At 41.3% G+C, this 144,179-nt stretch overlaps 1 protein-coding gene across 8 annotated transcripts; it reads right to left on the bottom strand.

Annotated features, from left to right (window-relative positions):
• Positions 1-29,399: 29,399 nt before the first annotated feature.
• MBNL3 (muscleblind like splicing regulator 3) lies at positions 29,400-143,337 on the bottom strand. Of its 8 annotated transcripts, none has more exons than XM_045068098.1 (10): positions 143,078-143,337; positions 94,416-95,283; positions 59,646-59,810; positions 48,415-48,606; positions 47,109-47,345; positions 43,928-44,078; positions 42,389-42,424; positions 39,464-39,558; positions 38,452-38,525; positions 36,572-36,661 (listed from the first exon to the last, which is right to left on the bottom strand). In XM_045068098.1, the coding sequence occupies exons 2-9, from the start codon at positions 94,590-94,592 to the stop codon at positions 38,469-38,471; spliced, it is 1,110 nt and encodes a 369-aa protein (XP_044924033.1). In that variant the 5' UTR covers positions 94,593-95,283; positions 143,078-143,337; the 3' UTR covers positions 36,572-36,661; positions 38,452-38,468. The 8 variants fall into 8 exon arrangements, with proteins under 8 accessions (XP_044924036.1, XP_044924037.1, XP_044924035.1 ...); XM_045068097.1 differs by lacking the exon at positions 143,078-143,337 and adding an exon at positions 142,077-142,414; XM_045068100.1 differs by lacking the exons at positions 38,452-38,525; positions 143,078-143,337 and adding an exon at positions 142,077-142,414 and having other exon boundaries at positions 36,557-36,661.
• Between the last annotated feature and the right edge of the window lie 842 nt (positions 143,338-144,179).

Raw genomic sequence — 144,179 nt, 5'->3', positions numbered from 1 at the left:
CAATTCTTTTTTTAAAGCATTTTTATTTTATTTGTACTATTTGTATTTTTTTTTTTTTTATTTTTGAGAGAGAGAGAGAGTGGGGAGGGAGGGACAGAGGGGGAGAATCTTAAGCAGGCTCTGTGCTGAGTGTGGAGTCTGAAGCAGGGCTCGATCTCACGAGCCTGAGATCATGACCTGAGCCAAAATCGAGAGTCAGATACTTAACTGGCTGAGCCACCTGGGTGCCCCATGTATCACATTTCTTACGCACCCATTTCAGATGCTCAGTAGTGAAATGTAGTTACTGCCTACCCTAGAGATATATACAGGAATGTTTATAGGAGCCCTGACTGTAGTAACAAAAGAAAGAAATAATCTGTACGGCCATCAATGACAGTATGAATAATAGTCATATAATGGAATACTAGATGGTGGTAAAAAATGAATGACCTATAGTCCTACAACCACGTGGATGGATATTAGCAGTGATGAGTGAAGGCACAATTCCTAAAAGAATATATAGTATGACTATATCTTTATAAAACTCAATATAAGCAAAAGATTGGAAAGTAATTTATGGGAAGCAAACATCTACAATTCAACTATTTTTCTGATTAAACCATTTTTTAAAAGCAAAGAAAACAGATTTAGACAACAATGATGACTCCCTTGTTTGATTCCCCTCCATACCGTCCTCTCAAAAAGGCATAAAAGCCACAAGGAAAACATATGAAAGTATACATAACTCATTGCCTGCAGCATGTCTAGGAGACAGAGAACACTGTCCCTGTAAAATTACCCTTAAGCAGAGACAAAATCATCAATTCCAGCATAGCTATCTCTGCCCACTGGCTGCAAAAGCCTGTGGGTGCAGAAAACAGGAGAGGGAAAGTTTAAGAAGTTCCTCCAAAAAGAGTTGACGTGACCAGAGGAGTTAGACAAGGCACAGATAAAATCATCCTTGAATGCAAACATTTGACATTAAAATGACAAAATGTTGAACACAGGTTAGGACTGGGCAGTTCACAGCCCTGACTGCAAGAAGCAACTTGCTTGCGAGAGTGAGAAGCCAGCAAGGGCAACCTCGTACCCTTCTGTGGGAGAATGAGAGAGAGAGAGAGAGAGAGAGAGAGAGAGAGGGGTGTTGGTACTCTCTAGAGATAAAGCTGTGCAGGGAGAGAGGAAAAGCAGAGGGAAAATTAAGGCTGCTGCAGTCAAGAAAGGAGCACAAGACACATCAACCACCCCCCTCCACCCCTATCTCTCCCTTGCACCAATAACGCCATCCAGAGAAGAATCTTCACAGAAGAGGGGAGGGCAGAGAGAAAAGCATTTTCTAACTAGGAATCCTGTCCATGAAATTAATAGAACATCCAAAAAGCAGACCACACACATACAAAATGACTATAAAACCATTCAGAAAACAAGTGGTGAAAATTACCTCCAAAACCAAAAAAAGGCCACAAAGTTAAATAAAATTAAAAGCAATACTCCAAAATATATCCTTGAGAAAGGTTTGAGATACATGAAAATATACCTTGAATCTGATATACAAAACCAAAGGATGTAGATGGACACCCCCCCAAAGACCCCCCCAAAACCAGTAAGTTATAAGAGTTGATCCAATGAGATACTCAATAGAATAATCAACTCAACTAAAAATTTCATGAAGGTTCCTTAAGATCATATACCAAAAAACCCTTTATGTAGCCTAGAGGAAAGTTGAGTGGACCAGGTAGTGGGCGCTTGCTCTGTGGTCTGAATGCTGAGAAAGGGTTAAATAGATAAAAGAGTAGCAGGGAAGAACACTGGGAATCATCCCAAGCCCTACTGTAGGAGGAACTCCTGGGTAGGAATAGGCTCTGATAAGATGGGAAATGACAAGCAACGAGCCTGGGGAGGGTGGCCTAGGAGAAGCTATGCAACCACATCACAGACTCTGATTTCTATCTTAGAAGCAATGTAAAGCCACTCAAGTGTTATTTTAGAAATGAGTGATTTGATCAGATTTGCTTTTTGAAAGAGGGCTCTGGCTACAGTTCAGATGTATGACAAGCGAGCCAGAGAATTTTCAGGAAGACAAGATAGGAGGTTTTCTACAGTACTTCAGCTGAAGTAGGCTTGTGGCAGACAGCATGGGGAGAATTCTATGGGTTTTAGTAATATTTAGGGGGTAAGATTACCTGGAATTCATCATGTAGTCCATGTCAGAGGATGAAGGACAAGGAAGAGTCAAGGATGATGCTTAGCGTTTTGGTTCTAGGGACTGGACAGAGGAGAGTTAACCCTGAAGGAGGATTAGATCTGGGGGTGTTTAGTTAAAGGGTCTTCAGGATATCAAATTGGGGATTTATCAAGTGGGTCTTAAAAGCAAGATCTAGGCAAGAGATTGAATTTAGGAGTCATTGGTACTTAGGTATAATTCAAGCTATGGATGTGGATTAGGTCACTTAGGGAGGGAGTACGGAGAGTATAAGGGCAGAGATACTGGGACAGAACCTTAAGGAACTCCAACATTGAATGCCTAGAAATAGGAGCATGGACCCGAAGAGCAGTCTGGGAAGAATGGAGCAAAGTGAGTGATAGAAGGGAAAACACTAGAATGTGGTATTATGGAAGCCAAAGGAGCGTTTTTTTAAGAAGGAGAAATGATGAATTATTTCATGTCTGCTGCCCAGACATGAAATAGGAGGAGAATGGTAGAGTGTCCCTTGGAGCTGGTGACATAGAGGTCCCTGATGACTTTCGGAAGGGCTGTTTTGTTAGCCTGGTGCGAATATAAAGACAAGAATAGAGATTGCCTCACATGGGAGCTGGGACATATTCTCCACTGTTATACAAAAGAATGGGGAGTTGCAGATTTAAAAAAAAATCAGTGTTCAAGACAGCATATATGATACTATCCTATGATTACTTCTGAAGTGAAAGAAGTGTGTGTCAACTTAAATATTAAATAAAAATGCAGAAAATATGCTCCAGATTGCAAAGAATTTGGCGGGCTGAAGTTGGGAGCAGAGGATGGAGCTATCGATGACCTGGATATTCTATGTTATGAAAAACTTTAACCAACATTGATTAAGGGCTTATTATGTGCTTTTATTTTTACATGTCTATATTTACGATATGTCTTTTTAAAAGAAATGACTTATTTATTTTAGGGGGGAAGGAGAGAGAGATGTGGAGGAGGGGCGGAGGGAGATGGAGAGAGAAAAACTCAAACAGACTCCCTGCTGAGCAGAGCTGGTCTCAGGGCTCAGTCCCACAACCCTGAGATTATAAGCCAAAACCAAGAGTCAGATGCCGAACCCACTGCACCACCCAGGCACCCTCAGACTATATATGTCTTTTTTCCTAAATAAAAACACAATGTTCTTAACACTTTCAAGCATGATCATGGTAAATTCTCAAAAATAACCTATGAAGTCAGTATTATTGTTTGCCCCAATTTACAAATAAAGAAATTAAGGTTTGGAAAAGGGAAGTATTTTACATAAGGTCACAAAATAATATGTGTTTGAGTCATATTTCAAGCCCAGATCTATCTGATCAGAGATGAGCTTTTCACCAAAATCTTATGCTGTTTCTGTAAACTGTGATTTTTTTTTTTTACAGCGAACTTGTATTGTTTTTGTAAATAGAAAAAGGATCAAGCTCTGTAGTGAACGGGACACTTCTCTGATGGCCCAGCAACAGTTTGCATTAGGAACTGTTCCTCCCTCGATGCCTTATATGCCTTAGATGGGTTGTTTTCACAAATGACACATTTCTCCCAGGGACACAGAAATGGGTTATGGTTTCCAGACCAGGCCAATCTTTATACCAGATCTCCCCTAGACACAGCGATTTGCACAGAGAATATTTCATGAAGCAAGACAAGCCAATGAGAGTCCTTTCGTGAGATTTTCTGGGAGTATTCTGAGGCAGAGGAAAAAAGGTCTATTTACCTTTGTAATTTGGGGTCGTAAAAATCCATCCTGAGAACCGCCAGCCACCATCTCTCCTGCCAAATTGAAAAGAATTTCCCAGGAAAGAATTGAGCAACACGAAGAGAGGCACAGAGGACAAAAGAACCCAGATGGCATTGTTGAGCCCCTGGATCTAGCTCTGTCAGATCTGCCCTTGGACTTCCCAGTTATAGGAGTCAATACATCTCTTTGTTGCTTAAACTATTTTGAAATTGGTTTCTGTTGTCTTTATCTGAAAGAGCTCTGTCTAAACCAAAATTGGAAACAGAACTGGCCTATGGAAAGTGATAGACCTACAATATGAAATTTGCTGCTTTGAAATGGGAAGGTGGGCAGGAAGATCCTTCATCTCCAACTGGGAAGATGGTCAATTTTATTATAAATTTGCAAACCATCTGGTAAAGCTGGTTTTATTGCATGTTGTAGATCAGTCCATGTAACTATTGGTCTGAATCTTGGACGAGATCAAGATGCTGAAGTGGTTGCTACTTTTTGTAGCTTTCAGTAACTATCTACAAGGATAGAAGCTTTGATAGAAAACAAAATTTTCTTCAATAAGGCCATGTCTTCCCCCTGCCAAAAATTTTAGATGGTTGAGAATCCTTGTAATTGTGTAAGTCCATGTTCTATGTTAAAGTTGGAGAGAGGAGAAAAAATAGGGAGTCTGGAAATACTGGTAAATCAGACTAGGAAGAGGTGGGCCTGCGAATTGAGACATACCTGATTCCTTAGCTCCATCGCAGACACTGGCCTATATTCCCTTTCTGAAACAATTTAATAATTGTGTCTATTGTGAAGACACATTCATTGGAATACAGCCTAGGAACAAGGAATAGATTATCCCTGTCTCTAACTCAGCCCATTTGTCAGAGATAGAGAGTCTTGTTTCAAAAAGATGGAAATCCTTAAATGGGAGTTGGTCCAGAGTTGAGGACCATGATTCCCCGTTATCTCTTGTTTTGGTGCCTAGCCAGTTGATTCAAACTACATGTTTTCTAGCAGCAGTCTAAAGGCATACATGCGTACATTTATAAATGCTATGTGTGTTGCTTGTTTCTTGTAAATATCCATAGTCGGGGAGGTCTACTTTGAAAAGTCCAGTCTGATAATTTAGCTTATTTGGGTTAGAGTGTTTTGTGTATTTATATGTAATATAATTACTGATACAGTTGACCCTAAGCTTGCCATTTGCTACCTACACTCTTTAGGTGTCACTCAGTCTTTGTTTCTTTATTCTTCCCTTTTCTTCCGTTCCCCCCCCCCTCTTGTTTTAAAGAAGTGTTTTCTTCTGTTGTTCTATTTTGTCTCTTCCATTAGCCTTTTTGTTATCCTTTTCTGTATTATTCTTTCAGAAGTCACCCTAAAAATTTCAAAATGCATCTGTAGCTTTCGACAGTCTACCTTAAATGTGTACTTTTACCTCATCCAGAGCAATTGCCAACACCTCCAAACAGCTGGGCTCTATTTCTCCCTCCCACCCTTCTGGTCATTACATAGCGTATTTTACATTTAACGCCACGAAACACCACTATTGTTGTTGTTTCAGATAGTCAGTCATCTTTTATAATTCCCAAGATATGGACCCTTTCCAGTCCTCTTCATTCTTTCTTTCACTTCTATGTTTATATCTGGCATAATTTCCTTTTGGCTTTCAAGAACTTTTTTCAATATTTTTTTTTACTATGTTTACAATAATTTTTCAGCTTTCTTTTGTGTCTAGAATTCTAGGTTGTTTTGTTGTTTTTGGCTCTTTATTTATCTTTTTCCTTGTTTATTTTTTTAGTTGCTTAAAATTTTTTTAAATTCCAGTATAATTACTATGCAGTTTTATATGAGTTTCTGGTGTTTATTATAGTGATTCTGTACTTCCGCACCTCACCCAGCGCTCATCACGACAAGTGCACTCTTTACTCTCCATCATGCCTTCCCCCCGCCCCTCTACTCATCTCCCCTCTGGTAACCATCAGCTTGTTCTCTATAGTTAAGAGCCTGTTGTTTTGCTTTGTCTCTTTTTCTCTTTGTTTTGTTTCTTAGATTCTACATGTGAGTGTAATCGTATTGCATCTGTCTTTCTCTGACTTATTTCACTTAGCATTATACCCTCTAGTTCTAGCTACATTGTTGCAAATGGCAAGATTTCATTCTTTTCCATGGTTGAGTAACATTCCATTGTATATAGCTACCATATCTTCTTTATCCATTCATCTATCGATGGGCATTTGGGTTGCTTCCATAATTCGGCTATTGTAAATAATGCTGCTATAAACGTAGGCATGCATATATTTTTTTAAATTAGTGTTTGTGTATTCTTTGCATAAAGACCCAGTAGTGGAATTACTGGATTATATGTAGTTCTATTTTTAATTTTTTGAAGAACCTCCATACTGTTTTCTAGAGTGGCTGCATTAGTTTGCATTCCTACCAACAGTGCACAAGGGTTCCTTTTTCTCCACATCCTTGCCAACACTTCTTTCTTGTGTTCTTCATTTTAGCTATGTTGACAGGTGTGAAGTGATATCTCATTGTGGTTTAGTGTTTTTTTTTTTTATTAACATATAATGTATTATATGCCCCAGGGGTACGGGTCTGTGAATCATCAGGCTTACACATTTTGGGTTAGTTTTTTTTAGAAAATATTTTACTCATTTATTTGACATAAATAAAGAGAGAGAGGGAGAAAAAACACAAGAAGGGGAGAGATGGGGGAGGGGCCAAGGAGGGAGAAGCAGCCTCCTTGCAGAGCAGGGAGCCCGATGCGGGGCTCCATCCCAGGACCCTGGGATCATGACCTGAGCCAATGGCAGACACTTAACTGACTGAGCCACCCAGGTGCCCCTTTTCATTGTGGTTTAGATGATGAGTGATGTGGACCATCTTTTCATGTGTCTGTTGGCCACGTGGATGTCTTCTTTGGAGAAATGTATGCTCATATCTTCTGCCCATTTTTAAATTGGATTATTTGGAGGTTTTTTTGATGTTGAGTTATGTAAATTCTTCATATATTTCGGATACTAAACCTTTATCAGAGATGTCATTTGCAAAGAACTTCTCCCATTCAGTAAGTTGTCTTTCAGTTTTGTTGATTGATTCCTTCACTATGCAGACACTTTTTATTTTGATGTAGTCCCAATACTTTATTTGCACGGTCAGGCCTTTACAAGGCTCTTACTAGGTTGACTCAATGGATCTATTGAGTTACCATCGATGTAAAGATTAAAGAAAAGTAATCACGTTTTTGTTTTTGGCTATTGAGTTGTATGGGTTTGTTATATATTTGGATATTAATCCCTCATCAGATATATGATTTGAAAATATTTTCTCCCATTCTACATGTTGCTTTTTTAATTTTGTCTAGACAGATACTGTATAATCTAACCTACACGTGGAATGTAAAAGAAATTGAACTCATAGACACAGAGAAATTTGTGTTAACTAACCTTATTTTGGTGATCATTTTACAACATATATGTATATCAAGTTTTACACCTTAAACTTATATAATGTTATATGTCAAATATGTCAAATATAAATTTGGGGAATTAAAAAAAGAAAAGGAAAGAAAAAGAGAAATAAAACATTTTCCTGGCATGTGAATACTTACAAAGTAATAGGGAAGGGGGAAATGCATGCATTAAGAATAATCACAAAGGGGGGCTCCTGGCCTAGATGTCCATCGACAGATGAATGGATAAAGAAGAAGTGGTATATACGTACCATGGAATATTATGCAGCCATCAAAAAGTGAACTCTTGCCATTTGCAACAATGTGGATGGAACTAGAGGGTATTATGGTAAGTAAAATAAGTCAATCAGAGAAAGACAATTATCATATGATCTCACTGATATGAGGAATTTGAGAAACAAGACAGAGGATCATAGGGGAAGGGAGGGAAAAATGAAACAAGACACAACAAGAGAAGTAGACAAACCATAAGAGATTCTTAATTTCAGGAAACAAACTGAGGGTTGCTGGGGAGTGGGAGGAGGGATAAGCTGGCTGGGTTATGGATATTGGGGAGGGTATGTGCTATGGGTATGTGTCATGGTGAGCACTGTGAGTTGTGTAAGACTGATGACTCACAGACCTGTACCTCTGAAACAAATAATATATTATATGTTAATTATATGTTAATAAAAAATAATAATAATAAAGAGGGGCTTCTGGGTGGTTCAGTTAGTTAAGCATCTGCCTTCAGCTCAGGTCATGATCCTGGGGTTCTGGAATTGAGCCCTACGTTGGGTTCCCTGCTTGGCAGGGAATCTGCTTCTCCTTCTGCTCCTACCCTTGCTCATGCTCTCTCTCTCTCTCTCAAATAAATAAATAAAATCTTTAAAAAATAATCATAAAGAAAGAGTAAAAAGAAACAACTCATTTGTGTCATCCCTATGTTAATGGATTTTGAGATAGGCAAAGACTGTGGATCTGAAAGTGAGAGGAGTCATTCTAGCTTTATCAAAAGAGAAGGTATTTTCATCAGTAGCCTTTTAGTTATGATAGAAACCCTACTCCAGATTACTAAAATATTTTGTAGAAAAAGTCTTTCATTTGCTCACCTAGTTAAAAAGTCTGGAGGTCAATCTGGCTTAAGGAACAACCGGGTCCTGGGGCTCAGTGATATCATCAGGATCTCCCCACTTTTCTCCCTCTCATTGCCCATGTGTCAGCTCACCTTCCCCTATGTTTGCACCATTATTAGGCAGACTCTTCCCGCATGATGACAAAGATGATAATCGGCAACCCTAGGCTTATGTTCTCTAGGCTTAACAAGCCCAGCAGGGAGAGAGTGCCATTTCTTTCCTAATAATTCAAGCAAAGTCTCGGTTTGATTTGATTCATACTGATACAGTTTGTCTTACCAGCCCATTTCTCAATCCACTGCTGTGCCTGTTTGGTCTGGCCCAGGTCACATATCCAGCCCTAGATCTGGGTGAACATGGGGTAGGGGTATCAGCTCTACTACAACTCCATTAACAACTTAAGAGGAGTTGTGGTTTCCCCAAATGAAATCAGGAAGTAGAAGATGTTGGGCATTTTTATTCTTTTTAATTTTTATTTTATGATCTTTTTAAAAAAATAACATATAATGTATTATTTGCCCCAGAGGTACAGGTCTGTGAATCATCAGGCTTATACATTTCACAGTGCTTACCACAGCACATACCCTCCCCAGTGTCCATAATGTTGGGCATTTTGAAATGGTAGTTGTTCATTCACAGTATCTATTGACAAAACATAGTCCCAGATTTGAGTCTCTTACAATGTCGCTGGAAATAGAAGATTGTTAGAGGGAGCCATTTTCCTTCTCATGTCTTCCTTCCAAACTTGATCTATAAAAGAAGGATTTGGATCCCTTCATAAATATTGAATAGAGCCTATGCTTTTTTTTTTCTACTTCTCACTCACTTTTTTTATCCAAGAGGAGGGGTGACTTTTACGTTTGGTGAAATTGGGAAGAAAGTTTGAGTATGTGGGGGATCAAACCTGCTTCCCCTCACCGTGATGTTGCTATGTGGTGAATGCCCCAAGTCCTGGCATCTTGGCTCTTTGTCTTGGTGCCAGGTTGGGCCAGTTTGATGTAAAGGACTGTTGAAGTAACAGGTATTGGAGGTCCATTTGCGGCCATGGATCCAGGCCATGTTCTCCAAGCCATATCAGTGATAAAGCTGATTTTTTTTCTCTGATTCCATATCTATTTTTCCCAAATGTTTCTAAGTGTAGCTGTGCAAAGGAGCATGACTAATGCCTCCTGAGTTGGTGGACAAGGGTACAAAGGGTACCAAGTTGGGAATGAAATTCCCTAGGTTTCAGGACTAGTAGATAGGTCACTTCCTTACTCTGGGATTCAGTTTCCTCATTTACAAAACAAGTGAGTGGGCTTTCAAGGCCCTAAGGATCTAACGTGTCATGATTATCATTGAGCAGTAGACTTATCCTTGAAGGAAATACATGATTTTTAACAAGAAGTAAGAGAAGAGTTAGGGAGAGACTCACAGGGATAAAGCATCAAAAAAAGAGTTAACATGGTAAATATGAAGAATAGAAAGAGTCGGGGCAATTTTCCAACGCAGGCATTTGTGGGCTGATTTACCTTGACAACCATTTAAGTTTATGTACATAAAAGTATATAGAGGATTTGATATGATCACAGGTAGGAGGAGTTTCACTGATCCATGACTTGAAAAATCCTCTACTGATCTTATAGCTGGTCCAATCTTCATAAAGCTTCTAAGCAGGAAGAAAAAAATCACTAAAGATATATATTTAAATCTCTATAATTCATATCTTAAAGAATAACAAAGGAATGGGACCATGAACTAACCACCTGTGATGTCTTTTCTTGACTGGACTCCTTGTCCAATGAACTCAGCAGCTTTTTTCTCCTTCAGGTCCAATTCATGAGTTGATCACAGATTCTATCTGGCTTCTCTGACCTTGTCCTATCTTTGATTCTGATTCCAGATCTAACATGTCAAGATTATCATGGGGCAATGAAAAGAAAACAGAATAAAAGATATTTTAGATGCAAAATATATGTATATATAATATAGGTATATATAATATGACCTTGGCTCATATGTCTTGCTTATTTCCTCAAATCCTGCACCTAAGAGCTCTGATAGACCTATCTGGGCAGATCACACGCATTGGAAAGGCTGTGAATGGGTTGATCATGTCTCATCGTGTCTTCATATTCTCAGGAAAAAGCTTCAACTTCCTAATGAGAATGCTTCTGGCTTGTACGAGTATATACTCAGAGACATATTTCACATTCATCTTTAGTGTTTTTATTATCAATTTCCTGATTACAAGGAACTCTTAGATGTGGCCATAGTCACCACTTGAAGGAGTGAGAATGGCAAGAAGGCGCTTACTCACCATTGGAGCCTACTATTTGGTTCAGGGTTCCTTCTGGAAAAGATAGCAGTTCACTAGCATAAGGTACATGGAAAGTAGGGCCTGACCTACTATGTGGCCTGCCTTGTGACACTAGAATACTTGATAAGCTCCAGCCAATTTATTACATCTTCATTATTTAGCATGATCCTGGCCTGTAGTCCTTGACGGTCTTAGTGACCACCACTCCCACAGCCCTTTTATGAAGAAATCAGCCCCAAGGTTCTTTCCGTGTGAAGTTGCTAGAGCCTACACCATATGCATAGAGAGCAACTAACGCTAGGCGTATAGTTAACTCCAGCTATGATAGGATGAACCAGAGATCTGCACGTGATCATAGCCAACCATTATCTAAGATGTTTTGCCTGAGACACTGACTTATAATAGAGTTCTAGATGAAAAGGGCTAACATCCATAGAATGGGCACGAAGAAGGTTATGTGTCTTTGTGGCTTATTGAGAAACCCAGCTCTTAGAGGCCCTACAATGTAGGGAGGCCCTACAATGTAGGGGATGTAGAGGAGGTAAGGAAGAAGGAGGTAACTTTGAGGTTCTGAATAAAACCTGATAATCATCCAAATCTAGGAATTATTGGGGTCTAAAATATTTATGTGGATAAGAAGATGATATGTTCCACTGAGAGGCAGTAGAGCATAAAATTGGGTGTAGTCTCTGAAACCAGATTGCCTGTGTTTTGAAACTAGCCCTGTCACTTAGAAGCTCTGTGACCTTATACCAGCGACTTCAACTCTCTGTGTCTTAGGTGTCTATCTAGAAACCAGGAATACTAGTTGCACCTACCAAATCAATTGTGAGCCTGAAATGACTTAATACATGCCAAGCACTTAGAACAATGTCTGGCACATAGGAAGTGCTCAAAAAATATAAATTCTTAGCATTATTTTGTTCTGGTACTTAAGTGAGGTGGAGTAATTTGATGAGATACTGTGTTCATTCTCCTTCTACTTGTCCTTTCTTGTATTCCAAAGAGGAATTGAAACCCTCTGTGCTTTCTTTCCTGGGTGAAAGAGTGAGTTGTATTGCAGGGCCCAAAGTCTGTCTTCCTAGCTTTGGTTTACCTGGAATCTTGAGCATATTGTAAGAATTACACTCCAAGGAAGGGAAGGAAGTAGTTGACTCTAGAGTAAACAGAAGAGGGAGTGAGAGCTCTCCAAGGCTCGGGAAGGACTGCCAGCTGCCAGCTGGGGAATAGTAAGATCTGGGACCACTTCCTGGCAGAACCCCTGGAGGGTAATGTATCTGTGGTCAACTTTAGGAGCTAGATTCTAGGAGCTGCAACTTTCCCCTAGGCATGGGAGAAGTGCTTGCTTTTTACAGGAGCATGCAGGTTTGGACTAGAAAGCATGATGGCCTGATGGTTAGAGCTGTTCTCTCTATTCGACACTTGCCACACAGAGATCCTGGGTATTTGTATGATCCTAAGGATCGTAGAAAACTCCAGAAAGTGATTGGAACTTCTTTTTCTTTTTGCCAGTCTGGCAGCACAGAGATGTGGAGTTGAAATAAATTCAACTTAAAGGAAATGAAGAAATGTGATAGTTCTCGCATACCCAAGTTTGTGGAGTACTGTTCATACCAATTACACAAGAAACCAGCATTCCCAAAAGTAATTCAGAGGATTTTTGGTAGGGTCTTTCCTTTATAATATTAGAAAGATGAAATTATGTATAATTTTGTGCTAAGAAAGAAGTTACGAGGAAAAGATCCTTAAAGGGAATGAGAGGCCAGAGGGGTTGAGTGGGTAGCGGAGAGGATTTCCCCACGTGAAGTCATTCATTGTTTGTAATGGTGAAGTTATTAATTACAATGTCCTTGAGAGGTAAGGTAAGGCTTTGGGGCACATGGTATCTGTCACTTCAGGGTTTATATTAGTTTCCTAGGGCTGCAGTAACAAAGTATCATGAACTGAATTGTTGAAGACAAAAGCAATTTATTCTTTCACAGTTCTGGAAGCTGGAAGTCTAAAATCAAAGTTTCAGTGAGATCATGCCCCCTCTGAAAACTGTAGTGGAGAATTCTTTTTTCCCTCTTCTAACTTCTGGTATTTGCTGGTAATCCTATGCATTCCTTGCCGTGTCAATCCATCATTCCAATCTCTGCCTCCATCTTTACTTCCGTGAGGCTTCTTCCCTGTAAGAAATCTCTTCTTCTTTTATGCTGGTATGGCATCTAATTCTTATCTTTCTTTGGTATTTATCTTGCATCACAGTTTTTCATGATTGCATCTGTAGTAGACGGCTTTTCAGTTGTCTGCCCAGGCAACCAAATCTCTACCTTGGGAATAACAGTCCAAAGCAGCAGGGGAGAGTTCTTTCTGCCACATTCTTAGTACCCAATCATTGCTCCCTTTCATACCTGATTTAATGATGGCTGGGCAACTGACCACATGGAATCAGTAAGATTATCTCCCTAGGAAATCTGCATTTGGAACTCCAGGATTCTGCCAAGTCATGGTACTTTTGACTAAACTGAGGATATGTTAATCCAGGAGGTGATAGGGCCAGCAGAAAGCACAGAAGAACAAAAAAAGTTGTTCCGACCAAAGAAGAATGAAGCAGATGTGTAAAGGAGAGATCGCAGGGTAAAATCGGGAGGTTGACATTTACTACTTACTTCCTGTTCCTTTATCACAAGAGAGGAATTGACTCAAGTCTGCAAGGAAACATAAAAAGCAATACAGCATGTCTATGGTAAGTGCTTTCTGCCCATGGACTATAGTCTAAATTGACTTACTATTCCATAATTTGGAGACTTACAGGATTGAAAAAAGCCAATGGCTTCTGTATCTCAAAAGTGAAGCTGGTACAGTCAGTGGCAAAGAATTAGCATCCATAACTGAAGACACAATTGGTCGTCTATGTCTTTCTCAAGCAGGTTCTGTTCACAACTCTCTGTCAGTACCAACAGAAAAACCACTGACAGTGATCTAATTATGAGTGATGTTTCATTAACTAAGGTTATTTTAGGGCTAGGGAAATGGGTAGGATGCAGAGAGGAGTACATAAAAAAAGGATAAGAAAACTTTAAAAAAATGTAAAAACAGAAACACAGTGGAACGTAAGAATAGAGCCTGGGAAAATCCAGATTCCCCCCAGGTACTCCCCAGGGTCCTACTCCTATTAAAAGAAGGGCTGATCATGGTACTGGCATAAAAACAGACACATAGACCAGTGGAACAGAGTAGAGAGCTCAGATATGGACCCTCAACTCTATGGTCAAATAATCTTTGACAAAACAGGAAAAAATATACAGTGGAAAAAAGACAGTCTCTTCAATAAATGGTGCTGGGAAAACTGGACAGCTATATGTAGAAGAATGAAACTCGACCATTCTCTTACACCGTACACAAATGGATAAAAGACCTCAATGTGAGACAGGAATCCATCAGAATCCTAGAGGAGAACATAGGCAGTAACCTCTTTGACATCAGCGACAGCAACTTCTTTCAAGATATGTCTCCAAAGGCAAAGGAAACAAAAGCCAAAATAAACTTCTGGGACTTCATCAAAATCAAAAGCTTCTGCACAGCAAAGGAAACAGTGAGCAAAACAAAGAGGCAACCCACGGAATGGGAGAAGATATTTTCAAATGACAGTACAGACAAAAGGTTGATATCCAGGATCTATAAAGAACTCCTCAAACTCAACACACACAAAACAGATAATCATATCAAAAAATGGGTGGAAGATATGAACAGACACTTCTCCAATGAAGGTATACAAATGGCTATCAGACACATGAAAAAAATGTTCATCATCACCAGCCATCAGGGTGATTCAAATTAAAACCACATTGAGATACCACCTTACACCACTTATAATGGCCAAAATTAGCAAGACAGGAAAAAAACATGTGTTGGAGGGGATGTGGAGAAAGGGAAACCCTCTTCCACTGTTGGTGGGAATGCAAGTTGGTGCAGCCACTTTGGAGAACAGTGTGGAGATTCCTCAAGAAATTAAAAATAGAGCTTCCCTATGACCCTGCCATTGCACTACTGGGTATTTACCCCAAAGATACAGATGTCGTGAAAAGAAGGGCCATCTGTACCCCAATGTTTATAGCAGCAATGGCCATGGTTGCCAAACTGTGGAAAGAACTAAGATGCCCTTCAACGGATGAATGGGTAAGGAAGATGTGGTCCATATACACTATGGAGTATTAGACCTCTATCAGAAAGGATGAATACCCAACTTTTGTAGCAACATGGTTGGGACTGGAAGAGATTATGCTGAGTGAAATAAGTCAAGCAGAGAGAGTCAATTATCATATGGTTTCACTTATTTGTGGAGCATAACAAATAGCATGGAGGACAAGGGGAGATGGAGAGGAGAAGGGAGTTGAGGGAAACTGGAAGGGGAGGTAAACCATGAGAGACTATGGACTCTGAAAAACAACCTGAGTGTTTTGAAGGGGTGGGGGATGGGAGGTTGGGGGAACCAGGTGGTGGGTATTGGAGAGGACACGGATTGCATAGAGCACTGGGTGTGGTGCAAAAACAATGAATACTGTTTTGTTGAAAATAAATTTTAAAAAAAAGAAGGGCTGATAACTCAGATGCATCTTAAAAGAAAGAAGAAGATTAGCTGTGCTCCCTCTAACCTAAGGTGACTTTTTGTGACCCCCAAAGCAAAAGCCAAGATAGAAGTCATTGAACTGAGGGACTAGGGGGCCCAGGCAGAGTTAAAGCCTATTATCAAAGGAAAGAATGATCTAGGCTAGTGTGAAGAATCAAGGACACGAGTTCACATCTTTTTCTTTGATTACCACCCATGAAGTAGAATCTAAATCAAACTTATTGTGGTAGAACGTAGAATGCCAGTTGCCTACTCCACTATCTCTTTTCTCTTCCTTTAGTAACAGATACCCAATTTTTATTTGGGCATATTACCACTTGGAATAAAAGACTAGATTACATTTCCCAACTTCCCTTACTATTTGACATGGCCATTTCTTTAAGTTCTGGTCAATGAGACATAGACAACAGTGTTTCATGGGCCATCTGAGGATTTTCTTTAGAAAAAAAGGAGGCATGCCCTTCTGCACGTTTCCCCATCCTACTTCCTGGAATGAAGATATGATAGCTGGAGTTTTGTCAGCCATCCTGGGCCTTGAGGATGATAACCATACCCAAGGAAGTGCATTGCTAGAGAAAATCCAAGAGTGGCAAAGAAAATGAAGGCTTATGATTTTCAACCTCTAAGGTAATCCCCAAGACACTGAACTCACACCCATAGGAAGAGGGTTGCTGAAGGTGCAGTCTCCAGAAGGGTAAACCTCCCTAATTTCCCTTTCAGGAGTAGCCAAGTAGGCCAAGGGAGATAATCTGAGAGAAGAGAGTCTGAGACATCCAGCTGGGCTGACCAAGAACTCACTCTACTGCCAAAGAGTTCTTGCTATTTGCCTATATGATACATAAATCAATATACTGTTGATTGGCTATCTTCACATATTGTACCCATTTTTTCCATTTCCAAATGGGAGGTTTTATTTAATTCATCCTTCTTTTCCCTCTAATATTAGACACTGGATGTTCAGGATGTGCTCAAATGTAACATTTACCCATAGATGTGAAATCATGGGGAACTACATCAAGACCTGCCCAAGATGACTCAGTCACTGAAGGATCTTGGGCTTAATGTTGGGTGCACTTGGGATATGTGAATTTGGATTGTCTTTCTATATAGAAGGCATGAGTACGTTTTCATTTATGTATGGTATAGTAGCATTATTTTAGTTGAAGACCTTTTGTAAATCAAATGAGCTATCAAGTTCATATGTTGTTTTTGTCCATCCAGCATACATTCCCAATTGTTCTGGCAATCGTACTTTGGCTTGCCTTCGAGGGACCAACTCTCTCTTGATCTCATACACCCTCTCTCTTTCTCTTTCAATCTACAACTTCCAAGCAGAGATGTAGCATTCCCTGGTTCAAAGAGTAGGTACATAAACTCTAACCTGACCCATTAGAATGTCTTATCTCCTGGCTTCAGGCATGGGTATGTGATCTAAGCAAGTATAATCATGAGCCCCAAACTAGGCCAACAAATCAGCCATTGGAATGATGCTGGCACTGCTGAGAACAATGCATTCTCTTCTTTAAAAAAAAAAAAAAGTTTTATTTATTTGACAGAGTGAGAGTGAGAGAGAGAGAGAGATAGCAAGCACAAGCAGGGAGGGGCAGCAGGCAGAGGGAGAGGGAGAAAGAGACTCTCTGCTGAGCAAGGAGCCCGACTCAGGGTTTGATCCCAGGACCCTGGGATCATGACCTGAGCTGAAGATAATCGCATAACCGACTGAAGCACCCAGGCACCCCCATTCTCTTCTTTTATTTTCCCCCAAATTTACTGAGATGTAATTGACACATAACATTGTGTAATTTTAAGGGTTACAATCTGATGCGTGTATACACTATAAATTATTTACCACGATGAGTGAGTTAGCACATCCTCCACCTCACAAAATTACCATTTTGTTTTTATTGTTATGGTGAGAAGATTAAAGGTCTACTCTCTCAGAAACTTTGAAGTATACAAGTATTATTAACTATAGTCATTATGTTCTACCTTAGATGCTCAGAATGTATCTTAGAACTGACAGTTTGTACCTTTTGACCAACATCTCCCCATTTCCCTCACCCCTCAGCCATTGGCAATCACCATTCTGCTTTCTGTTTCTGTAAGTTTGGTGTTTTTTGATTTTACATATAACTGAGATCTAACAGCCTTTGTCTTTCTCTGTGACTTATTTCACTTAGCATAGTGTCATCAAGGCCCCTCAATTTTGTTGCAAATGGCACATTTTCCTTCTTTCTCATGGCTGATTAATATTCCATTATACACACACACATACCATCTTCTTTATCCATTCATCTACACTTAGGTTTTTTTTATGTCCTTTACAGTGTGAATAATATATTAATACCATATAAGCCCACAATTCTACTAGTGGGTGTTTACTCAAAGAAAATGAAAGCACTAGTTTTAAAGATATATACATTCCTATGTTTATTGAAGCATTATTTATGATAGCCAAGATAGTAAAGCAACCTAAGTATCCATCAATAGATAAATGGATAAAGAAGATGTGACCATAATATATTATGGTCATATTGCTTACATGTACACATATATAAACACAATGGAATATTACTCAGGCATAAACATGGATGAGATCTTGCCATCCATTTGTGACAGCATAGATGGATCCAGAGGGTATTATGCTAAGTGAAATATGTCAGACTGAGGAAGACAAATACCATCCGATTTCACTCATATGTGGAATCTAAAAACAAAACAAGTGAACAAACAAAAAATGAATCAGATACAGAGAACAAACTGATGGTTGCCAGAGAAAAGAGAGTGGAGGATGAGCGAAATGGGTGAAGGGGATTAGGAGATACAGGCTTCCAGTTAGGGAATGAATATGTCACAGGGATAAAAGGCACAGCCTAGGGTATATAGTCAATGACATTGCAATAGTGCTGTATGGTGACCGGTGGTAGCCACACTTGTGGTGAGCACAGCATAACAGATAGAGAAATTGAATCGCTATGTTGTACACCTGAAATGAAGGTAACATTGTGTGTCAACTATACTTAAATTTTTAAAAATCCACAGTGGGGTTTCACCTCGCACTGGTTAGAATTGTGATTACAAAAACGAAAAACAAAAAAATACCACCTACCTAGAGATAACAAATGCTGGCAAGGATGTGGAGAAAAGGGAAGCTTGTGCCCTGTTGGTGGGAATGTCAGTTGGTACAGCCACTGTGGAAGAGACAATATGGAGTTTCCTTAAAAAATTAAAAACCATGCGGCCCTTTCTTTTAGAATGCTAATCTAGTTAGATGCCTAGTGAGATGTCTAGTGGACCTTCTAGTTAGATGTCATGTGGACCTTCCAATGACAAACTGAGGGAATTGGGGCTGAGAAGAGGAGAGGGTTACCTCTAACCTTGCAGACTGAATGCCAGTGTAAAGTTGTGTTTGAAACCAACCCATCCACTATCTTTCAGCTATGTGACCTGATACTATTATGTCCTCTAAAACCATTTTTGTTTTGAATTCTGTTATAACCAGAAGAAGTCTGACAAAGAGACACCTGTATCCTTATAATGTACCACTGTTCCTATTTGACTTCTGCTAAGGATCACTTACTGATAGTGGCTTGTGAGTTTTTATCCTCAGTGCTCTAGGTATTTTTTTCCCTCCCGTATGGATTCTGCCTTGTCTGATCTGCTTTTGAGCCACACATGAGAAGCCAATTCCCATTCTGTTTTTTGATACTTTTTATTTTTTAAAGCATTGTCCTATGAAGGTATTATTAAGGAATTATTCCAGAAAGTCCCATAAGGGGAAGGAGTAGAGGTGAAGGTTTGGGGATGGAAAAGACAGAAAAGGCAAAATGAAAAAGAGGTTTGGGAAACTCCCTGGCAGACCTAGAAGACTGAACAGAAGGCAGAGCATTCCATCAGGAGGCTGTTGCTATTTTACTGTGTGCCTTTCAGTGCTCTGAGGGAGATGACAGAACCTCAGGGGGAAATGACTGGGGAGTACAATTAGGGAGGCTGATCCCTCGGACCTGTAGCTCCTGGTCTTGCAAGTGGGAGTCTCGTGTTCATACTTTGTATTGTAGGGGCAGTGTCACCTGCTTCTTCTCTCTCTCTTTTTTTTTAAATTGTGGAAAAAGACACATGATATACAAGTCGCCATCATAAAAGAAAAGCATATCATTCAGTCACAAAAAAGAAGGAAATGTTGCTATTTGCTACAACATGAATGGACCCTGAGGGCACTGTGGTGAGCAAAACAAAGGCACAGTATAATACCACTCCTGCATAGAATCAAAATATATCAAGGTCACAGAAACAGAGTAAAATGTTGGTTGCCAGGGGCTGAGGAGTAGGGGAAATGGGGAGATGTTGGTCAAAGAGTACAAACTTTCAGTTACAGGATGAATGAGTTCTGGGGATGTAATGTATAGCATGGTGACTATAGTTCTCAATACTATATTTTATATATATTGAGTCATCTGCTTGAAAGTTGCTATGACAGTTGTGCTTTAATGTTCTCACGATAACAACAGTGACAACAAAATGGCAATTATGGAAGGGGAAGGACACATTAACTAAACTTACTGTGGTAAATATTTAGCAATATGTACGTGTCAAATCATCAAATTGTACACCTTAAACTTACACATGTTATATGTCAATCATGCCTCAATAAAGCTGGAAAAATTTGGCCATTTTAATCAATTTTAATTGTATAATTCGGTGGTATGAAGTACATTCACATCATGCAGCTGTCACCACCATCCATCCCCAGAGCTCTTTTCATCTTTCAAAACTGAAACTCTCTTCTAATTAAACACTAACTCCCCATTCCTCCTGTCCCCAGGTCCCAACCCCTGGAAGCCACCATCTATTTATTTTTTTAAGATTTATTTATGTATGTGAAAGAGAGAGAGAGAGAATGAGTGGGAGGGGAAGAGGGAGAGGGAATCTCAAGCAGAATCTGCGCCAAGCATGGAGCCCAACAGGGGGCTCAATCTCATGACCATGAGATCACAATGTGAGCCAAAACCAAGAGTTGGGCGCTTGACTGACTGTGGAAGCCAATTGTCCCTACCATCTACTATCTGTGTCTATGAATTTGACAACTCTAGATACCTCATATTTGTAGACTCATACAGTATTTGTCCTTTTGTGAATGACTTATTTCACTTGGCACAATGTCCCCAAAATTCATCCATGTCATTCCAGGTGTCAGAATTTCCTTCCTTTTTAAGATTGAATAATATTCCATTGTATGGGTAGACCACATTTTGTCTATCCATTTATCCATCAATGGAAACTTGGGTTGCTTGTACCTTTTGGCTGTTGTCACCCCATAAATATGGGTGTACAAATATCTGTTTGAGCCCCTGCTTTCAAGTGAGTCATCTGCTTTTAAAGAAACATTCGAGGCACCTAGGTGGTTCAGTCGGTTAGGCATCTGCCTTTAGGTCAGGTCATGACCCCAGAGTCCTGGGATCCAGTCCCATCTCGGGCTCACTGCTCAGCAGGGAGTCTGCTTCTCTGCCCCTACCCTGGCTCGTGTGCACTCGGGCACACTTTCTCTCCTTCCCATTCTCTCTCTCTCCCTCACACAATTCTCTTTCTCAAATAAATAAATAAAACCTTTAAAAAGGTAAAGGAACATGCAAGTTTGGACAATGAGCATATTGAGTAGTATGAACATAAAACCAGAATACCTCTCTTAGACTGTTCACGAATGTGTAAAACCCTCAACCTCCTTGAATGAGCATCTGGTGAGAGATAGAGGAAAGGGCTTCAAATTCTCTACAAGTCAGTCCATCAGGTGGACACTCAGAGAAAATTAAATTTAAATTAGAGAAATAATAGACCAATTTTGTGGAGTATCTTCATAGCATCTGCACTGATTTAACCAAATTTCTATCATTGCCACAAAATGAGACTTAATCGTAACATATTTCCTCCTCTCTTGGTTTTTAACTTCATTTATAACAGAATCTAAGTCTGAATAATTTCTTTTTATTCTCTATAGAATTATTCAACAAAGGTTAATTGTAGGGGCGCCTGGGTGGCTCAGTGGGTTAAAGCCTCTGCCTTCGGCTCAGGTCATGATCCCAGAGTCCTGGGATCAAGCCCCGCATCGGGCTGTCTGCTCCGCGGAGAGCCTGCTTCCTCCTCTCTCTCTCTCTGCCTGCCTCTCTGCCTACTTGTGATCTCTGTCTGTCAAATAAATAAATAAAATCTTAAAAAAAAAAAAAACAAAAAACAAAGGTTAATTGTATTAAACACCATTAAGAGATCCATGAAAAAGAGAGAGAGAGAGAGAGAGATCTGTGACAAATCTCAAGTCTAAAGCAGCCAGAGAGGACAAAAGGGCATTTCTACGATCTGTTCATTCAACACATACTACATTAAAAAAAATTGGCTAGGGACGCCTGGGTGGCTCCGTTGGTTGGACGACTGCCTTCGGCTCAGGTCAGATTCTGGAGTCCTGGGATCGAGTCCCGCATCGGGCTCCCAGCTCCATGGGGAGTCTGCTTCTCCCTTTGATTTCTCCTCGCTCATACTCTCTCTCACTACCTCTCTCTCAATAAATAAATAAAAATCTTAAAAAAAAATTGGCTGTATACATGTATATATAATTTACCATTTTAGCCATTTTAACAATTCAGTGAAATATATTCATAATGTTGTGCAATTGTCACCACAATCCAGCTCCAGACCTCTTTTACCATCCCAAATGGAAACTCTCTACCCATTAAACAGTAACTCCCAAATCCCCCAAGCCCCTGGCAACCTCTATGGCATTTTCTGTCTCTATGCCTTTGCCAGTTCTAACGCTGACCATAAGTGGAATCATGCAGTATATGCCCTTTTGTGCCTGGCTTCTTTCCCTCAGCATCATGTTCTCAGGGTTCATCCATGTTGTATTATATGTCAAAATTTCAGTCCTATTAAACACTGAATATATCACATTATATATATATATATATATAATATATATACACACATATACACATACATATATACACATATATATGAGTATATATACACATTTTATATGTTTTGTATATTATATAATTTTATAAATTATATATACATGACATGTTATTTTTCCATTCATCTGTTGATGGACACTTGGATTGTTTCCACAGTTTGGCTATTGTAAATAATGCTGCTATGAACATGGGTGTCCAAGTATCTGTTCAAGTCCCTGCTTTCAATTCTTCAGGGTCTATTCCCATTGCTGATTCATAGGATTTTTGTTTAACTTTCTGAGGAACTGGTAAACTGTTTTCCATAATGGAGGTGCCATTTTACTCACCTACAGCAATGCACAAGGGTTCTAATTTCTCCATAACATCACCAACACTAAGTACTTTCCAATTTTAAATGATACCAATCTTAATGAGTGTGAAGTGGTCACCCATTGTAGTTTTGATTTGCATTTCCCTAATGACTAACTATATTGAGCATCTTTTTTGTGTGCTTACTGGCCATTTATGTATCTTCTTTGGAGAAATATCTGTTCAAGGCCATCCATCCTTTGTCCATTTTTGAATCCAGCCATTTGTTTGTTGTTGTCATCGTTGTTGAGTTGTATGATAATACTTTTTCATCACTGTGTTAGGTGCTGGAAATAGACACTTGCAGGCTAGTGGGAGAGGCGGACCATATTCTAATGCAGTGTGGTAAATCCAATGACAGTTATATAGTGAAGGTGTTATGAGAATTTCAAAGAGGGGCACACTAGTGCTAGTGGGCAGCAAAAAGGGAAGTCTTCCTGAGGGATATGGTGCTTTAAGACCATCCTGGTCTCAAAGGATGCTGGGCAGGTAAAAAGAGGGAGGGTGAACATTTCAGCCAGAAAGGAAACCATGAGCAATGGCTTGCAAGCATGAAATAGCAGGGCGTGTTCTGGAAACTACAAGCATCTACCTGCAGTTGAAGAAGCAAGTCCAAGGCAGGCAGTGGCAAGAGATGAGGCTGGAGAGGTAGATGGGGACTGGATTATGCCAGATGCTAGAGGCTATTGTAAGGTGTGTTTAGGCTTTATCCTGAGACCCGTGGGGAGTGATTGAAAGGTTTTAAGGAGAGGAGTTAATATCGTCAAAATTGGATTTTAGATCAGAGCTTCCCAATCCTTTTTCTTATTCCATCAAAGTACATACAGCATGAGAATTCTTGTAGGGCATGGAGGTAAGCAGACCTGCAGCTGCATGTTGCTGGAAATGAGAGGCCCAGGATTTGCTGCCTCCGACCCAACACAGCTGGCCCGAGGGCTGATTGTGAAGCGGTTTTAGAGAGATCACTGTGACAGTCCGAAGAAGGACGCATTGCAGGAAAACACCACCGGAGGCAGGGTATCGATTTCAACTAACCAGGTATATTGGGGAGAGAGAAGATACCTCCGTGGTGGAATTGGTAGGACTTGATAGAGAGGATGTGGGGGCAGGGAGTCAAACGGGAGATTCCCAGGTTCTTGCTTGGACAACTGGGTGGAAGAGCAGCATGTTTAAGGAGATTATGCATTTAGGGATGAGGTAAAGATTTACTTTGAGACGAGTGGCTGGAGATGCAACAGATGGCCATCATGTCCTCGTTGGCTCTATTGGCTACAGCAACGAGAACCATATAGACCCAGGAGTTAGTTCAGTGTGGAAATTCTTATAGCTTTGAAAGGAACCATGGGAGTGATTGTGCTAGAGAGCCACCTCCTTCGAAACGCTTCCCAGCCCCCAGCTTCAAGCAGGCAGCCTTTCATATGTACCATGTGACTGCAGCCTTTTGGACACAACTTCAGAACATTACTGGCATGAATACCCGACCCATCAATCATATTCTCTCATGAGAATGAGAATCAGGCATTGGGACCCGGTGACTGAGTCAACTGTGCAGAACCAAGTCTGAAGTTCCCGTAGATCAATCATTCTCACGCTGTGTCCCCAGATTATCAGAACCATTTGGGAGCTTGTTAGAAATGCAAATTTGCGTACCCCATCTCATAGCTACCAAATCAGAGACTCCGGAGTGGGTCCCAGCAACCTATGTTTTACAAGCCTTACAGGTGCTTCTGGTGCAGGCTATCACTGATACGGACCCTTAGGATAAGACTATGATTCTGGAAGAAGCAGATGTATCGAGAGAGACAGAGAGAGAAGAAACAAGCTACGTGATGACTTTCCAGTTCTGTGAGGTCCTGTTGTTCTTCCTGTGATAGGAATTTGTAAAATTTCCCTGTATCATTACACAAATCCCTTTTATTTGAATGAGGGTTTTGGGGTTTTTTTTTTTTGTTGTTTTGTTTTGTTTTACAGTAAAAGTGCTCTGATTCCCTAGTTGATAATTTCTCCAAAAATCTATTAGGCATCTACTGCATGGCTACTTTCCAAGGCATCATAGAGGATACCATGATCGACGAGGCTTGGTTCTTGCCCTTGAGAAGCCCAGTTTAATGGAGGATGAATATAGACAATGTGAGAGGTGGTTACTGAGCTTTGAGTTTTCTTGATAAGCACTAAGTAAATATTATCTGCATCTCAGTGATATCTGATAAGGCCAGAGAAGACTTCAAGGAAGACTTGAGAGTTGATCTATACCTTGAATAATGAGTTTCAAAAGAGAGGAAGGAGAGGGAAGGTGTTTCGAGCAGAGAGAAATTTGCACAAAGGTATGGGAAACTGTAGTATGTATCTGGGAAACGTGAGTGGTGAGAGGGAAAATACAAATTAAAAAGAAGAGGCTTAGTTTTCCTTGCTGGAAATAAGAGAAGGGACTTCTCCTCACCCCTCCCTTTTCTGACTAAATTTCTTCCTCTGTCCTTGTCAAGTGTACATAAATCTTAGTAATGGCTAAACAAGTCTTTCCCTAGCCTCGCAATCCCCCACTTTTTCTCAGGGACCTGGGAGCCCCCTCTTTGAAATGCAAACACCAAGGGCTGTGGAACCCCAGACCTTTGTTCCTGTAGGAGGGTCACAGCTTAACTTTCCTGGACACCTTGCTTCAATTCGTAAAACTATCTCTCAGGGGTAAAGATATGACAAGTTTGTTTCTCCTATGGATCAAGTCAACACCAGTGGTCTCCCCAGTTACAGGATACAGTTAGAACCAACTACGAATGGCAAAAGGTGCTGTCAAGTCTTCTTACCCGAGGACCAGTAATTATTGACCTTGTAAACATGGATGTATTGGGTTCCATCCACTTGGCTATATAAGGGGGTGATTCCTTTCTGCCTTTGCAATTTCCTTAGTGGATTGCCCATGGTGTGCATCCCCTTTTGGCTCAACGTTCATCCAATAACAAAAGTGTTTTCTTTCACTACTACCTTTGGCTTAAGCTTTCCAGTGTCCCCATGTCCTCATGTCCCCTTGGTGGAGAGGATTTTTGGGTTGGAAGGTTTTGTTCTTCGTTTTATTTCCCCAACAGTGGTTTGGTTTGTCTGGAGTTGTACAGAGGGCAAGCCCAAGGCCTGAGCACAGAATATTGCTGTATTAAGAGTGTAGGCTTTATCCCACGAGGCAGTGAAGAGATCTGGGAGATTTATAGTCAGGGAAGAGAAATAATGAATTTCCATCTTAGAAAAATGACCCCAGTGATAATGCGGAGGGTAGATTGGGAGGGAGAAGGGTCAAGTGGCATAGCACTAACTGTGGGCAAGATAATAATTTAAAATACTATTTAAGGTTTTTCTTAGTCTGTTATTACTAAAAGATTATTCTTGGATTGAACTTTCCCTAAGCCCCATAACATTATCTGGACCTGTGTATGTCTATGTCTACCAGAAGGGCTTCTCTCCTGGATGTGGAGAGTAGAGGGCTAAAGTTGTGGTTGTAGCCGCATGTCTGCCCCTCCGCCATTTTTCCCGAATGGTTCATGTGCCCCTCTGGCCCCACAATCTCATCCCAGTGACTCTGGAATCCCAAGCGTCTTCAAGATCTATAAGATCTCTGATGGTGTCCTTCAGGAGAAGGGAGTTGCTTACTACAGTTGTCTCTACTCTTGGCTAGTGCTCAGTTTATGGTGAGGTTCAGTGAGGAACCAAAGTCTCATTTATTAGCAGCCCCTACTTGGGGCCCCAAATTTTGACCATTCAATGCCTGGATTCATGTGAATTTAGCTTTTCCTACTCTAACAACACATCAAAAGATTTCTTTAACATGGGGCTTTGTAAATAGACATTGACAAGAGCCAAAACACGTTGAATGAGTTACACATATGTTTATTAAATCGTTGACAAAGGCACATCAATAACCACTCACTACATATACATAAATATATGTGTGTATATATATATTTGTATATATATATATAATTAACACAGATGTGTTTCTCTCTTAACTGCCAATTTCCCCCAAGAAAAGAAATGTTCAACTCTTCAGTTCATGAAGGCTAAAGGCAACGTTTCCGTCCCAATCCCATTCTTCTCTACCCTCTCCTTAAGACCAACATTGACCCTCAATGAGTTGACCATCACCTTCTGTAGCCATAGCATCTCTAGAAGCAGGCTGACTGCAGAGACTCTCCAGATTCCTTCGGCACTCTCTCGGGTCCTGTTGGTAATGGCCGAGGTGTCTGCTTTAGCCAGTGTTGGTCACCACTGCTTTCTGCTGTGGGCACACTGTTACCCTGTGATCATTCATCCATCTCCCTCTTTGTACCTATACATACATGCAATGTGCTGAATCATTCATGGGGTAGGGGAGGCAACCTCCTTCATTCTTATCAGGAAAACCTACAGTTTTTCTTGCATGTGTTCCGCTTTGCCCCAGGTGCTCTGCCTTCCCTACGTACTACACCCCATTTCCATGCACGGCACCAAAATGCTGGCTACACTGACCAGAACTCCCTTCTCACACGGATTTCTTCTTCTGAGTTCCATTTTGGAATGCTGTCCCTTTGCGTTGGGCATCTGTGAGGACAGGAATCAGACCCACTGTTCCTCTCACAAACGTCACCCTTCCATCCGGGTGCTCTCATTGGAGCTCTCAGCTCCTAGTTCCCACATACCACGGTCCTCCTGCCTAAGGGAAAAGCTAAGTCTGAGCACTGAAAGGAAAATCTAGACAGACTCAGTTAAATGAGCATGGCCCGTACAAGAAAGGGTAAAGAAAAACATCAGAATCTGTGTGTCCCTCTGTTGAATATCAGCCAAGTGTCAGCATTAGGCTCCTCGAGAAACGGGGTCATGGATTCGGCCTATCCTGTGTCATTCTTTACCATAGACACTGACCACGGGAGCGGATTCTGGCCTGTGGAATTTTGGAATGTTTACTATCTGGTCAGTATTTTAGGTTCATTATTCTATCAGAACTTTCCTGACAATAGCCAAATTGCAAGAATCTTCCTTTTGGGCCTTCTTGAGGTGGTGAATGACTGTGCCACTAATCCAAAGAACATGTGATAGTGGCTAAATGCTGTTTGTTCTGGTAAAAAACATCTATCCCTCATCTAGACATGCGACCTTCTGGTATTTGGCCACCGGAGAGTCATGCCTTTTTGTTTTGTTTTTTTTTTGATTTATTAAGTAAATGTTACACCCCATGTGGGACTCGAACTCAGGGCCCCGAGATCAAGCATCATGTAGCTCTGCTGGCTGAGCCAGCCAGATGCCCTGAGTCATGACTTTTTAAATACAAATACTCCCAGGGGGCAGCCCATAAATACTGCCAGTCTAACACTGTGGTGTGACTGGTGTCCTAGATCTCAGCTCTGAGCTGCTCTCCATAGCCTGAGATGCCCAACGGGGAAGTTCTGAAGGAATGAAGTCCGGATCTGTCTGGGTGAGCAGGTCTGATAAGTTGCTATCATGGAGCTTCTAGAGAGCCAGAGACCACCATGGGGGATGAGAAAAGGAGGCTCCTAGAAGGCTGCTGAATAGAGGTTGAAAAGTGCCAAGGTCAACAGCGTACAGCCAGTTTTGCCTGAGGGTCAGCCTCCCCCCGGCCTGATAGAAACTCCATTTTGATGGGGTTTGGGAATGCCTCCCTGAATTCTTACCTATCACGCGCCAGTTTCCAAGAAGACATAAACTGAATTCCGAAGGGGCCAAAGACCTTTTGTTAATGTCTATATGCTGAACTGGTCTTCACTTTGGGATTATCACAGACTCACAGAAACCTGGACAACACACCCGAGGGCTCCAACTTGGCTTATTGGGAAATGCCACCGTGGGAACCACGCTCAGAAAGAGTAAAGTGGGGCACGGGGGACAAGGGAGCGCTTAGCTCTGTAGGACTCAGCTGACACTGGACCTCCTCCTCGGCGCCCAGCACAGTTCTAGACACGTGAAGAAAGATTTGAGTATTCCAAAGCCTCTTCACCTCTGTTTTCTATCAGCCTGACTACTAAATAGTGGCCAGTGTTTTTAAGTATTCAGAAACCTGACAGAATAAAGTATTACCGAGTTATATGTTGCTTTCTTAAAGAACAAAAATGATTATCTTTTCTTCCAGTGCCATTTGTTAGTGAAAAGCAATTTTAAATGAGAGAAAACATTGTGATGGAAAAATTCACGTATTTCATTGTTACCAAACCATTGATGCCCATCTTGGGGGGCGGGGAATGGAACAAACAACTCGGGTTTCATATGTTCCACTGAAGATGCAAGATAGAAACGAGTAACTGGAAAATAAGAACTTAGAATAACGTATCTTAGGAAATGCCTCAGAATTTCTGAAGCACAATAGAAGCCAGCAAGCATTATCTCAAAATGTTTAGTTTTCTTTTACTAAAATACAAATGTACCTTTTTTGTGTTAGTAACTTCAATATCAGAGAAATAATACACCTAATACAATGAGTGTATTATCTATGTAATTCATAATACTTCAGGTATATTTGGAAATAAATTTCTTCTCTGTATGAAACAGAACTTGGGACCAAGTCATAAATTTAAATTTTATGCTAGAATTACTAAATATTAGGATTAATGTACTAGAACAGGAATAGCTTTTAAGTAAACTCCTAATGTATGAGTACGGATTCATAAAAAAAGACAGAACCATGAAATTTATGCATTTTATTAAAAGAACCAAAAAATAAACAACACAAGTAGCATACTAAAGTGATTTGCATAATGCACACTTCTAAACACAAATGAGCAGTACAGCACTATAACTTGGGGGTGGTGGATGGAAAAAAAAAAATCAAAGCATCTACCCTATTGACAGCAGTTGAGGGAATGAACTATGGCATTTTGGAGGCAAAATATGTTGGGAAGAGTTTTCATCTGTAAAATATAGTGGTCATTATTTAAATCCATAATTGTTGCACATGGCTAATAATTGTCCTACCTACAGGTATTTTTAAATTGACATTCTTTTGTCCCAAATTTGTGCTCCATTTTCTACATTGTACTGGATTGTTGTTACATAAATGCACAATGTTAGCCCTTAAAAAAAAAAAGAATACATTGGGAAACATCTTTTATGAAAATTTAAATGATTGTAATTTGGGGGTATGATAACAAATGGTTCATTTGCTAATAACTGAAGCAGCAACAACAATAATAAAAGGAAATTTATTTTGAAAAGGGCAACCCCAGAACCCAACAATAGGATGGTCGTCTCATTCTCTCAACTGCTAGACACAAAAGACAGCAACACAGAGTAATTTGGTTTCCATCACGAACAGACAGCATCCGTATACAGAAATAAAGCTTTGCAACCATGCAGTTCTATGACAGATAAATCTGTAGGTTGTGTGTTTTGGGAGAAAAAGCATGGCCTAAAGTGGGGTTACTTTTAGGTCTTGTTACAGAGGTACTTTAAGAAAGAAATTAAAGGATTATGATGTAGAAGGTGACTAGTGAGAATTTTTGCAATAACTTCAAATAGTTGGGACTTAAAGTGGTACATTTTTTTTCTTTTTGGTCTACTGTTATTGAGGATGGGTTCTACTTAAAGATAAAATTTCTGTGGAATCAGGCTGCTTTGGAGTATTACTGGGTAGTTCTTTCCTAGGCAGAGGCAAGTGGAGGGGCTGGAAACTGTATGGACTAGTCCAGTGAAGCCCTTTCCTGGGTTTACTAGCAGAGATCCTTTTTGGGTCTCAAGTCATCTCATCTTTTGTTATGTTTCCTTCTCTAATCTGACTCACCGAAACACAGCCCCTGTGTTTCAGCTCCAAAGAGTGTGACCCAATGGTGGTCAGCATGGATAATGTGTCATCAATTAATTGGTTCTCCTTTGTGATGCTTTTCGGTTCATACTTACTATATTATAGATGATTCTTCACTTAAAATTGTATATTTCTCTTGGCTTTATGAAAATATATTGTTGTGGCTTATAGGTTCACAGAGGACTATCAAAACAAGAACACAGGGTAAGTAGGGAAAATATGCTGGTGGTGAGGTGGAAGTTGGGAGTCCCTAACTATAGAATGTGTGAATGCTTACAAGTGGACCAGCGCAGATGCTGGTCAGATGGTCAGGCTGTTAGTTGCAGAGCTGACTCTTGAGTGATTAAGGGCTGAAGGGGGGGAAAAAAAAGACAGAAATTTCTAACCAACTGACCCTGAGCTATTGGACAACTGTAAGGCTTGGACTGCTTTCTGGCTTTGGCTCGTTTTCCTCTCTCTGTAAGGGAGAACCAGCAAGATGGGTAGCGATACTGATACCAGCTCCCCTGTTCCCAGGGTGGGTTCCTTCTCCAAGGAAGGAACCTATGTTCCTTCTCACTTCCTCCTGTGACCTATCCTCATACCTTTCTGACCTCATTGCCTGGAGGCAACAAAAAGTTAGATGGGGGAATGGTAGGTGATCGGGGAGCTGAAATTGACAGAAATGGTCTGATTGAAACATCCTTTTCCAACTCCTAAATATGTGAGATTTGGGCTGGTTCTCTTATGTTTAGTTAAAACAGTAGGAGGCTGTATGGCACCGTGAAGCACTTTCTAATCCGGTAAAGGCAAGTCAGAGGACAGCTTCCACTGAACAGGTATAAGGTAAGTAAAAACATTTATAAAGTTGAGCCAGGATCATTTCTTTCTTCTTCTGTTGGAGGGAATGAAATGCCCTGAGCTGGCCATACGCAACTGTGAAATTAAGTCTTTCAATGGTTGCCAGTTGGGTTTTGGGATCTGCGTTTTAAAGAAGTAGTGATGAACATTAACACTTTTAATGGTCACTTAAGTGGATATTAACTGATGTAAGGAATACCTCTCAATTGGTACTTTTCCGTGAAACATGAAATCTAAGTTGATCAAAATGAGAAGGTAATTGCAACCATTGAAAAAAGAAAACCTTTCAGAAACCTGCCTGGGGTGTGTGTGTGTGTGTGTGTGTGTGTGTGTGTGTATGTTTACAGTGGAGATTAATCTAAAAAGTCAACAATCTTTCCTACTGGTTTTGCAAAAAACATGAGGGATCTTCGTTCTTGGTCAGTGCTGTTAGCTAGCTGAAGGTGACCCTAACCTGTTACAAGTCTTTTCTATTGGTGAACCGTAGCAAACCAGAAAGCCTCCTCAACAGCAAAGCAACATCGTGCTTTAGCTAAGTCTTCTAGCAAACCCCCCCTCCTTCTCAAGGCCTTAGAAATAACTATCTTACTAACTTTTTCGCTATTATCACAGATCTCTTATATTTAAAAAACAAAAGCTCCAAGCATAGCGTTCATGGACTATGTACATAAGTGCAAAAAAGGTGTGTCTCACACAGTCGCACCCTAACTGAGACCATCAGTTAACTGCAGCATATGTCTCTCAAACACTGTTAAGGGGTCATTCCACAGTATTTTTACACAAGGTTTTACAAATACGAATGAATTCATTTCAAAATACACATCCATCTTTCTCTAACCCTCATCTGGATGTGTTGGGGTGGGTATGTAATTCCAGAAAAGAGAATTTTTGTAGGGACAGCTATGCCTCCTGCCTAGAATAATTCAGATTCAGAGTAAGTAACGTTATGAAAAAAGGTCAGGTAATAGATTAGAAGTGCAATGATCACGTTTTGAAGTTGAAATACTGTGGAATAACCCTATCCACACAACAAATTCTATTCGCTATAAAGCCTGACTCTAGAATCCATGTGTTGTAAACTTTTTGATGAGAAAGTCAAACAAGGACACAAATGCAGCTTTTGCGTGGCAAGGTGGGATTAAAGACAAAGTTAGCCAGATCTGTTCTCTGAGTTTTGAGCTGTACCTTCTACATGCTCATACTGTCAAAAACCATGTATAGTTAACAAGTAAAATTATCACAAAAACCACGTGTCTAAAGGTAGCCATGTTGTAGTTTTGTTGCTAACGCAACAACTAAATATAATTAGTTAAAAATTATGATTTGTATATAAAGTTAAGTTTGTTCTGAACTGTAAAGAATAGTTACGGACTATAATCTACATTTTGTCATGTTTCGGTGTCAGTTTGGAAGCTATCTAGATGGGTTGAGTACATGTAGTAAATCTTACACTCCTCTCTAACTCTCCTGCAACGTTAAATTTGTTAGTGACTTAGAGATACAAAAATGTAGTCTAATAAAAACCTTAAAAACTCAAAAGAAAAATGAAAACCTGGCACCAGTTAGTGACTTGGTGCTCAGAACCTATCTTTGCAATCATTATCTACAGTTTGAGGATGCTATCAACTAAGTTTGCAAACAAATTTGTGATACTCTTTTAGATACTATTCTTCTGGTGCCTTCGACAGGCACTGGTAAAATTAACAATGAGGTCACTATCTTCCTACATCTAGTCAACACAACTGGGAGAGAGCCTATTTTTCTACTTCTATTTCAATGTGTGTAGAAATGGAGAAAGGACAAAAAGAAAGAGGATTCCAGTTTCTAATCACACTGTGCATCACAGCCTACCCTACAGACTAATGTAAGTTGGAACCTTAGTGAACACAGCCCCGTGGTACAGGACAACACTTAATGGCAAGATCAAAGTGCTTTCGCATGTTCAAAAACGGATGGCAAAGGTTGATGGAGGAGGGAGAAGATGGCTTTTCACTTGACAATGAACTACAAATTAGACTCTAGTCTAGACAAGTGAGATGAAATGCAACAGTTGGTTAGAGATTCATGCTCCAATTGCAAAAGTAAATACTGTATTTAAATAGCAATTTTATGAATCCATTTGGTTTTAATTTCATCTTAATCCCTCTTTAAAATATACTTCTGTTCACATAGTGCCTTCAAAAATTTTTTTGAACTACTAAAAACTTCTTAACAGATAACTTTTAGATTAGATTGTTTTCTCTGTATACCTGACCTGTTTTATCCAAGTTTCAGTACTCTTGCCTATTTTTGCAAAAGGCTGAGAGAAACAGACAAAAACAATAATTGTGGATAAATAAGAGGCCCTTGTACAATACAAAGCTTATAAAATGTCAACTAAGAATCACAAGTGGTTAGAATTTTATATATACAATTCATCCAGTAAATTATTGTTTAGAGTCACTGATTAGTTTTGTGACTTGACTTTTTAACTGGAAATTTATAGTCTAATGACTCTCGTTTCTTTGTTTCTTTTCTTGAATAAAGAGAATCTGCATTAAGTCATTGCACAACTAGTTTAAAGAGTGCTATCATTGCACAACTAGTTTAAAGAGTGCTATCTTACAATTACATTTTTGTCAACGTTCTTTTGCATCTGATCAAAACTTTAGAGCCTTGAATCTTCTTTCTTTAAATTCACTTACAAAGTTAACTTTTACAATGCCAACTCTTTCAAATATTGTGGCACCCCAAACTCCAACTACCTGAATATCCTTCACTGAACTCTTACTGAAAAATAAGTCATCACTGATGTCTTCCAGCGCTCACAGCATCATAAAAACCACAGTACACTACACTTCTGGTCTACGTACATCTTCGACAGAAGTTTAAAGGGTTAAGTGAGACAGTACATTGTATCAAAACATCAAAACTACACAAAAGAGTTCGTTTCACACTGAAGACATCTCTATCTCCCTTAAGGAAGAAGCCCAGACTAGCTTGGGTGCTTCCTTCCTGGGTTTGTGGGATTAGCTCTGCCTTTCTGGAGAGGCACTGGCACAGGATCTATACACAAGTTATTTCACAAGGTTAAGATTTTGGGAAACAGAAATGAAGTGGTTCAAAGAATCAACAGGTCAAAGTCTGGACCCCTCTGGTTCTCTAAAGCCAGGCAATACTGTTAACAGACAACAGTGTCTTGACACAAGCAAGACCATTTAGAAATGACTGATGACCGTGATTCGGGATGGAGCATCAGGAACAACAGGTTATCAGCTACGTGCAGCTAATTTTGCTCATTTGTATTCTGAGCAGAATGGATCTGCTTTAGGATTAGAGTTTCAAATGTTCTGAAGCACCAACAGCACGAAACAGAGGAACAACCAAAAGTTGGGAGATTTTTCTGGGTCTCACTGCCACCGATTAGGTAGGTAGCCATGGGCAGGTCATGTGCCCCGGGCCCTAGTTTCATCCCTCTTGAGAAGGTTGTGCCAACTCCGTTGTTCTGTGATTCAAATGCTGTTAGCCAGCTTAAGGAATCCTAAATCCAATTTTCTCTTGGCTTGTCATTTTCACGAAGGAAAACAAACCCGCTATATGTATTAAATTTGCTGACTGTATGCTTTCTAGTGAAAGAATATGTATTTAGTAGAAAATATTAAACCTAGGTTGATGTGAAGTATCTTAGGGAACCATTTTACTTGGTCACACAATTATTTCAGGAGGATTAGTAATGTGAATTCAGCTCAACTCCATGGAGCACAGCTGGTCTGTCTCAACCAAAGGGTGCTGAGAACCTCTCTATTACAGTTTTCAAATACATATAAAAACAAACAAATCTAAATGAAGAAACAAAAAAAGGCTTGGTTACGGTATGGCTCTGTTGTCAATAAAGTCTGGGAAAGGCAACTTGACACAGAGGCTGGTTCCCTCGTTGAAGTGTTCAACAGAACTGGAAATTCGTGTGAACAGAAGCTAAAGTCAACTGTGGACGGCCTTTCTAGCAGTTGTGAGTAAACCAAAGACTCACTTGAAATGCCTTCCTACCCTCCTCCTCACCCCCACTGTTTCTCCAGACCTATATTCACGCTCCAGCTGTGATCAGCGGGGAAGACTATCCATTTGGGAAGGAAAGGCCTCACTTGGAACCAATTCCCTTTCACCCTGACTTTTGCAAGATTGCCTATTATTCAGAGTAGTCTAAAGAGAATGCACCATTTTCAGCCAGAGAATGGCACTTGTATAAAAGGTCACGTTGCAATGGTTTTCCAGCACTTTCCTCTAAAATGTGAAAACTATCTCCACGCCCTCACCTTCCTGTTTAATTTATAACCTACAATCAAGCATACTTTTAAAGCTCCAAATACCAATATTCAGCTGAAATTGACAAATAGTTCAGCTTTAGATGCTTAACCTAGGAGATAGGATCCTTGAACCACAAGAAACGTAATGGGCACTTCACATAAATGCTGAGAAATTCCTTTAAGGGTGAACTGTAATTCTGTAAGCTTTTTGAGGAATGACATTAGGGGTTCATATTTTCAGAAGTTCCCTGTTTTTTTTTTTTCTGCAGATAATTATTTCTCTCTCCCTCCAAAAACCCTAGTCATGTGATTGTATTATGCAAGGTCAGATCGGCAGGTACAAATTATACACATGCATGTTTGTAATGAATGTCTGCCTCAAGAAACTTACAGAAATGTTCTGAAGAGAGAGAAAGCATATTAACATTAATCTGTTATGTTTTTCAAACGCACATATTTCTGTTTCCCGTTAGTAATATTTTAGTTGAAATCAAACACCAAACACCTAGAGGAAAACACTATAGTATGTAAAAATCTAACACAACACACCACAATACAATACAATACAACAGTGAGGAAAATGGTACTGGATACCTTTGTTACATTCTAAATCAACCCAATAGACTACTGTGTAAACAAAACAGTAAGGTAACACTTCAAAACAGACGAACATTTACCCACTGTGGAGATTCACTCAGCATAATGGTTATTGGAAAATCACAAAGAATAATGCAACAGACTACAAAACTTTACGGTCACGTTCTACCTACTAATTCAAATAAGATAAATGGTAGTTACTCATTTTCTATGCTGTTTTAACATCTCCACTGACTGTTTAACGCTTTACTGGTTTTGTCAATTGAATCTGTTGGTTGGTCTATGCGTTTTGTTTAATATATTGACCGCACCACACTTATTGTTGCATTGGTAGAAGAGGACCTACGAGAATATACATGGAAAGGCCATATGGAGGTTCTCATGGAGAGATCTTGATACTCCGTAACTCTGTTGTTCAGAATTTCAACTGAAATGGAAAACAAAACAAAACAAAAAGAGAGAAAGAGTGAGAAATAGTAAGGGGTTATTGAAGTAGGAGTCGGGATACTTGGTTCTTGCGCCAGTTCTGTATGTGAACTGCCAATATATCCCCCACTTCGAGTTTCATATCCTACATCTGTGAAAATGGGGCTGTTGGAAAGGGTCACAGAGAGTCATACGGCATGACGGTTCATGGCCTCACTGAGCGCTAGTGTTCAGAATCGCCCGAAGGTGACAGGCACGTGCTCAGGCATTTAAGGCGTCATCCACACAATGCCTGAATGTGTGGATGAACAGCCACACATCTCTCCACTTCCTTCAACTTCCTTCAAATGTACATTGGGAAAACACGTTTGATACTCACCATTTTGAAACATGCAAATATTAAATATACTTGAAACTTTTTTTTTATCTGAATGGTTTGGAGCCATGCAGAAATAGCCAAGGTGTGAGATTTAGGTATATAGCATTTTACAAAACTACGTTTTTGAACTCTGGAGAAATTTTCAAGATCTGTTACACACGGAAGTGATTATGGTATGCCAAATACATCTAAAGTTTCCAATGGAATCTAGTGAAAAGGAATCACGATTCTCAAACAGGAGCTGTTGGAAAGCTCGTCATTATGTTTGACAACTTTTGTTTACTTTATTGTAGAGCAGTCCATGAGAATCAGGCAGATGTTTGCAAAACCTGTATGCTCATGTTGGATGCTGATCCCAAGTTGCCACCGTCCCAGATGACTCCTCTGAAAACAACTATGATCTATAGCTAATTCCATTATTCCATGTATTCAAAGGGATCTTTTAAAAACATTCCTTATGCTTGAAAGGACTTGTTTGTCTAATGGTCTAATGGGCGGTCAGCCATAGGCTCTGTCCAGGAGTTCATGTTCTGAGCCAGGTTCTGGGGAACTAGTTCACCAAGAGAACAGAACCATCACCTCTGTCAATTAAATGAAACATTCCAGCCCCGAGAACCCCAAACTTTCAATGACTAATATACGCAATTTAGAATCCATACACTTGCTTAATAAGTCCCTATCAGTCATTAGTTAAGATACCGAGGAGTCCTAATTGGCTTGAAAAGTCACATTTCCAAGTGAAGGACTGCTTAAATTAAGTGTGTGCTTTGCCTGGCTCTGGACCAGGTAAATGGGAGATCAAAGGGGTGGGGGGTTGGGGGGAGGGAATCCAACAACAACAACAATTTAAAAAAAAGCCACAATTTGATGAAAATAATGATTACATTACTAAATTATGTCACTCAAAATTCAAAACAGCTGGAGCAATTCTGATAGACTCACATGGAAAGCAACACAAAATGGCAGAGCATAAAATGCACGATCTTTTACGACATCATGGGAGAAGCATATTGCTGTCTCTTAAGATACTCATTGTAGTCAGACTGTAACAAAATTACTTTGCTTCAACAACAGCAACACAACGAAGGTAGAAAAGTGTTAAGGAATTAATATTCAAAAGTGATCTGTGCCTTGGGCTGACAACTCACACTCCTTTAATAACAGGAAAACATCTCAGAATTTGTAAGCTCATTGGGAAAACAGTACTGGCTGTCATTTTTTTTCACAGAAAAAAATTGCGTATTTGTTCTCCACATTTCAATTTGGAAATTTTGGAGTGCTAAACTCAAGCTCTAAGTTATAAGCAATGCCTATTAATGAAAATATTTACCAAAGCCTTTAGCAAATGCAATTGTGTAAATAAAAGATATCATCTATAAATAATATTCATATTAATACTTAAAGAAACTTACTGTTCTACTGGTAACTTCTACATCTGTGAAACAAACATGCTGCTATTCAGTTCATCTATTGATAATGGGGGTATCTATAGTAGTAAAAAAGATTGTAGATTAAAATAGTTTCTTGAAAGAATCCCATTTATTTTGTTCACTGGACATGGCAATTAAAAAGCATAATCAATTCTGCAGAAAAATTGAAACATATTAACCATATCCACTAATAGTTAATTTTGCAAAGCGTGGATTAGAATGTGGCTTATTACCCCAGTGGATTAATGCTCTGTGTGCTGTGTGGTTATCACACTTGTAATTGAAGCAGCGGTGGAACGTGTAGTCTTAAAGCGCGGTTACCACCTTAATAAGGCAAAACGGCCCTCATGTTACATGATGATTGCTATATGTATCTCATGACAATTTGGAGACTCTCCCCCAGTTTAAAATTTGTTTTGGGACTCTGCCTGTAAATACCTAAAGCAAATGAAAATCACAACAACACAAGCACATCTAATGCCCGTGTGAGATCTCTGGTGTCATCACTGAGTGTCACCGAGCATCAGAGTGTCAGTGGGACATCTCTGATGTCATCACGGGGTAATGGTAAGGGTATCTGAGCCCTGGAAAGAAGTGCATTATTTGGCTTTCTTTCCAGCAGGTGTGAAGGTAAAAGGCGATGATAGTACTAAGTGCAGGTTCAAACACAATAACCGAAACAATGGTAATAAAATAAAACCAATTCTTCTCTTGACCAATGAGGAAGCATTCAAGGAGTACTTCGTATATGTGTTTGAGGATTGGTGTGACAGCAGCGATCGTGAGCACAGTATAGGAAGAGCGACCTCTGGTAACTAATTCAAAATGAGAAAACTGCTGGTTCGTTGCAGGAAGATACACAAAATGTAACGACTCCTTAAGAAACACACAGGAGGACAGATCAATGTCTCTCGCCAATCCCAAAGGCATATACGGGGCCTTACCAACACACGGTCGTTGTCTAGGTCTGAACAGGTAAAAGAAATAGCCAAACCTGATTGCCTGTAGCCGCCGCAGCGAACGGAAGGTTGGTGGCAGGTGTTGTTGCCGCAGACACAGTGGTAGGAGGCGCGCCGTGCATCATGGGCACTTTCAGTAGGAAACCATGGAAGCAACACACGGGAGGGTGGAGGGTTTATGCAACCAGGACAGAAACGATGGGATGGGGCGTGGTAGGTACCCCAGCAACAAGCCATGTGACATCATCGTAATGGACACACCGGGGTGCAACATGCAATCACAGTCAGTGCAAAGCAACACAGCGTGGAAGGGGGAAAAATTTAAAAAGAGAAAAGGGGAAAGCCAATTATAGTCACCATTGAGGAAAATGGAATCATTCTCAACAGCTCGTTGTTTAGCAGAATCCCATTAGATAGTTGACTTAAAAGGCCACATTGTCGGAAGGGGTTATGATGAGTGCGTATGACAAAAGCTGATTTTACCAAGGCTAGCTATCAGAATACCTAGTCAGGCAGACAAGTGACTGGAAGGCACATCTGAAATGTGAGTGGGAAAGTGTGAATTGGTGCTTGGGTTCACTAACTTAGAGACTTGAGTATCATCACTAGATTGGCAGTGCAAAGAGACAGTTACAGGTAGACTTACCTGATCTATACACACACACACACACACATATTCACTAACTTAGAGACTTGAGTATCATCACTAGATTGGCAGTTCAAAGAGACAGTTACAGGTAGACTTACCTGATCTACACACACATACACACACACACACACACACACACACACACACAAATGGCAGTTTGACCGGTGGTATGTGGTGGGCAAGTATATGAAGAATACAGTGGGCTATGCACGCAGGTTTTTAAAGTACACCTCTGGCAAATCCCTTGGAAACCTAGGCTGTTTGTCAAACACACACAAGGGGTCCTTCCTCGTAAATATCCGACAAAACCTTGTCTTCATCACAATTATTAAAGCAAGGACTGTAGGGCTAGCAGCTGTCACGTCTCTTTCAGGATTTTTCCCCCCACTTTTTCTAGTTTGTATCTCATTTTAAAAGGTTTTGGGATGCTTTTCTCGTTTCTAGCTCATTCTGGAAGGCAAACTAAGGAATTAACGTGTGAATGGCACGGCGCGAATGGCGAGTGTGCATATATAATAATTTATGTCTACATCTATTGAATTCAGATTTTCTGAACGTCTACAGAGAAAGCAAATGGCCTGGAGAGAGGAAAATCAATATATAACAATGTCACAGAAGCCACAAATGTACCCCAAGCGGTGATTAACAGAAATCCTGTAGTCACCCCTTAAGCGTATCTCCAGTTACCCATTACCTACAGACTTCCCTTAGTGTATCACCTGCTGATTCTAAAACCACCCTCATTTTCCCTTTCGGAGCACACCAACTATACCAGAAGCAGTGCCACTAAAGCATGCAGTTTACATTCCTACACAGAGCTCTTAGGTGAAAAGATAGGGGGCAGAGTCACAAAATGTGAAGACAAAGAAGCAGTTTACCAACTTGTAGAAGTCTGTTCTAATCATACATGCGTGTTGCTCCTGTTAGTATCAGTGGACATGGTTTACTTTCTACAGGGAACAGCCGACAGCTCCGTAATGGAGGCCCCACCTCTAAGGCCAGGGGTCAACCCTTGCCTTGGAGGTTCGTGAGTCCTACTACTGCGTGTCATTTTGATCTTTTTGTTTCAGTAAGCCTGTTTGGCCCTTTGGGGTTCTGCATCTGCTCTGGTCAAGCAACAGGACAGACGTCAGGCTGTGGCAAACTCTCAAAAAGTATGAAAAGTCTTGGATGGCTAGGACATGGTGGGGTGGGGGGTGCGGTGGGACAGTTCCTCCCTGTGTCTATGCCCATGGGCTGGAGGGACTGCGAGCTCCTACAATGCAAACAAGTCTCTTTCCTCTCTTCTTCAGTGTTAGTGATGGTAAAAATGGTCTTGAGACGGCTACCAGATGTATTGGTGACTGATTAAAGGATCCGTGGGTAGATTGTTAAGAATCAAATATCCCCAAAGAGTCATTTTGAAAAGATTCTGTTGTGCCTGGGTCCCATGCACCTGGCACTTCCTCCCAGAACACCATGGAATTCATCCCAGAACACCAGAGAAGGCTCTGGCTTAGCCTAACTCATCCCTTGTCAACGTAGAGTACTGAATGATTAAAGATCTTCTGGAGAACTCTGGCGGGAGTAGGAGCGGAAGAACTGTTTTGTTAGACTTTGCAAATCACATGTTGAAAGCAACAAATGTAAAGCTAAGAATGAAACTTCCCATTCTGGCTGGCTAAGGAAATGCTTCCAAATACTTCAGCTGCAGTTTTTAGGAAGAAAGGAGAGAAATAGCAGGGTCCACATTGGGCTCCAGTGGAGATCACCTAGGACTCAAGAGTGTAGCACTGTTGTCCTTCTACAGAGATGTGAGACAGACAGCACCCTATGAAATCATCACTCTCCAGAAAATGTTCAAATGGTGCTAAACTACCAGCTTTAAAATACAAAAGTGCAGAATTCTCTTACTTTCTTCCTATTTGGGACGAAGTACCCTAACCTGCTTATAGCTTAGCGTGCAACTGGTTTTCTAGGATGTATATACATATAAATGATTCCAATGATGGTCTATCTGCATTATAATAGCGGGAGAGGGAAAGGTCCCTAGCCACAGTGTTGAAACTAGAGTGAGAAGCAAGTACCTTCTCGCAACTTTTGTGGTTAATACGCTCGGCCTTCCATAGAGCAAAGGCAGAACACAATACCATTCCAAGCTTCTTGACATTGCTTTCTCTCTTCTTTGTGCCCTGACGCTTTCCAAATGCCCCTTCCTCCCAAGCCAGTGGCCCGTGAACCACATCACCCAGTCACTCATCTCTTTCACAGTCATGACAGAAAAACACTTTTTTGGATTAAAAAAAGGTGAGAATGTTTGTACAAAACCTACCAACACTTGAAGCGGGTGCCATGCACAGTATTGGCCCTGTACACCATGCAGAAAAGCGTGAAAAGTAAAGGAGAGAGATTTCATTATTAAATCTTTACAGAGAGAAATCATTTTTAACTAGAAAGATGTTCTTTGCAATATTAATTAATGAGCACATGCAAATCCAGTAAACCCCATGCTTACAATTACAGCTTAGTTTTAAGCTCCCCAACCCAGGTAATCAAAGTAATTCTTGGATTCTTAGGTATAAAAATGAACATTAATTTTTTTCCTTAAAGGAATTACTTCGCTTAAATTGCATTTAAATTACCACAGCCTCATCCACCTCACAACCGTGAACATGACTATGAACATAGGCCAAATAGGCTTTTAATCAAGAGGGGGCACTGAGCCTGACAGATTTTAATTTTGTTATTAATTGAGGGGAAAAGGATTCTTCTGGATATTTCGTTTCTAAGTCTAGATTATACCTTAGCCATATCCAGCAAAAAAAATCTAAAAATTATAAAACTTCTGTTTTTAAAATAAAGAACTACTGTGGTTAGTAACTAAAGACTGGGTTTCTATGGTTTCCTTCTAAATTAATTAGCTGATTAATTTATCAATTAACCAATGGGTGTTTTCAAGTGTAGGTATACAATGCCATGTGTTTAGCATGTTTATGCAATTAATAAGGCTTTCTAACCTAATTTGAAAGTATGTCAGCTTCATTTAATAATAGTTTCCCAACTGGGGCATTTATGATTCTTGTAAAAAAAAAAAATCTACTGTACTCCCAGTGGTTAGTATTTTCAATTTATTCCTAAGAGACTATATGATCATTCTTAAGTACTGAACCACAGGAAGAACAGTATTTCCCCTTATATATGATATTTATTTGAACAAAATTTTCTGTTCAATTTGGTACAAAACTGTTATGCTATTACATACATTTGAATGTAGAAGGTAACAAAATTTCCTGCATAGTATCAGGAAAATATGGTAAACTGCTCTATTTTTTATATTAATTGATATAAGAGTTAAAGGATAAAAGTATGTGAGATATATATACACATACCCACACACACACGCTATACTGTCTTATAACTACATTATAAGTTCAAGGGTAGTTTTATTATCACTATCTTTGGCATATCGAAGATACACAGATTATGTATCGTTGCAATGCTGAAGCTGGGAAACACTTTTTTTTTTTTTTTTTTTTTTGAGGGATGACCAGTGTCTTTTCAAGTGATACCTAAGAGTCAAGGAATTAGTTTGAGACCGAACCAAGTGAAACAATCATCAGAAGCAAAAACTAAGAAATGCTAAAAGGAAAAATGTTGACAGTCAGTTTTTTTCTCATTTGATTTCGAACCATTACTCTTAAGGAATCACAGAAACATTTGGTGCTATAGACTGGCAGATCAAGTCTAAAAGCCTTATTTTATTTCCAACCCAAACTCCCGCAGACAGTGCTCGCTTTAAAGCTCTTTGGCAGCTGGTGTGCGCTGTACACATTCACAACATCTCTAGCGCGGCCCAGAGCCCTGTTCTCACCTGCAGGGATAAATGCCGGCTGCGGGAGCTGCAGGTTAGCCAGAGCCTGCTGGCAGTGGAAAACACTGGGGTTAAAGACCGGAGTGGCACCATTGGTCTTTTCAAGTGCCGATCTCTTTGGAATCAGTTGAAGCATACCAGGCTGGAGGGCCTGTGAGGGAGGGAGGGATTAATACATAGCACCAGAGAAGGTAAAAAAATGTACTCAAAGCGAGCAAGCAGCAGTTAGATAAGGCATGGCCCGGGAACCCTTTGCCACGGTAGCCTATCCACTGAGCAACGGACTGGATGAGTACTTAGTTCCAAATGGGAAATAAACATACTGGGGAAAAACCCCGATTTTCAACTTCACTCATTTAGGCAAATAAAAAGGGGCCTCCTCATTTGAGCAAGATGTGACCTGAAGCTTAACAGCAAATAATCATTTGAAATTAACACCTTGGGGATGTTCATTCCTGAATCCATTACAATGAGATGAGCAGAAGCAACAGATAGAGCAGGAAAGGGATTTTTGCCAGCTCAAATTCCAACATGGATCTAGGAGATCAAGGGCATATAGGTGATAAAACAGATGTCGGGTGGTCAGAGTCTGATACTGTAGTTCCATAAAACAAAATCCAAATTATGGAAGAGCTTCGGGTCCAAATCCAGAACTGTGCTTGTCTCAACTAACATATAAGGGAAAAGCAAATAAATTCTTTTCTTCCCCACTACCCGCCTCACCCAGGTGACACAGTTAGCAAAATGCATGCAATTCTCATTTATAGATGCTTGCTGTTCATTTCAAGATGTATCACTGGCTTCATTAAGTCCTTGTCAGGTTTAATTCTAAAATGCATTAGAATTTAAAATCCTTCTTTCGTGTCTGCACTTCTTTCAAAATCCCACTGTGCTTATAATACTCAGTCAAATCTGCCCCTGATCAGATTCACTGGAGAAGTTTGACATGACTTTTTACATTTTTTTTTTTTTGTCAGCAAATTACACGTGACTTAAAAATATGTCCGGGCGATAAAACTCGGGTATGCTCCAAATTCTTAAGGAGACAGGAACCCTTATGTTGAGTGACTAGCATTCTATACGCCAAAAAGGGGGCAAGCCATGACCTCCTTTTTCCTGTGGATCTCAAAGTCTAAAGCTATCTCTATTTTCCTACGGGAACTAAATATTTACCCTTTCTCTCTTTTGCTTTTAAATGTGTGCAACCTGCTTTTGGTGAAGTCAAGCTGAGCTACGTACGTGAACATGAAGCAGGTAAAAAAAAACACAACTTTACGAAGCATTTCAGCTCTGAATCTTTAAAAATATAGAAAGCTTACATTTTTTTAATGCCTGGCTTCTTTTATTTATCTTTTAAATTTTTTAAAATTAAATTCAATTAATTAATATATAGTGTATTACTAGTTTCAGAGGTAGAGGTCGGTGATTCCTCAGTCTTCTCTAAACCCCAGTGCTCATTATATGGTGCTCGCTCCCTCCTGCCCATCCCCCAGCCACCCCAGCCCTCCACACGCTCCCCTCCAGCAGCCCTCAGTCTGTTTCCTATGATTAAGAGTCTCTTACGGTTTGTCTCCCTCTCTGGTTTCATCCTGTTTTATTCTTTCCTCTCCTCCCTATGATCCTCTGTCCTGTTTCCCAAATTCCACATATCAGTGCGATCACATGATAATTGTCTTTCTCTGACTTATTTTGCTTAGTATAATACCCTCTAGTTCCATCCACATCATTGCAAATGGCAAGACTGCTTTCTTTTCTTTTTTGCTGACTGAGTAGCATTCCAGAAAGCTTATATTACTTCAAGGAGCCTCCTTTACTTGATCTTACCTCAAACCAATTCTGGTGGCCAATCTGACCTTACTGCTAAGATTCTGCTCTGATCAGTTACTCAGAAAGGAATTTTATATTGGTATTCACGACTACTAAATGAAGGCCTATCAGGTAATAAATAGTTAACTCTCTACATGGAAATTTGGGGCTGACTTCTATGTCTTCTACCAAATTCACCCAAGTCAGGAGAAATAGACACATACATAGGGAGACCCTATGACTGAGCATGAAACACGTGCTCAATGGTGTAAGCAAGAAGTTCCTTGACCATCCCAGGCATATGAGAACCTTTCCTCTTGGGGGCATACTGCATTCCTCCTCTCTATTACAGACCCACACCTGCACTGAATATTCTGGAGACCTTGCTATTTTCGTAGCTTAAAATCCCTTCCTTTGAAAGAATTTAAGACAAAAACCACTTGGTAAAGTTTTTTTCAAAATTCATCAACAGATTGATTTCCAGATCAAGGGAGAGAACTGGTGCTGTGTGCTTCCATCTACCCTCCCTGGGAAAAACTGAGAGATATTTGGAGTATTTGCCTTAGAAAAAAGACACGAGAGTCCCACTCCTACAGAGTAGGGACTGACTTATTTTGTGTAATGAAATCAGTGTTAAGTTCTGGTGATGGCAAGGTAGATTTTGACTCAATGTGAGGAAAACCTTCTTCACAAATAGAGATGTTTGAAAATAAATATATCTCTTTTAGGAAGAGGCAAGTTCCTGTCGTGGCCTTCAGGATCATGTGGGTGAGTATTTTCCTCTTCCCCTCTACAGCCCAGAAACATGAGATTTCATCAGGGTTTGGCCCCTTATTGGGATTATTATACCCTATAACACGAGGAAAGGCTCACATCAAAAAAGAAACTGCAAGTTGCTTATCAAAGTCACGGACAGCTATGACCAACTTAAATAACTCCAATTCCTGTTTCTCAACCCATCACACTGGAGTGTTGCGTGTTACTAGCAGAGCATCCTTACTAGCAGAGCATCTCTCATGGGGCCAAGAGGTAACTTAGTGCCTTTGTAGGTTATTAGAATGAGTCAGGCTATCAAAAACCACTCAAAAATAATTTCCCGTTTAAATTATATAATTTAGCCTTCCTCTAAAGATGGGAAAAAAGCACAGTCGATGAAAAATCATTAGCAAAGCTTTGAAATGATTATTTTGAGAAAATTTCAGTGAATGAAGCAGAATAAACAGGTTCTCTCTTCTCCAGCTCATAACCCTGGCTATTCAGAGTGATATCTATTCATGACCATCCAAGATCATGGCTACAAGGGTATTTGACACGCTGGGGAACATACTATCATTACCCCGCAACGGCCCCCAACACCTGCCTCCTTCCTACTCACCATAGCAGAGGCAGCTGAGTGGTTCATCTGGTGATGAGCTGCCCTGAGTTTGGCTTGCAGGTGTGCAGGAGGATGAAAGTACCTGCACTTCTCCCGGGTGCATCGTCCCTTGATGTAATCCATGCAGATTGTCACGGTATTATCACTTGCCTCAATCATGGAAACATCCGTAGGGTGAGCATAGCGACAATCGTTCTCACCACGGGTACAATTTCCACGCTGGAATTCTCGGCAAACCTGAAATTAAAACAAAACAAAACACACATCACACTGATGCCTGGAAGGTGATTAGCTTTTACTTGCCAGCGAGTGTGAGGGCAGTAGTCTACGTGATTTTGTCTTCCATTTAGGAACGATCTACAAAGCTGAAGGATAAGGTAAAGCCATAATCACTGTGAGGTGTAAACCTAGACATTTCTAGTCCTAGGGAAGAAAACACTCTGCTCCCTCCTAAGGAAAGTTGTCTGTTTTCCTTACGTTGAAACAGAAGTGCTTAAAAGGACTGTGGAAGACCACTTTATAATCTTCCAGTTAATTCACAGCCTGAAGTGTAATTAGCCAAATTTGCAAGAGGGGGCTGTTTTGCTCAAGTCCGAGATGAGTCTTTATCACACAAGCACGCAATCTTTCCCAGCAAAATCGTGGATCACAACTGAGCTACGTGTCCAATCAGATTGTACTACGATACAGTGCAGGCATTCAAGTTCAGCTGATGGCGTTGACTCTGTAGGAAACGGACTAGCTATTTCTTTCAATCTATGAAGAATGACAAGAGAAGACTGAAGGACTTGCGTAAATCAAAATGCTCTTTGAAGTTTCTTTTACATTGCCTTTTCGTAGGCAGGGGGTGGGCTGGGGTGGTGTCTTTCTTAAGACGGAGAAAAAGGTTTAGACACTATGATACTCGTTTCACATTCTGCATTCATAGAGAGTTAGTCTATGTTTTTTTATCCCTCCCGTTTGATTATTCTAGCAAGTAGAGACTCATTAAAAATACAGTTCATTGCAGTCTCTAAAGCAGGAGCCTGGGGAAAAGGATTGTTCCCACCAGGCTTCCTGTTCCACAGCAAATCCGTGGCTGGGCATGCTAAAACATTGTTTGACCTGTTGTACAAGCGGATCAAGGTCCTTCACAGCAGGGGACAACTGCATAGGAGCACCTTTACCCTTTTACCGAGGCTGTATTCCCTAAGCTAGAAACGCAGGTGCACTTATTTTAGGCATTCACAACCCCGGGCTCTGAGTATGTTGTTTTGTGCATGAGGTTAGTATCTACCCTATAGGTATTTGTATATTTCTCCAATACCTCCAGTTTATCCGAACGCATCAGTTTGGGACCAGCAGCTGCGGGCAATGCGAGAGGCGGGTTTCCAGAAATCAGAATGGGGGCATTCGGTATGAGCTCAGCAGGAACCAGGCCCATCCCAGGATGAGGTAAGTAAGGATTGAAAGCCATTCCAGGATTAGCCGCAAGTGATGGATTCATAGGAAAAGAAGTCTGTATGTTTAAAAGAGAAAAAAGGTATTAGAGGTAAGTAGTTTCTTTCTGTTATTTACACAAGGACACATTCTTTCGAAAAGCCTAAGTCAGACCCAAATTTACCGTTGATTCTTCTGGTTTCTTTTTCGTCTCATATAAATTCCCACATAGGAGTTGCTTTAGACCAACCAATCTCATTGAGTAACAAATTTATTGGTAAACTGGTCAAACCAGGCACATAATTTTAAGTCACAAATTAGCCACATTACGTCTTCTTGATGGAATGTCTTTGAAAGGTGTCTTCTCTTGTGCTTCTGCTTTTAACCTAAAAACCATGCCACCAATGATACCATACATGCAGGCAATGAGCCTTGCAGGCTGGCTTCAGGTTCTCCTCTTTCCCAGAGTAAAAACTCTGTATTTGAACCACACAAGAGTACTCTGTTTTAAGTCTCTTTTCTCTCTGATGTTCACAGTAAATTTCCCACTGAAGTCACCGCACTCTTTCTCCTGGATACTTTTTTGCTTTTTTGCATTTTATGAATGTGAGAACCATTATTACAATTCTCTTTAAAAACTACTGAATTTTTAAAAAAATATTTATTTATATATTTGAGAGGGAGAGAGCAACTTGAGTAGGGAAAGGGGCAGAGGGAGACGGAGAGAGAATCCTCAAGCAGACTCCCCATTGAGCACGGGCCGCCCCGGGGCTGGAACCCAGGACCCCAGGATCATGACCTGAGCTGAAGGCAGACGCTTAACTGAGCCACCTGCGCTCTTTTTACTTTCAAATAGTCCTTATTTACTTTCAAATAGACATTTTTGGTTTTCCTACCACCACCTCTGCCCCAGAGTAACTACTCCATTTCATGAATTTGAATAGCTTAGCTTTGGCTAACAGCTACCTGTTAAGCAGCCTGCAAGCTCACACATTCAGTTTTTGTTTTCTTTTTAAGATTTTATTTATTTATTTGACAGACAGAGATCACAAGTAGGCAGAGAGGCAGGCAGAGAGAGAGGAGGAAGCAGGCTCCCCACCAAGCAGAGAGCCCGATGCGGGGCTTGATTCCAGGACCCTGAGATCATGACCTGAACCAAAGGCAGAGGCTTTAACCTACTGAGCCACCCAGCTGGCCCACACATTCAGTTTTAATAAGCAACTTTCATCCTGCCTATACCTCTACTATAGTTCTTCCCATCAGGAGAGCTAACAAGAGCCCATCCATGGGGTTTTAAAGGAAAAAATTCCCAGTGGGTTGAATCTCATTTCTATTTATAGCCTGAAATGGTCTGGACACTTACATATGTTTCAGATATTCACTCAAACCTAAATTATTTCCTAAATATTTGAAAATATCAGGTTTTCCCTCTGAGAACCAGAGGTGTGGAATTTCAGCTTCCTCTGAGTCTTAAAAAGCGAACAAGAATGGTGGACACAACTGATTCATGAATAACAAGATCATCTAGACACTTACTTACCCTCAGTGTCTCGAACAGTATTAGCTACTAGGGTAGGAATTCCCAAGAGCGAAGGCACAGTACCTAGGAATGACCAGAGCCTAAGGAAATGCCTCTTAAAAGTCAGTGATTGTCTCTAGAATGGTGGGCCCTAGTCTGCCTTAATCCTGGACTTCCTGGAAAGCTGTGGACTAGTCTATGAAACTCCTCAGGAAATTTAAAGCCCTCGCAGAATTCACCATTGGTGCTGGGCTCTGGACTACCCACTATCTAAGAGCTTATGTTCTAGGGTAAGGATTGGCAAATTGCAGCTCCTGAGCCAAATCTGGCCTGCTTGCTTTTGTATGGCCAGATGGTGAGAATGCTTTCTACATTTTTAAGTGGTTGAAAAAAAGTAAAGAGGAATAATATTTTGTAACACATAAAAAGTATATGTATATGTATATGAAATTCATATTTCAGCATCCCTAAATAAATTCCACTGTCATTAGGAGACCTGTATTAACAAAAAGTTGTAGATAAGATCCTCAACTTTGCCTCTTGTCCCATGAAGCCTAAAATATTTACAATTTTGTCGGGGTGCCTGGGTGGCTCAGAAGGTTAAGCCTCTGCCTTCGGCTTGGGTCATGATTTCAGGGTCCTGGGATCGAGCCCCACATCAGGCTCTCTGCTCAGCGGGGAGCCTGTTTCCCCCTCTCTCTCTCTGCCTGCCTCTCTGCCTACTTGTGATTTCTCTCTCTGTGTCAAATAAATAAATAAAAGCTTTAAAAAAATATTTATAATTTTGTCATTTACAGAAACCATTGCTGACCCTCATTCTAGAGGATTCCAAAGAGTAAAGCATTCTGTCAGTCTCTGGAGTAAAGCACTAATTTTGTATGTGCATGTATAGAAATTTCATACTTTTGGCAAGATTCTGCAAGTTGAAACTAATACTACAGGATTCACTAAAATATTTTTTAATTGTTACTAAATTAGGATTCTTAACTATTTCTTTATACAATGATAACTACTTGGTGACTAAGAATGGGAACATAGATGGAACCTTGTAAAGGTAAAATTTTAGGAGCGTTGCTCCACGTGTTGGGTCTTAAAGGATTCTCAAAAATCTCTGCATTGTAATAGAATTTAATAAAAGACTATGCTTGAAATACATTCAAGGAATGTTAACTTATTATTTAAATTGGGTTATCCCTCAATCTAGTACAAGGAAATAGAAGTGAAATGCTATGCTAAAGCAATCTTTGTGTCTGCCCAATAGCTTAGATCTGTTTGTAGCTACTTCAATAATACCCAAGGTCTATTATAATTATCGCTGGATGAATGCAAAATACTTTAACTCACTGAGGCTAATCCTGGCCTGAAGTCAATGTAACGGAGGCATTCTCTCTGTGAGCTCCTGTCAAGAGGTAGACAACCAAACATTTTCTCTTATAGGATGGCAAAAATTTGGTAATGATTTGTTGACTTGATTTTAATACCAGAAAAATAACACTCTTAACTTTGACTAGCATTCATAATGCCTAAATTTTATTGCTCATTGGCAAGCATTTATATAGTATAAAAGGAAGCCCTGTTTACTGTCACCATATGAATTTCGGTCCTTACATAATCCTCAAGCACACTGAAATGTACAATTTTCATTTCCCTCAGACTTGACTAACTTCACGTGGAGCACAACTGAATAATCTTGGTTTCAGATTTTTGCTGGGTCGCCTCTACACTCTCCGAATATTGTTCTGTGGGGACTGAGATGGCCAAAAGGCACACTGCAGGAGGCCCGTGGAACCTCCAGACTAGTTAATTGGTCCCTTAATAATAGAGACTTGACTTTGCAAACAGACGCAAGCGGATAGTGGTGTTTATGTTCTAATCACACTTGTTAATGAATAAGTCACTGTGGCCCAAGAGAGAGCTAGGAAAAAAAAATTCAAGGATCAAAAGTGAAGAGTTGCTCTCATCTAGGTCTGGCTTTTCTGATCTTAATCGCAAAAGTGTCCAAGTAAGAGGAAGCACTGCAGGTAGGCAGGCAGGCAAAGGAGTGTGAGTGTGAAAGGTGTAAAATGTAGAGTGCAAGGGACGACACGTCGTGGTCTGGATCTGCCTGTGTTTGGTGGAAGAAGCTGCCAAGTGAGCCAGCACTTAGAATGGAGCGCCTAGATACAGATCTGCATAACACCACGTGCTTACTGCAGGTACGAATCTGGCGAGAGGACAAATGACCTCTTCTTTAGACGGGCAAGGCAGTTTTGACTGTTCCTGAAAAGTGAACAAGGGCTGACCTAAAAATTATTTGTTGACGAACCACCGTGTAATAATAGCGACAATTGATCAGTACTCCACTAGGAAAGGAAAAGTATAAAGAGATCAAGTGTTGCCCAATTTTAACAAAGGGTATTGAAGGAAATATGGATGGGGGCGGGGCGATGACAAGAGCTGAGAAAAGCAAAGAAGGTGCAAGAAGCCTGAAGACGATAAACATTTCCATGTGAGTCCAGGATAAATGGATGCTAAGGGTTGGGATTATCAACAGTTCATCAAACCGCCACCACCAACAACACAAATTAAAGCAAAACCTTGCATGGCTAATAGAAAGAGAACTCTACAGAGGGGGGAAAAAAAAAAGAAGAAGAAAAGGCCAAAGCTGTAAAAAAAAAAAAATACAGAACATCAGGTAGAAATCAGAAATTAAGAGAATCACAAGAACATGAATTCACCATCTTACTATTGTTAGATCCTATATTCCTAGAGGGTAGAGACTGTTTCTAGGTTATCTTTTTATCTACCTCGGACCCTCTGAAATACCTGGCACGGAGTAGATGCTCAATAAATATTTACTGAGTGGAATGAAAACCGATTCCTAAGCTGTTGATTACTTTTAGGTTTACCAGTTAGAAAAATCCAGTTCAAACGTCACCGTACAAAAGAAACACTCAGGGATCAGAAATGGCAGCACAGAAATGGAATAAATCCATCAGTTTTGCTGAGGGAGATTTTAAGCAGAAGGCTGCCCCCAAACTGTCTTTTCACATAGATGGGAAATGCTGGGTCAAACAGGGTGAGAAGCACGGGATACTTTATACACACGTGGCTGCCCGTGCAAACAAACACAAATAGATGTGTGCGTGCATTTTGATTGATTGATTGATTTTTGATTTATTTATTTGAGAGAGAGAGTGAGTACAAGCCGGCGGCGGGGGGGGGGGGGCGTGGAGGGGTAGAGGGAGAGGGAGAAACAGGCTCCCTGCTGATCAGGGAGCCCAATGTGGGACTTGATCCCAGGACCCCGGGATCCTAACCTGAGCAGAAGGCAGATGCTTAACCCACTTAGCTACCCAGGTGCCCGTATGTGTGCATTTTAATTTTTTCTTTTAAAGATTTTATTTATTTATTTGACAGAGAGAGATCACAAGTAGGCAGAGAGGCAGGCAGAGAGAGAGAGGAGGAAGCAGGCTCCCTGCTGAGCAGAGAGCCCGATGTGGGACTCGATCCCAGGACTCTGAGATCATGACCTAAGCCGAAGGCAGCGGCTTAACCCACTGAGCCACCCAGGCGCCCCATTTTAATTTTTTTAAAGGATTTTATTCATTTATTTGACAGAGAGAGATCGCATGTAGGCAGAGAAACAGTCAGAGAGAGGGGAGGAAGCAGGCTCCCCTCCGAGCAGAGAGCCTGATGTGGGGCTCAATCCCAGGACCCTGGGATCATGACCTGAGCCGAAGGCAGAGGCTCAACCCACTGAGCCACCCAGGTGCCCCCATGTGTGCATTTTTAAACTGGAGTGGCTAAATCATGAGTAGCAGAAGGTATCCAATGCAGAGTTCTGGGAAAAATGTCTTAGTGATACTACAGACCAAAAGATGCAACTTCTTACTACAAAATGTGTGGTACCAGAGGACAGCAAATTGTTAATGTGACTGGCATCCACAGAATGGTTTAAGAGTAGAGACCAGCTAAAGAAGAGTTTAAAAGGTTTAGTAGATGTAGGGTGCCTGAGTGGCTCAGTCGGTTACATGTCCAACTCTTGATTTCGGCTCAGATCATGATCTCAGGGTTGTGGGATTGAGCCCTGCACCGGGCTGCACACTTAGTGGGGAGTCAGCTTGAGGTTCTCTCTCACCCTTTCCCTCTGCCCCTCTCGCCCCCCCTCGCTCTCGTGTGCTCTCTCTCTCTCTCTAATAAAGAAGTCTTTAGAAAAATATTTAGTAGATGCATAAAGTATACTAAAGCAAAATAGGACCGTTTGGGGGGAACCAGTTTAAGATCATGATCAGGAGGTCTCCTCATGGCCTTCTCTCGTGAGATGAGATGGTTTTGATAAGGAAAAAACTATCCCCAATAGGGTGAGATTGTCAGGCATTGATTTTGTTGGCCACTGCTGTTGCTTTATCTTCCGTCAGAAAAAAAGCTTTTCACAGAGCCCTCCAAACTTCCTGCCTTCAACTCACTGTGATCAACAAGCAGTTCTGGGATAGTTTGCTGTGCCTTAGACTGTGATCAAGAACAGAGACGCTAACAGGCCCACATGGTCTCATTAGCTCCAGGCTGTAGCCACTGGAGCTCAGCAGCCCCAGGAGGAGGACACGAAATGGGCGGAGAGGAGATTATGTTGCATTTATCCCATGAGAATATATGGGGGAGGCTAACGGGAGAATGCTGAGATTTGTTACTATTGGAGCAATGGGGCGTCATAAAAGATATCATGTACAAATGATCCCTGTTTAGCTGCAAAACTGTAGCATTTCCATTTCACCTTTGAACAAACAAGGTTTCACATTGTGTGTTAACAGAGCTGGGACAAGGCCGAGAACTTACTGCTGGTGGGACTTACTCTGCTTGACTATAAAAGGAGCTTCAAGCTGTGTGACATACACAGCCTAGGGAGAGGACCGGAATAATGACTCCACTTTGCACCAGTAATTGCAATCAGGAGTGAATCTAGGATCTGTAGGGCCTCAAGTTTAGGCGGCTGGGTGCGTGAGGGGAGCCTTAAGAACAAAGAGTACACAAATGTATTTTGCAAACTTTACAAACACATTGTAAATACACCGGTGGGGCTCCTCCCAGGGCCTCGGATGGAGACCATGCAAATGAGGGGCCCTGAGCCTTCACTAACCTCCAGGTAAGCCTACCCGTGGGAACAATTTGCTGAACAAATAAATGATGTTAGGCTTCAGTTGCAGTATCTGAAAGTGAAATCTTGGCTAACCTTTTAGCAAACATGGTAAAATCCACAGGAGTTTGGGGCTAGCTGCACTCCGCACACTCCTGTGGTGTGTGATGTAGTCAACCTCGGTCTGTGTGGAACGTCACGTGATAACGACGGTCATAATTATATTAGGAGCACATTCGCCTAATAATTACATAATGCCTGTCATCACCAACTTGAATGTTCTGCAAAAATCTCTTTACAAAACATGGAGATGTAAGCATATCGAGATGAAAGAACAAAATGTCGCCATTTATCCTTTAGAGAGTAGATAAGCTGAAAATTCCTCTTGAGCACCTTCATTAAAGGGCACTGGAATTTCTGTAGTGATCATGAGACTGGTCATCTGGAATGTGGACATGGTTTCCTTTTCCACTAAGTCTACAAAATGGCTTGCCCACCTTTTGTCATGATAACTTTTATTTATTTTTTTAGAAGATTTTATTTATTTTGAGAGAGTGTGCGTGCATATGTGAAGGGGAGGGGCAGGCAGAGGGAGAGGGAGAAGCAGGCTCGATCCCAGGACCCTGAGATCATGACCTGAGCCAAAGGCAGATGCTTAACCAGCTGAGCCACCCAGGCGCCCCTTATCATAACCTTTAATAAAAGAGCCATGACAATAGGGAGATGGCAGATGCTTCAGCCAATGAAGTTAGTTTTGTGTATGAACCATATGTGAGCTCTATGTACTAGAAAACCTGTAACTCTGATGGGAATCAGCAAAATGTAGAAGGTACCACGGTTAAGGAGGGATGCTATTCTTTGTCTTTAATGACTGAAACACTGAAGTACTTAACATTTTCTAAAATGAAAAAGTAAATAAATAATTTTGCAACTCAGCTTCTATTTGCTTAACGCTGTTGCAGTCCAAAGTCCTGTGGAATGATACAAAACTTTATATTCTGAGGTGCTACCTCAACCTTCATTCCTTGCTCTATTAATGTCAGATAAACATATGAGCTTGTTTATGGGAAATGTATCTGGTACAGAGAATTATAGAAATGATGTAAAACGGTGGGGAGGGTTCAGACATACACCAGATGATACTATTTGCAAGGAAGGACAGGTCTGGAGTGGAACCAGTTTTTTTATAGGCTCTGTGGTTTGAAACACTCTAACTTGGCCGCAGGACTGCAAGTCACGAAAAACAGCAGACCAGGGGACTTGGCACACCCCAAAGGCTGAACCCATGACCTCTATTATAAATCATCAGGTGAAAACACTTGACTGGGTCGGTCAAGTTCACCTGCGTGTAAAGAACTGTTTCCACGTGCATCACCGCATTCAAAGAGAGAAACCAAAGGGGTTTACTAGACATGGATAGATCTAGACTATGCAAAACGTCTAAATCAGAAGTGTTTCTAATCGGCTGACAACACCATATGCACTTCACATATGCAAACATTACATCCATCCGTGAGAACCCTTCCTCCCGTAATGAAAATTTCCGGTTGTGAAACTGAAATTTAAAAGCATCAGTTTGCCTGAGAGCAATCCAGTGTGTCTGATTTCCTTAAAATTCTTCAACAGGGCTCCTGTTTGCCTCCTAATTATGCCAGGGGGAGTTCTTATACATGACTTTTTTTTTTCTGTGAACATGAGAAACTATCTCTTAATGGCATCGAAAAACACTGGGGAGTCACGCTCCTTGTCTCACTCGCTAAAGTTCCTTAATAAAGCTAACAAAAGCTTTCAGGGGTAGAATATTATACCAGCAAATGTCAATTCAGACCTGTTAAATACAGTGAACAAACTTGCCTGCTACAGCAAGCATTCCCCGAAATTGACTAGGTGTGGCTTTTATTCATTGTTCAGTCACATTGAACATCCCATTTAGGTTGACATTCCCTTTATCTGGGGCTCATAATAAGCAAACCATACTCAATTTTCCGAAAGCAGATGTGCTCTCTTGGTATCCTAGAAACAGATCAAAGTATGCTTTGTGGAAAGATGTGAAGTTCAAGCCAGTGATACCAAACGGGTCTTAATGTGCAACCATCTAAATATCAGGACTGGAAATTTAAACAAAGCCTTGACTATTCTAGGGAGAAGAATCAGATTATCAGGGTGGTGGGGGCTTAAAAGGGATAGAGAGTTGTTTGGGGAGCGAAGGTACCAGAAAAGTCAAGTAAAATCATATGTTACTTCTACAGTAATATCAAGATCCATAATAAAGAACATTTCTTTCAAATCAGACTGGTAAATGTCACTTAAAATTGCTCACACTAGTGCAATTACAACACGCCTACAAAGCTTTCTAGACCACAAAATAGGATCATATCAATCATCTTGGGGTTAGTTTTTTGTATACATAATAACGGCAGAAATTAATCTTTTATCAGTTTATCACATCACAACAGCTATTGTTAAATAATCTACAAGGTAGAAAAGCAATTTCCAATTGTTCCCTGGGGTCTTCTAAGTAATGTCTTGTATCTTACGACATGCTATAAAATAAATTGTACTCCTGTGAGTCATATCAGTCATATTCTGCAGTCTGAAATCGGAAATTACCCTCATGGAAGAAAAAAAGGGAAATGTATTCTATTATAGAAAGCATGGAGAATTCAATTAGAAAGCACAAGAGGCTAGAGAACTCAACGGATCTCTTATTGGACTCTAAAAAAAGCCACTCCCTCGTCTCCAGGGTGAGCCAGCATGATCAATAATGCATGAATGGTTGAGATGGGGAATGGAAACACTCTCCTGGAGGCTGAATAGAAGATGACTAGTCTGCCTTCTGCTTTTACCCCTACTTTATCCCAGGCCTCGCTCTCTGATTCCCTGAAACCGGGTATTTGATTGATGCCCCGGTGCTATCTCTTGACTAAGGAAAAAAAAAAAAACCATGCTGGGCTCAGGTGTGTAATATAGTCTGGCCTCTATTCTTCGCTCCTTCTGAAATTGGGACATCCACGAGAGGCCACGAGTGGTAATGGCGGTGGGTGAAAAGCTCCCTTGCTTTATTCCCTTACTGCTCACGTCTTTCTGGACTCACCACAAACATTCATTTCTCTGTGGTTTTGTTCAGACTATTCCCAGAATCTAGAACACCTTCTTTTCCCTACCCCTTTAGAAACACGGAGGAGCGAAAACAGCTCACTGTGTGAAAGCTAACAAAAGGGTTGGAAGAAGGAGTTTAACTGTATGAAGCATTATGAAAGGTCAAAGAACTGCTCAGAGCTCACTGATGACCTTCTGGGAACTAATTTATCAATGTAATTAATCAGCACTGAGTTCTAAGGCAAATGTTTTTTGCAAACTTCTAGTATGGGGAATGAAATCTATTCATTTTACTTAATGCTGTCTGGCCCTTCTGGAAAAAGAGGATCATGGTGCAAAATTTCAGTGACTCATCAATGCCCCGACTACCTATAAAGATGTACCAGTGAAGGGGTTGCCCTGTCCACACGGATTTCCTCGAATTCTGAGAATCGATTTTATAATGAAATAGGCTTTGCTGAGACCACATTTTCATTGTAAATGGGTAACAGATGAAGACAACATACTCCTTTCCAATTAGTATCTCAATAATGGAAGTTCTAAGACTAAACTGCAACTTTATATTATAAGGTATCAGGACAAAATGAATTTTCAATAGGACAAAATTACTTTGTCAAGGATCCATTTCAACTCATTGATCTATAAAAATACCAGATGCTGGGCTAGAATGGCGACATCATCTTTTTAATTCCTGCAGAGGGAAACTCTGTGGCTGCGCTAAGCTAAACCACCATCAAATACCTGGCCAGGATTCCTCAAGAATGTCAGGATCATGGGAAACAGGGAAAGACCGAGAATCGGTCGCAGACCAGAAGAGAGAGGGGACACAGGAGTCAAATAAATGTCCGTGGTACCCTGGATTCGACATGGGAACAGCCAAGACGACCCTAAAAAAACAGCTAATGAAGTCTGAATAAAATCTGGAGTTTAATTAATAGCAATGCGTAAAATGTCGGTTTCTTCACCTTGACAAATATGCCACAAGAAATTAACAGAGGGAGAAGCTGGGCGAGGGGTAATATGGGAACTCTCTGTACTGTCTTTGCCAACTTTTCCTTCAACCTATAATTATTTCAAAATAAGAAGCCATTAAGAAGTAACAAAACCGCCATGAAAGAGCAAGGAAATTTCTTTGGCTTAATACGTGAGAATTCAACGGTTTACCTGTAATAACAGTCAGACCTCCTCCTCATCTTAAAATGCCCCTGCTCCTTTATTGTTATTCTTCTAGAAACTGAATTCACGGTAAATGCAACCCAGGTGTTAAACCCAACACACCCAAAAGCCCAGCAAGGGGATTTCGGCATAGATCTATATTCTTAAAAAAAAAAAAAAAAAAAACACACACACACATACGCAGTTTCTCAAAGACATAGCCGTGACTTACAAGTGATGACATGTGAGCATTCTGGAGCATAAACTGCATTTGCTGGGCGAACATGGCCGCGGCGGTCTTTTGTTGGATCAGATTGTTGCGTCCATTAATTTCCAGCTGAGTTTTTAAGTGTGGAGGAGGGTGAAGGTACTTGCAGTTCTCTCTGGCACAGCGACCCTGAAAATGAAGAATTAGATGAATGCGCATTGGTATTTCTCAAAATCCGGCAACAAAGTAACAAAAGTTTATGCAATCCCAAGCATGTGTGGATTCCTGTAATAAGCACTTTGCACGCACGAATTAACAGTCTTCGTAAAAACCCCCTGGGATCGATAACCTTTTAAGCTCCACCTTCCAGGTGAGGAAACTGACACTTAGAGAAACTGGCGCAGCTAGAAAGTGACAAAACTCGAACTAAAACCTGGTTGGTCTGATTCCAGAACCCATTCTCTTAGCCACTCTGCTCTGCCCTACTTTAATATGCATCAAATTATATTTAAAACATAAAATATTAGGAGGCACTTGGGTAGCACAGTCAGTTTAGGGCCAAACTTTTGGTTTCCGCTCAGGTCGTGATCTCAGGGTTGTGGGGTCGAGCCCCAGGGCGGGCTCCTTGCTCTGCAGGGAGTCTGCGTGAAACTCTTTCTCTCTCTCTCTCTCTGCACCCCCCACAGCCACTCTCTCTCTCAATAAATAAATCTTTTAAACATAAAATATTAGGAATACTATGATACTCTCATAATGTTACAGATTAAATAAAAATTTCCTGACATGTAAAATCATGTGTGTTAAATAAGATTTAGGATTTGGATCTGCATACAGAAACCATCAAGAAAATTAAGGGAAAATGTTAGATAACTATATACACATAAATATACCTGATAAATTTTAGATCCATTTTTCTGGGCAGTTTTAAAGTTCTTTTTCCTGAATCCATACAACATGAGAAACATCTTGAAATCCCCTGGCATTCTGTTCATCAGAGCATACCTCTTTATACCTGACAGTCATGTTGTTCCTTAGGTTCCAGAGGCAATGGCCCTAGATCACTTGGATAATTGAGACCAAAGTGTATTTTGGAGTCTCAGCTCTTTCAATGTTTTTTTTTTTTTTTTAATTGATTCTTTACGAACTTCCAGACAGGATAGTATGTCAGTCCTGGGCAACCAAATATGTCTTTGGTGTTGCTTAAATGCTGACATGGCTGCTAATTATGGTGTCTACTATGTGGTACCAAAGGACATCAATGGATAGAGATCTATCACAATGTCAAATGTGACCTGTTGCGTTCGTTTAACTGGCCAGCACTCTCCAAAGAGGCTACTGAACCTCTCATTCATATGACCAGGTCCCCCATAATCTTTTCCAGATAAGCGCAACTGCAAGCAATTCTTCTCTCCACCAATGCTAAAATTCTTTACACTGGAGAGAGGGGTGGAGAAAAAGAGCAGCTTTTTGGGGGAGGTACCCAGGAGTGTAATATAAGCTTCCAGGCCACCTGAATCCACAGGAGTTCATCAAGCGTTTCTGACACATGATAGGAACCTCCCTTACTTCAGATGGCTAAACCTTTCCACAATCACGCCTCCACACTGAGTTATCTTGTCATTAAAGCATTCCTATAATTTCACTGCGAATCAAGGTGTGGCCTTCAAAACTTTCTAGAGCTACATTGAACACAAACCCAGATGCGTGCATGATAAGAAGCTGAATATAACTTAGAACAGAGCTTGAGAAATGAAAGGAGCCATGATTTTTTTGTCAGTTTCGTCCTTTCATTTCTCCCGATGACAAATTTCATTTTCACCAAGTCAAATAATTTAGAAAATCAAATCATATCTTACTTTCCACGTACCTTTACATTCCTCTGCATATCCTGGTAAAGGAAGCATTTATTGGTAGGAAGAGTTGAGAATGTTATTAACCCAATCGTTCTGATTTTGTAAAAGTAGCTTAAGAACCGCTACATCATTTCAGCACAAAGCAGGACTGGCAGGAAATCCTTCTATGGGCTCAAAAACACAACAGTGGAGGGTTCCCCCCCGCCCCACTAATGTGCCTCCTATGAGAAAACATAAGCTTCATTTTACGCCTACCACAACCTGCACCGAAGTGAAATCGCAAAGATTTTAGTCCCTAGATTTTCCACCCTCCACCCAGTGTGACCGAGGTTCTCTGGCTCAGAGTTAACAACCCTGCGGGGAGCGCTGATGCTTGCTGGCCAAGCATGCCAGTTTATACTTGGGGGTTCCTCTTCCTCCTCCCACGCCCTACCATTAAGATTTCCCCAAGCTTCAGTCCTAATCCTCTGCTCTCCTCTCTAATCTCCCTTCCCTGGAGAAACAAAGTTCTTGTAAAGTTTCACCTATCACCGCACTGGCTCAGATCGTAAATCTCTGTCTCTACTTCTGCTCCCTCTTTGGAATTTTGGGGCTGTCCGTCACTAACTGCAGCTGCATTTGGAGGTCCTGCCCCCCAACCCCACCAGGTCTCAATAACTTACTCCTGACCTTCCTTCTCTGTGAATGATCTTTCCTCTTCCTGTGGCAAACACAACCATAGATGCTTGCACAGAACCCAGTCTGTAACCCCTTCCGAAGAAGCTTTGTAATGAGGGCTGTCTCTTAAAGTCAGGAGTTCCAAACAATGGATCAGTTTAAACAATGAAAAGAAAAGGAATACACTAGGATTTTTTTTTACCATTGTTACGATTTCAAGTTTTAACATCATTTACATTGAGTGCTATCAGTGAGGAAGAGAGGGAGAGAATGCTGCGTATTTGGTGCATCTTCTGCCAATCTACAGATAAAGGATTACTTCCTGCCTTTGTACTTTTATATTACTGTCCTTTACATATAATAACTTTTCTTAAGCTTTGTCTCAGAAAACTAATGACATTCGTACAAAGCAAAAACAGTACACAAAAAAAGAAAAGAGAATTACACTTTAATAATTACATCAAGTTGAGCTGTAAAACGGAAAGTGTGGAATAGGAGGCCCCAGAAGATTTAAACACAACTTATTTGTCTTAGTTATGAGATTTTTACTTGATTTATAAAGCATTCCCTTTTGAATGACAGAATCCATAATTTAATTTTATAACAATGCAAATGCAAAGCAATACTACCTTACCAGAGACTGCTGCTTATGCTAAAGAAAGCTTATAAAAGACAAAAAAAAAATCTGCATTTTCTATCCAAACAATAGATGACCAGACCAAATAATGTAATATCAGTGTTATCTGGGGAACACAATATTTCCCAAGAAAACCAAGCCTCTTAAGTTTTTTCAAGATGACTTTGGAACTCAGGCTAACATACTGATAGGCACAACACTCCGTGCTAACAAATCTCTTCTGCACAGTCCTCATTCTTCAAGAGGCCCAAACTTAATTATAGGCCAAAATACTTAAACTAGAGTTTGGAGTCGTAGGGGAATAAACTTGGTTTCTGACATTTACTAACATCTGCTTTTGGTCCTTCTTTGGTAAACAGGTAGGGATGGGTTGGGGTGGAGGCAGGGGAGGGACTGCCCAGCACAGTATCTAATCACCCATTGTTCTTGGACTTTGGAAAACTAAAGACTAGAAAGTTTCCAGCGTTTTCTTTTGACCAGCTAAGCACTTTGAATGGGTCACAAGATATCTTACCACACTGGGTCTATAACAGCCCAGAAACTATCTTGGTCTGAAAAAAAAAAAAAAATACCCCTCAGGTTTCCCAAGCCACTTCAAAGGTGTCCCAAGTCCTCCTTCTAGAACCAAAGGTTCAGAGTTGCCATGTGCCCAGTGGACCATGTCAAAAAGGACTCTACAAGTCTTTACCTTTGACAGTTGCCAACCACCAGCAGAGCTGGCTCTACCCAGAAAACAAGTCAAGACAAAGAACTCTCTATGGGGTGCCTGGGTGGGAGGGGGTGTGGGGGATGGGAGGGTGAGGGCACCTTCGGTTAGGCTTCCCCTGCTGACTCTTAGTTTTAGCTTTGGTCGTGGTCTCTGGCTCCTGGGCTCATGGGGTTGAGCCTCATATGGGGCTCCAAGCTCAGCAGGGAGTCTGCTTGGATTCTCTCTCTCTCTGTCTCTCTTCCCTCCCCTGCCCCATGCACTCTCTCTAAAATAAATAAATAAATAAATCTTAAGGGAAAAAAAAAAAGATAAAGATAAAGATAAAGAACTCTCTCTCTGCTTCCCCCTACATATACACGGAGAATTAAAGAAGAATGACAGAGAGAATTTCACTTCCTTTCCATTTCCTTTGGCCTTAAAAACAAACCATTCTCATCTGGCCTTTCACTATGTTCCTGAGTTAAGAAAATAGCAAAGTGATTCAATAGGAAAGTGGTTCTTAGCCAGAATAAGAGCCACACTACACCCATGAACCTTCCACTTCCCCCTTCCCCATCTACTTGCTTTGAAATTGCACCCAAAAAGCAGCAGGGGGAGAAAATGGTCAATGAAACTTCTGAAATACATCTGCATCAAAAAGTTGATGACAGACAAAGGAAAAAGTTGCCGAGCATTTGTAAAACCTCCACAATTCAATCTCTTTCCTTTTTCCTACCTTCAGGCTTTTGACAAATGAGTACAAAGCCTTTGACAGAGAGAGAAAAGTAGCATTGTAGAGATTCAAATCCCACCTAAGTCTTGGGAGTTATGAGGGTGAGTCTGTCAGATCCAAGATTTCCCATGCACTTGGTGGTAGAAAAAGCCTGTGAAATGTACTTTTTAACGTTCCTAAGAGAAAGCTCTACCATCCATCAGAATAAGAAAAGGACCCTAGGAAGCTGAAAATTACCTTTTGTCAGTCACAGTATCTTAACAGGAACAGCTGTTTGCAGAATGACTGGCTTCTTCAAATACATGTGGAATTACAGGGAGGGGGGTGGTGGGGGGAACCCCTCCCCTCAGATACAATGATTACTGGGTTACCTTTTCAAAGACACCTCACAGCTCTGCTAGGCGACCAAGAATGAAAGTGAAATGCTAAATATAGGCAAAGAACAGATGATTTGTTCTATGAAACAAATTATGTTATTTCCTTTTAATGATCGTGTGTTAAATGAAAAATCCTGTAGATCACAGCAGCCCACTGACACACACTTACATGCACAGACACAGCTGCTCAGAGGAAGTAACAGTGATTCAAGAATTACAAATCACACATCTGAGGTTGCCTGGTTCCTACCACCATCAAGACCTATTTAAAGGCTAGAACAATCCAAAGGAGCTAAAAGTGAGGGGACATCAACATCAACGTATTAGCCAGACCTCAGCATACTAATGGCTAATTTCCCACTTTCTTCCTCTTAGGGTTCTGTCTTTCTAAAAATGGATAAAATCTGCATCAATTTCTCCTCCAACATTATAGCATCTATGAACATTGACAAATATGCATAAAGAGCATCCTTAAATCTTACATATAACTTGTAATTTAAATTTGCGATGCAGACAAGAAAGCTTTTTTTTAAAGTCTTTAATAAACCATTTCCTGAAAATATTGAAGGCAAGATTAATGAGGCTGAACACAGACCCCCATGGAGAAGGCCAGCCAAGCACCCCCCCTCCCCTGCAGTCAGCTCAGCATCTCATTTCCTTACACTACTGAACTCTGCTTTCTTGAGGTCCCATTTACGCACACACTGGGCAATGACTTTGGCACAAACCAGACACCAAGTCTGGATTCAGATAAGAAGCTGGGAAGAGGGCAGGAGAACTTTCTTGCCTATCTGCCTCAAGAAAGCTTTCAAATGGTGACCTCCAAAAAGATGAAGGGAGTAGGGCTCCGCGATGACAACTTGTTCTGAAACAGTCCACCGAGATGGCCTGATTACCAGCTTGTAACATTTAGGGCTGAACCGGACTTTAAGGAACATCCCGTGTGCCTTTATCTTCCTGAGAAAGCAAAGAGCAAAGAAATGAGAGGACTCGTCCTACTTCAGATGCAGCTCAGTTAGGGGCAGAAGCCAAGTTCCCAGGCTCGAACTCCCCAACATGGATTTTCAGTTCAAATGACTCTTCCCCTGTAAAGATCTGCCTAGACTCCCCTCCCCGCGCTGCCTCTCATTTATCTCCCCCTCTTCTGAGCCTCCACTTGCATCTTGCAGTTTTATCCCAGCACTTATCACTGTGCACATCGATAAATTGTTTGCATGCCTATCTCCCCACTAGACTTTGAGCTTATCCAAAGGCAGGACTCTATCTTCCTCATCTTTGAACCTCCAGGGATGTTTCTGTGTCTGGAGAAGAGCGGTCACTCCATAAGTTTGCTGAGTGAATGAATAAAGTTTGTGAGAATGATTTTATAGGGAGCAACACTAAGTCTGCCTTAGAAGCCTACTTGCTGGGGCGCCTGGGTGGCTCAGTGGGTGAAGCATCTGCCTTCGGCTCAGGTCATGACCCCAGCGTCCCAGGATCGGGAGAGTTTGCTTCTCCCTCTCCTTCTGTCCCTCCCCCAGCTTGTGCTCTGTCTCTCAAATAATCTTTTTTTTTTTTTTTCAAGAAGCCTACTTGCTTCTCTAGCTGTTTCCTTCCATTAAGTTCTTTCTTTATCCTCCAACAAGAGAACATAGCCAACTTATAAATAAGGCTGTTCTGATAGTCTGTCCCAAATGACTGGTTATTCTATTCAGGTCTAGAACACGGTGAATTCATACTTTTCTTTTTTTCTTTCTTTTTTTTTTTTTGCTGTGAATATATATTCTGGGTTGTATGTGATCACGATGGCTGAAAACTCCTGGTAGTTCAGTATAACGAAGCCAGAAGCGTGAGGAATCCACGAGGCACAAAGACACAAACCCTGGTCTAATTCCAGGGGTCTACAGCCACAAGAAGCCCCCACGCCACAGGGCCCCACAGAGCCGAATAAAGGAACCTGCAGCAGATCCACGGGTAATCGGCACCTGAGTCACCCAAGGCGAACACTGCATTCCCAAACCAGCTTCCAGCACGCTTTCACCCCCACCTCCCCGCCACCCCCACTCTTACCCTAACCCCACATTCTGTGCACAGGCTGCAAGTCAAAATCCCTGAAACTACCTACTTAGAGGTAGAATATGTGGCTTTAAGGCAGTCACATCGGGTGGGACCTTCTTGCGGATCTCTATGGCACGCACTGGCTTCTTATAAGAAACCTGTCCCCGCTATACTTCAAGACCCGCCCCCCCCCCCCCCGCCACAGCTCACCCCCCCCCATTCAACTGTATTCACATTAAACACTTGTTTTCAAATAATCACGAGCTTAAATTTTTCCGTGAAATTTTCTGAAGAGCAAATAACACTAAAAATCAGAGGCTGGTCACAGAAAAACCATGCCTGCCTCACCCGTGGCTCAGATCTGCTTCCTGCCTCCACCTCTAAGTCCCCACTGCCCGCACCCCGCACCCTGTCTGCCTGCCCCAGTCTCATCGAATACCTTCAATCGTGCTGGAAAAATATTAACTGAGTTATCTGTTCAATAGTAAGCTGCTCAAGAACGCACCCCCTGTGTTTACAAAGCAGCTGATCAGAATCAAATGAAAACCAAAGACCAGGCAAGCATGTCCGTACCAAGTCACCAAAAGCATTCATGGAGGCTGTTTTTAAAGCAGCCTGATGGCTGCCAGCATAAAATGTCATTAAAATACAGAAAGCAGGAAAGAGAACATAATGGCATTCAATGTGTGACTCCAACAAATAAAATCCCCACAAAATCACGCGACATAGGCTCGTCAGGAAACAACATAAGAGAGATGGCTCGCTCTCAGCCCACAGTCAAATGTTGGGTTCTTAGGGTTCCTTCCCCTTCCTTTGTTAAGACACCCCACCTAGGGACCTACTGTAGTGATACAGACCCAGGACAAAGAGGGCACCAGCTGCTTGCTGCCTTTCTTCCTGGCTAGGGCTTCTGCCCTAGCGGAACCCCATCCAGGGTTGCCAGATCTATCAAGTGGGAATACAGAACCCCCAACTGAACAGGAATTGCACACAGGCGATGAACAATGTTTTAGGATAAGTACGCGCCCCACTTTCTGTATCATCTGGCAACCCTCTCCCTATCCATTCTTCTACCCTGCTGAGTTGAGCTAAATTGAGTCAAATCCTCCAAAACCCATTTTACTCCCTTTACCTTAAGGACAAAAGGATTTCTCTCCATGGAATCCACCCAGGTTCTACTAGGCCTTCGACTGCCCCAAGCAAAGCAGAAGACGCTCCCAGACCTAGCTTACCTGACCAGCTGCAAGGAATTTAAGGAAGTTGGCTGTTGGAGAAAGCAATTTTTTAATCCATGGCTCCTCCCACCAAAAGCTTCCCACAGCTCCCTACCCGTCAGCCACTCTACTTTTCCCACCCACAGTGGCGCAATCGTCTATTCAAATGACTTTGTGCTTGCCCGAGGCTCCTCCTTGAGGTGGAGACGAAGAGGGCCATGGTCAGTGACCACCACTCCTAACTCCTGACTCTGAATTTATACACATTTTTGGAACATAGTAATTACTACAGGAAGATGAGGCTTTTGTGTTTTGAAGGTTTTATTTGGGGGTGGGAGGGGTGAGGAGGGGGAGGGGGTAAGCTTTTTTTTTTTTTTTTTTCTTTAGCCTCGTCTGTGGAATCCTCACATTCAAGCAAAAGTCATCCATTAAAGCCGAGGAAAATGATAGCCCCACATGGCAGAAAATGCATATCACAAAAGTGGTAATTGTGAACATTTAGGAATCCATTATTAGACATGGTCCTGAATTTTTTTTTTTTTTAAAGTTAGTAGGCACGCAGCCTCCCCTCTTGCTTGCTTTTGCATTCAGTTGTTGCAACATCCCTATCATGTGGTCTCTGGAAAACTCCACTCTCGAGAGAATGACCATGAAAACAGCAAATGAGATCTTAATACGATCATGAAAACGGGTTCGATCTCTCAGACCCCAGAAACAGTTTTAGTGATGCTCTAGAGTCCTTGGACCACACTTTGAGTACTGCCGTCCCTTGAAGTACCCAACGATCCCTGGTGTAAGGAGCGTTCTCTTGTCTGTAAACTGTCTTGAGGGCAGAAGACGTGTTCTAGGCATGTTCTAGTCCCAGCGCAGAACTTAGTGCTTGGCCCAGAGCAAAGCTTGGCAAGTGATTGCTCGTCCAACTGATTTTCGACCCCCAAATTTCAGTACCTCATAAACTTCATTTCAGTTTTTCCATATTTTTCCTGTAACTTTGTTTACATGCTGTTGTGAAACAAAAATGCTTTTAATTGCACGGTGCACTCCAAAACATTCATATCTTATGAGTGCAACAGAAGTAAGAATGTAATAGATGACTTCTGCATTTTTAAATGGAGAGATTAAAAGGATAAAAGCAAATCCGTCTTAAATGTTCAAAGAAAAGATGCAGATGCCTTTGTTGGAATTATCAAAGATTCAGAACAGGCCAGTTCAGAAGGAATGAAATCACACTACACTGGGGAAGTTTACATGTCTGTAGAGAACAAAGGATGGGAACGCAAAAGTAAAGCTGGAAAAGCATTTGCCAGAGTGTGTACCATAGACCAGTGCTCCCAAGAGAGGAGCCTCAAAAGCTCAGTTTCCTGGAGGAATTCTTGTAAGAATGGCATACTACATTCCTCTTTAGAGCCTGACAGAGTGTATCAAAGGATCTCTGTCCTATATACCCCACAGTCAGGAAATCTGCTATTCCAACACAGCCGAATTGCAGAACCTCCCTCTTTTCGTCATGAAACACCTTTTACAAACAGTTTTTCTTTAGAATGTTCTTAAGGAAGAGGCCGAACGAATGCTCCCTCCTACTAAAGCTAAACCATGGTGACCGATGGGTCAAGTTAGTTTTTCCTTCATACTTTTCAGTTCTATTTCTCTTCTCCTAACTAGAAAAATACAGTGAAGTCCCAAGAACCGGGTGGTCCATTGAAATGACATTGAACATTTTTGTCTATACCAGATGTGCCAACAGCTAACAAGATGGAGATTTTTCCCTATGATCGCTACGAAGAAAGATCTGGAGCTCATCTCCCGTGCTTTTTTCCTTTCTTTGAATGCTTCAGCCAGAGAATGTCCGGAGTAACAACTTTGGGACTTCTCTAATGGGCTTTCCCTACACTGTGACTCTTGCCCCATGAAACCATGCGCTTTAGGTGTTCATGACTTAAAACGTAAGGGTCTCAAGTGAGTTTAAACCGCACTAAAACTTGGGAAGTAAGGAGATGGTTGGCAATCCCTCGATTCCTAAGGGTCTTAGTTTTGCACTTGACTTAAACCGTGGGGTCTCCACTTGGCAAAGTTAAGTTTCCTGTCTCTGAGTAAAAAGAAGGTTTCAAAGAAATTAACTTTCAAACAGCTCGCAAACATCGACCAAGAGTATAAGGAGATAAGAGTATAAGAGTATAAGTATTTTCAAACAGCACTGATTATTGTTCAGGTTGAAAAAATTTATCTTTGCAGAGCTCAGTATGCCGCTGAGAATACATTAAATCATTACATTTAATTAATTTTTAATTTTTAATTAATTAATTAATTTAATTTAGTCATTACATCATTCCAGCCAGGGATCCTTCCTTCCACCCAGAGGTTACGCAAAGGGCAGGTATCGTTATTGATTTACCTTTTGCATTTTGAAATTAGAAGCACAAAGATGACAATCAGTCCCTCTTTTGCTAAAACCTAAGGCCTTTTTCAGATAAAGAAATTTAAAAGCATGATGTCAGAATGGCTATTTGCAGGGTCTTACTAACTTCACAAAAGTGAAATCCCCTTTCAAATCCCAAATGGAGGCCAAATGTGTCTACCTGAAATAAGCATTTTCCTCACACACCTACCCAACCACCAGACTAATACCAAATATGCTATTTCCAAACAGGAATATATATAATATATATAAATATATATAAATAAATATAAAATATTTTGAGGCAGGGACGAAGTTTACATTTTGTTAACGGTAATATATTTTTATCAACAAGAGTCTTAATGCAAACTCTGTGCTAACTTGGTATTAAAACTGTAGGCATTTTACAGTATCAGACAAATCCCCAAAGAAACCTCCAAACTCCAAATGCATGGTGTATTTAAAGAAAGTGGCCTTTTTAAAGCAAGTAATTTTTTAAGAGTATCTGAAAACTAGGCCAACTTCCTGTTTTTGCTCTGCAGACATAAAAACAAGCAATTTTATTGATACAAATGTTTCTCTTTTCAAAATAAAGATCTATTCTGGGTGGCCTGAATATCTACCAAGCATTGAGCTTCATCTGAAATGTGTTTCAGAGATGTGAACAGAATTGAGAAAGTTCCAGATGAAACTCTCAGTAAATACAGCAACCAGTTAATATTTGATGATGATGAAACTCTTCCTAGTATTTAAAGAACCAAACAAGGCCATCCACAAACAATGTAACTAGAAATGGGGTTAGTTTAAAGAAGATAAAATGATAAGTGGAGGTTTTATGTTTTCAAATAAATCAATCCCTCAACCATAAATGTCCCATAATCCTTACAGAGGAGAAGCTGAAATAAGACGTCAGCCAAAGAATGCCTATCTCCAGATCTAAAACAGGAAAAAAAAAATAAAACAAAGCAAAGTACAGCACAAATTAATTAGTTTTAAAATCTATTAATTGTACTCCCCAAGTCAGTTTAAACAGCTGGAACAAGAGTTATTGGGGAATAGTACACTTGTAAGGGTGTCATGTTCTTTAACTATGTGTACCGTCTGTATTAAGCACAACATGGTTTTTAGAATCATGCTGAGAGTCCAGCTGGTGCCTTTTAATTCCTGGAATTCTTATAAAAGAAAAGAAATCTACTCTACCTTCATTGTGCCTTCTCTGAAAATCTGAAGATCAGAATAAAATTAGAAAACTTCAGAAAATGTGGCCTTCTAAACAAACAAACAAAAAAGTTCAGTTTGTGTCTCTCTTATCGGGTAAATCAAATTCCATTCTAGAAAAAATATTTCAGAAAAAAGTGATACAGTGAAATAAAGTAGATAGCACAAAACATCAGCCTGCCAATCTTTTACACTTGTTTTTCCACTAAAGATAAGTGGCGCGTGTAATTAGCTTTATTTTGTTTTATGTTTTACATCGACTTTATATACTAGACTCGAGACCACAGGGTCAAATGATCCTTCAGATGTGAAAGGATTCTGACCATTTACGAGGGTGCTGGGGGAATAATTGTATCTCTGGTTTTAGCACATATCACTCAGCGTGTGATAATTGTTGACACACATTTGGAGACCAGGTTGAGGACCTGTAAAGTTATATTTTCCATTAATATCTTGAAAGCAGTCATAACGACAAAACCCGTTTGGGAGATTTATGGAACACAGTGCGGTCTGGTTTGCATTTTTTCCCCCCAGTGCTTGCCCCTGAGTCACAGCTGCTTGGACTGTGTATTTACCAGGTGCTGGACACCATTCAAAGCGCTTTACGTGCGTCGCCTCGTGTAATTTTCACAATAACCCTGGGTCAGTGTTTTACTGAGGACTTGAGGCACAGCAAGGTGAAGAAACACCCACCAACTGACAGACCAAATGGAGCAGAACAAGGATATGAACTGAGGGGCGCTGGGTCGGGAGCTCACATTCTTGATCAGGACGATATCGCTTTGCAATCCTTTGGCATGTGTTAAACGGAGGAATGAGCTAGTTCAAATACTTCTGCTGCCCGGGCCACTATTTTCCCTCTAAGATTGTACCAGAGATTGCACATCGACTGGCTGTTAGGCATGCCCTGAAATGATTTGACAGATAAACGTATGGCGGTGCGATGTTCTGTTAAGCACCTAGGGAGGGATCTCGAGGGACGTGGAAATGAGCAAGAGAAGGTCACCGCACGTCCACGTGAATAATCACAGTTAACTTTATTGTGTATTTGCCCGGCACTAGGCACTGTACTGAGTGCTTTATATGCATTATTAAGCCTTTCATCCTTACCGAAGCAGAACAATTAATACAAACACATCCTCTCTTAGCACAGCTTTTTAGTAAATGCTTGCACGGTAGAATTTTTGCCAGTTGGTTTAAGGGAGAGAAGTGTCCTTTTTTTTTTTAATTTTTAATTTTTTATTTTTTATAAACATCTATTTTTATCCCCAGGGGTACAGGTCTGTGAATCACCAGGTTTACACACTTCACAGCACTCACCAAAGCACATACCCTCCCCAATGTCCATAATCCCACTCCCTTCTCCCAACCTTCCTCCCCCCAGCAACCCTCAGTTTGTTTTGTGAGATTAAGAGTCACTTATGGTTTGTCTCCCTCCCAATTCCATCTTGTTTCATTGATTCTTCTTCTACCCACTTAAGCCCCCATGTTGCATCACCACTTCCTCCTATCAGGGAGATCATATGATAGTTGTCTTTCTCCGCTTGACTTATTTCGCTAAGCATGATACGCTCTAGTGCCATCCATGTTGTCGCAAATGGCAAGATTTCATTTCTTTTGATGGCTGCAGCCATCAAAAGAGAGAAGTGTCCTTTTATCAGGGGTTGGCGTAAGGGAGTTTAAGCCACAATCAAGTGTGTTTAAGCAATAGTCCAGCAGAAACCCCAGGGACCCCCAACGGATGGAAGTGTGCTCAGCCGGAGAGGGTCTGGTGGGCATTTTGTGACTACCGTTACCACCTTAAGAGAAGAATCTTGGAAGAGCACACTACTGCTGTTCTGAAGTGGATTTCCTCAGACCACAAAGGTCTGAGTGTCAGAGGTTTCCCACTATCACAAAGCGGAGAAAATCTCCAAACAATGACAAAAGATCAGCCTTATGGCAAGGCGGTCCCCAAGTGTTCTTCAGGAGCATTTCATTCCACAGATGCAACACACACCACCTCAAAAAAGTCTGTCGAAAGTCTGTGCCACCGTAAAGCTCAGTTGACTTAAATGATTAGGGTGTGTCTATACGCTGACCCTGCAGAGCGGTGTGATAAAGTGTAGACCTGGGAACTAGGCTTTGACTTTTTCCACACTCCAGCTGCAGCCTTTGAACGTGAATAGGTTTATTTCTTCTCTATATTGCCAATTTATTTTGGGTTAACCACATTATTCACAATACTAAATTGTGAATTTAGTGAACTAGAATACTAAAGACTTCAAACTGCACATCAATATTTAGATGCATCAGGTAAACACGTCATTAATATGAACATACCCATTCTATTCAATATAACTTAGTATTTAGACTTTTCCACAGCTTTTAGAAGACAGTGTATTACAGGTATTTGCTGATGACACTAGGGAATACTTTTAAAGACAGTATGATAGGGGGATGCCTGGGTGCCTCAGTCAGTTAAGCATCCTACTCCTGGTTTTGGCTCAGGTCATGATCTCATGTGTTGTGATCTCAGGGTCGTGTGATCGAGCCCCGAGTCGGGCTCTGCACTCAGTGGGGACTCTGCTTGGGGATTCTCTCTTGCCCCCCTCTGCCCCTTCCCCTGCTCTTGCACTCCCTTTCTCTCAAATGAATAAATCTTTTTAAAAAGACTGCATGGGGGCACCTGGGTGGCTCAGTGGGTTAAGCGTCTGCCTTCAGCTCAGGTCATGATCTCAGGGTCCTGGGATCGAGCCCTGTATCGGGCTTTCTGCTCAGCAGGGAGCCTGCTTCCTCCTCTCTCTGCCTGCCTCTCTGCCTACTTGTGATTTCTCTCTCTGTCAAATAAATAAATAAAATCTTTAAAAAACATAAAAAATAAATTAAAAGACTATAATAGGGAAAATAGTAAGGATAACAAATCCACTGTTGACACGAATCAGCTGTTTGGAATCAGGTCATAGGCTATTCCTACTTTTGACTTCGAATGCATCTGTTACTAGACAAGGTAGTAATACATCTAAATGTTAAGACTAAACCAGTATTTTAGCAGAAAGAATTCTAGACCGGGATCTAAGTGCTCTGAATTCTGATTATCTTTAGATCATGGCTAAATTATTTTCCAGTTACAGTAATCAGGTTGGCTAGGAATAATTCCTGTCCCTGTATACCTCATAGGTACTTGGAGAGAATAAAGGAAGAAAATGCAATTTAGTATACCTTGGAAATAAAATCATGACAAAGTATAAGAAAAAATTATGGTTATTTTTCTTTATTAGTTGTTTACAGTAGAACTAAAATTGTTACTGTGAATTCAATATTAAATAAACTACAGATTACAAGCTATGCTTTAGCATTTCGCTCCCCCACAAAAGATGTTGCATTATCTTATGTGGAATCCTTGCTTTTGTGAGTAATAGAAATTATCATGTGCTCCGGGTCCAAATTTATATACAATGTTAAAAAGCCAAGGATACTTCTTTTTTTCAGAACTGGACATCTTTAAACAGTTGCTGTTCCCACCGCTCAGTGACAAGGCAAGTGAAAGACCGGAGGTAAAAGACAAGATCCGGGCTTTAATCTTATCCTTGTAAATAACTGAAACAAGAAAAGTTATTGCTCCCTTTTCAACTGACAATAAGTCAGGGCCTACTTGGGAGACCAGTTTATCCATTCAAAAGACCCCTTCCTACCATCACAGGCTTCTTACCTGAAGATCTCACGGAATACAAATTCACTTTAGAATCCTAATGAATAAAACATTCAGAGTCATTTCGATCAGATGGAAAATTTGGAGCATTGCACTTTTGGTTAGTACTTCTTCAGTTTTTACATTGCCACAACTGCTGCCGTATTTTATTTATAACATATATTAAGATGATCAAAAGAAATCTGGCAAGTCATTTTCTCCTGGTAAGTTAGGAGGATAAAGGGTTAAATATATAACAGACTATAAGGGAAGATGGTAACCGTGCCTAAAATACTAGCAAGTAATTGAGCAAAGGGTTTTGTTTTTAAAGAGCTCACCCATTTATTTGACAGAAAGAGAAAGAGCCGGAGGGAGAACACAAGCAGCAAGAGTAAAAGAAGGAGAAGCAGATTCCCTGCTGAGCAGGGAGCCCGAGGTGGGGGGCTCCATCCCAGGACCCCAGGATCATGACCATTAGCTGAAGGAAGATGCTTAATTGACTGAGCCACCCAAGTGCCCCAATCAAAGGGGTTTTGAATGTTATTTACATAAATTGATAAATAACAAAATTGAATCTTGTTCTAAAACCCTTTATCCAGGTTTGAGCTCATTTCTCATTTTTATTATTTTTCATCTCAGTAAGTCGACCTCTTAGAAGCCAAGATTGACTCATAGAAATGGGAAATACGTGAATATGTGATAGACTGAATATGTGATAGATCTATTGCTATTGTAAAGAACTAGTGAATATATAATGTATATTACTTATAGGCATATGTAGAGGCACATATGGGAGGGAGCAGATTTTGCCACCCCGAATTATGCCTCTTCGGAATACTGATTATTTTAAACTGGCTGTTTTGAAGAAAGAGCAGACACAGGTTTTCAGAGCTTCACCCTATTTGTGGGGATGTCTTGCTGGATGGACCAAGAAGAGGGAGGTAACTCTAAATCTGTAGAATCTTAAGTCTGCATAAGGATCAGGCTCTAGTTTATTGTGCTTTTCCTGGTCGCCTTTTGTCTTTAGCTAAATATGGTAGGTCAGGTGATGGCTGGGGCCACGTGTGGCAATGACAGTTTTCCCGGGTCTCTCCCACGTATACAGGAGGAACACACATTATTCATGTGTGTTTTATTGGTCTCCTGCTTGCTTTATGTGCCCACCTGAGCCAGAGAACCCAGAAGGGCAGAAGGGCAAACTTGCCCACCCTTACTATACATGTCCTCTTTCTTCAGATAAGCAAGTCCCCACTCGTGCTAGCAACACCTACCGTAGAGGTTTGGGGGCATGAAAAAAGTCACTAATCTTTCCAAAGGGTTCCAATAGATACATTATTAAAATCATTTATTTTTCTTTTTTTGGTTTCATACACTCGGACACCAATGAGAAGGTTCTAGACACTCCACAAAAAGAGGGCTCTGTGGTCAAAGAATTTTGAGACACGTTGGGTTCGACAGAACTAAACCACCGTCTTCGGGGCGGTATGACTCGGAGCCTGATCTTTGCTAATAAGCATCGTGGTGCTCCTTGAGGGGAGAAATAGAGTAAGTTTCCCAGAGATACGGGGGGGTTTCCAGAACAGACGCCGCTTTCTTTCCGCAGGATTGGAATATAAACAAATAACCCAAGTCTGAGGTCGTTGGGAAAAAAAGCGGTCAGAAAGGAAGGCAGAAGCATGAGGGGCACAACACAGAGCACTGAGAATTCTCTCAGCCAGCGGTTCTCAAACCCAGCATTCATCAGAATCACCGGGAGGGCTTCTTCCAATACCGTCAGACCCAGTCCTAGAGTTGCTGACCCAGCCTGAGAATTCACATTTCTAACAAGTTCCCAGGTGAAGCCGGGGCTGCCAGTGTGCCAGCAAGAGCCTTGAGAAGTTCTGCTCTGTGGGAACATTGTCCTATCTGACAATGGATTTAGCTATTTATTAAGCATTGTCTTATGTTACTGATAATTCAGTTTCTAAAAGGTCAGACTGAAGGGATTTGGATATGCGGAATTCCACCTGTCTGACCCCAGTAATGATGTTAACCATCATATAAACAAAAGGCCAGCCCTGGGGTGCCCGGCTGGCTCAGTTGGTGGGACATGTGACTCTTAAGTTCCAGGTTGTGACTGCAAGCCCCACGTTGGCTGTAGAGATGGCTTAAACCGCCCCTTCCTCCCCCCAAAAAAGATTTAAAAGAAGGCCAGCCCAGGTCATGGAGAAGAAGGATTGGGCTTCTTGAAATTCTATTCTATTACTCTTAGAAAACACATTCATCTTGTATTTGCAAAGCAGTGGTATTAGTTCTAAAGGTGAGTATCCTGAGAGCTGTGTATTTATTCCATGTTGCTTGAGTTTGCTCTAAAGCCTCCCCAGAGTGTTTCCCTAAATGTTTGCTATGTACCCAAGTTTAAGCCACAGAGTTGTTTTTTAGTAAATTCTTCTCAGCTCTCCAATAAATAAGCATCTTTACTTACTGCAGAAAGCACACTCATCTGGAAGCATTACCCCTTCTCCTCACCCCCCGAAAAGACATCTGGAAAAAGAAAGCTTACTACTTTTCGCGTTAAATAAGCAAAGAGCCCAATGCTGACCGCAGTGTTTCAGCATGAATAACCAAAAGCTGAGGTATTGATAGATTCCCAAAGCTCAAAGCAAGCACCAAACACAAAGTTCATCCATGGTACGTGCAGCACACAGTAAGGAAACCGTCCGTCTCAGACAACACTTCTCATCCTCTTCACGGGAAGAAAATAAACACCAGTCTAACGGCTGTCGAGTATTTGTAATTTTTCCCTTTCTGTAGGATGCGTAGTCTCAACCGCACTCGGTTTATTTCTGAGTATCATGGCAAGTCAATTTCCAACCGGGGCCCTCAGTTTGCAATACTGGACTGACTGCGATCCAAGGACACATGTAAATGAAAACCAGATAGCTTAATAAGCAGCAAATACTAGATTCAGAGCTGGAATTAGCCCCTTCCCTTGCCCCCTCGCTTTCTCACTAGTTATACAACTAGGTCCTTCCCCCCAAAGACTTGGAAAGCACTTACAAGAAAGATACGTTGCCAGCAAGATCATTATCATAAGCCTAAAGAGTAAGAGAGATACAATGTAATGGGGGAGGTGGGGCGATAGGAATAATCACATCAAAAACTTCAAAACTCTAGACTTGGGCTAATTACTTCCGTGGGGCCCTAAATGTAGCTTGGGGCTTTCTGGCAACCGCAATAAATAGGGGAATGGATTGAACTGCATTGTTCTCCCTGCCTGATAGAAGAAAATATACTGGTTAGTGAGCATCTCTTTGTAAAAAAAAAAAAAAAAAAAAAAAAAAGAATGCTGGATACCGTGGAAGGCACAGAAGAATAGGGCATAGAACCTGCCCATGAGGAGTTTGCAAATCTTATCTCTCCTGGGACTGCAGAGGCATGAGGGGCTCTAGCCTGGGACACGATGGCGGTAGAAACCACAGAAAAACCACAGGGTAAAAATCAAAGGTCACTGAGGTGCTCCGTGTAGTGGCGCCCCCTGGAGAAGGAGGAGCGGGTCTGAGAGGGAGAAGGACACTTCTCCCAGCTGGACTTCATCACAGCTCTCATTTGGGCTTCATGGAAAGCCAAGGAGTTTATAATGGAAAATGTGTGATCAAAAATGGCACAAATAATTCTCTCTCTGGGGGAGTCTTACTTTCCCTATAACCCCCTGGTCATTAGTGTGTTATTTTATTCATTACACCTTCATTCTGGTTTTGTTTCAAAAACATTATTATTGAGCTGAAGTACTGCAGAATGAAAAACCTTTCCCAAGAAGTGTCTCAGAATTTTCTTCCTTCTTCCCTCCCGCTCCCCCTTCCTTCCTCGCTTTCATTCTTCTCTACAATCTCTGACTGGGAAGCAATGTCATTTTTTCTCATGCATTTATCTGGAAGGAGAAGAGGAAGTTAGGGGGAGCAACAGGTGGAACACAATTAAATATGTTTCATCGCTAATACTTCAAAGACGGACTAGATGTCCTGTGCCCCCAGAGTGAGACCTTAAGAACTGGGGAGAAATGAGAGAGTCTCAGTTTTGGTTTAGCCATCAGTTGCCTAATACCCTCTGCAAGTCCCAGTGACGGATATTATAGCAACAGATCAAGGATGTCAGCGGCTAAATCCTGAAAATTATTAAAGTGTCCCTCTTCGTTGAGACATTTTTCTAAAATATTCCAGGCATCTTTCCTGTGCTTGAAAGTAGAGTGAGGTGCCCAAACGTGAATTATATCTTGATTACTGAGGATTACACCCACAGCATTTTCTGTCCTGAAAAAGAGGTATCACCATGCAGAAAGAAGCCCAAGATGGAGAAGGTGTAAGAGATTGAGCTTGACTACACAAACTCCAAGGTACAGCTTGTAAGTCTAGAGAACCGTTTTAAAAACACATCTTGAAATCATTTTCCCCATTTCTTTTAAAAACCGATTACTTGGACTCAGTTCTAGCTATTGAGGGCTCTACTTAAGTTTATTTAAAAATGTCAGTGCATGGGCTCCCTCTCCGAGAATTTTTCTTTGCCCTTCTATGCTCAAACTCTTTGGACCTTTAAAAGATCACTGTACATTCAGAGTAAGTTATTAATTAATCTTCAAATGTATTTTTTATTGGACAAGGCAGCCACTTTTTACACAGAACCCCTTTCTGCACATTATGACCTTGTACTTGACTCAGAATGACCTTATGAGCACTAATCATGTTTCCAAGAATACTTTGATTTGCAAGCTAGCCATCTGCTGTAAAATTCTATTTCAAACATTCTAAGGCCAAAAAAAAATAATGCTTGAATATTACTAGATTATTACAGTAATTATTTTAAAATAATATTTAACAGGGGCCACTCAGCAAAATTTTTAAAAATCCATATACAGTGTAAAAGCATTCAAAATGCAACATTTGGAGACCATCCAACAGCATGCGGCCAAGAACATTTCTAAAATGCTAAGGGATGAAATTAAATTTCCAAAAATCACCAATGTGTAAGCCATCAAATGTAGGTTAAAACATAGTTGAGAGAGGAGAGTCAGCACATGGGTGTATACAATTTTCATCCATATTTAAGTAAAAACCGAATGGCGGGGTCAAGTACAGATGCAGAAAGAGAGCTGACAGGGCACCAGGCAGGTGAGCCCGTATTTATTCTGCCTTTGTCAAGTGATTCGACATGCTCGCGTTTCATTCAACAAATACTTTCCAAGCTTGTGATACAGGCTATACATGTGTTAGGCACAGAAGCTACGTGGTAAACAAGATGGCATCTGATGTGAAACAGAAAAATCTGGCAGACGTTCACTTAAAATTCAATGAGATCAGATATTCAAGGGTACACAGTGGCCATGGGCTGGAGAAGAACATCAACCCCCTCTTCCTTAATTAACCATGTTGACTTCGGCAACGCCTCACGCGCATCCCTGGCTTTCTCTTCCCCCTGCCACACCTGGCTCAGATGGTTACCATTTCGTACCTTCAATACTTCACCACTTTCTAAGAGGATCCACCCCCCCCCATCAAATTGCCAGTCTCTCGTGCTCTCCCAACTCCTCTCGAATAGGCTGATGATGTCCTTTCCTTACCCAAAACCGGTCAGCCTCCTCAGACCTATGAAATCAAGTTCAGACTCCTCCGTGGCTTTTAAGGCTACTCCTCGGCCAACACAGCTCTAGCTTCAGCCAGGCTGACTTCCCGCGTTACTCCCTCCCCACACATCCCACCTTTCTGTCTCTGTCTTTGCTCAGATTATGCCATCCGCCCGAAACATCTTCCTATCCTTCCTTGGAAGAATACATCAGACAGCACCTCTCCCATGACGGCGTTTCTCAGCGCCCCAGCTGGATGTAATCCCAGCCCCTGCCTCTCCCCCTGGACTCCTAGTGGTTAGTGTGTACCTGGCTTATGGTACAGAAGAACACAGGCGGCTTCATCGGAAGGGGTCAGGCAGGGATCAAGTCTTCCATGACTGTAGCCGGCACAGTACAGAGCCCTGAGCCTAGCAAGTAATAGGTTTCCATAAATGTTTGTTGAATGACTCATTTCTTTGGGGAATTGAACGTATATAGAATTCTTAATGGATTTAACAGAACTTTCAGCATTAAACGACTCCTGACATTTATAAAATGCTTGTAGTAAACCACAACCAATAGCCCTACAAATTGAGTGGGGCTGCTTGTTCTTGTATGAAGAGAAACAGAGGTAGGAGGATTCCTGTGTCCTGCTCAAGGCCACACAAGGAGCCCTTGTTTGAGATGTTATTAAAAGGTGGCGTTGTCTTTATTTATGCTACTTGCTGCTACCATGCTTTGTTTCGGATATTTCCATGGTTACATCTGTAGTTCACCCAAGAAACAGGCATTTATCAAGACAACTTCTAAGGCTTCTTTGAAAGAAAAAAAAGGATACACACACACACACACACACACACACACACACACACACAATGGAATACTATTCAGCCACAAGAAAGAAGGAAATCCTGCCCTTGGCAACAACATGGATGGCGCTGGAGGTCCTTATGATAAGTGAAATAACAGACAGCGAAAGACAAATATTATATGAGTTCACTTATACAATGAATCTAAAAGATGGATTCACAAAAACAGAGAACCGAGTAACGGTTACCAGGGGCCGGGGGTTAGGGGGTAACGGGGAGATACTAGTCAAAGGGTACAAACTTTCAGTTATAAAACAAATAAGTTCTGGGCGTGTAATGTGCCACTTGGTGACTTTAGTGAACTGATTCAGTTAGCTAAGAGAGTCAATTTTAAATATTTTCCCCACTAAGCAGTATTTATGGAAGTGACAGTGGTTAACTAACCCTCTGTTGCTAATGATATCACACTATATACCTGCAGCCAATCATCACGTGGTATGTCAATGATACCTTAATAAAGCTGGAAAAAATATAAATCCTTCCTCCATGGGAGGACTGGCAAAATAGACACAAAGTTTTAAAATGTTGCAGTTACTTGTATTTTAAGATTTCATTTGTTTCCACATAGAATGCTTTGCTAGGTAATAAAAAAGTGAAATAACCAAGAAATTGCAAAAATTCTAGAGGTCATGTTCCTACAAAAGCTGCAAAACTTTCGTTTGTTTGTTTCATGGAGTGCGTGATAAGCATGAACGTTAACAAATGTTTAAAGCAAGAACGCAGAGTTCTTGAGATATTAAACATTCTCAAAGTGTTACTTTAGTGTTACCCTTTCTCAAATACAATGAACAAAAATGTTAAGCAATGCGGCAAGGTGGCTGGTCTAAAAAGACCATCATCTTTAAAAATGGAGTCTCCAAAAAGCATTTGGAACTGAGTAAGAGCTGATTGGTCCTAACTACACTGCTGTTTACACAGCGTACCTAGATGCGTATAAAAGATGGGTAAGTGTCTCAAGTCCCAGAGAGAAAGGTTTCTTGTTTGCCTTGCCGTGTGCTAAAGACAGAAATTAGAACCTTACTACTCTGTAGTTAGCTAGCAAATCATGGCTGACACGTAGGATCTGTCTTAGCTGAAGGAATTTAACAGTTATAGCACTGTGGAGCCGACATTTTCAAACGTATGGATGGTTTTCACAGTGTGGAAACTGCCGTCACTGTCCACCGCATACCCAAGAGAACATGGGTAGGGGCAAATTTCTTTTCTACCAATCTCCGGTGGGTAAATAAAAATTTGAATTCCAGCAAAAAACATACGCCTACGTAGGACAGAAAACAAAATCCAATTTCCAGCCAACCTTTAAATGCCCGTGGCCAAGTTATACCTGCCCAAATCGATGGATCCTATAGCCACAAAACTGATGGACCCACTGTACTTAACTAAACAGTGGATTAGATTAAGCAATATTAGACAAACTCATTATGAATAAGATATTAAAAGAAATGATTTACTCTGACTCTGGAGACAAGATGGCCAAGTCCAAATAGTGGAGATTGTTTAGAGAATAAAAGGTAGAAGAATAAGTGGAATCGTTTACTGACTTTTAAGAAAGCAATATTATGAAAAGACAGGAAAATGAGCCGATCAAATTCAAATTACATCTAGCAGTACAACTTGACCCTGTAGTTGGGAACCAAAGGCACAGAAATAAAAGCATTGTTTCAAAAACCCAAGCAGGTTGGAGAATATGGATTCTACAGCATCAACTACAGAAAAAGCAAAACAAAACAAACAAAAATGCCCCAAAACATTAATTTAAGAAACTGAAGACTGATTACAGAGAGGAGAAAATATGGAAGAAAATGAAAAGATTACTCAGAGATAATGAGGAAAGAGCGGATGCTAAGATTCCTCTGGAATATCTAACCCAAGCAGCAGATTGAGACAGAAGAAAAGAACGGACCATTAAGATTCCTCTGGAATGTCTTACCCTGTAAGTTAATAATCAAGCAGCAGATTGAGACAGGGGAAAAGAGGGTAAGCTCTTTTGCTACGGGCAAAAGAGAGCAGTAGGTAAACGATGTTCTGTGAATCCAGTCAGGTTTCTCAAAAAAAACTAATTGCTATTTCCAGATGCACAGAAGTACAGACACACAGAAGCATCAACATTTCACAAATACTTGAAATAAGAGAAAAAGACAATATTTGTAATGACTCCAGACAGCCCCAGGACATGAAGAGAATTATTTAATGATAGGGTAGGATCAGGTATATACTCTAACACGTGAGTCTCTTCTGAACAAAAGAGTTGGCATATAGTAGTTCTCCAACTTCTGATTTTCAGATCTCACACGCTCATCTGGGGGGGTCCTGTGTCAAGGGGTCAGTCGTCACGGCACGAAATGTGGTTGAAAAATACAACCCAATGGCAAGCGTGGCTTTGAGGTGGAGAGAAATGATCTTGAGCTATGCTCCCATAAAACATTTTAAATGGGTTTGGGTTAGACTCCAAGTGATTTGACGGAAGAATATTTGACTCACAATAAAGCTGAACTGTCACTGCAATTGATAGAATCAAGAGAATCAGATGCCAGAGTTTCATGCAGCTGAGATGTCCATGACCCGCAGCCGGTTATAGTCGCCCACAAGAGAGTCCAGAAAGCTCGTTGTTCCAACTCTTGTCAAAGAACTAAATGTGAGCCTTAACATAAAAAGTCTTAATCTAAATGTGGGGAGCCTGGATGCTTCAATCAGTTGAGCGTCGGACTCTTGATTTTGGCTCAGGTTGTCATCTCAGGGTTGTGAGATCGAGCCTCACCTCGGTGCAGAGCCTGCTTACGATTCTCTCTCTCCTTCTGCCTCTCTCCCCAGCTCAGGCTCCCTCTCTCCCTCTCTCCCCAAAAAGTCTTACTCTAAATACAATGTCATGAAACAATAAATGAGGGAGGCATTAGGAAAGGCAACCTTGGCTTTTCCCCCACCCCGCCCGCCTTTTGAAGTTCAAAAAGTGAAAGGGAACCACACCCTCACCTCCAGTGTCATGTGACACAATCTGACCAAGGTAAGGGCTGGTCTAGGAAAATAATAGCCCAATTGATGCTATCGCTATTTCCTTCTTCTCCACAGGGGGATAAACGGAAATGATTAGAAGAACCCTGGAGTCTCTGGGCCCTCTGACAACTGCTTATGGGATCTTGAGCTGGCAGCTCTCCCTTACTGGGTCTCCAGGTTCCTTATCTGGAAATGCTAACAGTCTAAACTCAGTGGTCTTCCTTCTCCAGCCCAAATTCTTGACTTTCCTCTCCATTTGAGAAGTGCTAGTCTGGGTAGGAATGCTTTCTTAAGGAGTTCACTCTCTGACTCATCCAGCTGGTTGGGTCTAGGATGAGCCACTGGACGGACATCAGCATTTTCTCATTACCATACCCAAGGTCAAAGAAGGCAAAATGAAAAGAAACAATATCCCACTGTATTTCTGAGCATCAGAGGACAGGAAGTGCTCATGTAAGAAAATAAAAGTTAACTTTTAGAAACATTTTATTTGGAAATAGCTCTATACTTGCAGAGAAATTGCAAAACTGGTACACTCAGATTCCCATGATGTCAGCAACTTCCATACCACACATAGCAGGGTTAGCAAAACCAGGAAATTAACTCTAGTATGATATTAACGAAACTAGTGACTTTTTTATTTTCACCAATTTCCCCCCAAGTGTCCTTTCTCTGTTCCGGGACACAATCCACGACCTCACATGGCATTAACTTGTCAATGTCTCCTTAGGCTCCTCCAATCTGTGACAGTTCCTTGGTCTTTCCTTGCCTTTCATGACCTTGACACTTCGGCCAGTGGGGGCTCCTTCAGACCGGCTCCCGTGACCTCTTAGGCCCCCTCTTTTGTAAGTACTTACTTTCTGGCACCACAAGACATTCCTTTCCCTGCCTCAGTCCAGCATCAGCCATTACTCCGAGGAGCCTTCGATATTTTCTGGAAGAATGATAGAGCCCCAAATCCGGGTGCTAGGTGTGTTTATTACCATTGGGGTGCCCTTGCTTGTAAGCCCTCCTAGGACAGAGCTGAGAGACATAAGCATTCACAGCTCCATGTCTATTTCTGCATCTATCCATGGACATATGAAAATGAACATACTGATGCTTCCATTCTAATCCACATCACAGGATTTGTTCTAGCCCTCCCCTTTTCCTTATTTTTAACCCTTTACTCTGATGGTGAGGAAGCCGGCTATCTCAATCTATTCTCTATTCACCTACTTGTGCAACCCCAGCATCCATATAAAGTACTTCCATGTGCCTGTGAGTAGCTGATTTACTCACTAGAGCCCAGTACTTGTGTGCAATTCTGTTTATCCTTAATATAAGTCTATATATTGGTAATACAAATACAGCACCTGCACGTTTCTTTTGATTAATGTCGGCATGGTATATCTTCTCCTCTCCTTTTAACACTTGTAAATAAAAAAAGCAAAGAGAAGAACTGTATGCTACTATTTGTGTAAAAAAGTGAGAATATGTACATATATATTTGCATGTCTGTTCATAAAATATTCACGGGAGAGAGAAAACTCAATACATTGGTGGTGAGGTCAACAGGTTAGCTGCAGGAAAAAAAATGAGAGGGAAACCTCATTGTGTACCCTTTATTGGTTTTTTAATGCAAACCTCTTATACTTAATTTTTAACTTTTTTTTAGATATTCATATATCATAAAGCTCCCCCTTGTAATGTGTACACGTCAGTGGTTTTTAGGTTATTCACAAAGTAGTGCAACAGTTACCATTGTCTACTTCCAGAACATTCTATCCATTAGCAGCCGCTTCCTACTGCTCCTTCAACCTCTTCTCTCCTTGCCACCAATGCCCCTGGCAATACTGATATGCTTTCCGTCTCTGGATTTGACCACTCTGGATACTTCATATAAATGCAATCATACAATATGGAATCTTTCTGAACTGCCTTTTTGCCCTTCAGGAGCACCTGTTGGGTTGCAGGCGTTGCCCTTTTATAGCTTAATACTTCATTCCCTTAGTACTGAAGTACTGAGTACTTCATTCCCTTTTATAGCTTAATACTATTCCATGGCATGTAGAAAACATTTTATCTCTTCATCAGTTGATGGCCAATTGTTCAAATTTTTGAAAGATCAAAATACATTATCCATTCAAAAATTAAATTTAAAAAAATCAAAAGGGAAAGAAAACAATTCACATTTTTCTAAAACGTCAAAAGTAAAAGAAAAAAATCATCAAGTAAATAATGTATGAAAAAGAACAATGTATAGAAGAGCTTTGCTTGGCGATTCACCAGAGAGGACTTCTAAGACTCACTGGCTAAGATTTATTACACCAGAAAATACAGAGGAGAAGCAGCAGGAAAAAGATCTACATCAGGAGAGTCCAGTGACGCCTGGGACAGGCTTCCAGGGTCCTTCCTCATCCGGGACACGCTCTGAGTCTTTCCCATGATAGACACAGCCTCACCTGATCTGCTCACTCCCGCTTACCTCTCCCCCTCCACCCCTCTGCTCCAGCCCTCCTGATAGCTGATGATCTCAAGATTCATCACACACACACCAGGCTCACTCCTGCTTTGGGGTCTTTGCTATGGCTGTTCTCTTTGCCTGGAATGTTCTCAGAAATCCTCATAACTCGCCCACTCACCTCCTTCGTGCCTCTCCTCAAATACCACCACCTGACCACTCTACATACAACAGCAGCCCCTGGCATTCTCTGTCCTTGCCTTCTTCATACCGGAAGATGTCATTCACCCGCATACCGACTTCCTTTTTGTTTGCCCCTCCCCCAACTAGACGGTCGGCTTCATGGGGCAGGGACTGTTTGAAGTTCACTGCTGGATTCCTCTGCTTAGCACAACGCCTGCAACCCAACAGGTGCTCCTGAAGTACCTGTCCAGTGAACGGATGAATAAATCGCATCCATCTGTCTACCTATCTATCTATGTATGGACACTGAGTGGAGGGGAAGAAGGAAGGTATTTGGAACATGTAAGATTCCTTATTCTCAGCTCCAGAATGCCAGAATGTAGAGGAAATGCTCAATGAAATTCTCAACTTTTTTCTCGGGATTTGAGTATGCAAACACTATATTTAATATCATGAAACTTCTCTTATAAAGATGATTTTAATTTCCCCTGGGAGGTTAGCTCTCTCTAAAAAAATTTTTTTTATTAGAAGTAACAGTTTTGTTGAAGAACACATAAATAATGCAGAAAGAATTAGATTACAGGGTGAGAGTTCTCTGGACCGGAGTTGGGGAGAGAGGGAGCAGTGGAAACCGGTGGCTGTGTCAGCTGTCAGGGCAGCCGTGCCAGGAGGGCTCCTCAAAATGTCCTCAGGCATAAACTTGGCCACATGAGACTGTCTTGACTATTTCTATCCTTTACCCACTTTTCCGGGAAAATATCATTTTATTTTATTTTATTTTTTTTACTGTAAAGCTCGTTGGATATTAAAGACCTTTTTAATCTGTCAAATTAGTTAAAAATTTCTCCCTAATTATTGCTTATCTTCTAGCTTTTTGGTGTTTTCTGTCTCTCAGCCATGATTTGCATTATGTATTCAGTTCTAATAATCCTTTGCTTTGATCACCTCTGCCTCTGATAATACGCTTAGAAGGTCTTGCCCACCACCCAGATTATAAAAGTGCTCACCTACAAATGAGGCAAGGTAGGGACAGGGAGGTTGGGTACTTATTCAAGACCACACAGCTGGCAAAACCTGGCCCATCCAGTGGTAAAGCTTATACTGGGTTGTGGTGAGGATTACAGTCAGCATGTGTGAAGTTTCTGGAATATCATAGGCATTCATTAGAAGATAAAATTTATTATTATGATTGCATAGTCCTCACAAACAATTTCTGATGGCTGCATATTATTTGAAAAATAGAATCTTTTACATTAAGTCTGTTTCTAAAATACTATTCTTGCACGAGTAGGAAAAGCTTTTGGAATTCCATGGAATGACTGAAACCTTTTTTTTTTTTTTTTTTTTTTGAGGAAACAGTTGTCATTAAATGAAATTTTGAAAGGACATATGTATTGAAAATGTTGGTCAGGTAACAGACTTACAGATTGGGTCTTTTTAAAATCTTTGTCTCTCTATTATAGTTTTCTAGAAATGATATTTTTATTTTCTAACCAGAAAAATTGCCACAAACGCATATTTTTTAAAAGTCTCTGAATGAGAGATTGGGCAGTATCTAGATTTTGTTTTCTTTCTTTCGTTTTTTCTTTCCTTCCCTTTTCTTCTCTGTTCTTTTTTTTTTTTTTCTTTTCTTTCTTTTCCTTTTTTTGTACCCTGGGAGGAACATGAGACTAACAGGAAGTGTAAATGGAGGGAGAGGCTGGCTGTCCAGGGTGGGGGGGGGGAGGGAGGGAGATAGGTCTGTGAGGACACAGGAGGTAAGGCAAGGTTTATGATACAAATGGACAGTCATATAAAGGATGGAAACACACAGAAACGTTAGTGGTGATATTGGCACAGCAGGGATGATGCTTACACTTTACCTACCTTTCATTACATTTTATTCTTATCATCTTGCATATGATTTTTAAGATTGCTTTTTGTCTTTTCCTTTCTCTTCATAGAGATGGATAACTTTTACAATCGGGGGAAATATTATCTTGGAAACAAAGGCAGAACACCTGCTTCCCAATGTAAGAGGATCCCAAGGTAAGGGGGCCAGGAGCACTGATTTTATTCCACACAAGTTCCACCCCGCAGTAGCACATGATGGGGACCCACACATCCCCAAACTTCTGGGGCTTCTCATCCTCCAGGGTTCTGCCATTCTGGGGGCCCATCACTCCTTCCTTCCTGTCATGCTCTTGGTCTATTTTCTCTTCCCTCCCCTTCTTGACTGACCGTAATCACTTTTAAGACAGACACTCGTTTACATTTTAACAGCTTAGGTATTAGGATGCCCCTTAAAATCAATGGCATATTGTAGGAGATGATGAATAAATGAGGAAGATATTTATCAATTTGCACAAAAGGAAAACCGATCACTTTACAGCAGAGAAACCCAGAAGACACCATCTCAATCAAAGTGATTAAGGTTAATATAACAAGTGATAAGATACACCAACATCAGGTACTCTTAGATATCATGCACATCTTTCCTGTGCCTTTTTTTTTTTTTTTGCCAAAAATGCACAACCCTAATCCAATTATAAGAAAGCATTTGACAAACCCAAATTGAGAGGCGTTCTACAAAATAACTGACCGGTACACATCCAAAGTGTTAAGGTCAGGAAAGAAAAGGAAAGACTGAGGAACTGTCACATATTGGAGGGGTCTAAGGGGATAGGACAAGTAAGTACAACGTGGGATCCTGGATTGGATCCTGGAATGGAGAAAGGACATTGGGGGAAAATTGGTTAAATTCAAATAAGGTCTCTAGTTTAGTTAATAATATTGTACTAGAGTTAATTTCCTGGTTTTGATAACTGGGCTACGTAAGATAAGTCGTTGACATTACCGGAAGCTGGATGAAGGGTATGCAGGAACTCCTTGTACTATTTTTAAAGATTTTATTTTATTTTATCTTATCTTATTTTATTTTAGATTTATTTATTTTAGGGAGAGAGTGAGTGAGCGGGGGAGGGACAGAGGAAGAACGAGAGAATCTCAAGCAGACTCCCTACTGAGCCTGGAGCCCAGTGGGGAACTCAATCCCAGGACCCGGATATCATGACCTGAGATGAAATCAAAAGTCAGCTGCCTAACCACTGAGCCACCCAGGTGCCCCAATCCTTGTACTACTTTTGCAACTTTTCTGTAAGCCTCAAATTTTTCCAAAATAAAATATTTAAAAAGTTAGGTTGAGCTATCAATGTGTATTTGTTTTGGTTCTAATTGTAATTCCATTTTTCTTAAAAAAAAAAAAAGGTTTTGAAATGTCCAAAATGGCACTGACTTTTACCAAAGATATTTCCTTTTCAAAGTCAGTATTCCTGAAGATAGAGATCGTCAGGTAAAATATGATTTTCCTGGAATCTGAGGATGACAGGTGCTATTTATGTATCTTTATAGTGCAAGCGGACCTCTCTGATAAAGCTTAGAAATGGTTCTGAGTCTTGCATAATCCAGTGACCCTTGGGATTAGGTTGCTAGGTCTTCCGCTCCCAGCAAGTTTTCCCTTAGCAAACAGGGATGACATAAATATTCAGTCAAATTTTAAACTGGCAATGACTGTGACTAGTGAGACATAGTACAGAATATACAGGTGACTCAGGACAATCTGACCTACAAGAGTGGATTCACATCCGTGCGCTGACACGACAGGTTCCACTTGTCAAAATGTGATTACGCTTGTGATCATGTGTGATGTTTGAAGACATCACGTGGAGCTAGTTTATGTGCATTCTGGACCCAGTTTCCATCTTTTAGGAATGTAGTTGGGTTGACATGGCTGTCCTCCGACAATGTCCGCTGCCAAGACCTTTGCCAGGAAATCTTTGTTACAAAACTACTCAGCGTGGGGAGTAGAGGAGGCAGATGTAATGGACGTCGATACGCCATAATGAAATGATCACAGCATTTACATCCTTCCTGGATAACACGTGGCTGATGTCACCCTGCTTCAAGTACGGAGGGGACAGAGCAAGACATCATGACATCGTCGAAGCAGAATATATGACAATAACAATCTTGGCTACGGAAAGGATCACAAAGATTCTAGTGTGGTATTTTTAGGGACGATCTTTTGTTAAAGGTAAGGGACGTGCCCTGAAAGTATCAGGATATGTCAGTGGCAAACTGTCATATTGAGAAATTGGCAAAGAACAGGTTAAGCAATATTTTGGAGAGGATTTTTAAATAAACATGCCAAGCAGGCTAAGCAATTGAGTAAAAAACAGCTGCTTATCAGCATGACATGAGACACTTTTATGTAGCTGGAAATCAGTCTGCGGGCCGCACTGTCTAGAGCTCTATCTGAAGATGGTGCAGCCTTCGTCAGTGAACACACAACATTCACTTCAGCACAATGCACGATTAGCCATCAAGCTCGCCCTCCTTATTTTTACAACAATTCCTCATTACAAGGTGAGTATAGAACACTGTGTGTATTGTGCCTATTATGAAGGCAAAGAACCATCATCATCTGGTGACGTACCCTGTGCTAATGGAATCTTCAGAAAAACAAAACGTGGAACACCAAAAGCAGCAGCCCAAAACTCATCAAATGATTGCTTCAATTATTTAACCACTCACGGAAATAGAAAGAGTGCACAGATGGATTTCAAAGGTGTTTCAATGATACAACCTCAAGGAGAGTAGCAAATACTGCAATAAACATTGAGGTATGTTATTTGTGTATTTTAGACAGGGTCCTCCTACAATCCACACAGGTCAATTACCCTCAACTTAGTATGGCATTCATGCATATTGTGGATAAGGAATAATATTAAAGCAGAGAACCACAAAGCTTTTGGGCAGACATGGAACTGGGATGAATGTGCTGTCTAACTGGCAAATTAATTAATTGTTTGAAAGGCTTTGTGTATTTGAAATATTCAAGTTTTCATTAAAATTTGAAAATGTGAGAATTATATAAATTGTCTTTATCCTGTATGACTGGTCATCAAGATATCAACATAATGCAAAAATTATCTTAAAAACACTGGATGCAGTGAGTAGACAGTATATTTAAATAATTAAGTGGCTTATTAATATTCATTGCCATTATCTATGTAGTCTCTGAATTAAACATTTTACAGCCTTCAAAGTGGTAGTGCCGCATGTGTTTTGTTAACAATTCCTTTGTTTTTCTTCAAAATGTTTCCTTTATGGCACTTTAAGTACAAGAAGTGACCTAAAATATACCACTGATTGGGAGGATCGCCTATCTGCTTTCACCGGATGTCTGCAAAGAAAGAATTTACAAAGCCTGCAAGGAACTCTCCATCAAAGAGTAAACTATAGGGGCGCCTGTGTGGCTCAGTCATTAGGCAACTGCTATTGGCTCAGGTCATGATCCCAGGGTCCAGGGATGGAGCCCCGAAGCAGCATCGGGCTCCTTGCTCAATGGGAAGCCTGTTTCTCCCTCTCCCACTCCCCCTGCTTGTGTTCCTTCTCTAGCTGTTTCTTTCTCGGTCAAATAAATAAATAAAATCTTAAAAAAAAAAAACAACTAAGAGTAAACTATAAAACAGTGACACTTAGCTTGAAGAACTAATATGAGAACACTCATGGCAACTGGATTTGGGTATGTCCATTTGGAACATGAGTTTGTAGAGTTCAGCAAAAAAACCCTAACTAAATAGAGCTGTTTTGAAGATACTCCTCCCCATGGTATCTCCATAATAATCCTGGAAAGTAGGTAGAGATAAAGGAACGTAAGCCTTATCAGAAAAAGTAGCTAAGGCCAGACACAGTAGCAAGGCTGGGACTGTCCCCCAGATCTCCTGAAACAACATATGTACACTGCCTCGTGCTATCCCAGACCCTTGGGATCGTTGGACTGAATGAAAGACATCTCTTATCTCTTGTTTCCCCCACCCCAACTAGCCCAGTGCCTTTTTCTGCTTCAAGGCATTGCCAGGTAATGCAGCAGGAGATTTCCATAATACACAAAATAATTACAGATGAAACCCGAATGATAGTGAGATGTAGAGAATAAGCCCTACAATCATATCTTCTGCAAATAAGGGCAATTCAGACATTCTCAATGGCAAAAACTACTGTTTTTTTACAATAACAAGTTTCCATTCTTAACTTGGGAGGATCCCAAATGAAAAGTCGTAACCACAAAATAAGTTAAATTAACTAGCTATGGAGAATGTCATTTGATGAAATGTTTTCTGAAGAAATGATCACATAAAGGAATACATCTCTGTCAGCCAATGCAGCCATAAATAAAAATGTTAATGAGGTAAAATTGGTCATGATGAGGCTAAAACAATATCAAGAAATTAAACAGGTTCTTATTAGGCTTAATTCACTTTCACGTATTTTGAAAAAAAATTCTCAAATGCATCGTAGCAAATCTTATTAAACTAGGAATCAATTACCATTTTTCTTACTTCTATGCTTTAATTTATACATCTTTATCCTTAATTTAAAGAAAACTATGAATAAAACATGAAAGTTAGTGCATTTTCTTGTTCTGCAATCACATATGTTCTATTCTACATAATATCTCATTTGCCCTCGTATTTTGGTTATAGTCTAGTACATAATATTTGGGTTTGATGACCTTGGCAGTGAGACTTGCCTTATAAAAGTACTCAGAAATCTGAAATTAGTTAATCTATTCAGGAAGAAAATTAAGTGAACCTAGTTTGGTACCCATGTTCACGTTAAGTATTCTGGGGGCCCTTGGCTGGCTCATTCAGTAGACTGTGTGACTCTTGATCTCAGGGTTGTAAGTTCGAGCCCTGCATTGGGTGTAGAGATTACTAAAATAAACTTTAAAGGCCATTCTCCTCCTGGATGGTGAGATTTTCACCTTATACTCTTTGAGTTTGACTTCACTTGTCCTCTGAAAGCTGCTTGGTCCCTGCCAAGTTTTATTTTGATAACATACTTAATAGGGCTATAATTCAGTAAATGGCTTCTTTAGGCTCTACAAGAACTATGATCACTATATTCAACATTTAGATCCTATACAAAAAAGTAAAGTATGGCGAGGCTGCAATTTCTCATTCCTACAAAAATTCTTTCATTTTTTTTTTCCTTCAAGTCTATCTTAATCAGCGGACTTTGAGGAGATGAGATGAGCTATAGTCTGGCATAGTTCTACAAGCACAGAGTCTATATCCTGTCTTAAAACAAACAAACAAACAAAACTTACCACTTCTGTGCTATTACTAACGTCAAGGCACATCATATTTCAAAACACCCAGACATCAACAAATTTAAACGAAGCATATGTGTGTAGATGGGACTCACCTTTAAGGAATCAAAACACGCCACCACTCGACCATTTTCCACATGGCAGACTCTCGGCGGATGGGCAAACTTGCAGTCTGCATCGGCTCGAGAGCAGGTTCCTCTCTGAAATTCTCTGCAGACTTCTAAAGTCAGCCACTGGGTGTCTCGAACCAGGGTGACATTGACCGCCGTCATATTGAAAGCGAAGTTAGAATCAAGTGCACCCTCTTTAGGACAGTTTCAGTGCTGTTAAAAGGTTAAAAGTGAATTCAAGCTAGATGCGAAGCGATGAGGTTGCTTTGCTGAAATGCTTCTTTGTTAGCACTTAGGTTTTCGTCCCAGCCAAAATTTGGTCTGATCAAACAAAAAGCCAATCGCAAAATAAAAATTGTATCAGAACAGCTAAAAATTAAACGGGAGACCAACTCCTAAGAAGGCAACCAGAAAGGTTAAGATATTGAGTGTTTAATTTGTTCCTCTGCCAAAGTTACTTCCAATAATAACTGGCAGGCTTTCAAAAGAATTCTGTGCTCTTTAGCTGATGTTTTCAATTATTCTTGCAAAAAGCGTACACTGCTGGTTGCCCTTCAATTTGTGGAATGGTTTCAGATCAAGGGGAGAAATGTTTTTCTCCCTATTCCTTGGATCTAATGATTAAGATTGGTAAGGATGGGACAACTGAAAAAATAAAACGTGCCGCGAAGTCAGGAGGAGGGAAAATGACTAGGGAAACTGGGAATCAAAGGGAAAAGAGAATGGACAAGTTGTTGAGACTGAACTACGAGCAAACCAAGTTTGGGGGCTGGGGAGGGAGAGGGGTTTATAAGCAAACAGCTCTAGAGGGGAATCGAAGCAGCAGCGTTCAGAAAAGGCACTTTTCAGAAACCTGCAAGAAAAAAAAATAAAATTAGCTAATAGAATGCAATATTTCAGTTTTAAACTCCAGATTTGGAAACGAAGTACCCTATCCTGTTTAAAACAGGAAGTGTCTAGATATTGACAGTGCAAAACAGTACAGCCAACCCTTGTGAATAAAAAGAGCACTTCCCAGTGTAGAGTAAAAGGAGGCAGCCACATAAATTTACTGTTGAAATACAAGCCCAGTTGGGGCACCTGGGAGGCTCAGTTGGCTAAGCGGCGGACTCTTGGTATCAGCTCAGGTGATGGTCTGAGGGTCCTGGGAGGGAGCCCCGCCTCCAGCCCTGTGTGGGTCTCTGCGCTCAGCAGTGGGGTCTGCTCAAGGGTTCTCTCTCTCCCTCTGCCCCTCCCCTTGCTTGTTGGCTCACATGTTCTCTCTCTCTCTCTAAAATAAGTAAACAAATCTTTAAAAAGAGAAAGAAATACAAGCCCAATTAAAAAGGAGAAAAGATGTTTTCATTTTGTTTGGGGACAGAAATTCATTTGGGGGTTCACCGCACAGGAAATGCCAGAGCAGGACAGAACAGCCCCTCAGTTTCTAGAGGCTAGAGAAGACCTGTCATTAACCTGGCTTCGCTATGGTCTGATCGAAGGCTTGCTGATCTGCTCTCAAAATCCAGCACAGGAATTGCTGGGAAAATGTAAGTTGCTCTTACATTTTGAAATGTAGTCGTTGAGGATCACAGCAAATGGTCAGGAGGTAACTCGCCAGACTCCGACCTCGGATGAGGTGGGGGAGAGGATGTAAAATGGGCTTCAGATAAAGAAAAAAAAAAATTCTCTGAGAAGATGCTAGGGTTTTTTTTTTTTTCCTAGTATTTTATTTAGGGGTGCCTGGCTGGCTCAGTGGGTTAAATATTTTATTTATTTGAGAGAGGGATAGTGAGAGAAGAGTATGAGCAGGAAGGAGAGGGAGAAACAGAATCCCTGCTTCACAGGGAGCCCGACTCGGGACTCGATCCCAGGACCCCAAGATCATGACCTGAACTGAAGGCAGACACTTAACAGAGTGTGCCACCCAGATGCCCCTGGTTTTTTTTTTTTTTTTTCTGTGTATGCCCCATTAGTTCCTAGTCTCTGTAGAGGGATACCGCAACTTAACACAGGAGGAAGTTTTAGCATATACAAGTAAGCGAGACAGAAAGCAGTCTTCAGTTATACATTAAATACTAGGCAGCTTTAAGGTTTGCAGTTTAACCCAGCATCAACCGGCAATAATCTTTAGCGACTCAGCTGAGAGAATGGATAGAAGGTTAATTTATTGGCACCATGCCACAACCTGTACCGAAATAACAGGAATTTTCTAAAATAAAAGTAAGCTCTGAGTATCAATCAAATCAACCGGTGGTCAATGTCATCAAAAAAGTAGAAGTCAAGTTCTTAGAACCATTTCTTTAAAATTTTTTTTGAAGATTTAGCTGTTCATTTGAGACAGAGAGAGAACACAGGGGGAGAGGCAGAGAGAAGGAGAAGCAGACTCCCCAGTGAGCTGGGAGCCTGACGTGGGGCTTGATCGCAGAACCGGGAGATCATGACCTGAGCAGAAGGCAGACAGACACCGAACCATCTGAGCCACCCAGGTGCCCCATTTCATTTAAATTTCTGAATAGGATCTTTTACAACTCTACAGAATCTGAATCTTCCCATTTGTCTTTCTGCAGTCAGGATGAAACTCAATACTACCTAATATCATCGGGAAATTAAATATCTAGAAAATTCAGTCAAGCTTATCCATCCAAGGGAAAATACATATTTCTCTGAGTCATCCTTCATGGAACCCTTTCTAAAATGTATTATAGTTCGCTTTGCCTTCTTACAAAATACTGAATATCATTTGACCTCTAGTGGAAGACTTGGGGTCATAAACGTCATAGAAAAGTATTAGTTTCCCTCCTTTGGTGGTAGATTGTTAACGGCCACTTCTACTGTCACTTGTCTTCCTGGCACAGCACCTGCCCTAGGTGTCCATCTCCCTTCTGGAAAACATAAGAGCCAATCGTGAATGTTGAATAAGAGTTACTCACTGAATGATGGGCCTCGGGGTGGGGGCGGGCAAAGTGCAAGGTTTTCTGGTTTGGGGACCTTTTGCAATATGCTCCATACAGGCTCATGTCCTAGAGGGTTAAGGTTGTTAGGCAAATGACCTCTAGGAAAATATTTACCATATAATTTTTAAATAGCCATATGGGGAAATATAAATGAAAACCACAGTCAGATACCGCCTTGCCGGCTTTGGGGTGGCTACGGTGAGAACCAGAAAACTTGGAGAAATCGGAACCCAAGTGTCCATGGATAGATGAATGAATATGCAAGAGGTATATCTGCAAAGTGAATCCATCATTAAAAGGAACAAAGTACTACTATGTGCTGCAACACTGATGAACCTTGAAAACACTACGCTTCAGTGGAAGAAGCCAGTCACCAAGGCCACATAGTATGTGTCCATTTAGATGAAATATCCACAGAGTCAGAAAGCAAATGAGTGGTTGTGAGGACTCTGGGGAGAGGAGGACGTGAAGTAACTGCTTCATGGGTCCAGGGTCTCCTTGGGGAGTGATGAAAATATTCTGGAATTAGATAGTGGTGATAGGTGCACAATTTTTTAATACACTAAAACCCGTTCCCTAAATGGTACACTTTAAATGGGTGAATTGGATAGTATGTGAATTACATACATTAAAAAAAGTCTAAGGAAACACTGCATCCCCCTCCCCCCAAAAAAAGCCTCACGAGTGATAGGACTGGCTACCCCAAGCTTTCTTTTTGGATTCTCCCTAGACACAAATTCTACGTAGTGTTCCTAAGTGGACTTTCAAGCGCAAATTAGTTTCCATATGGTAGTTGACTTAGTGTAGTATGGAAAACACTCTAAAAGAGAACATTCTGCAAGTTTGTAAGTTTATATTTAAAGATATATTCAAATTTAGTCCTGCAACTAAATTATATAGGCTGTCTGAATACATGTGAATGAAAAACAACCAAAAAGGAATATATATGTATATAATATATATAACATATATATCATATAATATATTTTATATATATGTGTATATATATGTAAAATTCGCTAAGAACATAAACAGTGAGGGTCTGGAAAAAGATTTTTCTACAGAAACCCATCAAATATAGAAACAGGCAATACATAATAAATTTGAATTTTGAATTTTTGGAAAAGAATAATGCAAATCAGACCTGGACTCTGGCCATGTACTTTATGTAAGATGGAGCAATGGGAGAAAGAATTTTCTTTCTTTTTTTTGAAATTGGCCTGCAACCTCTGATGGGACCCTGGCCAATTCTTCCGAAACAGTCCTAGCCAGCGCATGTCTTCCTGCAGACTTGGAACAGGTTTTGGAGCTGGTGCAGAAGCAGCGAGGCATAGCAGCTACAGGGGGAGTAGTTTTCTCGAGGCGCTCAGCTCGTCTGGCTACGTATGCAAGACAAGGAGCGGGCCATTTTCCCTTGTATTTTGAAGAAGGTCAACTTTGTCAGGGGGACAATACAGCTCTATCTTCACTACCTTACACTTGAGTAACAGGGATATAATTTTTCTTTTTATGATTGATCATCCTCTAAGGTAAAGCATGAAGAACTACCATTTCTTAGTATATTTGTACTTATGTGGTATTTGCTAGTTTTATTTCCTTGATCTTGGGAGCTCTAAAGAACACTCTGAAACATGGGTGATCACCCCAAAATACCAATGAAGACATGAAACCCAAAGAGGTTAAAAAGTTTCTACAGTTAGAAAGCCTTCGGTTGGTAGAGCCAAGACTTGAGGCAAGATCTCCGAGTGCTTTCAAATCTCATGCTTAGATCCTGGCAGAGAAATGTCTTATCTCTTCTCTGTCTGGGAACCTTAAACATGGAAAGCCAGTCATTTTTGCACAGTACTCATGACTCCTTCTCCAAATTACGTTCACGTCTGTTGTATCAACATCTTCATTTCCCCGAGTTGAGCTGCACCAATGTCAAGCCAGCAGCTACTATGAGCCAGATGCTGTTCTAGATATTGAACAAGATAGGGTCCCTGCTGACATAGGACTTCCTATGCTCATTTAACTAGAGAAGAAACCTAAGGCACCAGGAAGTGAAATGATTGTGAGAGTTTATGAAGGGTTGGAGGCAGACGCTAGGTCTTCCGACTGTGGCGGAGGCTAATTCACCATGAATGGGCCATCAAGCCCCACGACTTAAGAACACTCTTAAGCACATTCAAACACTACAGCATCAACGTGCAACCCCAGAAGGAAGACCTCAGAATTACTCACACCAGGTGGTACTGCACCCTGGATTCCTCTTGGTGAGGGAGGTACTACTGTCTCATTTTACAGATGGGGAGGAGAGAGGTAGAGGAAGATTCATTCATTTAATTTGTACAACTTTGTGTAACCTGTAGATGACCAAACCATGCTTCAAACCCAGGCAGCCTGAGTCCAGAGTCCCCTCTTAACCACATCACAATACTGTGTCTGTCTTAGGGCACATAGTGCATTCATAAACACTCTTCTTCGTTATAGACCCTTAAATTTTCTCCCTTACTAGACTGTACATTCTTTGAGGGTAGAGATCACGTCTTACTTAGTTTTGCTGGCTCAGTCTTCTCATGGGAAGTTGGAGCCATGCAGCATTCCTCAGGATTCCTATTTTGAGAAGTCAAAGGGTAAATGGGAATTTAACATTAACCCTTCTGTTTACCTTGCTGGCAAGTTTTGTCAGTTGAACTCCGTCTAGGTTGACTGAACTTTGGCCAACTCTGTCAATTTTGAATCAATTGGCCCTGTAAAGTTGAGTATTTTCTCACAATTCTGGCTTTCAAATCCCATTTGGAAAAGAAAAATGCAAACAGGACCTGGGATTCTTGATATATGGAGCATTCGGTTGTCATCAGGAATGGTCTATTCCTGCTCATTTGGTTGCAGCAAGATCTCATCCTGGGTTTAGACTAAAAATACGGGGCCCCCAAAAGATTTCTGTCTATATCTTCAAAGAGTAAGTTAATATTTGGCATGTTTTTGTCCAATAACCAGTGTGAGGAAATGGAGCTGGGAGTGGGGTTGGTGATTTCCCTTGGAGCCACGAAGAAACACTGCTTACATTTTCTTCCTGGAAAATAAGGGTTCGTTTTTGACTGTTCATTAAAGCTCATCTATAAGCATTCTTGAGAAGAGACGCCTGGGTGGCTCAGATGGTTAAACCGCTGCGTTTGGCTCAGGTCATGATCTCAGGGTCCTGGGATTGAGCCCCACATCCGGCTCTCTGCTCAGCTGGGAGCCTGCTTCCCCCCTCTCTCTGCCTGCCTCTCTGCCTGCTTGTGTGCTCACTCTCTCTTTCTCTCCCTCTCCCCCGTCCGACAAATAAATAAATAAATAAATAAAATCTTAAAAAAAAGAATTCTCGAGAAGCCATAAAGTATAAATGCTTTTACTTTGAAATTATATACACACTAGATTCACTATCAAGTGCCTCCTTGGAATAAGGAGATTACGGCTTTTTGAAGGATTCATACCTTTTCTCGTGGAAGTTTCCTTGATGGTAAAACAAAAGAATAAATACTTTCTACTGATCTAATGGAAATAGTAACTTGTTCCAAAGCTGGTTGCAAGGCCATTTTCCCCTCACTTTTCGTGTCCCGTTCTCAATTTTACCTTCCCTGCACAAGCCAGCACATTAACACAGAAACACTGCCAACACCTCGTCCTGAAGATCACACAGCATTTGGCACCCAAAGCACTATCTGAAGTGGCATGTCTTCCAAAGCATTTATCAAGCTCCTGGATAAACAACGAAAACAATGTTTGCTTTCCTTCCATTTTAAGCTCCCCTTACATCTGTATTAGCTTGGAATTTCTCGTGACCATTTATTTTGGCTCCACAAGTATATGACACACCTGCCCCACACTGCTTGAGTTGGCAAGCTGACAAGGCTGAAAAGCTTTCAAGTTTTCGATTTTGCTTCAATTTCTCTTTCCCCCACTTGTTTTGGTTAGTGGTCTACCAATACATACTCTTCAAGGCTCAGGAGAAGTGCTCACCACCGCGGATGACTTCACAGGCATCCTATGGAAAATGGGCTTTTCTGACTGAAAAAAGGCCAGACAAATAAGGCTCTTCTGCCAATGTGCAGAACACTTCCATTAAGTTTTTTTTTTTTAAAGCTTCATTGCAGTTTTCCCCCATACTACTCCTAGGGTAATACATTCAATATACCTCTACAAAAAACAGGTAAGCCAAGTTATTCCATTTCATAAGGCAATTAAGAGACCGCCCTCAGGGGCACCTGGGTGGCTCAGTGGGTTAAAGCCTCTGCCTTCAGCTCAGGTCATGATCCCGGGGTCCTGAGCTCGAGCCCCACATCGGGCTCTCTGCTCAACAGGGAGACTGCTTCCCCCATGGCCTGCCTCTCTGCCTACTTGTGATCTCTATCTGTCAAACAAATAAGCAAAATCTTATTAAAAAAAAAAGAGACACCCCCCCCACACTTCAGCTCATACATAGGGTCACAGGAAAAAAAAATCCTACAGGTTCCCCGTGTCTTTTTTGACCATAACTTTATCAACATATGTGACTGGCTGTGTCTGTCCAAGTTGACTTATTTTTTTTAACAAAAGGTATCGCTCTTTTCAATAGCACACAACATTATGAGAACTTGCTAATAAATGCCATTTAGACATTTTAAACAAATCTGATTATATATATATATATATATATATATATATACCTTAAAACCTGGATTCTAGACACAGTTACTATTAAACAATACTGGTTCATTGCGTCCTTGTGTTCATGGGACATAAGTCCCAGTGCCATTAAAAGCCCTTCGTTCATGAAATGGATTTGAATTTGAAGTCAATGAGAATGTAACATATTTGGCAATTCGAGTCCTATAATGCTCAAGCATTTGAGAGGAGTGAAATAGAAAATGAGTCATAAGACTGATGGCATTTAATACCATGCAGGGTGATTTTGCTGAAAATTCATTTGCCACATACTTATTGGGCATCTAATATGACCCAGGCACTGTGCTAGATAGATACAGGCTGGCCATGAAGGGGAAGAGCAAAAAATAAACAAAAACCCATATCCATTTTTTACTTTATCCATTTAACAAATATTTATCATCACTCCCTAAAATTCAAGAGAATGAGGCCTTTAAAAATGTTCATGTGTGAGAATATCAATCAATCAACAAACATTTATGGTACACCAACTGTATGCACAGACTTGTGTCCCAAGCTTCTGGGGAATCTGAAGAGGTGAAAGATACCACTTCTGCACTGAGGAAGCTTCTCGAGTTGGGGAGGCAAGAACAACATACTGAGAAAGAGAAGCCAACAATGTAGATACTTAAGAGTCAACTTCAGGTGCCTAGACAACAAATGCAGGGAAGATTCTGAAGAAGGAAGGTCACTCAGGTCTGGAGTCTGTCACCAGAACTTTCGAACAGGAACACATGGAGCAGGCCCTTAAAAAACAAATGAAGAGGGGCGCCTAGGTGGCTCAGGTCAGGATCCCAGGGTGCTGGGTTCGAGCCCCGCATCAGGCCCCCTGCTCAGCAAGGGAGCCCGCTTCTCCCTCTTCCTCTGCCTGCTAATCTGCCCACTTGTGTGCTCTCTCGCTCTGTCAAATAAACAAATTAAATCTTAAAAAAATAAATGAATGAAGAAACAGAAACCGAGTGGAAGAAGGCAGGAAAAGAGAACCCGAGTTGCCACAGGACGGCGAACAGGGATGTATATTTGTTATGGAAGTAGGGGCCTCGCTCACAGATTTTAAGCTGAGTAGAAACCTCGTGGCCATGAACGTGGTGTGGTCACAATGATCTGCCGTTTTAAAATGGTTTTCTTTAAGGAGCCCACAACACACAGTCAGAGCAAAGTTTGTGTACCCAACACTCTCCAGTGTTGAACGAAACATGAAAGGGAGGCAGAGGAAGGTCGTTGCTCCCAGGCCACATGAGGCCCAGCCTGGCAGGGATGCCAGCCAGACCTACGTGAAAAGGAGTGAGAGAAACAACATGAAAAGTGCAGCTTTCTTGTCTGCATTTCATTAATTCCCCATGTATGGGTGACCCCAGTTCATTACAGACACAGAATTTATATTCCGATTTTCCAGATTGGATCAAATACTTGTCAATCTTAATCTCTATGATGGAAATTCCTTTTAAAATTGTAGTTGAGAGCTCCACGAGGATTTTTTTTTTTCTGTTACATTTTGTCACGGAACAAGCTCAGGCAGGGAGTTAAGTTTAAATAGTCACTTTTGGGGTGCTTGGGTGACTCAGTAGGTTAAAGCCTCTGCCTTCCGCTCAGGTCATGATCCCAGGGTCCTGGAATTGAGCCCTGCATTGGGTTCTCTGCTCCACGGGGAGCCTGCTTCCTCCTCTCTCTCTCTGCCTGCTTCTCTGCCTACTTGTGATCTCTGTCTGTCAAATAAATAAATAAAATCTTTAAAAAAAATAGTCACTTTTTTGGCCCTACCAGTGTCCTGTAAATTCCTGCTACAGGACTTTAACCAGCACCCCAGTGGTCTGACTTCAAAGTACACAGTGAGTTGAATTCAATTGCATTTTTGGGGCCAATTTACTCACTGATAAGACTTGGTTGAACATTCACTGTTCATCAATACACACACACACACACTACAAAACAATGATCAAAAGCTATCACCAAATGTTTATTTATCCACGAATACTTATAAATGGCCATGTAACTCTCTAGGCAGTCTTATGGGCCACATAAGGATGGCTGTTTGTCAGAGAAGCAAACAAGTTGCATCAAAGCGATTTAATGGTGTAAAGGAATTCTTCGCTTTATCTAGGAAGCATCCCGTGAGGGCTGCCCTCCCTGAGTTCATCACTGGTATTACAGCCAATAAATCAAGGTTCTCAGTGTCAATACAAAACCTCTGCTCCTTATTAGAAGTGCTTATAAAACTAGTGAAAGGACAGGGGACAAAGCGTTGTGGCTTGATCTTGATTTGTGGTTAGGAGTTCAAGTCCCACACTGGCTAGAGATTACTTAAAAATAAAATCTTTGAAGATGGCGGAGAAGTAGCAGGCTGAGACTGCTTCAGCTAGCCGGAGATCAGCTAGATAGCTTATCTAAAGATTGCAAACACCTGAAAATCCATCGGCAGATCGAAGAGAAGAAGAACAGCAATTCTGGAAACAGAAAATCAACCACTTTCTGAAAGGTAGGACCGGCGGAGAAGTGAATCCAAAGCGACGGGAAGATAGACCCCGGGGGGAGGGGCCGGCTCCCGGCAAGCGGCGGAGCAACCGCGCACAAAATCGGGACTTTTAAAAGTCTGTTCCGCTGAGGGACATCGCTCCAGAGGCTAAACCGGGGCGAAGCCCACGCGGGGTCAGCGTGGCCTCAGGTCCCGCAGGGTCACAGAAGGATCGGGGGTGTCTGAGTGTCGCAGAGCTTGCGGGTATTGGAACGGGAAAGCCGGCTACAGAGACAGAGCCGACAGTGAGCTCGCAGCTCGGGGTGACCTTGAACCGGTCGCAGGCTCGGTGAGCTCGGAGCGCGGCCGGAGGTCAGGCAGACAGGAGTAACTGGGCGCTGTTCTCTGAGGGCGCACTGAGGAGTGGGGCCCTGGGCTCTCGGCTCCTCCGGGCCGGAGACCAGGAGGCCGCCATTTGTATTCCCGTCCTCTGGAACTCTACGGAAAGCGCTCAGGGAACAAAAGCTCCTGAAAGCAAACCCGAGCGGATTACTCACCCCGGCCCCGGGTAAGGGCAGTGTAATTCCGCCTGGGGCAAAGACACTTGAGAATCACTACAACAGGCCCTCCCCCAGAAGATCAACAAGAAATCCAGCCGAGACCAAGTTCACCTACCAAGGAGTGCGGTTTTAATACCAAGGAGAGCAGCAGAATTCCAGAGGAGGAGAAAGCCAAGCACGGAACTCATGGCTTTTTTCCTGTGATTTTTTTTAGTCTTGCAGTTAATTTAATTTTTTCTTTTTCTTTTTTTTTTTTTTTTTTTTTTTTTTTTTTTTTTTTTTTTTTCTTCGGGTAAATTTTTTTTTTTTTTTAACTGTTACCTTTTTCTTTTTTAACGATTTTTTACTAGTTTATCTAATATATATATATATTTTTTTTTTTACATTTTTCTTAGGTGTTTTCTTTTTTTAAAATTCTTTTCTTTTATTTTCTTTTTTTTTTTTTTTTTTTCTTTTTCTTTTTTCTCTTCCTTTTTGAACCTCTTTTTATCCCCTTTCTCCCCACTCACGATTTTGGAATCTCTTCTAATTTGGTTAAAGCATATTTTCCTGGGGGTTGTTGCCACCCTTTTAGTATTTTACTTGCCCCTTCATTTACTCTTATCTGGACAAAATGACAAGACGTAAAAATTCAACAAAAAAAAAAGAACAAGAGGCAGTACCGAAGGCTAGGGACCTAATCAATACAGACATCGGTAATATGTCAGATCTAGAGTTCAGAATGACAATTCTCAAGGTTCTAGCCGGGCTCGAAAAAAGGCATGGAAGATATTAGAGAAACCCTCTCGAGAGATATAAAAGCCCTTTCTGGAGAAATAAAAGAACTAAAATCTAACCAAGTTGAAATCAAAAAAAAAAAAACAAAAAGCTATTAATGAGGTGCAATCAAAAATGGAGGCTCTCACTGCTAGGATAAATGAGGCAGAAGAAAGAATTAGTGATATAGAAGACCAAATGACAGAGAATAAAGAAGCTGATCAAAAGAGGGACAAACAGCTACTGGACCACGAGGGGAGAATTCGAGAGATAAGTGACACCATAAGACGAAAAACACATTAGAATAATTGGGATTCCAGAAGAAGAAGAAAGTGAGAGGGGAGCAGAAGGTATACTGGAGAGAATTATTGGGGAGAATTTCCCCAATATGGCAAAGGGAACGAGCATCAAAATTCAGGAAGTTCAGAGAATGCCCCTCAAAATCAATAAGAATAGGCCCACCACCCCGTCACCTAATAGTAAAATTTACAAGTCTCAATGACAAAGAGAAAATCCTGAAAGCAGCCCGGGAAAAAGAAGTCTGTAACATACAATGGTAAAAAATATTAGATTGGCAGCTGACTTATCCACAGAGACCTGGCAGGCCAGAAAGAGCTGGGCATGATATTTTCAGAGCACTAAACGAGAAAAACACATGCAGCCAAGAATACTATATCCAGCTAGGCTATCATTGAAAATAGAAGGAGAGATTTAAAAGCTTCCAGGACAAACAACAACTGAAAGAATTTGCAAATACCAAACCAGCTCTACAGGAAATCTTGAAAGGGGTCCTCTAAGCAAAGAGAGAGCCTACAAGTGGTTAGATCAGAAAGGAACAGAGACCATATACAGTAACAGTCACCTTACAGGCAATACAATGGCACTAAATTCATATCTCTCAATAGTTACCCTGAATGTGAATGGGCTAAATGCCCCTGTCAAAAGACACAGGGTATCAGAATGGATAAAAAAACAAAAACCATCTATATGTTGCCTCCAAGAAAAACATTTTAAGCCCGAAGACACCTCCAGATTTAAAGTGAGGGGGTGGAAAAGAATTTACCATGCTAATGGACATCAGAAGAAAGCAGGAGTGGCAATCCTTATATCAGATCAATTAGATTTTAAGCCAAAGACTATAATAAGAGATGAGGAAGGACACTATATCATACTCAAAGGGTCTGTCCAACAAGAAGATTTAACAATTTTAAATATCTATGCCCCCAATGTGGGAGCAGCCAACTATATAAACCAATTAATAACAAAATCAAAGAAACACATCAACAATAATACAATGATAGTAGGGGACTTTAACACTCCCCTCACTGAAATGGACAGGTCATCCAAGCAAAAGATCAGCAAGGATATAAAGGCCTTAAATGACACACTGGACCAGATGGACATCACAGATATATTCAGAATATTTCATCCCAAAGCAACAGAATACACATTCTTCTCTAGTGCACATGGAACATTCTCCAGAATAGATCACATCCTCGGTCCTAAATCAGGACTCAACCGGTATCAAAAGATTGGGATCATTCCCTGCATATTTTCAGACCACAATGCTCTAAAGCTAGAACTCAACCACAAAAGGAAGTTTGGAAAGAACCCAAATACATGGAGACTAAACAGTATCCTTCTAAAGAATGAATGGGTCAACCGGGAAAATTAAAGAAGAATTGAAAAAAATCATGGAAACAAATGATAATGAAAACACAACGGTTCAAAATCTGTGGGACACAACAAAGGCAGTCCTGAGAGGAAAATAATATATAGCGGTACAAGCCTTTCTCAAGAAACAAGAAAGGTCTCAGGTACACAACCTAACCCTACACCTAAAGGAGCTGGAGAAAAGAACAAGAAAGAAACCCTAAGCCCAGCAGGAGAAGAGAAATCATAAAGATCAGAGCAGAAATCAATGAAATAGAAACCAAAAAAACAATAGAACAAATCAACGAAACTAGGAGCTGGTTCTTTGAAAGAATTAATAAAATTGATAAACCCCTGGCCCGACTTATCAAAAAGAAAAGAGAAAGGACCCAAATAAATAAATAAAATCATGAATGAAAGAGGAGAGATCACAACTAACACCAAAGAAATACAAACTATTATAAGAACATACTATGAGCAACTCTACGGCAATAAATTTGACAATCTGGAAGAAATGGATGCATTCCTAGAAACATATAAACTACCACAACTGAACCAGGAAGAAATAGAAAGCCTGAACAGACCCATAACCAGTAAGGAGATTGAAACAGTCATTAAAAATCTCCAAACAAACAAAAGCCCAGGGCCAGACGGCTTCCCGGGGGAATTCTACCAAACATTTAAAGAAGAACTAATTCCTATTCTCCTGAAACTGTTCCAAAAAATAGAAATGGAAGGAAAACTTCCAAACTCATTTTATGAGGCCAGCATCACCTTGATCCCAAAACCAGACAAGGATCCCACCAAAAAAGAGAGCTATAGACCGATATCCTTGATGAACACAGATGCGAAAATACTCAACAAAATACTAGCCAATAGGATTCAACAGTACATTAAAAAGATTATTCACCACGACCAAGTGGGATTTATTCCAGGGCTGCAAGGTTGGTTCAACATCCGCAAATCAGTCAATGTGATACAACACATCAATAAAAGTAAGAACAAGAACCATATGATACTCTCAATAGATGCTGAAAAAGCATTTGACAAAGTACAACATCCATTCCTGATCAAAACTCTTCAAAGTGTAGGGATAGAGGGCACATACCTCAATATCATCAAAGCCATCTATGAAAAACCCACCGCAAATATCATTCTCAATGGAGAAAAACTGAAAGCTTTTCCGCTAAGGTCAGGAACACGGCAGGGATGTCCATTATCACCACTGCTATTCAAACATCGTACTAGAGGTCCTAGCCTCAGCAATCAGACAACAAAAGGAAATTAAAGGCATCCAAATCGGCAAAGAAGAAGTCAAATTATCACTCTTCGCAGATGATATGATACTATATGTGGAAAACCCAAAAGACTGCACTCCAAAACTGCTAGAACTTATACAGGAATTCAGTAAAGTGTCAGGATATAAAATCAATGCACAGAAATCAGTTGCATTTCTCTACACCAACAGCAAGACAGAAGAAAGAGATATTAAGGAGTCAATCCCATTTACAATTGCATCCAAAACCATAAGATACCTAGGAATAAACCTAACCAAAGAGACACAGAATCTATACTCAGAAAACTATAAAGTACTCATGAAAGAAATTGAGGAAGACACAAAGAAATGGAAAAATGTTCCATGCTCCTGGATTGGAAGAATAAATATTGTGAAAATGTCTATGCTACCTAAAGCAATCTACACATTTAATGCAATTCCTATCAAAGTACCGTCCATCTTTTTCAAAGAAATGGAACAAATAATTCTAAAATTTATATGGAACCAGAAAAGACCTCGAATAGCCAAAGGGATATTGAAAAAGAAAAGCCAACGTTGGTGGCATCACAATTCCGGACTTCAGGCTCTATTACAAAGCTGTCATCATCAAGACAGCATGGTACTGGCACAAAAACAGACACATAGATCAATGGAACAGAATAGAGAGCCCAGAAATAGACCCTCAAATCTTATGGTCAACTAATCTTCGACAAAGCAGGAAAGAATGTCCAATGGAAAAAAAGACAGCCTTTTCAATAAATGGTGCTGGGAAAATTGGACAGCCACATGCAGAAAAATGAAATTGGACCATTTCCTTACACCACACACAAAAAAATAGACTCAAAATGGATTGAAGGACCTCAATGTACGAAAGGAATCCATCAAAATCCTTGAGGAGAACACGGGCAGCAACCTCTTCGACCTCTGCCGCCAGCAACATCTTCCTAGGAACAACGCAAAAGGCAAGAGAAGCAAGGGCAAAAAAATGAACTATTGGGATTTCATCAAGATCAAAAGCTTTTGCACAGCAAAGGAAACAGTTAACAAAATCAAAAGACAACTGACAGAATGGGAGAAGATATTTGCAAACGACATATCAGATAAAGGACTAGTGTCCAGAATCTATAAAGAACTTAGCAAACTCAACACCCAAAGAACAAATAATCCAATCAAGAAATGGGCAGAAGACATGAACAGACATTTCTGCAAAGAAGACATCCAGATGGCCAACAGACACATGAAAAAGTGCTCCATATCACTCGGCATCAGGGAAATACAAATCAAAACCACAATGAGATATCACCTCACACCAGTCAGAATGGCTAAAAATCAACAAGTCAGGAAATGACAGATGCTGGCGAGGATGCGGAGAAAGGGGAACCCTCCTACACTGTTGGTGGGAATGCAAGCTGGTGCAGCCACTCTGGAAAACAGCATGGAGGTTCCTCAAAATGTTGAAAATAGAACTGCCCTATGACCCAGCAATTGCACTATTGGGTATTTACCCTAAAGATACAAATGTAGTGATCCAAAGGGACACTTGCACCCGAATGTTTATAGCAGCAATGTCCACAATAGCCAAACTATGGAAAGAACCTAGATGTCCATCAACAGATGAATGGATCAAGAAGATGTGGTATATATACACAATGGAATACTATGCAGCCATCAAAAGAAATGAAATCTTGCCATTTGCAACAACATGGATGGAACTAGAGCGTATCATGCTTAGCGAAATAAGTCAAGCAGAGAAAGACAACTATCATATGATCTCCCTGATATGAGGAAGTGGTGATGCAACATGGAGGCTTAAGTGGGTAGAAGAAATAAATGAAACAAGATGGGATTGGGAGGGAGACAAACCATAAGTGACTCTTAATCTCACACAAAAACTGAGGGTTGCTGGGGGGAGGGGGTTTGGGAGAAGGGGGTGGGATTATGGACATTGGGGAGGGTATGTGATTTGGTGAGTGCTGTGAAGTGTGTAAACCTGGTGATTCACAGACCTGTACCCCTGGGGATAAAAATATATGTTTATAAAAAATAAAAAATTTAAAAAAAAATAAAATAAAATAAAATAAAATAAAATCTTTAACTTCTCAAACCCAACACACACAAAACAGATAATCATATCAAAAAATGGGCAGAAGATATGAACAGGCACTTCTCCAATGAAGACATACACATGGCTATCAGACACATGAAAAAATGTTCATCATCACTAGCCATCAGGGAGATTCAAATTAAAACCACATTGAGATACCACCTTACACCAGTTAGAATGGCCAAAATTAACAAGACAGGAAACAACATGTTTTGGAGGGAATGCGGAGAAAGGAGAACCCTCTTACACTGTTGGTGGGAATGCAAGTTGGTGTGGCCTCTTTGGAGAACAGTGTGGAGATTCCTCAAGAAATTAAAAATAGAGCTTCCCTATGACCCTGCAATTGTACTCCTGGGTATTTACCCCAAAGATACAGATGTAGTGAAAAGAAGGGCCATCTGTACCCCAATATTTATAGCAGCAATGGCCACGGTTGCCAAACTGTGTGAAGAACCAAGATGCTCTTCAACGGACGAATGGATAAGGAAGATATGGTCCATATACACTATGGAGCATTATGCCTCCATCAGAAAGGACGAATACCCAACTTTTGTAGCAACATAGATGGGACTGGAAGAGATTATGCTGAGTGAAATAAGTCAAGCAGAGACAGTCAAGTATCATATGGTTTCTCTTATTTGTGGAGCATAACAATTAGCATGGAGGACATGGGGAGATGGAGAGGAGAAGGGAGTTGAGGGAAATTGGAAGGGGAGGTGAACCATGAGAGACTATGGACTCTGAAAAACAACCTGAGGGTTTTGAAGGGGCAGGGGGTGGGAGGTTGGGGGAGCCAGGTGGTGGGTATTATAAAGGATTGCATGGAGCACTGGGTGTGCTGCAAAAACAATGAATACTGTTACACTGAAAAGAAATTTAAAAAAGAAAAAAAATCTTTAAAATTAATTAATTAATTAAGAATTCCATTTTTCTCTTGGTATTTCAGAGATCTCTGTTGGATTGGGAGTCAGGGGCCTTTCTTTACAGAAAAATTTAGAGGAAAGGTAAACTAGGATGGCTTTTTAACATGTTTTCATTGCATTTTGGCTAAGTAGCCAATGCCTCTGCTAACACTAAAGAAAGATGAGGTCAACCTCAACCAGTAGAGGGGTTGTGGAGAGAAGCTTAGTTTATGCCATGAGAATGGAAAGCAACACCTTAACTCTGAAATGTAATACTCATCTTCATAAGAACAATTCCGGAAAATCTATCAATTTCAATTCCAGTCAGCTTCAAAAATGGGGAAATGCTTGTGTGCCTCCCCCAGTAAGGTGCATGATCTAAATCCCGATTTTGGGTTTTAAAAAGGAGGGTGTGGAAAATCAAGTTCACATCAAAATGACAATGCTCCGAATAACTCTAAATGAACTCACAACAGTTAGCACAGCCAGGGGAGGAACCCAAGTAATGTATTGATTACTTCGACCTTGAAAAGAGGCCCACCAGAAAGGTTCCTCTACTTGGCTTAAATGCCTGAAATTGTTAGTGTACACATGAAGAGCTCGTCATCCAATTATATCATATCTTACATCTTGGCGATCTGCGATCAGAATGAGTAGGCCAAGTTCCCAGAAGGTGAACTTCACCATCCTGATTCATTTAGTTTCTTCCCCCTGGCAACTCGTAACCATAGTGGACTTGAATTTGTGGCTACGGAGGCATTTTACACTACTGAAAACCAGAGGGATACTGTCCATAGCCTTAACTCCCTGGGGAAAGGCAGGCCCCTGCCTCTGAGAGTACAAAGACTTACTGACCCCTGTGAGTCTGTGTCTCCCGTTAATTTCAATACAACTGTGTTGCCATCCTCTTTCAGAGTCAGAGAATACCGTCTTTTTTACACGCGCAATTTTGTCCCAACTGCCTCTCTACTATAGGTTGCCTAAACTGTGGACTCTGCTTTTCTACCACACTCTATCTGATCCTCTCTAATTCTGAAAATGTTTTAGCATCAGACTCTGCTTACCGGCCTCAAACTGTCTAACGCTTGAGGCCACGTCGGCTGCTGCCAAAACATACGATCTTGTACGTTTCCCTTTTAACCGAATGTTTGGTTTGGGCTTCACTTTTCCTGTTTCTGCCTACAAGAGCCCATTTCTCCTGCTCTCCTTGTGTCAGGATAAACATACATACAAAATATTCCATAAAAATAGTCTCTGCATAAAACAAACAAACAAAAATATTCTCTGCGTCCATTTCTCATCAGTTGGGACACTGGGGCATTCTATGGAGTAAAAATTCCAAGAGTGAGTTCAGGGATCACCAAAAAGTCACCAAAAACACAATGAAGAAGACAAATTTGCTTTGCTGAGCACATAGCATGATGTATTCTAAAGCAGTATCCTGGTTATTAAACAATTGATATTCCTTGATGTAAATAATCATTAACATTTATGGAGCTTCTACTCTGCACCACACACTGTCTTATTCAACCACTCTAATGCCATGTCAAAGAGACAATACGAAGGAGCAACGTTTAGGTCTAATTTCAAAACAAAATCTGTTGCAGATCTCAAGTCCCCACTTGTCACCAAATAGTGGTATTGAGTTTTTCCGTATTCAAAATTCTCAGATATCATAATAATAGAGTCGTGGACACTAATTAAAAAACCTCCAGTTTCTCAATTTTCTTCCCAGCTTCCTGTAATTATAATGCGAAAGCTAATTACTGTCTTTCCATGGAAACCAGGGAATCCTGAATTGCTTATAATTTTTTGAATATATCTTCTCATGCATGTCTGGCAAATAAGTTAGAAAATGCTTGATATGCTGGGTTTAAAATCATGCATTCAAGGAAACATGTGGCCCGGAGATCTGGCATCCAGCTGACAGAAGGGAAGCATGAAAGCCTTCGGGCATACTAAATCCCTTCCCCAATAATAAAAGTTCTGTACCAAAAAAAAAAAAAAAAAAAAAAAATCCAAATCAAAACGAAAACTTTGAAGCAAGATTTAGAAATTCTGAAACAACTGTGAAGCTATCCTACTACAACAAGTTAGCGAGCACCTCCAAAAACTCCTCTCTCTGTTGCTCCTTTTTTAACAAAATCTGGGGCATGCCAACCATAAAAAGAAGGAAAAATAGACAGGTTTCTTTACGTGAGGGTTTTGGGATGAGATCTGAGGAAGGGCCAGAGAAGAAAGCAAGGATTTCAAAAGCGAACTCCAGGAAAATGCTGAAGTCAAACCAGCCAGGAAGTCAGCGCATTGAGGTAGGCACCCACACATGTGGGAAGGAAGAAGATACCTATAGAGTAACCATCATTTAAAAAAAAAAAAATAAATCAACTCAGCTTAAATGGCCAAGCAAAAGCGGAAGAGGAGAAATGGCGTAATAGTTAAAGAGAACACTTAGGTTTGTACCAAGGTGAGCAGAATGTCCTTCAAAGTTGGTGAAAGTCTATACTGTGGTCACCATGTTGTGTTATGCAACCCTGTGAATACACCTTCCAGGGATGCGGCAGGAAACTCCAGTTAGCATTACCACGTCTATGTCACGGAGCACTAAGTGACTGCAATGGCTACATTTCGCTGCCCTGTAATTTACTATAGCAATGAAGGAGACCAAAATGCCTTGGTTCTATTTAAAATAATAGTATAATCCCACAAAAGGTCATAAGGGTGCTCAGGATAAGAGAAACTTCTTCCATTCACAATGACATAAAATGGAGCTTAAGTTTCCGGGGTCCGAATACGGACAGCATTATCAATCACGTGTGATGCAAAACGCTGTTTCACCAAAAACATTCAGCTTCCGTGTTAGTAATCACTGAGACCACACAACTTGGGTTATCATGTTTGTCAAAAGTCTGACTGAACTCTTTTATGGACTGATAAAGACTTTAGAGAATACTAGAATTACAAGTAGCCCTGAAAGATCAATCTAGCTCATTACTTTCAGGCAAGTAAATGACCTTAACCCACTTGGGGTAAATGGCTCATATCCATTTATGGAACACATATCGATAACAGTTGTCTATAATTTCCCTTTCATAAATGTACTCCACGCACAAACATTTATTAAGGACTAACTTGGGGCCACATAACTAGATGTCAAGGGCATAAACATGAACAAGCCAATAGCCCCTTCGTGGTATATTTTCTTTTCAAAATTTCAAACGAATTTCCCAAAGATAATTTTAGAGGATGACATAATTTAAGAAACCAGATGCTATATCGCTTTTATTTTTGAAAACCTTATGTTCAGGCCCACAGGGGTTTCTGAAGAATAAGACTTGACCGTGATCCTCAAGTATCTTCCCATTGTCTCTATTATCTCTGAAGCTGCAATTCTGTGATGTGACTTTTCCATACCTCAGCTCTGCCTCTTTCTCAAGGAAGGCTTCCTTTCTCCCCCTGCACCTCCTCTTCCACACTCTCCATCACCCCGGCACGGACTATAACACGGCTTCCATCTCCACCATCTTATCCAATCCATCCTAGCTACAATGACCTCATTCAAGAACAACACGAATTTGAATTAAACATTGCTAGAACCGTCGGTATATTTACTGTTAACTCCCCTAGCACATAGTACCTGACACAACTAGGTTCTCAATAAATACGAGCTGAGTTGAATATTAACATAAATAACAAAGGGGTAAGTATGCATAACATAGGAGTTACCCGTTAAAGATCCTGAAGGGTCAGTCGTGTATAGGAAAGAGTCTGCATATACGAAAACTGAGTTGTGCTTTGTTTGCTCTACAAATATGTATTAGTTACTATGTACAAGGCATTGGACATGGTTCCTATGCTCCTGGATTTGAAACGCCCAGCAGATAGAACTGCAATGCCACACACATATATTTGTTTTTAAAAGACACGTAATTGTAGGGTTGTATAGATTTCTGGACAGTGCCTCCCTTAGAAAGGGAGAAATCCCATTCTCCTAAAGCCAGCTTCTCAACTCCACTGAGGAAAAGGGACCATGGGGCTCTCTGGACAGTGCTTGAACAGAACTCTCCACCCCGAGCCCGCTGGATCATAGTCGTGCAGCTATTTCTGAGAACTGCTTCAGGGCAGGACCTAGGCTGTTGCCTGACACTTAGGGGGCTCTCAGCCCATTTGTTTTCATTGCACAGATGAGGACACTAAAGCCCAAAGACCTGCGTTTGAACCTCAGTCAAGATACTTAGCCTCAGCCTCTCGGTTTCCCGAGCGGATTAAATCATACCGCAGACATGAACTCCCCCGGTGTGAGGGAGGAAGATGATAAGCCCAGGTCGCAGTTCACGGCATAGCACTGTATTAGACGTGGCAGGTGGGTTGTGAGGAATTTGAAGACAACAACAAAAAAAATACACAAGTGAGCAAATTACAGTACTTATTTGATGTTTCGGGCTTGACTTTAGCCAAAGTAAACATTTAAAGAAATCCAGTGTAGGAGAGGGCAAAGGACCTAGGTGGAAAAAAAAAAAAAAAAGTAGAGATGCCCTCGGGACAGAAAACAGAGCTGATGTAACAGCACCCTTAGAGGCTAGAGTAAAACTTGCCCAGATATTAGCAACATCAGTTAATTAAATGGGAAAAAGTTCTATATAATCCAAATAAAGGTACAGTGCTTCCAGGTGGCAAAAAAACAAATAGAATAGATGATTTCCAGATCGTTAACAGTACCTTTCCCAGATCTTTAAAAAGGAAAGTTAATTTGACAATTAGCAACTAAAGTGCCACGAGAAATGGCAACCGTTCAGCAACTGAGTGTTGACTTATAGGAACAAAAAAGAGAAACATTGAAATGTCTCTGCTTTTTTACAAACCCAGGGAAATTATCCTACCATAGCACTGTGGTTGAATACAGGATTTTGGAGTCAGAAGGATTTGTTCACAATCCTCTTACCTACTAGCCGGGAGACCTTGGACAAATTACCTAAACCACGTGACTTCACTTTCTTCCCCCAGAAGGTGGTGCCAATAACAGCATCTATCTCATAGGGTTGTTTTCTGGATTGAAATGTGTTAATATTTATAAAGGACTTACAACAGCGCTTGACACAAAATAAGCAGTCATTAAGTGCTTCAGAAATAAATCACCTCATGGTGTTCAATATGGGAAGAGGAATTTGACACACCTCATTCCCTTACTCTAAAATAATTATAAAAAAATCGTTGAAACGTTTAGCAACGTATTCACTCTGAAGCCAGCAAGTTCCCTATACAAATACTTTGAAAAATGAGGAACGCTGGAGAGGAACAAGAGAAAATGAAAGCAAGAGGTTGACTTGTTTTCTGTTTCTCAAGAAGGATCTCTAGGTGAAAACTGTAGAGAGTCATAGCGAGGCCCAGTGGAGGGCTGGCTGAGGATTTGAGCTGGCTCACGATATGGTACAATCCTCTTTGCTGGGTCTCTATCACACGGCCAGGGAAACTGGGCTAGAAACACCCACATCACCATGTCAGGCTAAGATGCTGTGAGTCAGTAACTTTTTATCATGGTATCAGCAAGCAAGTGTGTCGTGAACTTGTGTGCTGTGTACGGAGCACTGCATTTGGTCTTCGGGCGACATGAAATGCATAAAAGACAGATTCTCTTCTCTCAAGGAGTTATTCTCTAGTTGGAGAGATAATCTCGCATCCCCAAATTCTTAGAGGTAGCAGGCAAGGAAGTTCTGAATCTCCCTTGCTCTGTAACTACAAACTCCTAGAACTCTACAATGACAAGATGAATGACTCTTAGAAGACTCTCTCTTATGCAAAAGTAGTATGTCTTGTCCATCACAGTGACTGGGTCTACGCAAGTGGAGGAAAGAAAGACCCACTGTAGAGGTCTAGTTTTTCTTTAACGTGGGTCCGGAAGTGTTCTGTCTACCCGTGTCTCCCAAATTCAGAGTGCTTTATTGATAGCAGGACCAGGAAATGACGACATAAATAGGACGAGAATGAACATATACATTTTCATTATGTATAATGATCTGTACTTTTTATTGCTCTTTGAGTTGTTGAATCATGCACCCAAGCGAGATCTCAAGCAAAGATGCATTCCCCACATTTCTGCTTTAATACGAGCCTAAGTCACAGACTAACAACAGGGGCAGTGAATGAGCCACAGGCCAATGCCCTCGTTTCTCAGATCAGACAGCAGGGCTATAAAGAAGGAATGACTCGGTCACAGTTACAAAGAGTAACACTGGCAGCTCGAGAGCTCAGTTCTAATAACCAGAGTTGAATCCTTAGTTCTATACCTTGGAGAAGCTTTAAACTCAGTCTCTCAATACTCTCCCCCTTCCTCCGTCAGTCCCTCCCTCCCTTTATTAGTGTCTGATTTATTCTTTCTCTCTCTTTCTGTACTCTCTCTTCACATTTAAACTCTTAATTTCCATGGCATGAGAAGACATATGATCACAAGACCTGAAGCCACTGTGTCTTGACTTCAAACCAAGTCTATTTATTTGACTATTATCAGCTTTCAGGAAAGCTGAAATTAATGTTGTCAAATGTTCACGAGAAATCGAGTAATGGCCCGCTTTTACAAAGCAGACTATAGGGAAGTTAATAGATAACAAAGACGGTGAGAGAAAGGTGTTAATTCTGCCGCCTGGTGGCAACTCCCAGAATTGCAAGCATAGCGGATTCCCCTGGCTTAAGGCTACATTTGCAAGCATAATTTAAGAAATATGTACCCTTATAACATCTCTCCAAATAGCTAAGACCATGCTTTTCTCATCTTGGTCGTATTTAAAATATATAGATTATTTATTAGAGCTGAATCGATTGCATATCAATCCGTAACAAAGGATAATGTTTAGAAAATGAGTGGATTTCTCATGCATAATCAATCAAATATAATCTGTATAGATAGAAAATTTAACAAAGTTTCAGCCTTCACTGTACTAAAAGAGGCTGGACTGGATGCATGAGAAGACATAGCTTTCCTTCATCAGTTTTATAAAAAGAGAAAGAACATTGTAGTCCAAAATCAGTAGATCATATAAAACAGACAGAATTAATGAAACTACTGGGAGAATTTTTTTTAAATCGTGGTAACCAGAAATCACTTTTAGTAGAAATCTTCTCAGTACCATCCATTTTTGTTTTACCAAACAACATAAAATAACCCTAATTAATCTTTATCTCATTACTAGAGTTATTATAGTGCCTTAAGGCCAGCATCCCTGAACATCAATTCTTATTAAAGTTAATAGAAGCTATTGGGGTTTGGCTTCAATATGAATTGACCTTGGGCTGCAATACAGGCTATTTTTTTCTTATATTTTATCCCTGGTAAATTCATATTTCATTTCTCATAACAATCGAATACAGATAAAATGTTCTTATTGATTATGGGTATCAGACAGTTGAGTTCCATTTAATTACTATTTCAGTGTATTTGAGAAACTGTGTCAGCAACTCATAGTAAATGAAACAAGATGATGCTCCAATAGAAATCCCAAATTAAATATAGCTTATACAGCTAGCTCAAATCAAGAAAGCCTGCTTCTTACACTTGCAAAGGTTGGTGAGATAAAGAATGGAGGGATTCTCCATTTTCACACTTAGTGGAAATGAGAGAACAAACCCAAGGAAAATGGTAATTCCGTACCTCATTTCTTTACCAGGTTGTTCGTGTCAATAGAAAAATCAGGAAAACCATTAGTCATCAGTGGGACGGTAGTGTCTCAGCTAAAGATGAAATCGGACAAAAAATGTCCTATTGCATTTGCTATCCAAACACACTCATTGTGCTAAGCAGAGTTAAGAAGAGCATGCTTTAAAAACCATCTGATACACCTGAAATGCCATTTTCTAAAAGTACACAGAAGCTGAAATGATAAAAGAGGATTGCCAAGCAAATGGAAAAGGAGTAATGTGGAAAAAAGGGAACCAAAACAGTTTCACGGCTGAGTACATAGTAGGTTTTCAAAAATACATGTTAGCGTAAATATCAGACTCAAATATGGAGCCTATTAAAAAGCTTCCCTCAAGTAAATTAAGTGTACATATTTGCACGTAGAAAACTCTACTTGGGGCACATTTTGTAAGCTACTCTGTATTTTGTCAAGATGGTGGTAACTCTTTTAAATAAATTAGAATATTCGTTGTTCATTACACTGAACAGTAGGGAGCTGACCTTAACTTTTAAAGCCATGCTTCCGAAGAAAATGATGTAACTTTTCCCTTAGCACACACAAGCAACATGCCCATTCGTACAGTGTTCTTTTCCGGAGACTACTACCTCTACCACAGGGTAGCAGCGAACATTCGCAGCCACATGCCATTTGAAAATCCTTGCAGGATAAGCAAAGTGTTATTGTTATTTGAAAAATTTCCACTGGCAAACTGAACTTCAAAAAACATTTTAGAGTGTTCATCTTCACCCGCTTGGTCTACGTTGCTATTTCTAAATAATGCAGAAGTATTTTGAAGCATGTAGGATACTGATGAAAGAAAATAATTTCCCTCCAGATACAAATGCATATTTATGAAATAAAAAAAGGTGTGCATGCAAAAATTCAGTGGTGGTGCCTGTTCCTTTTAGACTCTTCTACACCAGATTCCCTTAGACTATTATTAGGTGAGAAAATAATTCTTCAATCAGATTTCATTAAAAAAAGAGAACACAGGAGATAAATATTCTATACTCTTCCCCTGCCCCCCAACTCTATGACTTTGGAAGCACTTTCACTGAAAGTAGCTACCTCTTTACAATCCTGGTTCTGATCCCAAGGTATATTTGCTCAACACCATAATTTCAATGACAAGTAATTTTTATTAATACTGTTGGCCCATGAAAATATTACAAAAGTCCATAAATTCACATTGAGGTCTTATTATATTAACACCTCATTTATTGGAACAGTCAGGCAAGGAGGGGATCAATAAAAATGAGATTTCAAAAACCAGAACTTTTAAACATTAATATTTGTCTCTTTTAATCAGGCTCAGTAGATCTCTTCTGAAATGCTTTTTCTAATAATTCTGGGTCGCGGTTAGAAACACCAGTCATGTCTTGAAGGATATGTTGGGCACTTGGTTACATTTTTGTTGCTGAATCTGTGGGGCGGGGGGTTGTCCAGGAAGTGTGCAGTGGAAAGGGTGTTCTGGTGTTCCAACCAGTAAGGCAGTATCCCGGTAAGTATCTTAATCTACCGAGGCATACTGTTGGACTATCACGCTGTTATTTTGTGCGAGGTGCTCGCTAACACATACCACATGTTCAGATCCCTTGGCATATGCACAATGTAAAGGGATATAGACAAGCTTGGGACTGAAGTTGATCAGCAAGGAGATTTAAATTTTCCAGCCAGCCAAAGAGGAGAAGGCATAGTTTGGATTCCTCGGGAGAGACAGAGCCCTCCTTAAGTCTAAAATACGACCAAAAGGCATGCCAAAGATTAGGAAATGCAAGGGAACTGGTTAGTGCTGCTTCTGTTTATTTATCTTAATAAAAGCTCTGGAGAGTTAGTCACTGAACACATGTTGATTTCTGCAGATAATTACAGTAGGTTATAAAGACTGTTGGTGAATTTCTTTTTTTTTTTTTAAGATTTTATTGATTTATTTGACAGAGAGAGAGAGAGGTCACAAGTAGGCAGAGAGGCAGGGGGAAGCAGGCTCCCTGCTGAGCAGAGAGCCCAATGTGGGGCTCGATCCCAGGACCCTGAGATCATGACCCAAACTGAAGGCAGTGGCTTAACCCACTGAGCCACCCAGGTGCCCCTGTTGGTGAATTTCTAAACCCAACTTAACTGCTTACATAAGCTGCACTTAGCATAGGCTTCACAGCTCCATGCCACTTTCAGCATTTTTTCTCCTGTGCTTAATCCTGAAAATGACTATATCATCACTGCCCTGGAAATTATAAATAGGAAACAATACAGAAAGATGAAAGGCCAACAGTAATCTCAGGGTTAATTCAATTCATTGTTATTCTAAATGACTTTGTATTTGTCAATTTGTCTTGGCCATGCATAATTCTGGAGCACTGCCAAAAACAGTTATCAGCAGTAGGAGACTGAAACTCACCATTAAAGGTTGGCCCCTAGACAGCATCCTGCCAAAGATGTTACTGGTCGACTAAAGAAACAAGTACATAAATCACAAAGCTGGCATCGATGCAGTCAAGAAGTGTAAATCCAATTCTGTTGTGTGCTTTATTTCTTGTAGCTTCTAAGCTACATATCGAACTTTCGAAAAGCACTGATCCCTTAGCATGGGATAACATGTGAGCTAAGGAGAATTTACCAAGCTGATAGGAGATGGTCGTGTAATGTATTGTCAAACTCTATGGCCATGGAGCAGGAGCAGAAAGGAATGTCAAAGTTGGCCTCTCATTTCCTAGTACACAGAATTGTGAACTTACTTGGCTCTTCATATGGAAAGACTCAAAGAACTAGAGACTTCATGTAAGAGAAACCTTCACATCTATCTCCAGTGATTTGTATGCCATTTAAAGAGGAGTATATATGATTTATGAAAAACAGAAGAGAGCGTGTAATTGCAGTCAAACTGAAAATATAATAACAGCATATGTACACAGGGTTTACCATGTGCCTGACACGAATCTTAGCTTTTTCACATACATTAATTCATTTATTGCTCATAACAATCCTGTGAGGCCGGTACTGTTATTGTCCCATTTTCTTTTTTTAAAAGATTCTATTTCTTTATTTTAGAGACAGAGAAAGCCTGAAGAAGGGGAGGAGCAGAGGGAGATGGATAAGCAGACCCCGCGCTGAGTGCGGAGACCATTGTAGGGATTGATCTCATGACCCTGAGATCATGACCTGAGCCGAAACCAAGAGTCAGATGATCAACTGACTGAGCCACCCAAGCACCTCTAGTGTTCCCATTTTTCAGATGAGGAAACTGGGACACAGAAAGATTAAATAACTTGGTCCAGGACCACACGGTGGCTGAGTAGTAAAGCAGAGGTCAAATTCAGAATACTTGCTGCCCATCTCCACTCTGTCCTGCCTCCCGTGGGCACAAAAGTGCATAAATATCACTTGAGAGTTATAGGTTTGTTACTAGGGATTTGGGCACATAATGAATTGAAGTAATTTTTTAAAAACTGTCAAGTTTGGGGCACCTGGCTGGCTCAGTCAGTAGATCATACAGCTCTTGATCTCGGGGTCCTGAGCTCAAGCCCCATGCTTGGTATAGAGCTTACTAAATAAATAAATCATTGTAAAGGTTATTCAAAGTTCCACGAAGATATAATTTCTGGAGGTGCCAAGCATTATCAACAACAGCTCCACTTAAGTCTTATTTACAAATGAAATCTATAATTGCATGCTATTCATAGATTTGAAGTCAAGTATGCAGACATTAGAGATTAGGAAAATGCAGATTAACTTCCCTGTCTTGTTAAAAAGGAAATGAGTATCTTCTTATCGGATGGGTTCAGATGCAGGTGACAATGTTGCAGAAGGGATGTGCATATCAGATGAGCACATGAATTAGAGCCGGCACAGAATTCTGCTCAGGGTATTAGTGTCCCTATCAAACATGTCTGCTTATGTCCAAATCAACCCTTGTCACAGGATAGCAGAACTTGAGATCAGCTGTCTGCTTCACCATGAGCACCTAAGGGACATGTCTTATTCATCTTGTCACTGGCTCAATACCTTATGGGTACTAAATTCTCAACAAATACTTGTTAAACTACGGAAGTAGTAAGCACCTGCTGTATGCAAGGCATTGCGCTAGCTGGTGGGAAAACAAAGATTTGGTCTCCATGCAGGGCGCCATGGCAAAGCGCCCAGTACATGGTGGAACCACTAAGGGAGGCACCACAAAGAACAGAGATGGTGAGTGTGGGTCTTCATGCAAGAAATCAGCTTCCTCCTTAAAGGTGACAGAATTAGTGGGAGTCCAAAGCTGTCTCAAGCCATTGCCTCTATTTATGTATGTATTTATTTATTTTTGCCTCTCTTGGAAAATAGATCCACAACCCCCTGAGTTTAGCTGTTACTTTACATTTGAAAGTCTTTGTAGAATAACATCTAGGCTCTTTACCTTAAGATTACAACTTATTTGAATACTTGCTTAAGGTTCTATCCTCGGCACCTTGAACCACAGATGACTCATGGACTGTGCTCAGTAAGGGTATGTTGAAGGTGCAACCAATGCAGGGCGAGAAAGAAAGGAAAGGAAGAAAAGAAGGAAAGTGAAAGACAGGGACAGAAAAAAAGCAACAAGTGGGATAGGGAGAAAAGTGAAACAGAAGAGTCCTGGGAGGTCAAAGAACAGAAAAATCAAGCCAGGATTTAAAATATTCTGTGATCGCTGCATGCGTTCAGCAGAGTTTACATTAAAATCTCCTAAACGAAAGATTGCTATAAAGATATCAGGCACCGTCACTGTTGAATACTAGTATATCTCACCATAATATGACTTTTAGAAGTCTGGTTACTGTTACCGACAGTGGTGTGTGGAGCAGACTTCTCCTGCACAAGCGTGCTGTTAACTGAATGATGCTTTCTCCCCTCCACTTCTAAGAGTTTATGGTTCTCTAACTTGGCAAGTCTGCAGCTTTGGGTCATTCCAGATGTTTACTTCATTCTAGCAGCACTGTCCTTATCCAGCGCTCAGTCTAAGGTCACTAATGCATTGTAAAAGACACAGACGGCACTCTCAGCTTCCCAGTGAAATCTTTTTAAAAAATATTTCTATAATAAAACCACAGAGACTTTAAGCATAGACTGTGGAGTCAGGGTTAAGTTCAAGTTTTGACACTGCTGTTTACTAGCAGAATGTCTCTGGGCATGCTACTAACTTCTCTGAGCGTCGGGTTCCCCTTCTGTAAAAAGGAGATAAATAATAACACCAATGTCACAGGGTCCCAGTGAGGATGAGATGAAAGGATGTGTGCAAAGTGCTTATCACAGTGCCTGGCATGGAGTAGGAACTGTCTCCATGAGAAAAGCCTACAGGGCGCCTGGCTGGCTTAGTCAGTGGATCATGTGACTCTCGGGGGATGTGAGTTAGAGCCCCACATTGGGTGTAGGGCTCACATAAATAAATAAATAAATAAATAAATAAACTTTTAAAAAGGAGCACAAGATTATATCATCTCTTCCTATCACTTTTAAATACTCCTTTCCTTTTTTTTTTTTTTTTTCTGCCCTAGTAGATTATTCTATAATGAGGTCTGCTCTGGTACTAAAAACTGGTGATGATTCACATTAAATTTAAAGATTTTATTTATTTGAGAGAGAGAGATCACAAGTAGGCAGAGAGGCAGGTGCTGGCGGGGGTGGGGGTGGGGAACAGACTCCCCACCGAGCAGAGAGCCCGACGTGGGGTTCGATGCCAGGACCCTAGGATCATGACCTGAGCCAATGGCAGAGGTTCTAACCCACTGAACACCCAGGCGCGCCTCACATTAAATTTAAATAAAAAGGTATAATTGATTGATTTTAGGCCAGATATTATATGGGACGATAGAACTGCAAAAGGTCCACGGCTGTTAGAGATTTATAACACCACTGCAATCTACTACAGAACTCAGGTTTAAATATAAGTCAGAACTATAAAGGAATGAATGAATAAATGTCAAAACTGTTCCTGTGTGTGTTTGTGTGCATATGTGTCAGAGGGAAGGCACTGAACACTTAGGATGCCCTATAATAAACTAATAAACATGTAGCCTGTACATATGCTTTCCAAACCAAAAGAAATTTTCCACGGTTATAGGTATAGCAATCACGTGGTCAAACCCTGCTTTGGAGGGATGCCAGGGTTGATATGCTATAGGAAGTCAATTGTAAAAGTCACACACAATGGGTATACCCGATTTCTCTCCGTGTATTTTTTTGAAGATTTGCTTTTTTAAAAAAATATGAATTTGTGTAGCTTGTAGACTGGAGTCAGATAAATTGGCCCCTTTCCCCCTTTGTGCCAAGAGTTCTACATGTAGACGGCTACAGCTTTCAATTCGAATACCGAAAGAATCGAATTCTTGCCAAGAGAACACAGCTGGGCAGAAGTGGAGGCAAAGGCTTTCTCCCATCACTCACTTTTGTCTTCCTCGCTGGAAATTTTCCCCACTGTAAGCTCAACAAACAAGTCATCATTTCTTCAGTATTTATTACAATGTTAATCATACACACACACAAAGATAACATGGTACTGACTTTTGGGAAGCAGGCACTTTTCTAGATTATTTTCATTTTAATTATTTTCATATTAATTATCAATAAATTTAATTTTAACTTCAGCGTGCAAGCCTCACTGTTTAAAAAATACAATTTCGCTGTGCAAAAGGACTCTGAGAAGGTATTCTCACTGATACTAATCAAACCCAAAAAGGACCCACTTGCAAATCCAACTTTTTTACTGAATCCAGTAAGTAATTGTAATAATAATAAACCAGAAAGCAGACCCTGGAGGAAGAGGTGAGATGCCTAAGAGGTGTGGTTAATTGGTAACACGGAACAAGACCTTTGAAGAGGTATCAGACTAAATTAATTAGTTAAGAGAGGCACAGAGTTCACAACTTGATTACCAAGCTGTTTGATTCCCTCAACACAATAGCCTTAATTTAAACCAACCATATGAACTTGCCTTCCTGTGCAGTCCTTCCAATGACCAAGCAAGGAGTTGAAAATTGTTGATCACGGACTGAATAAGCCCATTCATGCTATCATTTTAAGTTTGGATCTGCTGAATATTTTTACTTGAATGAAGTACAAAGATATCCTCACTAACTTAAATGTAAAATCATCTGGCTTGCTTCTTGATTTAGGATACTCCAGATATCTATTTTCTCCAGTGTTAAATGGTAAGAAAGACATTCAAACTAGAAATCATAAACAGGAAAGGAAAAGCAAAGATTTCCCAGTTGTTTTAGAAATGTACTTAATGAACATTTTTTCCCCCCTGGAGAGGAGTGTCTTTTAATCTAAATTTCTTTTTATTTATTTATTTATTTATTTATTTATTTGTCAGAGACAGAGGGAGAGAGAATGAGCGAGCACAGGCAGACAGAGAGGCAGGCATAGGCAGAGGGAGAAGCAGGCTCCCTGCCAAGCAAGGAACCCGATGTGGGACTCGATCCCAGGACCCTGGGATCATGACCTGAGCCGAAGGCAGCTGCTTAACCAACTGAGCCACCCAGGCATCCCTAATCTAAATTTCTGCTGATTTTGTGCCGTATCTTCTCTTGGAAGGAAGATGTGATGCAACTATTTTGATGCCGGTTGATAGAATATTCTTAAATTCTTAACAACAAGTAATGTTTGCCCAGTGACTTGAAATGTAGTATAAAAAACAAAAGTTGAAGTTATAAAATTATATCTATATTTACATACACTATCACATACACATTTGTGTCTATATACACATTTTGAGAGGGGTAGGGAATATAGCTTAAAGACAATTTAATCCTTGGGATGTGGTATTCATTTTAAACATCAATTCCCAGGCATCCCACCTAAGAAATACCCCCCCCCTTTTTTTTTCCTGGAACATGTGGCAAAATAAACACAGATTGGGGAATGCGGGTTTAGATAATTAGTACCTTTACAATAACTTCAAAGATTTAAGTTTTTCAACATGTTGCCAAATTTGCATCATTTCTCCTTTAGAATAAAAAGCATTTGCAGAACCTCGAAGCAACAACCCTCTCTCTTTGACTAGAATCAACATCAACCCAGACATTACATACAAGATTTACATTCCAGATAATTTGCACCAATAACCATCAGCTGCTGAAAAAAGAAAGAATAAGATATGTTTTGAAAGGGAAATTGGGGAAGGTGGCCACAGTAAGGAGAACTGAATCTGGACCCAAGACTTATATTTTGAATTACATGGTAAAAGAGAAAATTCACGAGAACCGGAAGTTGCCAGACGCAACACAGGGAAGGTGCTGCCTGTGTTGAAATTTCTAACTTTATGAAGAACTGACACGGGATCCTAGTCTAAAGGGAAATCATAAAGGGAAAGCACAATCTTGGCAGTGATAGTCCAATCGTTGTTGTTCTTTACATCTTTCCCCACCTGACTGTCATTTTCCTGGAGCCCCACCTATAGAAAGAAAGATGTCAGTCACATGCGCATGAATTCAGTAGCACCGAGAGGTGACATTTAAAAACGATTTTGTCTATTATCTATTATTTTGGCTGAATTCTGCTGTCTTTGTTTTGTTTTGTTCCAACCTTTCCCAGTTTTTTTTTTAAAGATTTTATTTATTTGACACAGAGAGAGAGAGAGAAATCACAAGTAGGCAGAGAGGCAGGCAGAGAGAGGGGGGGAGGCAGGCTCCCCGCTGAGCAGAGAGCCTGATGCCAGGCTCGATCCCAGGACCCTGAGATCATGACCTGAGCCAAAGGCAGAGGCTTAACCCACTGAGCCACCCAGGTGCCCCATCCCAGTTTTTTAAAATACTTTTTTAATTTTTATTTTGTATTTTATTTTATTTTATTTTGGTGACAAGCCTAATCCTATACCTTAAGGGCAAAAAGAATAAACGCGAGAGTTCCTCATGGTTTGCTTAATCCGGCTGCACGAAGACTACTGGGCATATTAACACAGGCACTGCACAAGCAGGGGGCCATGCTATACATGTCTAGCCATTTACAGACACTTCTTAATGTTCTATAGTTGATGAATGAAAGATCAAATTCTGCTTCACCTCCGTCTCCCTGCCAGCCAGTAAGCATGATCTAAGTCACTCCTGCCTTAACCACACAACAGCACTCTTTCCTTAATCACAAAGATTCTTCCTCCCTATCCCCCACCCCACCCCCACCCCCTGCCCCTCCCCCACCCCAAGTCCCGCGTCTTCCTCCTGGTCCTCCTTAGGCTGCCTTGGCCACTCCTGGAGGTGAGAGACGGACTCCCATGGCTGCTGGGTTACTTTCTCTGCCTTGAGCACAAGTAAGAACCAACTTTGTTCTGGGGCTTTCTACACGCTGTTTCACTCAACATAATCGTCCTGATGTCTTAACTCTTCATCCCCGGACACTTCCTATCCGGCTGCAGCACCAGACACCAGACACCAGAGAGCAAAACCAGTGTTCTACAGGGATGAGTGCCAGATCTGTGTTGGCTTGACTTCCCAGGAGACAAATGCCTTCGCTGATGGAAGAGGCTGCCCATGGGACTCGAGTTGGTCCTGGAGTAGATGAAGAGAACAGGGACAAAGAAGAAATGATCGCGTGCTGTGGGGGGGGGGGTGGTATTGAAAAGTGAGCAAGGAACTGAAGGTGCCATTTTTAGCCTGATAACTATTAGATGCCAAGGAGAGTCCTTGCTGGGTTAGAAGCCATGGTATTTCAGATCTAAAGGAAATTTCGTCATAACAGAAAGAAAGCACCTAGCAGAGCATCTGGCATATAGTAATTGTTTGATAAATGTCAGCTGACTCTAAATAAACACCTATTATAGGATTTTTTTATTGGGTGTGAAAATGGGGGTTCAAATTTTATTCCTATATAAACTCCTACCTACGGATATTAAGATTGATTTAAAAGTCCAAGACATTCCTGGAGGTGAAGGTGGTAGTAAAAGCTGCCACTCAAGAACTCCGAGAGCCTGTGTCATCCTGTCTGGGCCTGCCAGCATGAGGACATGTCCAGGGCATGTCACCTGGTGACAGTGTCTGCCACTGTTCCCCCTGCGCAAATCAGAAAGGGACCCTTAGTGCCGCAAAAGAAATCAAGAGTCGTTACTTTGATGTTCTGCCTTCCTATTTCCTAAATCTGCTTTGCTTTAGGAAGCAAAAAGCAGGCTGCCTCAGAAGTCAGGAGGCGTACTTCACGCTATTCTCTTTATAGGAATCCAAGGAGACCCAGCTGATTTTCGCTTAAAAACCAACCAACCTCTCCTTTCAGGAGGGTTGGGTTGGGTTTGAATTGTTCCCAACCAGAAGGAACAGTAGGAGCTGGGGCTCCTGTCCTGGTTCCTGTCCTCGAACTAAGATGACCAGGCTTTTGCTTTCCTTCTGCCTAATCATGGCAGGCTTCCTGCTAATGGCGGCAATGCTCCAGACCAAGGGGTTTTCCTCATGGATAAGCCAACAGCGGTATCAACATCTTCCCTTTCTTCTGGCTGATACGGTTCCACGAAAATGAGGACTATGTGATAAGGGATTATCCCAGCAAGAGACTGGCAAATCTAGGGGCGCCTGTGTGGCTCAGTCATTAAGCGTTGGCCTTCGGCTCAGCTCATGATCACAGGGCCCTGGGACTGAGCCCCACATCTGGCTTCCTGCTCAGCAGGGAGCCTGCTTCTCCCTCTTCCCCTGCCTGCCTCTCCCTACTTGTGCACTCTCTCTCTAATAAAGAAATAAAATCTTAAAAAAAAAAGACTAGCAAATCTAGCATTTCTTTCTTCCTTTAGATCTTCCTTCTTCGTTCTAGAAGTCTGTTTGCCCTCACGGTCTCAGTGCCTTCTGAGGGAAATTTCTACTCACTATAAATGAAAGGAACTCGCCTGCTGAAGGTCTTGAATCCTCTGTCTACTTCAAAGTTTTAAAGGTAATTTGGCAGACGTGTCATGTGAGGGTTCAAAATGTTTCACAGATACACTGAGAAATGGGAGAATGCCGCGTGATGTGAACAAGAGCCCGGGGAAGAGCCTGGGGTTTGTTTTTTATTTATTTATCTTACTTTCATAGCGTTTTCTTATCACTAATCATTTGCCGAGTATTCCAGAACCACAAACCCAGAAGGCTAAAGTGAAAAAAAAAAAAAAAAAAAAAAAAAAAAAAAAAAAAAAAAAAGGAGCTGACATCCCAAACCAATGACTAATTTTGTTTGCCTGAAACACACGACCAACCCCGTGCTTTCTGCGGCTGGAAATCCTGACTAAGTCATGCTCTAGATGTTCACACCTTACTACACCTACTCCAGGCTACTCTGTAAATGTTTATGGAGCAATCGATGCTGTAAACCAAGTTATTCTCCAGCCTAAAAACATATATACTTGTGCTTTCTAAAGAGCTTTAATGAACAGAGTAAGAAACTGCTAAAAGCTGTCACTCCCAGGATCTGGAAATTTTCGCAGGTTCACCCAACAGCGTTGTGTTGGTTTTTCTCGTTGTCAATACAGTAATGTATGTAACCAGGTTTTTCGGTGGGTTTCTTTTGGGGGGGGGGGCGGGAATGACGGAGTAACACTTTATTATTGTGCTTAATTTGTTTTACATCTCATTTCATCAATTGATTGCTAATTACACAACCATTAGCTGTGTAAGTCTTTTTCCATTCTTAAGTTTGAAATAGGGTGTATCTCAAGAGGCAGAGGAGAACTCATTTACAGTGACAGAATTTAGTTACCTACTCATTAGAACTGAGATTGTATTTTATTTTCAGAGGTAACTTGAGTTTAACATTTAAATGTCTATGATGAAAAGCCTAATTTCATCTCAGATTCTCAGAGTTGGGAAAGCCTTAGTAAGATACAGTGACAGGGAGGCAGCTGAGGGCCTCGGAGTAGAGCGTGGGAGGGGGGGCGATCAGGAGGGTAAGTGGTGATGACAAGATCCTTAGGCTCCACCTGGAGACTCCAAGTGCCCCGGAAGGCAATATTTTCCTCCCCTCTAACAATTATTTAAGTCAAAGGAATATGCAGAGATTGTCCAGGCTTCTAAAGGATGTTTCCAATCTCCTAAGAGACCCCACTCCGTACTTCCTGTGAGTAAATCTTTTTCTTTTCTACTACTAGGATTAATTCTCATTAGTATAAAATAGTAACGAGAAAGGCTATGTGGCTGTTGTCTTCTCTATTTGTATAATCATTTGCATCAATATCCTAGGTATATTTAACAGACGCTTGGCTTCTGCCTCCCGCCCACAATTTTCAAATTCATTTAGTGTGTGTGTTAGTTCATTGCAGAAAAAAACAACCATGCTCAGGTTTTCTTCCAAATCTATGGCAAATGTGTACATTTACATTTGTTTAAAAATCAGCTCTCTTCTTGCAAATATGTTCTCTCTGGATGGGACCATTTTTGATTTCTAAAAAGTCAAAAGCAATTTTTGAACTCTTTTAACTTACATTTAAATCATCCTAAAATAAAGTGGGCTTTTCCCTCATTTAAATTTTCTTGACAATTCTTTTCCTACTAGAAGCAACTCAGGCCCAACTATCCCAGGATTTTTGGTGTGTATGTGTATGTGTGTTTTTACCCTTAAGATATCCTTTTCTACCTTGGGTTCCCAGCTAGCACTCTTTTCTGTGTCTCATGTTTTAGGAATACCACTTGGTAAATACACAATACACAAAGTGCATCTCCTTAGGACTAAAAATCCACAGACATTAAACCTTATGGCATTCCAACGGCAATATGTCTCATTTCGCAGTTTGCAAAACAGACACGTGACTGTCAAGGTAGTGAACGAACCTTGCTTAGTATGTCAGCACCCTACCTTCCCCTCAAATACAGACGACAAAGCATTACCGACCCAGTTTGAAATAACATCCACTAGAGCACTGACTTTTCAACTTTTTTGCCAGCAACAGTAAGAAACACATTTCACACTTTAAGTGCGTATGTGTCTAGATGTGACAAAGTCTTACCAAAAATATCTAACCTTCCCACATGATATATTCTGATATTTTCCTACTATCTTATTCAATTTTGTTTTAAAAAAGTGCTAGTCACAACCTACTACATGGATTTCATCGTGTGCTAATGAGTTGTTGCCTACCACTTAAAAACTATGACGACAGGGGTGCCTGGGTGGCTCAGTAGGTTAAGCCTCTGCCTTCGGCTCAGGTCATGATCTCAGGGTCCTGGGATGGAGCCCCGCATCGTGCTCTCTGCTCAGCAGGGAGCCTGCTTCCCCATCTCTCTCTGCCTGCCTCTTTGCCTACCTGTGATCTCTGTCTGTCAAATAAATAAATAAAATCTTAAAAAAAAAAACTATGACTACAGAATGAGTGGACTTTGCCCGTACCACGAGGTGATGTTGGCTCCCTATATATATTATATAGTAGGATAAATTTTCATTAACTTTGACCCTACTGGGAAAGGTTATGGTAGTTACCTGAGCGAGGTATATAGCAAAAATCCATTTTTGAATATATTTTTAAATAACCTATAAAGAGTCTGCTAAACAAAATAATGTCAAGATGGAATTACGTAACCTCTTGGAATGAGATACTTCTAACATTTCTTGGATCACTATTTAAATGCAGCTGTGCTAATTATAAATGAGTGTTCATTTTCAGGCCAGTAGAGTATCTGCTTAGAAAAACCTGGTTTGGGGGCACCTGGGTGGCTCAGTGGGTTAAAGCCACTGCCTTCGGCTCGGGTCATGATCTCAGGGTCCTGGGATCAAGTCCCGCATCGGGGTCTCAGCTCAGCAGGGAGCCTGCTTCCCTCTCCCTCTCTCCCTGCCTACTTGTGATCTCTGTCTGTCAAATTAAAAAAAATCTTTAAAAAAAAGAAAAGCCTGGTTTGTTCTCAGTCCAAAACATTTTGTAGACCAGAATATTGCTTTTAACCTGAGTTCACAAAACTTTAGCATATCTTAACATTCAAACTCAAGAATGTTCAAAAAATAAAATCACTTTAAAAAAAAATATATTTTGGAGTCATCCAGTCCCTCTTTATAAATCTCTTCGAGGTCTCATCTCATAGCCACAACAGTAATGGGTATACAGTACTTTTGTAGAGTGTTTTAAATTTCAGAAATCTCTTCTATTTTGTGAGCTGGTAATGACCAGAAATCCTTGGATTACTGGATATTTAAAAAAGCATATAATGACATTTGCCAGACCCCAAAATGAAACTTAATATTTAGTTTGTTGTGCACGTGACAGATGACCGAATCCCATGAAGAAAGCCAGGGGTCTGGCCTGTAATGACGGCCTGTATTTTAGAGATCCAGCCTACCCCCTGCATTCCCTCCCCGCCCCCCCAACAATGTGGAAGATATGAAAGAAATTAAAATTTCAAGGTAAAGGATCAAGCCATGTTCAGAAGTGGGGGTGTCACGCAACCTCCCCTGTGCGGCAGGATTTACTAAAGAACTGGGAACAGATGTTTATCTTTCGTGAACATTTAACATTTGGGCAAATTGGAAGCTTAGGAAGCGAAAGGAGTGAAGGACAGGCCAGGATTCCTGGATGCGAACCTAATCTCGGTCTCGCTCTGTTTTTGCTCTAAATCACTGCCAAACTCTTCACACCTCAGCTGCTTTACAGCAGGCAAGAATTATACTGGGGACAGAACCGCTTCCTGGGAGTGTCTCAGGTTAAACGGTTAATATTACAGCCCTCACCCTCTAAGGTACTTCCACAGAAGGCCAAGTGCTCTGTGTGCACCTTAGTTGCCTTCATTATATCAGGGAATCAAAATGCAATACTGGTGTCCTGTGAAACCGACCTTGAAAGAGATCATCCCTTCCATCCCCAAGTTCTCGTCCGCCTTAGCAACGATCCGTTATTCAACCAATTAGGAAAGTCAACCATGGGATCTTGGAGGTTTTCAAGATACCTCTAACACCTGCGAGTTGAGCATTTTCCCAGTTAATTAATACTTGGGCCACTTTGGGGCCCTCCTCCTTATGTGTCCCTTCTCCACTGGGTTGTCAACCAAAAGGAAATGCCCTGCCCACCCAAGTCCTGATTTGGCAACCTGGGGGCCAGGTCTTTGGTTCCTGTCCTGAAAAGCGGCTCCATTTCCCAGACCACTGGGCCTCTGTCCAGGAGGTTCTGGGCTCTTCAAAGGGCAGAATGTGGTTTCACTTTCTCCTCACCACCTTCTGATAAAAGAGCCCTGGTCCCTTCATGGCATTTAATGAATGGTCCTCTCCTCCTGGATTTGGACTTTTGGCCTTTCCAACCGGTCATTAACTGGCAGGAAATGCCCTCGTTGGCAATCACTATTGTGTAAATAGAGCTATAAACTCTCGAAGGCCCCGTGCAGTCCCAGCCCCTAAAGCTGCACGTGTGTGTTGGGGGGGGAGGGAACTCTTGATTATAAAAGCACTGCCTTCCAAATTAAACTCAAACCACATGATACAGTCCATAAAATATACAAAACATGCAGTCCAGTGACAGATTTATTGTGGCTTTACGGAATAAAGCAAAAGAAGAGGGAAAAAATCTATATGGAAAACACTGCTACTTTTGACCCCAAGGGCCCCCCAAACAGGAAGCTGAAAACAAATCAGGCAGCTGTGGTCTCGCGAAGTTATGAAGGAGACCGGGGTGCAACCAGCATTTCCTGTCATTGCTTGTCACCGTTTCAGAGTGCCTCTGTCTGAACTGTTTTCTTTGATGGCTCAAAATACGGAAATTTCTTTGGGGATAGATGGAAGGCCAGGAGGAGGCTTGGCAGTGAAAAAATGTGATACTTACCTCCTCCCCCTCCAAATTTACTTAGTGCAGGTCACAGGACAGTCACTTGAACGTGTGCATTTTAAGGACTGTAGGAATGGACCACAACAGTAAAACAAGACTTTGGAACCGGACATTAGCTAGCCTCATTGCTTCCTGTTCATTTAGGATCAATTTCCAGAACCACTATTTTATTAGTAAGATGCAGAGTCCAGCATCCCAGAGAAGAGGAACTCACTTCTTAGAGCCAGTCTTTTTGCCCTGGCTCTCTCTCTCCCCACCCCACGAGGCTGTCGAAGTGCGCGTGGATGAGAGCTTTCCAAAGGGATCATACTTTAGATGCTTTTACTACATCACCCTCTTTGCCACACATGGAGGTGTTCTTGTCTTTTTCCAGAGGTGTGAAATGCCAAGCCCTGTGCCACATTGTTCCAGCCTGTCAGCTTCTCAATACAAAGGAGCTCAACACAAAGGAGTTTTAGCCAGAAAGTAAAAGCATTTTGCCCTCCTATTATCACTACGCTGAGGCTCCCAATACACACAAATGGGTCCCCCAGCAAAACCAGGTTTAGCACTCTCAAGAAGTGGATTCACAGGAGTTGCCTAGGCAAAAAAGTCAGCCCCTACCCCAAACCTAAGGTCCTTCTCAAAAAGGCCCTCTCTCGGGGTGCCTGTCAATCAGAGGCCAGACCTTGGCTCTTGGGAAGCTGGCAGCATGCTTACTGATCGTGGCCTCTGTCTCCACCTGAGGCCACTGGCACGGGCATTCATAAAACAGATTGGGTTACCTGGCACCCCCCACCCCATGTTTTCTGCATTTGGAAGCCCTTAGACCTAAAATGTGACCTTATCATGTAAACAATTTGTCCACTTCACACTTCTGGATGAGCCTAGAAGGTCTTTTTCGTGCTATCCAATTACTTAGGGAAAATGCTCGCATAAACAACTTAAGAGTTTCAACTGTTCTCAAAATCCCTTTGGAAAAGAATCCGTGCCTCTTCCGTGGGACCCTCATCTATCACAGACGCAAGCACTTGGAATAATGTCCCTGTGCTGGGTAACCAGACAGCACCCGCAACTGGACCATGTCCTGAACGCCAACTTCTCGAGGACATGGGTGACCTCCACTTCCTGTGGGTCTCATTGAATGGGTCTCCATACATTTTTTAACAACTCAGAAAAAGTGTTATATGGTAGCTACATCTAATTGCAATAAAGCAGCCACCTCGACAGGATGTGTCCACCTTGCTATCTTGGTTTGTAAAGCAAAAAATAGTAATTATACTAACGGAAATATGCCCAAGCTAATATTATACACAGTGCTTTTCTTTTGCATTGTTTTGTTTTCCCTCATGAAGGTTGAAATCTGCAAGACAAAAGGTGAAATGCAAGCTCTCTAGTTCTTTTACTTGCTTTTTTTTTTTTTTTTTTGCTAACAGGCCACCGTCACCCCCCTCCACACACACACACACACACACACACACACACACACACACCCCTCTACCCCCTTGTTTGGTCTCTTCATACTGCCACATAAGGGGAGACTGCAAAGGCTGTACCTAAAGGCTGATGGTCCTCTGGGCACAAGAGATGATTGTGGGAGACCTGAAGCGGCAGCTCGTTTGTCTCTTGTACCGTGTAGACAGTGCTTTCTGGAGCCAGTAAAAAGAGGCGCTATTCATACCTGTATCTTGGTAAATAAAAACCTATGCAAATTCAACCTCCAAATGGGCAATCAGGGTTTAACTGCAAATGAGACAGCTCTCGGTGTCCTTCGGGTTTTTGTCACTGATTTCATCACTGTCTAAACCATGCATGGCACGAGGCATCGAGTCCCAGTGTTTCTCATTGTGTGCTTTTCTCTTTTCTTTTTTAACCTGGTGCAATGGTTTGGAGAACCATTTCTGCAGAACTTGTTGCTGAAGACAGATTTCCCTGGAATGGGAGGTGGGGACGGTCAATGCCACCGCAGGTGACAGAAAACACAGCAGCTCCTTGAGGACTCAGCCACTGCGTCATACTTTAGATGCTTTTATTACATCCCAAGGTAGCTCTGAACCCATCCCAGTTGCTTCTGTGGCCGCCAAAGGACACTCGACCTAGGCTTCAGCATGTCTGCTGCTGCTGTTACCGATGTGGGGGGACCCTAAAGATAGAGATAATGCTACCTGAAATCACAGGAGAGGTGTTCACCAAACCTAAGGACAAGTTAGAAAGACTGATCCACACTTCCTTCTCTTTAACAAACTTTGATGGAGACCCTACTACGTGCCAGGCACTGAGGATGTGAGGTCAGAAGACCCAGCCACCTGTCTAATGAGGGACCTGGACATTCAGAGACCCCTGCATAAGCCCAAAGAAATGTTCCTCAAACTTTCACACCAGGTGCAGGGGAAGCCAGGAGGCTCAGGGTGCAAAGAAGCCAATGAGGACAATTTGGAGGCCATCTGAACGATCCAAAGTGGAAAAGAAGGACCAGCAAGCTGCCAGGCTCTACGATGCTCCCATGGCCTCAAGAGATCAAATAGACTGTCGGAAGTTTCTAGCGTCAACCCCCCGCATTTCTGTCCAGACTGCCTTTCTCAATCGGAGGCCCTTTCTTCCTGGGCCCTCTGACTTCACCCACGGTGCAGGCATAAAACAAACTCCTGCCTAAAATGGGAAACAAATCACTCCTACTCATAAGCCAACTTAGCACTGATGGAAGTGGGTCTTGAGAGAGGACATGGTATTTAACAAGCGTGCCTAATTGATTCCTAAATCTCTAACCAGGCTCCTTTCTTCCTCTTAACACTTTGTTCTCATGGCTGTTATCGAGTTCTGGGATGACTGTGCTTGGGTTTCTTGAAAAGCATCATGGACATACAGAGGGCGAATATATATGTGTGTCATAGATGTGTGCATGTAATATATGTAATATATGCATTATGTTCACACACACACGTGCATTTAAATCAAGCTTTCTTTCATTCTTCCTTCCTCTCCAGTATCCTTTTTCCAAAAGTTAACTGCCTGGAATTGAATAGGTATTTTCCCATAATCTGCCAGGCAGAAATCAATGCATAGCTGTACAAATTGTTCTAAAGTGACAACTAATTTGGGTACACACGCACGTGTGTGCTTCTGTGGATGTGCCTAGACCACCTGGGAACACCTTTACTTCTCACCTAAAATTAAGGTTCCTCTTCCCAGACTGCCTTATGCTTCCTATCAATCTTTTAAAAACATTGTCACTCCACTTCATACGTGATACTGTGTTTTTACTAGAATGAGCTAGAAAAAAAAAAAAAACACCTATCTGATCCCTTTTAGGTCACATGGATGTCATTAACACTTGGTAATGGAATAGATATCTTATTTATCCAAATTCTCAAAGTCATCTTTCCGACACTGTCATTTGGCTGTCTTGAGGCAATAGAAAACCATTCAGGAAGAGGAGGGTGCCTTGGAAGCATCTGGTTTCCTTCAGATGTGAAAGCCCACATGAATACAGATCTAATTGGTTTCTTTTTGGTCATAATTTGTGTTTGTTTGTTGTTTGGCTTGTAATGAAAATTAAACTCCTTGCTCCCAAACACAGTTTATTTTCCTAGAGGGAAAAAAAAAAAAAAGAAAGAAAGAAAACTGCCACCTCGTTTTATCTGAGGCACAAATATCTTTCTATTTTCAAAGTGACAACCGTATCACACACCTCAGAGAGAGCCCACAAAGAAACACAACTTCTGATTTCTGTTTTCTGACATTACCTACACGGCGAACAGGGGTGGTGGGGGGGAATCCATCTGTTCAGCCTATGAGGTGAGGTTTAAGGCAACACAACAGCTCGCACGGAAGAACTCTGAAGAAGGAAAGGTGACCGCAGCCTTGTGCTCTTTCAGACACTTGATAGTCTTAACATGGCAGTGACCATGATCTACCTTTAATTACATGATCAGATTACTTGTCAAACACGTATCGTAACTTACTCTTGTCTGCTGTGCCCCAGTCCCTGTTTGCCATCCTATCAGACGTTATTTATTTTCAAAAGAAAAATCCCACCCCCTTCCTGAATGTCTTGTGCTACGAAGTAGGAGCAACCCGCGATTTTAGGAATGAAAATCTTCGTCACTCAATGGCTTCTTGCCCCCTTCCTCTCATCCCCTCCATCCCACATCTAAAGACAACTGGGTAGAGAGCAAAACTGAATTTCAGACTACACTGTCAGCATCTGCACAGCAGCCAAGAGACTGTCACTGTTTCAGCACGTGCAGTGCAGTAGAGCCTCTAAAGACAAAACCTCCCCCCCACCCCTCACCAAGCCTTTGTGGTTACTTTTTCCTACTGTAGAGCTGGGCCAATAATCAAACACCTACTGGTCAGAAAAATGAATTACACCTCTAAGGTACTTCCGCAGAAGGCCAAGTGCTCCGTGTGCACCTTAGTTACCTTCATTATATCAGGGAATCAAAATGCAATATTGAGCTTCAGCGAGAAGCAAACAGAACGCAGACCCTCTCATCATCTCCTTTACCAAATTTTTTGGTTCCTGCAAGTACACCAAAATATACTGTTGCAATTAAAAGCTGGGCACCGAATCTGCTCCTTTGTGAGTTTACAAATGATTCATTCTTCTTTTTGATTCAGTATCTCTTAAGTATCTACTCTGTGTGAGGCTTTGCTTAGGTAAAGGGTGGGCACAAGGGAATACCAAAGATACTTAGGATACCAGCTCATAATCACAGGTTTTTATCCCCCTGAAAAAGCAGCTGTTGTCAAATGCGTGCAGTAGACAGTTGCGGGGGAGGAGGGAGGGTACTTTATAATAGTCCTGGGAATCATTATGAGTGCTTAAAGCAGCAAAGGAAATTAGAGAAATGAAGTAGCTCTCAGAAGTAGAGCAAAACATGCACTCACCACCTCTAGCCTCGCACTGTATCAATTCTCTCTCCAAATATTTTTTTTCTGGCAAACCCCTTCACTGATGTTTTCACACACGGTCTCCCATCTCATCACTGTATAAAGCTGCAGAATGCTAACTGACGAAATTTCCTCCTAATGCCTCTGATACTGGTTTAGCTGGTCTATTCTGGCCCCAAGGTTTAGTGTTTGCACTGTTGTTGTTGTTGTTGTTTTAAAGGATGCATTTGGTCCAAAGTCATTCGGCAACAAGGCAGCTCATCAGGAAGCCAAGTTTGTTGAATTCGGGTCTAAGTCTCTAAGCACGAAAAATAGGAGAAGTTGGTTGTGGTCACCCTCAACCCCCTTCCCCGGGCAGGTGGGACACAGGATGGAGCTATCTATTTGCTCTACCTGTGGGAGCTCTCCTTTCCTACCTGGAGCAATGAATCTCCCACACACTTTTCTCAACAATGATCTGCAAACACTGATACAAAATTTATTATATAGTAAATTTCATTGTAAACAGTTCAGTTCTTCCTTTCTAGACACACTGCAGCACTTGGGCAGGAAAACTGCATTGCTCTTTAATAGGTGCAAAACAATCTCTTTTGCCCCTTCCCAGAAGCTGGCTAAATTTAATAGCGGGAGAGTCTGCCAGGCAAGTGGATTCTACTGCTTGGAGAGATGTAAAAGGTGGACAGAGGCAGAATAATACCAGCTGGCTATGGGCAAAAGCCCTTTTATACTATGTTTAGGGAAGTTTCCATAAACATCAAAGCACCTCCCAAAGGTACTGCATAATGGGGAAAAAAATTTAAAAACAACTTTAAAAAGTATTTAAACATTTGCATAGGCAAAAAGGAAAATACAAAATATGAATATAATCAGAAAATTCTGAGGTCTCTGGTAAGCCTGTCAATATGCCTTTTATCAGAGGGGAAAAAAAAACAAAAACCTTGGATGAATTGTATTAAGGATGCTTAGTCACCTGCATGGCTATTTCAAGAGTCTGCTTTCCAACCATTACATCAGTAATCACCCAGACTTATCAATTAAACCAGTCAACACAGTGAAAAAATAACAGTCAATTCAAAAGTAAATCTTGCAATAATTTAATTGATACTTTTTAATAGTTTTAATTGATACTTTCCTGTGGAGTTAATACCTGCATAGAGCTAGGATACCAGCTCCTAATCATAGACTTCATCCCACATGTGGGGATCCGAGCCCAATTAAGCAATTCAGGAACATCTAGGAAAAAAGAACTTCTCTAAAACACACTATCTTAATTACAGCAATGCAATAAGTTCATTCTCACTGTTGTAGCTATACATATCAATCAAAAGACAGTAGTCAGGGACGCCTTCCGCTCAGGTCATGATCCCAGCGTCCTGGGATCGAGTCCCACATCGGGCTCCTTGTTCTGTAGGGAGCCTGCTTCTCCCTCTGCCACTCTGTCTGCCTGTGCTCTTTCTCTCTCTCTCTCTCTCTCTCTCTCTCTGAAAAATAAATAAATAAAATCTTTTAAAAAATTAAAAAAAAAAGACAGTAGTCAGAAAAGCACACAGTAGGTCCACTACAGTAATGTTAATACCGCACTAATCAATCACCTGAATGTTAAGTTTCGTTACTCCTCTTGATTTAATGGCGTTTCCTTACCATAAAAGGTGTGTGAGTGCTAAAAATAAAGTCCCCCTTTTACCAGTCTCCTAAGATCTATCCTCATGCCCTTCAGATGCCGGTAGTAATGTGCCCATCCATGGCGGGAAAAGACACCGTTCTGCAAGGAAGCTGTGGCGCTGCTCTCGACGGCGCATGGGGAAATTAGTCGTTAAAAAGCATTTGCTGATGATATGCCACGCAAGAAATTCCTTTAAATCACAAATATATATATATATATATATATATATATATGAAGAAGAACATGCAGGAAAAGGTAGAAAAAAGGAAAAACGGCAGAACGGGAAGAAGAAAGATCAAAGCCCTAAAATTGCAACAAAGTTGCAGAATTACTTTTCCTTCTACTTGCCACTTGAAAAACTAAAGTTTAAAAAGGCGTTTGCTTTCGGGGGCGTCCTAGGAAGGCAGCCACTCTCACAAACTCCAACTCCTCTCCAGCCTTACCTTCTGCTGCGAGCGCAAACCCAGGGGCTAAGGGGTCCTGCTATCCGCGGCAGTGGCGGGGGCAGCAGCAGCGACAGCGGCACATGCCATCTGTTAGAGGCAGAAGCAAAAGCAGCGCTGCGCGAGGTGGCCCCGGAGCCGGGAGAGCCTTTAGCAGGGGTGCGTACTGAATGCCGCCATTTTAAAGCAAGCCTCCTGAAATCATTAGATATAAGCAAATTAAAGCCCGCCCCACCTACAGTACTTCATGGCTGGGACGTGCAACCCTGCTCCGAGTCGCCGCTGTGGGGTGTAAAACGTCAAGGCGAGAGACACGCGCACGGGGACTCCCGGACGGAGGCGGCGATCCCTGCGCTCCCCCCACCCCGCTTTCCCCAGCTCCCGGGCTCCCGCGAACCTCCCTTCAGGCCCCCGAGGCTGGGAGACTTTCTTTGGCTCCCCAGCGCAGGGGGTCGGTGAGGAGGGGTCCCAAGCCGGGGCAGGCTGGCGCGCTGGGGCACAGGGGGCGCCCGGCCCGGCCCGGCCCCGGCCACCCCCCGCCCCTCCGCCACCCGGGCTCTCGGTTCAGTCCGCGCGCGGAGCACACCTCGGAGCTCCCGGCTCCCTCACGGCGGCGGGCGTGGGGCTCCCGCCCGGGCTAGCTGGCTGCCATGGCAACCCCGGCCCCAACCCCGCCCGGCCGAGCCCGCCGCCGCCGCCGCAGCCGCCGCAGCCGCCGCCGCCGCCGCCGCCGCCGGTCCTCCTCCACCCCCCCCCCTCCCGCGCCCCCCTCGGTGTCCCGCGCCCCGCGCCCGGCCAGCGGGACGCGCCGCGGCGGCCGCGCCGCTGGCGGGGGGTAGGGGGCTTCGGCCGCCCGAACGGCAACTCGCGCGCAACTCCGCGGGCCGGTGGACGGGCGCGCGGGCGGTGGGAGCGCGGGGCCGGCCCTCGGCAGCCCGGCCCCGCCCCGCCCGGCCAGGTAGCGCCCGCGCGCCCCGCTCCGCCGGCGCCACCAACCTCACCTGGCTGGTCGCGCGCGGCTCCTGGCCCCCGGCTGGCCGCTGCGGACCCGGTGGCAGTCAGGCGGCGGGCGCCCCCGCTCCCGCGCCCACCGGCGCCTGTCCTCCGCCTTCTTCCCGCCGCTCCCAAAGAGCGCCAAAAGTCGCGCTCCCGCGCCGAGTGCGGGCACTTTCTTCCTGCAGGGCGCCGCTCGCTCTCCAAACGTATTCTTTGTGTGCTCCGTTCATTCGTGCGTGGTTCTCCGAGAGCGCCGCGCGGGCTTTATTCTCAGGGGGTGTGGCGCCTCGCCCCCCAAGCCCCGCGGCCCAGCCCCCGCTGCAAACGCTCTTTGTCGTTTCTTTATTAAGGGAACGGAGGACAAATCATAACGCTCAGGTTTTACAAAAGCGAAAACAAACCGAGCTCGCACACATCCCCGGCGAGGGGGCAGGGAGGCGGCAAAGTTTCTGGAGCTTCAGAAACTGGAGTGCCCAGGAGAAGTGCAGTGTGCTTCACATCTGTATGCTTAGAGTCACTGCAGATACGGGCAAAGTGAGACGGGTAATTCCAAAAATGACCTTAGTCAATAAATGTGTCGGCTCACTGAAGGCCAATAAATAAATAAATAAATAATTACTCACCAGCTGCCTTCGTGGGACTTCCCTTCTATAAAAACCCCAATCCTTTATTTCCCTTTTAGAACCCCAGACCGGGAAAGGCTGATCCGTGCCAATAGCTCCCCTTCTTCGACGGAGTTTGAAGGCTAGCGAGAGCCCTAAGGTAGGGTCCCAGATACTTGTGAAGGGGAAATGGACAAAGCCGATGAAATTTTATATTTTGATTAAAAAACGTGCATCTGGGCAGCTAAATTACCAGTTTCGATCTAATGCAAGTGTAATAGGAACACCAGCTGTCCCTTAATTGGAGCGCCACAATAATAAACGCGTGCTTTTATTTAATTTTATGAGGACAATTGTAGTTGATAACATACGCATATGCGAGAGCCTCGGTGACGAGCTCATAGCAATTCATGGGCGGCTCTCCTGCCATGAACTGCTTCACCCCAATACAGAGATCTACGTGCGCTCCAGAAAGTGTAGAAAAACATCACAGGAGCCGTGGAAG

The sequence above is a fragment of the Mustela putorius genome, unplaced genomic scaffold (genome assembly GCF_011764305.1).
Source record: "Mustela putorius furo isolate JIRA1106 unplaced genomic scaffold, ASM1176430v1.1 tig00003899_pilon_pilon_pilon, whole genome shotgun sequence".
NCBI classification, from domain to species: Eukaryota; Metazoa; Chordata; class Mammalia; order Carnivora; family Mustelidae; genus Mustela; species Mustela putorius.
Note: the sequence above shows the minus strand (reverse complement) of the source record. Positions and strands in the feature narration are given on the sequence as shown.

What these genes read in the sequence shown, in the direction of transcription:
- MBNL3 (XM_045068098.1), bottom strand. Translation starts at nt 94,592, where the DNA reads ATGACGGCGGTCAATGTCACCCTGGTTCGAGACACCCAGTGGCTGACT. An exon ending in ATGCTCACATGTCATCACTT is followed by an intron (nt 48,607 to 59,645) that starts GTAAGTCACGGC and finishes TTAAACATACAG; the next exon opens with ACTTCTTTTCCTATGAATCC. An exon ending in TGCGTTCGGATAAACTGGAG is followed by an intron (nt 47,346 to 48,414) that starts GTATTGGAGAAA and finishes TTTTAATTTCAG; the next exon opens with GTTTGCCGAGAATTCCAGCG.